The 144,179-nt window shown below is 41.2% G+C and overlaps 1 protein-coding gene across 1 annotated transcript; it reads right to left on the bottom strand.

Moving 5' to 3' along the window:
• Positions 1-58,096: 58,096 nt before the first annotated feature.
• Positions 58,097-109,125, bottom strand: tshz2 (teashirt zinc finger homeobox 2). Its single transcript, XM_029722701.1, has 2 exons — positions 108,548-109,125; positions 58,097-61,867 (listed from the first exon to the last, which is right to left on the bottom strand). The coding sequence occupies exons 1-2, from the start codon at positions 108,585-108,587 to the stop codon at positions 58,803-58,805; spliced, it is 3,105 nt and encodes a 1,034-aa protein (XP_029578561.1). The 5' UTR covers positions 108,588-109,125; the 3' UTR covers positions 58,097-58,802.
• Positions 109,126-144,179: the final 35,054 nt, after the last annotated feature.

Below are 144,179 nucleotides of genomic sequence, written 5' to 3'. Positions count from 1 at the left end.
CACATGGTACATCAAATTTGGTCTTTCTTTCATCACAATAATCCCTAAAGTTTGAGAAAATAACATTGATGCATTCAAAGATGGCCACATATTGATGCATTCAAAGATGGCCACATATGGGGGTTAGGTGCATATTAGCACATACGCTAATATGCAAAAATATGCAAGAAATACTTCAGAAATCTTCTCATGAACTATAGGAACAAATGACACCAAATTCGGAAAGTGTTACATGTTGTAACTTAGTTTGAGAAAAGATAAGTGATTGATCCAAAGATTTATTGACAAATCCCAAATCAGATTTTACGTGTCCATTTACATGTCCATTGAAACTTGTCATGTCTATCATGGTCATTCCTAAGATGAACCACACTGAATTTGGTGTTGATATCTCAAACAGCAAAGAAACTATTAACAACGAATTATTTGCATAATGTAACGCCAATGCTCAAAATCTTCTCCTCATGAACCATATATGAAACTGTCAGTATATTATCCCTTTTTTAACAGAATATTCTGTTTTTCTACAGAAGGAGAGGGAAATATTGGTTTGTTGAATAACAGAAAATAGCCATGAATTAATAGATCTGTTTAAAATGACAGATTTTCTTTAAAATAATGGAAAGTAACCATTTAAATTCTATGTAAAATAATAGAAAAATGGTAATAAACTGCAGTATTTTTAACATTATTTAATATTTAAACATTTAGCTAAATGTAATTTACATTTCAGATTAAATTACAATTTACAATGTATTTTTATAGTATTGGAGTCCAGCTGTGGTAAATTAAATTGATTGGACATATTTGAAAAGGCACACACCTGTCTATATAAGGTTCCCACAGTTGACAGAGCATGTCAGAGCAAAAACCAAGCCATGAGTTTGAAGGAATTGTCCGTAGAGCTCCGAGACAGGATTGTGTCGAGGCACAGATTTAGGGAAGGGTACCAAAACATTTATGCAGCATTAAAGGTCCCCAAGAACACAGTAGCGTCCATCATTCTTAAATGGAAGAAGTTTGGAACCACCAAGACTTCCTAGAACTGGCCGCCCGGCCAAACTGAGCAATCTGGGGAGAAGGGCTTTGGTCAGGGAGGTGACCAAGAACCCGATGGCACTCTAACAGAGCTCCAGAGTTCCCCTGTAGAGATGGGAGAACCTTCCAGAAGGACAAACATCTCTGCAGCACTCCAACAATCATTATGGTAGAGTGGCCAGACAGAAGCCACTCCTCAGGCAGATGACAGGATGCTTGGAGTTTGCCAAAAGGCACCTAAAGGACTCTCAGACCATGAGAAACAAGATTCTCTGGTCTGATGAAACCAAGATTGAACTCTTTGGCCGGAATACCAAGCGTCACGCCTGGAGGAAACCTGGCACCATCCCTATGGTGAAGCATGGTGGGCTATACTCGGCCTTGTCTTAGGACGGTAAGTTGGTGGTTGTAGACATCCCTCTAGTGGTGTGGGGGCTGTGCTTTGGCAAAGTGGGTGGGGTTATATCCTGCCTGTTTGGCCCTGTCCGGGGGTATCATCGGATGGGGCCACAGTGTCTTCTGATCCCTCCTGTCTCAGCCTCCAGTATTTATGCTGCAGTAGTTTATGTGTCGGGGGGCTAGGGTCAGTCTGTTACATCTGGAGTATTTCTCTTGTCTTATCCGGTGTCCTGTGTGAATTTAAATATGCTCTCTCTAATTCTCTCTTTCTCTCTTTCTTTCTTTCTCTCGGAGGACCTGAGCCCTAGGACCATGCCTCAGGACTACCTGGCATGATGACTCCTTGCTGTCCCCAGTCCACCTGGCCATGCTGCTGCTCCAGTTTCAACTGTTCTGCCTGCGGCTATGGAACCCTGACCTGTTCACCGGACGTGCTTGTTGCACCCTCGACAACTACTATGATTATTATTATTTGACCATGCTGGTCATTTATGAACATTTTAACATCTTGACCATGTTCTGTTATAATATCCACCCGGCACAGCCAGAAGAGGACTGGCCACCCCTCATAGCCTGGTTCCTCTCTAGGTTTCTTCCTAGGTTTTTGGCCTTTCTAGGGAGTTTTTCCTAGGGAGTTTTTCCTAGCCACCGTGCTTCTTTCACATGCATTGCTTGCTGTTTGGGGTTTTAGGCTGGGTTTCTGTACAGCACTTTGAGATTTCAGCTGATGTACGAAGGGCTATATAAATACATTTGATTTGATGTTGTGGGGATGTTTTTCAGTGGCAGGGACTGGGAGACTTTTCAGGATCGAGGCAAAGATGAACAGAGAAAAGTACAGAGATCCTTGATGAAAACTTGCTCCAGAGCACTCAGTACTTCAGACTGGAGCAAAGGTTCACCTTCCAACAGGACGACAACGCTAAGCACACAGCCAAGAAGATGCAGGAGTGGCTTCGGGACAAGTCTCTGAATGTCCTTGAACCTGATCGAACATCTCTGGACATCTCTGGAAAGAACTGAAAATAGCTGTGCAGCAATGTTTCCCATTAAACCTGACAGAGCTTGAGAGGATCTGCAGAGAAGAATGGGAGAAAGTCCCCAAATACAGGTGTGCCAAGAAGACTCGATTCTGTAATCGCTGCCAAAGGTGCTTCAACAAAGTACTGAGTGAAGGGTCTGAATACTTATATAAATGTAATATTTCAGTTTGACATTTTTTATACATTTTTGCTTTGTCATTATGGGGTATCGTGTGTAGATTGATGAGGAAAAAAAACTAGTTAATGCATTTTAGAATAAAGCTGTAGTGTAACCTAATGTGGAAAAAGTCAATGGGTCTGAATACTTTCCGAATGCACTGAATATACAATACTTAGATTTACCTCAAAATGTGGCTATTTTGAATGTATTTTTATAAAATTGGAAAGTTGATTTACAGCTTAAAACACTTACTATAATCAGATAGTATTATATTTTGATTGTTTATTTTTATCTAATTACTGTTCAACTATCAATATACAGTAATTTACCCCTGAAATGGGCTATTTAGAATGCATTTCTACAATATGTTTCAGTTCATTTACATCTTAAAACAACTACTTTAATCAGAACTTACTGTATTTTGATTGTGTATTTCTATAGAAATCCTTTTGAAAATGGTAAACATACAGTCATTTAACCCTAAAATTGGCTGTTTAAAATGTATTTCTACAATACAATTGAAGTTGGAAGTTTACATACACTTAGGTTGGAATCAATAAAACTCTTTTTTCAACCACTCCACACATTTCTTGTTAACAAACTATAGTTTTGGCAAGTCGGTTAGGACATCTACTTTGTGCATGACACAAATAATTTTTCCAACAATTGTTTACAGACAGATTATTTCACTTATAATTCTCTGTATCACAATTCCAGTGGGTCAGAAGTTTACATACATTTAGTTGACTGTGGCGTTAAACAGCTTGGAAAATTCCAGAAAATGATGTCATGACTTTAGAAGCTTCTGATAGGCAAATTGACATCTTTTGAGTCAATTGGAGGTGTACCTGTGGATGTATTTCAAGGGCTACCTTCAAACTCAGTGCCTCTTTGCTTGACATTGTGGGAAAATCTAAATAAATCAGCCAAGACCTCAGAAAAAAAATTGTAGACCTCCACAAGTCTGATTCATCCTTGGGAGCAATTTCCAAACTCCTGAAGGAACCACGTTCATCTATACAAACAATAGTACGCAAGTATAAACACCATGGGACCACGCAGCCGTCATACCGCTCAGGAAGGAGATGCGTTCTGTCTCCTAGAGATGAACATACTTTGGTGCGAAAAGTGCAAATCAATCCCAGAACAACAGCAAAGGACCTTGTGAAGATGCTGGAGGAAACAGGTACAAAAGTATCTATATCCACAGTAAAGCGAGTCCTATATCGACATAACCTGAAAGGCCGCTCAGCAAGCAAGAAGCTACTGCTCCAAAACCACCATAAAAAAGCCAGACTACGGTTTGCAACTGCACATGGGGACAAAAATCGTACTTTTTGGAGAAATGTCCTCTGATCTGATGAAACAAAAATAGAATTGTTTGGCCATAATGACCATCGTTATGTTTGGAGGAAAAAGGGGGACGCTTGCAAGCCGAAGAACACCATCCCAACCGTGAAGCACGAGGGTGGCAGCATCATGTTGTGGGGGTGCTTTGCTGCAGGAGGGTCTGGTGCACTTCACAAAATAGATGGCATCATGAGGTAGGAAAATTATGTGGATATATTGAAGCAACAACTCAAGACATCAGTCAGGAAGTTAAAGCTTGGTCACAAATGGGTCTTCCAAATGGACAATGACCCCAAGCATACTTCCAAAGTTGTGGCAAAATGGCTTAAGGACAACAAATTCAAGCTATTGGAGTGGCCATGACAAAGCCCTGACCTCAATCCTATAGAACATTTGTGGACAGACCTGAAAAAGCATGTGAGAGCAAGGAGGCCTACACACCTGACTCAGTTACACCAGCTCTGTCAGGAGCAATGGGCCCAAATTCAACCAACTTATTGTGGGAAGCTTGTGGAAGGCTACCCGAAACGTTTGACCAAAGTTAAACAATTTAAAGGCAATGCTACCAAATACTAACTGAGTGTATGTAAACTTCTGACCCACTAGGAATGTGATGAAAGAAATAAAAGCTGAAATAAATCATTCTCTCTACTATTATTCTGACATTTCACATTCTTAAAATAAAGTGGTGATCCTTACTGACCTAAGACAGGAAATTTTTATTTGGATTAAATGTCAGAAATTGTGAAAAATGGAGTTTAAATGTATTTGGCTAAGGTGTATGTAAACTTCCGACTTCAACTGTATGTTTCAGTTAATTGACATCTTAAAACAGCTACTTTAATCAGGCATTCATGTATTTGGATAGTGCATTTCTCTAGAATTACTGTTGAAAACTGTAAATATCCAGTTGTTAATACGTTTTATTTACAGTGAACTTAATGTCTTTTGTCTCTGATTTACACATAAAAGTCCATTTACATATGTAAAATCATAACCCCCCCCAAAAGCTAATTTCCATAATTTGTTATCATTGACATAAATCATTATGTAACAGGACATTTTAAATAAGAGGTGATTACTGTAATTTACGAGAATTTGTTCATTTTCCAAATAAAGGAAATTACTGTAAAATTATACAGTTCATTTTCTGTAAAATTACATACTTTTTGTTACAGTGTACATCAGATTCACTCCAGATTTTGTAGTTAAACAAAGGAAGATAAAGGAAGATATTTCTTACATGATAGAGTGCTTCCTTTGTTATCCAAAGCATATTGTGTCCTTTCTATCATACTGTTAACCCCGTTCGTTGCTGGTCGCAGCTATATTTTTACATGGAGTTTGGTTTGGTTCAGTTTTGGAAGGAAAATAGTCTTGGTGGAGGAAACTACTCTCTCAGTTTCATACTATATAGGTCAAATTCTTCTGAACCAAAGTAGAATGGCAGATAAAGAGAAATACAGTAAAGCTGAGGGCACTCCCTTAGTACATTATGCATTACTGTAGTAGTATTATCAGTCTCTTTGTCCGACAGTACCATAGTTTTCTCCTTATATCTTACTCAAAAAATAAACCCCATATAAGTTGTGTAAGTGCTGTTTTCTCTTTAATTCCACTACTGTCGTCACTCATAATTGTCCCCTCCAGATTGTCAACTTACATGAATTAACAATTGGGCCAACAGAGCAGACACATGGTCAATTGTTGAATATGAGGCAGATAATCTGCTGCTGTCTGTGATTGCTCATCATCGTCACCCCGTCCCTCAGAGGAAGAGGAACAATGTAATGGTTCCCACAAAAACAGCCCCTGGCCCCAGGAAAGGGATTTGGGTGTCTGGAGAGAACAGGGGCCATATGGAGCGGGCGTAGATAGCAAGGCACACGTACAGAATAATGGATGATGTGTCATGTTTCATGTTGCAGAGAAGCCGTCAAGAGACCCAGTTTGGGGAAATCAAAACACGCACGTTACGGCAAAAGCGACTGTTGGAGCATGAAAAAATGTGCTTATTTTTTTCCATTATATGATCTTTGTTGAACCATGCAGTGAACTTTGCAGGGTTTTTAGGAGAGGATAATTTGATTTTCATTTCTTCGGTGGTTTGGTTTATTTGATTTACTTAATTGAAGTAATTGGGTAAAAACTAGGGTGAGTTTTCAATCAATTGCACTCCACACTGCCCTCACCCACCCAAATAAGAGGAATACCTATGTGAAAATGCTGTTCATTTACTACAGCTCAGCGATCAACACCAATTTCCCCTCCAAGCACGTCACCAAGCTTAGGACTCTGGGACTAAACACCTCCCTCTGCAACTGGATCCTGGACTTCCTGATGGGCCGACCTCAGGTGGTGAGGGTAGGCAACATCACCTCCTCCACGCTGACCCTCAACACGGGGGCCCCACAGGGGTGTGTGCTTAGTCCCATCCTGTACTCCCTGTTCACCCATGACTGCGGGACCACACATGACTTCAACACCATCATCAGTTTGCAACAATGCGACACCCTACAGGGAAGAGGTCAGTGACCTGGCTGTGTGGTGCCGTGACAATAATCTCTCCCTCAAACGTCAGTAAGACAAAGTAGCTGATCGTGGACTACAGGAAACGGGGGAAAGCACGCCCTCATCAAAATCGACAGCAGGAGCTTCAACTTCCTCAGTGTCCAAATCACTAAGGACTTAAAAGGGTCCACAAACGCGCGCACAGTCATGAAGAAGGTGTGAAAGCATCTCGTCCCCCTCAGGAGCTGCACCATGGAGGGCATCTTGACTGGCTGTATCACTGCTTGGTATGGCAACAGCAATGCCCACGATCGCATAGTGCTACAGAGGCTGGTATGGACAGCCCAGTACATCACTGAGGCCGAGCTCTCTGCCATCCAGGACCTCCATATCAGACGGCGTGAAAGGAAGGCCCGGAAAATCGTTAAAGGCTCCAACCACCCAAGCAATAGACTGTTCACTATGCTTCTGCACTGCAAGCGACACCAACAGGCTCCTGAACAGCTTCTATCCCCAAGCCGTAAGACCGCTAAATAGGTTTAAAAAAAATGGCTACACGGCCTATCTGAGTTGACCCTTGTATTTTGTCTTTTTTTTGCACCATCTCTACGCACAGTCACAGGACTCTAAACACTCACGCACACTGAAACTCCAACACACACACACACATATACACACACACTCAATTTGCTCCCACTCACATAACATGCACACATATTTATACTGACTCTACACACACACACACACACACACACACACACACACACACACACACACACACACACACACACACACACACACACACACACACACACACACACACACACACACACACACACACACACACACACACATACACACACACATACGGTCATAATATACGCTGCTGCTACTCTGTTTATCATATATCCTGATGCCTAGTCACCTTACCCCTATACATGTCTACCTCTATCACTCCAGTATCCCTGCACATTGTAGATATGGTATTGGAACCGACCCTGTATATAGCTTACTTACTTTCTCTTCTTATTTCTTATTTTTATTTATTGTGTGTTTTTGTTCTACCTTATGTCATTTTTAGTATTACATTGTGATTGCTTCCTGCATTGTTGGGTTTAGAGCAGGGTTGAAATGATTGTGTTTTATTCCAAAATTATATCTGCTTGTGCTTCTTGCGGTTCATTTGCAGTCTACAAATTATTTGATATTATATTCCGGCCACCCGACCGTCCGCTCAAGAAAAAAACGGCCTGCGGCTGAATCTGTTTGATGATCCCTGGGTTAGAGCTTGCAAGAAAAGCATTACGCTGTACTTGTACACGTGACATTAAAACATGAAACTTGAAACTTGAATTACTTGAGAGCAAGACACAATGTGTATCTTGCACTTATAGTATAGCCTTCTATTTTGATTCACTGTATATATACAATTTAACACCATATCTACAGGAAGGCTGTATACTCAACAGTGTATAACAAAACAGGACAGACAAAGAGTAGAATCTTAGCTTTTTGGGATAGAATAATTTCTCTCTATGTTCCAAGCCTTTCTTTTTGCCAGGGGGGCACTGACTGTCAACTTAGTTCCCCCCACCCACCACTCTTTTCCTTATGTATTCTACCTGCATGTGAAATAAGCCATGCACCTCACCTCTGTTTTTCTCTCTCCCTGCCTGTGTCAGAACTACACTTAAGTGCTGTTTCCGATACCCATGAGTAAGCCCCATAAAAGCCGCCCCATAGCTGCGGCGTTATTGTTTCTTGCGGATGATTGATTGATGGATGAGGGCTGACACTTCAATGAAGCCATTTCTACCGGCATCTCTATCCGATGATGTGCAGCGTATATTTTCCATCCACGCCTCATTGCTCGCCTGTGTCATTCCTGGAACTTCATTTACACCCTGTTCCCTGAAGGACCTTTTTTAGTCCATCTCCCTTTTTCTTTTCTCTCTCTCTTTCCACCCTCCCCCCTCTTCTCTCTCTCTCTCTCTGAATCCTCTTTCTTTTAATCCCCTCAGTGCTATAAAATAATGCTATTTCTTGTTGGCTCCGAAGGAGCCATGATAAAGTAAAATGCATGGAGTGGTTATTTACAGGAAGTGTACTGCTGACAGGGGCCCACTGTTGTGCCTTTTTTTCATTTGTCATCAGATGCCAGATCCAGGGCTGTCCAAGCCTATGACAGAGCTATGATATCCAAACCCTACCAGACATTTATTTCTTTGTACTTTTGCCCCTTTTTCGTGACATCCAATTGGTAGTTACAGTCTTGTCCCGTCGCTGTAACTCCTCTACGGACTCGGGAGAGGCGAAAGTCAAGAGCCATGCGCCCTCCGAAACACAACCCTGCCAAGCCGCACTGCTTCTTGACATACTGCTTGCTTAGCCCGGAAGCCAGCCACACCAATGTGTTGGATGAAACACTGTCCAACTAGCGACCGAAATCCTGGCCGGCCAAACCCTCCCCTAACCTGGGCCAATTGTGCGCCGCCTCATGGGTCTCCCAGTCATGGCCGGCTGTGACACAGCCCTGGGATCGAACCCAGGGCTGTAGTGACGCCTCAAGCACTGCGATGAAGTGCCCTAGACCTCTGCGCCACTCAGCAGAATGGAACCAAGTGTGTTCTATACTGTAGGTCGATCATTATCTCTCATGTTTTGAGCCGAAAAAAAGTATTTCTATACTGCAGAATTCAATGCATTGACATAATTATGCTTAATACATTTCATATCCATTCAATGATACTGTGATTGAGGTGGCTTTTCTGAGACAATTGCCTGTTTTTTGCCCATACGGAGAGCAGATGGCTAGGAAGCGTCAGTGCGGCAGGCTTTCTGGGATGGCAGCCATTAGATTCCCCCTCAGGTGCCATTGGAGTCCCTTTAGAAGGGGATGGTGATTGGTAGGACATGGCACTTCTTAAAGAACTGCTATCCCACGATAACAGAGCGAAGTTGAGACTCAGATCTTTCTCTTTAAAATGTATGTCAAACCAAAACCAATTATTGCAAAGTTAAACAAACCGTACAACTCTATCCACAAGGACTACTTTTAACAATTTCCACAGACATTTTTACAAAAACACATTACTTGAAGAACAAAGTCTCACTCTGTTACCTTGGAATTGCCCTGATCTGCCTGAATTTACCACCCCATAGCATTCACCAACAGGACAGACGCACTGCTATACAATGTGTGGTCTAAAAACATGCAGTAGATTAGATCTAGCACTGACAGTTGTATATAAGCTGCTTTTAGCTCCTCATTGGTGTTTCCTGATGTGGCTGTATCATTCTATAAACAGGTATATACAGTATTTTCTTTTCAAACTTTAGGAATTTTTTTCAAGGTATGTAAAAGTAATAGATGGTGCCTAGTGTCTCAACACCTTAGGATTGATAGGGGTTGGTACATGGTCCTTGGTCAGAACGGGAAAAGTGCAATGGAACCACATTATTGTTCCCATGATGCATTCATCATCGTAGCACTGCATGTGGCCTCAATGAACTTGACCTTGCCTGTCATGGGACATTTCAGTGCAGCGGAAAAATATGATTGTTTCCCTTTAATAATATTAGGGAGCCTGTGTGTTTACTATTACTATGAAGGCAGAGGTATTTCCTCTTCACAAACAGACAGGGCCTCCTGCATTCCTGATGCCCCCCCCCCCCCCCGACCTTCCATTTGCTTGACAGGGCTCCAGTCCACAAGGTAAGGGAATAGTGGTCCCCTCCTATATTTATACATTAGACTGGTTTCCACTCTGAGAAGGCAGCAGAAAAGGAGAAGTGATTGGTCCCCAGAGTGTATTTCCCCTGTGTCCGCATTGCCGTGTCATTCTTTATCAATAATCACCTCGGAGGGGAGAGCTGCTCTTGTTTGTGTGAGATTGACCTCTCCGGTGATGGGGCTACATGGACTGGGGGGGTCGTATGTAACATGAGGTCCTCTATATATCGAGGTCCTGCTGCATAATGGCTCTGGATGTGGCGGTGAGAGGCGAAAGGAGAGAGAGAGAGAGAGAGAGAGAGAGGGGGAGGGAGAGAGAGAGAGAGAAATAGGGTTTGAGTGCAGTCAGGAAGGAAGGGATGGAGGGGAAAATGGCACCTTAACTGTCCATCCTGGGATGTGAGAAGAGGAAAGAGTGTAACCACATAAGAGCCCTCCCAGCCCTGTCACCACTCCAGCGGCCTCATCTCAAATCTGTCACTTCCAGTGCATGCTAGAAAAGGCAGAAAAAAACGTGTCGTTATTTCTAGAAGTGGGATGTGTTGTTGAGCTCTTCAACATGCTATGCTTTAGAACAATGAAGTATATACTATGTACCGTACAGAATACATTCATCTCACCATGGGTCGTAGGTTGAATTACCGTATTTGTGGATGTGGAGCTAAATAAGTTATTGTGCAATTTGCAATTGAGGGTCTATCAGTGATTTTGTTTTCTTATCTTCCTCTGTGGTCTGAGTGTACCACAGTAATTCACAACCGCATGGTTAAGGTGGATAGACATGCAGTAGGAAAAAAACAAAACAACAGAAAGAGAGCCAGTTACACCTATTTCACTAAGCAATACCCTCCCTCCTCTAATGCGAGATGACACTGAATACTACACACAGAGAAACAAGTAACCTCAAATTGGGTTATGTTTCCTACCTGCCCGTAATCCAGTTGGTAAGCACTATACATGTAAATTTCTTGGGCGCAGAGAAATCAGATTATTGTGGTCTGAACTGGGAATTTCAGGGTCTAAATGGGCTTCTATGTTCCTTCAGGTCTCCTGGTCTACATCGGATGAACAAGACAGGGAAATAAACGATTCGACTTTGCTCTGGATAATAGTGATAATAGACAAAACACAATAGCACGCATTATTAAGGTAAAATAAGTAATACGCAATGATGTTGAGAATTTGAGGACATGATATTGGGTAGGGCAAGCAAACGCGTTGCCTTGGGTACAGCCTAGCGACAGGTGTCTGCATTGTGAAATCCTGATTTGCGGACTACCCTACAGTTAAAGGTAAAGAGTGAAGACTTAAGAAACGTATGTGGTAAACAGAGGGTGGGTGGATATGTAATGTATTATATCCACACGGAATGGCTAATTTAAAAATCTTAGTCATATATCTGCAAAATATACTATTTGCTGGTGTAATAGCGCCCTATAGCTCGGATATGAGAGCACATTTGGCTTAAAAACATTGGAATTCACAGCCTACATAGCCCTCGTTTATGACTAGCATGTAACATCCCCCACGTGATTAATGTACAGAACAGCATTTTCTTGCTTTGCAAATGGCCGAAGTCTCAGCCTCAACCTCTCTGTTTTTCTATTTCTTGACATGACACATGAATCCCCGGTGGCCCTGGAAATCAGACAATCCAGGTGCAACACTAATATCCTCTCAGTATCCAAACATTTCCTTTAAAAGTAACTGGTACACGGAGGCCTATAAATTACTAGCTGAACGCTAGCTCAAGATGTCTGCTGGCCTCCAATAAGGACCGTTTGTACCCCGAGCAATAAACTTTCACATTGCTGCTTGAAAAATGTCTGCCCTTTTTCATTGTCAAGTGTTACAAATTGATGAAATGAGTTCATCGATGTTCCCTAGTCATTATCTCCCCAGCGGCACTTTGTTTTACAGACACTGGGGGGAAAGGGACAGTGCAGATTAGGGGGCCAGGCACAGTTTATCAAACACAATCTAATATCATCCATAAGAGAAGGGGGGAGAATCTGGAAATCAATACTTCATTACTAAATTGTTAGTGGGGGATGAAGAGTAATTGTGCGAGTTCAGAGATGTGTCTCGGCGGCCGGGGCACGGGAAGTTCAATGTCACCCAGGAAGTGATAAGTAAAGGCACTGATGGGAAGAAACATTTCTGTAATGGGTGTGTGTGTGTGGAGCGGGGGATGAGGAGTGGGCAGGGGACTGAGCACCATCCGCACTGAGCAGACAAAAGACCCTGGTCTAAGCGTCTGCCATTGATTGGACCAGGGATGGGTAACTTTGATGAGTGTGGGGGACACAAAAACTCGGGACTTATCATGAGAGGCTGCAGTGGCTCGCGGGTCTACGTAATTGTTTTGTCTTAGAGTTCATTTCCTGCAATTCTACACATTTTGCTATGGGGCGTAGAGAATACGTTCCAGTTTTAAAGCAAGTTTGCTGCAGTTATACACATTTTGCCATGGGCGGAGAGAAGATTTAGCAATTTTATAAATCCTTTCATGCAGTAATTCAGATAATTTCCTGCAATTTTGCAAGAGAAAAATGTGTGCTGTTCTTAATGTGATATCTGAGTGAGAGTGACTAACAAAATCAATGGGGGTTCCCCGGACAGTAATTCAAACTTGATTACTACAAGTTAAGATTGCTACACCGCTAGACTAATTTAGCAATCTAAAATGTTTTTGCTGACATGGACTAATTGAGTGACTGTCAGTGACTGACATAACAAGAGAAACTGTTGATGCACAACAAAATGTCAAAATTGCACCTTGTGTATTCTACAATTCTAATTCTCAACAGTAAGTTGAGCTTTTATTTTTTATTTTGGGGGGATTTATCCGCTGGCCTACAAAAGTGGGGCTGCCAATTTCCCATCCCTGGATTGGACCATCAACAATAAAGATTGTCCAATCTCATTGTCTGTCCATTGAGAGTCTGATGTGATGTTCTAGTTAGTTTCGATCAGTAAAACAATCACAATCAGTCAGTAAAACTGAATACCTGAAATGACATTTGTAATTGATACTTAAAAATATATATACATATAAAAAAAGTAACATTTTGTCCTTTCTAAATAGCACCACAGAGTCACATCAGAGGGTCGTTATTGGTTCTCGTTGCTACTATTCGAATAGAAAGCTGCTGTGGTTTTGTTTACAGACAGAGAGACTGCCAGAGGAGCATGCTAACCTCAATGCTATTTATACAGTATCTTACCCAAAACCCTAAGCGCATGTACGAGGCCTATCAGTCATGTTCATCACCAAATACAACAATTTACATCATAAATGACATGTCATACTTCCTATCAGAAGTGTTATGTGTAAACATTGCAAGTCAATAACATTCCTACAGATGGACTGGTTGCTAATTAGCACTATACCACCTTGCTAGCACATCAAATACCACCGGTGAGAGTGTTAGAACAAGCTGCTCGTATTTCAGCTACTCACGTCATAACATGTTTGAATGTTCAGCAAGTATACTGCTACATTTTCAAAATCCCCTTTCGGAGTGTCTTGACAGAGATAAACATTTTTTTTATTTTTTTATCAAGGGGCTTTTGACGTTGGTGGAGTGAGGCTGACAGTCCAGTTACAGGGGCCCTTTGCTAATGATTTTTGAGCAGCCCCCAACCGAGTCCTAAATATCTGCAATATCCATAAACAACTCTATACTGTCCAATTAGGCAGACAGAGATGTACTGGGCTGTCAGCCAGATCTGCATGGCTAAGCACCTGAGATCCAAAGGATGATATGGGGGATGGTTCATTGGCCAGCAGAGAGAGAGAGAGCAAGAGAGAGAGAGAGAGAGAGTGTACACAATGGATGAATTTCATTACAGCATTATGGGCTTTACACACTCCCAATTACTGCCAGCTTTAATTGATTATCTTACCTTTCCCGCTCACCCAACACCCATCATTGTAAGGTCATGTATTTATTTTCTTATTCAACCTTGTGTTCTGTTTCATTGTGTTCTTGAACACAGCCCTGTTTCTCTGTGTTCTTGAACGTAGCCCTGTCTTTCATGCTTGTTCATTGATTTCATCTGTGTTAGTCACTCACCTGGTCTCATCAGCTCCTTATTTTAGTTAATTTCATTCTGTTTGTGCCTTTGTGAGGTATTGTTCGTTTAGACTTTACTAAGCCTTTCCTAGCTCGTTTGTGAGAACCAGTTATAGCCTTCAGTCCTAGTTTTGATTCACCTGCCTGTTTGCCTACCTGTGTATGACCATTGCCTGCCTGTGACCACGATTCCTGCCTTCTGCAAAGGCAAAATAAACACCTGCCGCGCTCTGCGCCTTTTTCTCCCTGAGTATTCATTACAATCACGGCTGTCTACTGTATCTGTCTGTTGTGTTGTTACTATTTTCCTACTATACCCCCATTGTCCTTGTTTCTTATGTCCAACCAACTCCATCTCTTTTAGGTTTACACATCCATCCAAAGCTTTTCATATACAGTGAAACCAACTTTGAGAAATAAAGCTTTATTGGTTTGGCTGCCATTGAGAGGACAGAGGACAGCCATTTGCACCATTGTAGGTATATACACTGGGAATAATTAGAATTTATGTGTGCTAGCTCGTCCTCTCCCCTCCACCCCCTCACTTCCCTTCCCTTCCCCTGCTGTAGCCAGGCAGCCCTGTCAGTGGTCAGAGGTTCACTGGAGCATGACTCACTCCTGAGTGCATTTGATCTGAATGAATTATGCCTTTTAGATTCATTATGCCACTTTATTTCTTCTCTCTATCTGCCCTCCTCCTCCCTTGTCTGTCCTTCCAGGAGAAGCAGGAATGAGATGTGTGACTGTGCATTAGGGGAGACACGGTACATATTTTATTGTGTGCATCTTGTCCTGGTCATGACCACATAGGTAGGAGGATATAAGGCCCTTACCTGTCTAATATTCTATATATATTGTGGACTGTGATATGAATACTGGCTCGCAAGGCTGCGGGCCCAGATGGCATCCCCAGTCGTGTCCTCAGAGCATGCGCAGACCAGCTGGCTGGTGTGTTTACGGACATATTCAATCAATCCTTATCCCAGTCTACTGTCCCCACATGCTTCAAGAGGGCCACCATTGTTCCTGTTCCCAAGAAAGCTAAGGTAACTGAGCTAAATGACTACCGCCCCGTAGCACTCACTTCCGTCATCATGAAGTCCTTTGAGAGACTAGTTAAGGACCATATCACCTCCACCCTACCTGACACCCTAGACTCACTCCAATTTGCTTACCGCCCCAATAGGTCCACAGACGACGCAATCGCAATCACACTGCACACTGCCCTAACCCATCTGGACAAGAGGAATACCTATGTGAGAATGCTGTTCATCGACTACAGCTCAGCATTTAACACCATAGTACCCTCCAAACTCGTCAACAAGCTCAAGACCCTGGGTCTCGACCCCGCCCTGTGAAACTGGGTCCTGGACTTCCTGACGGGCCACCCCCAGGTGGTGAGGGTAGGTAACAACATCTCCACCCCGCTGATCCGCAACTGGGGTGCCACAAGGGTGCGTTCTCAGCCCTCTCCTGTACTCCCTGTTCACCCACGACTGCGTGGCCATGCACGCCTCCAACTCAATCATCAAGTTTGCAGACGACATTACAGTGGTAGGCTTGATTACCAACAACGACGAGACAGCCTACAGGGAGGAGGTGAGGGCCCTCAGAGTGTGGTGTCAGGAAAATAATCTCACACTCAACGTCAACAAAACAAAGGAGATGATCGTGGACTTCAGGAAACAGCAGAGGGAGCACCACCCCTTATCCACATCGACGGGACAGTAGTGGAGAGGGTATAAAGTTTTAAGTTCCTCGGGGTACACATCACGGACAAACTGAAATGGTCCAACCACACAGACAGCGTGGTAAAGAAGGCGCAGCAGTGCCTCTTCAACCTCAGGAGGCTGAAGAAATTTGGCTTGACACCAAAAACACTCACAAACTTTTACAGATGCACAATCGAGAGCATCCTGTCTGGCTGTATCACCGCCTGGTACGGCAACTACTACGCCCATAACTGTAAGGCTCTCCAGAGGGAAGTGAGGTCTGCACAACACATCACCGGGGGCAAACTACCTGCCCTCCAGGACACCTACACCACCCGATGTCACAGGAAGGCCAAAAAGATCATCAAGGACAACAAGCACCCGAGCCACTGCCTGTTCACCCCGCTATCATCCAGAAGGCGAGGTCAGTACAGGTGCATCAAAGCAGGGACCGAGAGACTGAAAAAGAGCTTCTATCTCAAGGCCATCAGACTGTTAAACAGCCATTGAGTGGCTGGTGCCAACATACTGACTCAACTCCAGCCACTGTAATAATGGAAAAATGTATGTAATAAATCACTAGCCACTTTAAACAATGCCACTTCATATACTGTTTACATACCCTACATTACTCATCTCATACAGTAGTAATAACTTCGAGAACGCCAAGAAAGCATTCCCAACTTAGATACATTTTTATAATACTGTAATATTGTTCTAAAAGTTACGTTTAATCAGCAGGAGATCAAATACTTTTTTCCCCCACTGTATGTATATACTGTACTCTATACCATCTACTGCATCTACTGCATCTTGCCATCTTGTTGTAATGTATCACTAGCCACTTTAAACAATGCCACTTTTATAAGTTTACATATTCTACATTACTCATCTCATATGTATATACTGTACTCTATACCATCCACTGCATCTTGCCTATGCCGTTCTATACCATCACTCATTCATATATTTTTTTATGTACATATTCTTATTCATTCTTTTACACTTGTGTGTATAAGGTAATTGTTGTGAAATTGTTAGGTTAGATTACTCGTTGGATATTACTGCAGTGTTGGAACTAGAAGCACAAGCATTTCGCTACACTTGCATTAACATCTGCTAACCATGTGTATGTGACAAATACAATTTGATTTGATTTGATTCAATGTCTCTGAGAGATCCCACTGAGTGACCATTCAAAAATCTTCCAATAAACCTTCATCAAAACCGGATTCTAGGTACCCAGACTTTTATCAAATTGTGTTTTGTATTGTGCTACTGTATGCTAGAAAGGGTGAGACTATGGGTTCATGCATAGCAGCCGCCTCTCAATAACAAACATAATTTTTTTTAAATCACAATTTTGAAGATCTAAAATCTAGTGGAATAAAGCCACTTGACAATATGATTTAAAATAATACGACAAAAAAATAATTGAACTCACTCTGTTTTGTGTACATGAGTAAGACAAGAGCTAATGGGATCATTTAAGATAATTTAAAATACAAACGAGTCCTCACTCTCTTCATTAATTACTGCTAATTACATGAATATCTGCATCCCAAATTGCACCCTATTCCCTATATAGTACACTACTTTTGACCAAATGTATTGCACTATATAGGGAATAAGGTGCATTTGGGATACAGACCCTCTCATTGAGGAGGCACAGTTTCTGAGTTGTGAACGTCCGGTCTAAACGAAGAGATATCCTGTTCCCTTTATGGATGATTGCTTGATAATGTGTGTCTATAGTGAGATGAATAGACATTATGTTAGATACACAGGCTTCAGTCCGTACATAGGTTGGTACGATAGGGAGGTAGACTAGCCTGTACATTGACTCGGTACCCCTGTATATAGCCTCATTATTGTTCTTTTATTGTTGCTCGTTTATTTATTTTACTCAAGTTTATTTAGTAAAGATTTTCATAAATCTTATTTTTGCATTTTTGGTTAAGGGCTTGTAAATAAGCATTTACAATTTACATTTTAGTAATTTAGCAGACACTCTTATCCAGAGCGACATACAGTAGGGAATGCATACATTTCATACATTTATTTCTTCCGTACTGGTCCCCCGTGGGAATTGAACCCACAACTCTGGCGTTGCAAACACCATGCTCTACCAACTGAGCCACACGGGACCATTTCACAGTAAGGTCTACACCTGTTGTATTCAGCGCATGTGACAAATAACATTTGATTTGATTGGAGTAACAGTACTGAAACAGTGGATGTTACACATTTCAAGTCACACGTTTTATTTAGAGAAGATTAAGTTGATGCGTTTGATATATGCGTTGGATACTATTCAGATTGATGCAGCACCATTAAAGGGAATTCAGCAGCTATTGCTCAAAGCCAGAAATGCACATACAGTGAGGGAAAAAAGAATTTGATCCCCTGCTGATTTTGTACGTTGGCCCACTGACAAAGAAATGATTAGTCTATAATTTTAATGGTAGGTTTATTTGAACAGTGAGAGACAGAATAACAACAAAAAAATCCAGAAAAACACATGTCGAAAATGTTATAAAATGATTTGCATTTTAATGAGGGAAATAAGTATTTGACCCCTCTGCAAAACATGACTTAGTACTTGGTGGCAAAACCCTTGTTGGCAATCACAGAGGTCAGACGTTTCTTGTAGTTGGCCACCAGGTTTGCACACATCTCAGGAGGGATTTTGTCCCACTCCTCTTTGCAGATCTTCTCCAAGTCATTAAGGTTTCGAGGCTGACATTTGGCAACTCAAAACTTCAGCTCCCTCCACAGATTTTCTATGGGATTAAGGTCCTGGAGACTGGCTAGGCCACTCCAGGACCTTAATGTGCTTCTTCTTGAGCCACTCCTTTGTTGCCTTGGCCATGTGTTTTGGGTCATTGTCATGCTGGAATACCCATCCACGACCCGTTTTCAATGCCCTGGCTGGGGGAAGGAGGTTCTCACCCATGATTTGACGGTACATGGCCCCGTCCATCGTCCCTTTGATGCGGTGAAGTTGTCCTGTTCCCTTAGCAGAAAAACACCCCCAAAGCATAATGTTTCCACCTCCATGTTTGACGGTGGGGATGGTGTTCTTGGGGTCATAGGCAGCATTCCTCCTCCTCCAAACACGGCGAGTTGAGTTGATGCCATAGAGCTCCATTTTGGTCTCATCTGAACACAAAACAATTCAGATGTTCATTGGCAAACTTCAGACGGGCATGTATATGTGCTTTCTTGAGCAGGCGGACCTTGCGGGCGCTGCAGGATTTCAGTCCTTCACGGTGTAGTGTGTTACCAATTGTTTTCTTGGTGACTATGGTCCCAGCTGCCTTGAGATCATTGACAAGATCCCCCCGTGTAGTTCTGGGCTGATTCCTCACCATTCTCATGATCATTGCAACTCCACGAGGTGAGATCTTGCATGGAGCCCCAGGCCGAGGGAGATTGACAGTTCTTTTGTGTTTCTTCCATTTGCGAATAATCGCACCAAATGTTGTCACCTTCTCACCAAGCTGCTTGGTGATGGTCTTGTAGCCCATTCCAGCCTTGTGTAGGTCTAAAATCTTGTCCCTGACATCCTTGGAGAGCTCTTTGGTCTTGGCCATGGTGGAGAGTTTGGAATCTGATTGATTGATTGCTTCTGTGAACAGGTATCTTTTATACAGGTAACAAGCTGAGATTAGGAGCACTCCCTTTAAGAGTGTGCTCCTAATCTCAGCTCGTTACCTGTATAAAAGACACATGGGAGCCAGAAATCTTTCTGATTGAGATGGGGTCAAATACTTATTTCCCTCATTAAAATGCAAATCAATTTATAACATTTTTGCCATGCGTTTTTCTGGATTTTTTTGTTGTTATTCTGTCTCTCACTGTTCAAATAAACCTACCATTAAAATTATAAACTGATCATTTCTTTGTCAGTGGGCAAATGTACAAAATCAGCAGGGGATCAAATACTTTTCTCCCTCACTGTAGTAATAACTTCGACAACGCCAAGAAAGCATTCCCAACTTAGATACATTTTTATAATACTGTAATATTGTTCTAAAAGTTAGGTTTGAGGTTTTCTCCAAATCAGCTCTAACTTTGGAAACAGTCCCACAACGCCTCTCAGTCAACAGTGAGGAAATAAAAATACATGCTCACATTTCATATACTCGTGGGTAAAAAAAACACACAAAAAGTAGTATGGAGTATGGAGTATGGAGCTAGGTAGCAATTGCATTTTTATTCATTAAGATGACCAAGCTTTGTGTGGTAGCAGGGTGTAGCAACACTTGCTATGCAACTGTGAGTATGCCTCTATGGCCATGCAAATTAAATACCTCCTACGAAGTGAGAAACATTTGTGAGAATGAGACGGGCAAATTGGGCAACTACTCGTCAGTCTGAGGGGCACATTTCATCCTTGAGAACTTCCATGGCTATCAACAATGGAAGGAGGACTTCAGAAAAACATTGCTTTTCAAGGTGAATGCTGTCCACACCAACAATGTGGCTTATCAAGTACCAGCAGAGACAGAGCATTATCAGGGCTTCACCAGCTAAGTGAAAGAGCTAGCTTATTACTTATATGCTAATGTTAGCTAGCTATAGAGCTACCGCATTTAACTCACGTCTTCCATCTAAATAACACTGATTTACAGTAAAGTAACCAAATTAACATGTCTGCCAGCTGTTGGTAGCTAACTGCTGGTGCTGTCATACTATAGATAGTACAAGCTTATGGGAAAATATACATTTTGGTTGCAATGGAGGTCAATGAGACCTGTGGCTGGGGCCGAACTGTGTGTGTGTCTACAGTGCCTTCAGAAAGTATTCACACCCCTTGACCTTTTCCACATTTTGCTGTGTTACAGCCAGAATTTAAAATGGATTAAGTCTATGGAAGGGAGTGAGAACCATGAGCCTCCTAGGATTTGTATTGAAGTCAGTGTACCCAAAGGAGGACGTAAGCTAGCGCTCCTCTGGCTGCACCACAGTGGTGTAAAAAGTACTACTTAAGTAGTTTTTTTTGTAGTATCTGTACTTTACTATTTATATTTTTGACAACTTTTACTTTTACTTCACTACATTCCCAAAGAAAATTATGTACTTTTTACTCCATACATTTTCCCTGACACCCAAACGTACACGTTACATTTTCAATGCTTAGCGGGACAGGAAAATGGTCCAATTCATGCACTTATCAAGAGAACATCTCTGGTCATCCCTACTGCCTCTGATCTGGCGGAGTCAATGAACACATATGCTTCATTTGTAAATTATGTCTGAGTGTTGGAATGTTCCCTTGTCTATCCGTAAATAAATTAAAATTATAAAATGGTGCCGTCTAGTTTGCTTAATATAAGCAATTTGAAATGATTTATACTTTTACTTTTCATACTTAAGTATATTTTAGCAACTACATGTACTTTTGATACTTAAGTATATTTAAAATCAAATACATTTTGACTTTTACACAAGTAGAATTTTACTGGGTGACTTTCACTTTGACTTGAGTCATTTTCTATTAAGGTCTCTTTACTTTTACTCAAGTATGACAATTGGATGCTTTTTCCACCACTTCTACACGATGGTGCCACCCTACAGAGTTCTGTTGAGGCTAATATAGACCTTTATTGCAAAACAGTGTTTAAATAAATGTTTTGGTGACATGGGAATATATTTTCTATAGTTTTATCTAAAAAGGTGAACTTTTTAAATGTTTCCCAATTTTTTATTTTATGAAATTCACTGAGGAGGATGGTCCTCCCCTGCCTCCTCTAAGGAGCCTCCACTGGTATCAATACAGCCAGTCACTACAAAGATACAGGCGTCCTACCTAACTCAGTTGCCAGAGAGGAAGGAAACCACTTAGGGATTTCACCATGAGGCCAATGTTGACTTTAAAACAGTTACAGAGGTTAATGGCTGTGATAGGAGAAAACTGAGGATGGATTAACAATATTGTAGTTACTCCACAATACTAACCTAATTCACAGAGTGAAGAAAAGCTTGTGCAGAACACAAATATTTCAAAACATGCATCCTGTTTGCAACAAGGCACTAAAGTCTTTATGCAAAAAGTGTGGCAAAGCAATTCAATTTTTGCCCTGAATACAAAGTGTTATGTTGGGAGCAAATCAAATACAACACATTACTGAGTACCACTCTCCATATTTGCAAGCGTAGTGGTGGCTGGATCATGTTATGGGTATGCTTGTAATTGTTAAGGACTGGGGAATTTTCAGGATAAAAAAATAAATTAAATGCAGCTAAGCACAGGCAAAATCCTAGAAGAAAACCTGGTTGAGTCTGCTTTCCACCATACAATGAGAGATGAATTCACCCTTCAACAGGACAATAACCTAAAACACAAGGCCAAATCTACACTGGTGTTGCTTAACAAGAAGACAGTGAATGTTCCTAAGTGGCTGAGTTACAGTTTTGACTTAAATCTACTTGAAAATCTATGGCAAGACCTGAAAATCGTTGTCTAGCAATGGTCAACAACCAGCTTGACAGAGCTTGAAGAATTTTGAATAGAATAATGGGCAAATGTTGCACAATCCAGGCGTGGAGAGCTCTTAGAGACTAACCCAGAAAGACTCACAGTGTTTCTCCAAAGTATTGACTCAGTGGTGTGAATACTTTTGTAAATGATATATTTCTTTATTTCCTTTCCAACAAATAAGCAAAAATGTCTAAAAACATGTTTTGATTTTGTCATTATGGGGTATTGTGTGTAGATCGGTGAAGGAAAAAATCTATTTTATCCATTTGGAATTCAGGCTGTAATTTTGTCAATATGTTGTAGACAAATCTCCATACTAAAACGTCAAGTACAACTTGTTGCGCATCAGCTTAACATGTACAGTAGGCTAACTGTGTGAGTCATCAAAATTATGATCTTGCGTTGGGGCCTTTCCATCAGTCTTTGTGTTTTTTTTATATGCGGCAAGCATAAATTGTACAATTGTAAACTAAGAAATAATTGTTAAAGTTAGAACCTATGTATATTAGTTAATACACAGTACCTACAACATAAATATCAGTTAGGGTCCATTATCTACTACCTGGACATTAATGTCATGTTTGATGTCACATCATGAATTCACTTAGAATTCTACCCAAAGGTCTCAGTAGTACTGTATGTAAAAAATACAGTTAAAATGCAATACAGTTGGCATGACAGATTTCACTAAAGTCCCCATAAACATCCTTCAGGATGAGCAGATTGCATCACCTAACGTCCTTGGGGAAGCAGCCCAGTCTAACAGAAAGGTTCGTAGTCTCTGATGCAACCAAGCTGCTGAATTTCAGATCATGTCTCAGACCTTTTCGGTTAGCATTTCCAGCATGGTTAATAATGTAGTCACCTATCCCCAGCCATTTATGCTGCTAGCCTGCAACCATCATGGTACGTTGATATGCAGGGAAATGTGATCCAGGCCCAGGCCACTCCAAAAAAGAATTACCATTATGAAGTGGTCAGTTCTTCCGTTTCAAATGGTTGTTTTCTTCTTCTGAGCTTCATCAGTAATCAAGGGTTCATTTCACACCTCAGTGGATCGCCTGCTTTAATCTCGATTCACAGTAATTAAATCTGTCCAATAAAGTGAGCTCTTCTTTCCTCTTTGTTCCCTCGCTCATCTCCATCTCTTTTTTTTATTGTTTTACACCCTTCACATCTCATCTCCTGAACTACACGCCATCATGCCATCCCGCCTTGCTTGACAGGCAGAATCTATCCCTAAAATTAAAAAATTCCTGACCTATCTGAGATGACAAGACGGCAGGAGAGAGAGAGAGCGAGCGTCGGAGAGAGAGAGAGTGGACGAGAGAGGGGTAGAGAGAGAGAGAGAGAGAGAGAGAGAGAGAGATAGAGAGAGATAGAGAGAGAGAGAGAGAGAGAGATAGAGAGAGATAGAGAGAGAGAGAGAGAGAGAGATAGAGAGAGAGAGAGAGAGAGAGAGAGAGAGAGAGAGAGAGAGATAGAGAGAGAGAGATAGAGAGAGAAGACAGGAATTTGAAAAGGAAATAGGAGAGAATCTTCAGCAAGTTCGATGGATGGGTGCGTAAAAGTAAGCTGACACATCCAAGGTTGGTTTTATTTTCCTTTTTTATTTTTAATAGAATGGAATGTGAAGATTTGACCCTGTCAATCAGGCCTAGTGACAAGTTAAATCACGGTGTGCCCTCCACTAAATCATGGCTAAATAAGAATGCAAATAATGGACCACCGGGGCCTCTTATAAATGCTAATCAAGAGCACTAATCAACTGACAGGCCCACAGATCTTCCTCATTCAAGGAGTCACTCAAACTTCGTTTCTCTCTTTTATTTCTATCTATCTTGCTCATTCTGAACTTTTTCTCTCACATTCAGCGTACACTCTTTTTTGGACACAGTAGGATAAAGGGGCAATCTGAAAGCATAGTCGGGTCTACTCTTCTCTCAACTCAGCTGCCATCCCTCAATCACAGTGTAAGGTTATTTGATTGAAGTCTCTCTCCGGTTTGATCTATTTACACAGCTGTAACGTGTCAATTATTATTGCCTTTGATGTTCAAGAGTATTTATTTTTCAACTTCCGAGTGTAAGAAGAAAGGTTATTCTTCAGTCTTGTAAAGGGAATGGTATCTATCTGATAAAGTATCTCCTTTATTTTCAAGGTGGACCAGCAAGCTGCCTATTTCTAAACCATGTAAATGAAGTCTTGGCAATCCACTCCTCTGTGATCCCTCTCAAAAGTAGAGTGCTCCGTAAAGACTTTGAAATGTTGATTTAGTCTTGGGGTTTGAGTGTGGTGACTTCCCGCTGCACTGCACCTTAAAATCAAAATACAATTGATCTTAAGTTTTATATGTGCTTCAAAGTTGTGAAGGTTGCCTTTCTCCCCAATTGTCAAAGATGTCAAAGCTAAATGTGAAACTCTGCCCTGCCACTGTTGTGTCAAGAGTCAGTCAGGACTATCTTTTTGAAGTCCATAACATCATAAGAGATGGGACAAAAGCCAGTACATTGTTATGATTTGGGGCTGTTGTTTTGGATAATGTATGATGTAGATTGTCCAATTAAATCAAGCAATGACATGGTGAAGAACATTTGTTTTGTTAGCAATCTCCATGCTGATACTATAATTTCATGGAAGGTATCTTGGAAAAGATGGAATGGGAAGTCATTAAGAAAAATAAACAACTCGAAATCAAAACACAGGGTTAAATACTAAGCTCATAGTTTTAGGGTCACAACCTTCTGGGTTAAAAAAGCTTCGTCCTCATTTGCTTTATGTTTTAGAATCTATAATTCATTATTTAGAATAAAACATTTATTCAAATGAGTAGAATAAATCTGACCATAATTAAATATGATTTTAGATGGTGTGGTTTGTCAGTAGGAATTAGAGGCTTTGAACTAGAATGTCAACTAGATCTAATATCTTAAAAACTATCCTTCTCTCTTTGCTAATGATAGTTTACAGGCAAAATCTCCTGGGCCCGTGTGAGTGCTTCCAAGATATCTCATCTTTACAGGCAATCGACATAACTTAGTCTGGCAATGCCAAAGGGAGGCATAAAGACAAGCCAAGAGTATGAGTAAGATATGTCAAATACTGCACATAACTCAGAGAATCTAAACATAACCCCAACAAATCCTAACTTCACCTCACTCTTTTTAGCGCCAACCCTAACCTGACACCTTAAAGGGCGACTGCACTTCCTGATTTGGCCTCGTTTTGAAGACTGCTCATTAAAACCTCTACGGGATCAGTGTCCACCCCACGGGATGGTTGAGCTAATGTGCGCTAATGTGATTAGCATGACATTTTAAGTAACAAGAAAATTTCCCAGGACATAGACATATCTGATATGGGCAGAAATCTTAAATTCTTGTTAATCTAACTGCACTGTCCAAGTTACAATAGCTATTACAGTGAAATAATACCATGCTATTGTTTGAGGAGAGTGCACAGTTATGAACTTGAAAATGCATTAATAAACATTTTGAACAGAAATGCAATAGTTCATTGGATCAATCCAAAACTTTGCACATACACTGCTGCCAACTAGTGGCCAAAATCTAAATTGCGCCTAAGCTGGAATAATACAATGTGGCCTTTCTCTTCTATTTCAAAGATGACAAAGAAAAATAAATGTAAAAAAAGTTTTTTCTTTGTATTATCTTTTACCAGATCTAATGTGTTATATTCTCCTTCATTAATTTCACATTTCCACAAACTTAAAAGTGTCTCCTTTCAAATGGTATCAAGAATATGCATATCCTTGTTTCAGGTCCTGAGCTACAGGCAGTTAGACTTGGGTATGTCATTTTAGGCGAAAATTGACTGAAGCCAAACAGGAGTTGTCTTGGGGATGTGGTTTGATGTGGGTGTGTTATGTTCGCATATTGTACCCTGGCAGGTAATGTTGTTTGTCCCTCCTGAGTCACTGTAGCAATAACAGCCACGTCCTCAAAATTGTAACTTCCTTCAAATAGTCAGAATTAAAATACATCAAGAAATCTGTAATTAATTTACACGTTTTTGCCGAGGAGGTCTTAGTCGGGCAATTTTACATCTAGCTCAGGTGTTTGGTGAAGTATTTATGTCCTGTATAGCCTACCTGAACCTACATGACATGAGCCTTCCTCGCACTCTCTCCCAGCTTGGATGCTAAGTTGTTGTGCATAAAACCAGTCTATTAATGCCAATCTCTCCTTTTTTCTATGTAGAGGCCTATAGTAGCTACAGTATGCGACTGCGTCACCTTGCACTTTTTTGTGCACATGTTTTCACCACAGCCTGTAGGTCCAGGTTGCGGACTCGACTGTTTTCTGTACTGAGTGTTGACAACCCAAACATTCTTTCCTGAGCCACTGTGCATTATATGTCCATTGCGCTTCACACAAGTTAAACGTATGCCTGCCAAGATATACCAGAGATAAGTGACTGTTGATATTGCAACCACACAACTTAAACACCAGTGTGAACAAATTTTTTTTTTATGCCCTTAAGAACTGTTTGCATCTGCCAATTTATTGGCTGACCAGTATACAGACGACCTGTCCTAGAACTTCCTATTCAGTTAATCTCTTCCCGTAACATGTTGAGGCTGACAATTAAGGAGAATGCGAGAGGCTCAATTAAAGATGTTACTGAACTGCTGTATTTGAAGCACCACTCCCTTCTGCCCAGTATCCCTGATGTTGCTATGGCAATCAAGCTGTTTTTAACCATTCCTGTAGCTGTCTCTTCTGCGGAAAGTTTTCTAAACTAAAACTCATAAAGAACTACCTAAGAAGTGTTAGTCTCTCGGTCTAATTTGCGCTTTTGAACACCTGTGTAAGTTCCACTCATTGCATTTGTTCACCGATATCCCCTTACTTTCAATCAGTTAAATTATTTATTTTTCAAGGCCTGAGGCACTTTGATCAGTCACATTCATGAAGTCCAAGAAACAAATACTTAGCGTTTCCTAGTACATATGGACATTTAAAAGGTTTATGAATTAATTTTTGAAGGGTTACTGTCCAAATGATTCATTAAAATAAAGAAAATAGACAATAATGTCAGAAAGGCGCGTGGACCCCGAGAGCTCGTAGGCCCCTTTGCCTTGCGGGGCTGAGGCGGTGTCTGGTACGCCAGTGTCTGCAAGCTGTAAAACTATTGTAAATAAAGCCCAAGTTACACGCTATTTATCAGTGCCCAAAATCACTTGCTAACTCGCTGAGTTCCAACTATGTGTTTGTCAATGAAGCTAGCAAGCAGAAGCTAGCAGGCACATTGAGCAGCCAGGCCACAATCAGCTTATAAAGTTACTGGCTAGTGGTGACGTATGTGCTTCAGTGACATTTAGTTTTGAACAACTTTTTTACTATCTATTACCAGAGTGTGTGTCTGTCTGGCAGTGTTTCATAGGGAATAATTTTACAAAACAGGTCACGGGGGACACAAGATGCGTGTGAATGGGTTTTGGAATATTGACAAGTTGCATTTGGGATACAAGTGTGCTCTGATCTTCTCAATTCTAATTTTTCCCCAAGAAGTGTCAGACACAAGTAGTTACACTATCAAACACATCAACAAGTGGCCACTCCATAAAGGGCTTAGGGCCAAGGGTTATTTCAACATATCATTATCAAGCAATGTGTTGTCTTCTGTAAAAAAGTCTGCCGCGCTGCATATTGGGCAGGTCTGTCTCACTGTCTGGAGGTTCTGGCTGCTATGAATGTGCACAGTTGAAAGAGAGCAATCAGCACAGCTGCTTCTCTCGGATTAGTGGGCACTGGGAAAGTGGGCATGATCGTAATCCGTACCCAACCCTCCAGTAAGTTATGACAAACTCACTTACAAACTCAGTTTTGGATAAGACTGACTGTATGAACAAAATTATCCTATTTACACTTTGTAGTCAATTTGGACACTATAATTCATGTTTCTGACTCATATCGATGCCATATTGGCTGTTTAAAACTACAGAAGTTGGTTCTAAGGGTCAGTTGACCTTTCATGACTGACAACTGGTCCGCAGGTGCATGTTGATGTTTTTTGATTTGTGAGCTAAAAGCTTTGTGTTAAAATGACCAACATAGAGGGCCAAAAGTGTGGTAACGGTTGCGGCCTAAGATGCACCCCATAAGAAGCTAGAGATATGTTGATGTCACATATAGAGAACCGACATTACGAGAGTAACCCAGACATTCTGTAAGGTCGGCATTGTGCTTCATTGGGACGTCATGTACAGTAATCTGAATGAAGCCTTTGAATCTCTGATGCTCTGGACAGACCTCCCTATGAGCTGATTGTAACAGTCAGACTGGAGATGGTTATGGGGCTCCCTGCTTCTGTCTGACCTTCAGAGGGGGATCAACCAGCAGACCAACTGAGTGACCAGACAAGACATAACCCGGAGCATCAACACCTTGAAGCCATACCACTTCTGTCTACTCCCCCTCTGTGAGATACTGTACCACCTCAATGTGTAGTACTAATGATGCCCTGGGTTTGTCAGTTCAAATACAGGGCTGTTTGATCAGGTAGCAGATAAATACCACACCACCACACTGCTCCACCACTCTTCAGCAGTTATTTATCCCAGACATGTAGAGATACTAAGGTTACTGTGAGCCTTTTGACTGACCCCTCTGTCAGTTTCAGTCTTTCTGTCTGTCTGTCAGCCTCTAATAGTGCTCTCTTGGTGAGCCTAAGGATCCATCAGACCGTAAGGAAGTCAAAAAGCTGGAAAAGGAAGATATGTTTTGGATGTTCATAGAGAAACAGACCATAAATATACCTGCAACCTAATAAGACCGGTAACAAAGTCTCCTTGACAGAACATCTTTGTGGGCCTCAATACACCTTGGTGTATTGTTTAAAACCTAGGTTTAGGTGTATACAAAGATATTGGAGGGAGATCTTTGCTGACACATGGTATTTTAGCTCTAGCCACAGACACCATAGTCCGAGCGACCCACACCATGGCATTTGGAACTGAGAAGCTCCTATCCCCCTGGACAAATGATCTGTATTCTGGCACGAAATGTCAGCCATCACATCACACCTTCTAGTCCATTTATTAGAAACACTATGTTTCTACAGCTTTCGCATCAAACACTTGTGTTGCTTTCAGGTGCAAACTTCAAAGAAACAACATGTCAATCATTAAAGAGGCACTGTGGGTTGAAATCTTTAATTTACCCTGCAGTTAATTAGTTTGACCTTTGTGTTCATGTGAACTGGCATAACCTGGTTTGGTTTAGCCAATTAAGCCTTGTTGACAGTGGCAGTTTGAAGTGATTCAAATCATATTTTTTTGCATATCCGATTCAAATATGTTATTTTTCCTGCAGTCTGAAAAGCCAAAAAGCACATGGAAAATGATATTTCAAGCCACAAATCTGATTCCTGGCCATGCGACTTGTGTCTGAACGGTCAAATCTGATTTATTTGCCCTAAAGTGGTTCTTAGACTTATTTGGCATATCTTGCCAGCTTCTCTGTTGACAGTTTGACAGGAACATGGTAGCTAACTAGCTTGTTGATTGTTTACAAAGAGATTGAATGTGCTAGAAAGCTAAACAGCTACCTAGCTAGCTAGTTGACTGCTGTGCCAGCCAGAAAATAATTGTTTTGGAAAGTTGGATTATCTTATCCTTTGATGCTTTAAAGGTGTTCTTACACTATGATTTTGAACATTCAAAGCAACTGGGAAACATCCATTGTAGGCATTGTTGTCACCTTAGCTTGCTACGTAACTTCTGAGTGATAAGAAGCACGAGCACCACCACCAATCAGCCTACACCACTGTGCACGCACGCGTCGTTACCATGACAACTAGTGTGGCCATGTCAGCAAATTACTGCTGTCTGAACACACACAAATCTGATTTCGTCACTTGTAACTTGCTTTTTGGACAGTCGGTATTCCAAAACCCCAAAAATATATATAAACCGATTTGAGCAATAAGGCCTGCAGTGTGAACAAGGCTTTAGAACCCTTGTTAAGTTCGGTTTAACATACTATGGGGAGTCAACGACCAATCATATTCACCTGAAGAAAACTGAAATCACACTCAACAAGCCAATGGGTGCCGAGGCCATCCTCTGAAACCCCGCCTTCCTGGCTATAATACTCATGGCTCATGAAAAAATTGTAGACCTCAAGTCTGGTTCATCCTTGGGAGCAATTTCCATATGCCTGAAGGTACCAAGTTCATCTGTACAAACAAGAGTAGGCAAGTATAAACACCATGGGACCACGCAGCCATCATACCGCTCAGGAAGGAGACACGTTCTGTCTCCTAGAAATGAACGTACTTTGGTGAGAAAAGTGCAAATCAATCCCAGAACGACAGCAAAGGACCTTGTGAAGATGTTGGAGGAAACAGGTACAAATGTATCTATATGCACAGTAAAACAAGTCCTATGCCGACATAACCTGAAAGGCCGCTCAGTAAGGAAGAAGCCACTGCTCCAAAAACGCCATAAAAAAGCCAGACTACGCGTTGCAACTGCACAAAGATCGCACTTTTTGGAGAAATGTCCTCTGGTCTGATGAAACAAAAATATAACTGTTTGGCCATAATGACCTGTGTGAGCCTCCATTTTAAACATTGGTGTCTGTAGACCTGAAGATCCTTTACTACAAGCCTGTCCTGCTCATGACCTTGGCATCAGCAAAGCACGTTGGGGATCTCCAAGCACTATATCCTCTTGAAAGGCTGGTCCCGTATGCGGGATCAACATCCAGCGAAAAATCAGAGCGCCATATTCATAACCTAACCACAACCAAATCTAGTAATTTTCTTTTCTCAAACATAGGACTATTTTACACCGTTTTATAGATACACTTCTCCTGAATCGAACCACGTTGTCCGATTTCAAAAAGGCTTTACAGCGAAAGCAAAACATTACATTATGTTAGGAGAGTACATCGTCAAAATAGCCACACCGCCATTTTCCGACCAACCACATGCATCACAAATAACCAAAAAACAGCTAAATGAAGCACTAACCTTTGACAATCTTCATCAGATGACACTCCTAGGACATCATGTTACACAATACATGCATTCTTTTGTTCGATAAAGTTCATATTTATATATAAAAACAGCATTTTACATCGGCGCGTGACGTTCAGAAAATATTTTCCCTCAAATGCATCCGGTGAATTAGCGCTACAATTTACTAAATTACTATTCGAAAACATTTTTATAATGTAATATTGTCATTCAAAGAATTATAGATTAACATCTCGTGAATGTAACCGCATTGCCAGATTTAAAAATAACTTTACTGGGAAATCACACTTTGCTACGGGGCGGTAGTCATTTAGTTCAGTAATCTTTGCCTTCTTAGATACAGGAACATGTTAGCCATCTTGAAGCATGTGGGGACAACAGACTGGAATGGGGAACGATTGAATATATCCGTAAACACACCGGCCAGCTGGTCTGCGCATGCTTTGAGGACGTGGCTAGGGATGCCATCTGATCCGGCAGCCTTGCGAGGGTTAACACGTTTAAATGTTTTACTCACGTCAGCCACGGAGAAGGAGAGCAGGTGGGGCGCAGTCCTTGTTAGTGGGCCGCGATGGTGGCACTGTATTATCCTCAAAGCGGGCAAAGAAGGTGTTTAGTTTGTCTGGAAGCGTAACGTCCGTGTCCGTGACGTGGCTGTTTCTTTTTATAGTCCGTGATTTCCTGTAGACCCTGCCACATATGTTTTGAGTCTGAACCGTTGAATTGCAACCCGAGTAGGTGTGGTATATGGCCAATGGCTGTATCCAGGCACTCTGCGTTGCATTGCGTTGCGTTGTGCCTAAGAACAAGCCTTAGCCTTTTTATATTGGCCATATACCACACCTACTCGGGCCTTATTGTTTAAATATTCACCTTATGATGGCCTGGCAACAAAGACACATCCAATTTGATGCGATTGTTTTCGTCATTCCGGACCATTCACAAACAAGCAAAATGTTGTTAAATATCAATTAAATATGTAAAACTATTAAATAATGTGCACAGAATTTGAAATATATTTTTATTCTATGTTGAGAAGAATTATTGAAAAATTGAAAGGTTTGTTTTCACCTAGAATAAGCACTCGGTAGCAACGTTCGTTAGCATTAGCATTCTCGTAGAGAATGACTGGCGGTGTTAAGTAGTTCATTTTGTGGCACAACAGATTGAAAATTTCCAAATGTTTCTGTCTTTTGTCATTGATATTCTGTCTAAAAACATTGACACTTCATGCATTGATCTTTGATTGAAAAGGGATACAGCTTGGATAACAACCATTAGATAGTCTAATATGCTAACTAGCTAACACCGCCAGTCATTCTCTAGGAGAATGCTAATGCTAATGAACGTCACTATCAATTACTTACTAGGTGAAAATATTATTTTCCTTAACATAGAATGAACATATCTTGAAAATTCTGTGCATTTTATTGAATAGTTTTGGCAAATTTTGTATATATATTTAACTAAGTTTTTGCTTGTTTGTGAATGGGCCAGAAGGAGGAAAACAATCACATTCGATCAGGAACTGGGTCGAGGGAGCAAGCCATCATAAGGTGAATACTGTATCTATTAGGAATATTCCTAGACTCTTGCATTTTCCCCTAGCGAGTCAATATCATACAAGTTAATTTAATCACCATTATTCCCATGCTGATCTATTCGAGTCTTCCATCTATCTATCTACAGTTCCTTCAGAAAGTATTCATAACCCTTGACTTCTGTATTTCATATTTTGTTGTGTTACAGCCTGAATACAAAATGGATTAACGTGATAGAAGTTTTCTCACCCATCTACACTCAATACCCAATAATGACAAAGTAAAAGCATGTTTTTAGAAATGTTGGCAAGTGTATTGAAAATTAATGATAGAAATATCTCATTTACATAAGTATTCACACCCCTTAGTCAATACTCTGTAGACACACTTTTGGCATGATTACATCTGTGAGTCTTTCTGGGTAAGTCTCTAGGAGCTTTCCACACCTGGATCTTTTCAAAATTCTTCAAGCTCTGTTAAGTTGTTTGTTGATCTTTCCTAGACAACCATTTTCAGGTCCTGCCATAGATGTTCAAGTAGATTTAAGTAAAAACTGTAACTCAGCCACTCAGGATCATTCACTGTCTTCTTGGTAAGCAACTACAGTGTAGATTTGGCCTTGTGTTTTAGGTTATTGTCCTGCTGAAAGGGGAATAAATCTCAGTGTCTGGTGGAAAGCAGGGTGAACAAGGTTTTATCAGAACTCAGGAAAAGACCCAGATGCAGACAGCTAGAGTCACAGGTGTTTATTGACCCAAACAGGGGCCAGGCAAAAGACAGGTCAAAGGCAGGCAGCGGTCCATAATCCAGGGCAGAGTCACTAAGGTACAGAACAGCAGGTAGGCTCTGGGTCAGGACAGGCAGAGGTTTGTAAACGGGTCAGAGTCAGGCAGGTACAAAACGGCAGGCAGGCTCTGGGTCAGGGCAGGCAGAATGGTTAGAACTGGGGTAACTAGGAAACAGAACTTGAGAAAGCAGTGAGGTGGGAAAACACGCTGGTAAGACCTGACAAGACAAATCAAACTGGCAACAGACAAACAGAGAACACAGGTATAAATACACTGGGGATAATGAGGAAGATGGGCGACACCTGGTGGGGGTTGAAGACAAGCACAAAAACAGGTGAAACAGATCAGGGTGTGATAGTTTTCCTCTACGATTTTGCCTCTGCTTATCTCTATTCCTGTAACGCCCTGGCCATAGAGAGGGGTTTTTGTTCTTTATTTTAGTTAGGCCAGGGTGTTACATTGGGTGGGCATTCTATGTTCCTTTTTCTGTGTTTTTGTATTTCTTTGTTTTGGGCCGTGTGTGGCTCCCAATCAGGCACAGCTGAAGCTCGTTGTTGCTGATTGGGAGTCACACATAAGGAGCATGTTTTTCCTTTGGGTTTTGTGGGTAATTGTTTCTGTTCAGTGTGTTTCCTGTCAGTACTGTTTGGCTGTCGGTTTTCCTGTTTTTTTGTATAGTGTTCTCTTTGTTTGAATTAAATGTCAAGATGAACACTAACTCCGCTGCACCTTGGTCTTCTTCCGACGACAGCCCTTACAATTCCGTTGCTTTATATCTAAAAAAACACTCCATAATCCTAGCCCATGACAGGTGTAACAGTGTAGGTTCCGTCCCTCTCTTCGCCCCAACCTGGGCTAGCCATTTCACATCGGTTACACTCACCCCCCTTTTGACCTCCTCCTTTTCCGCAGCAACCAATGATCCGGGTCAACAGCATCAATGTAACAGTGTAGGTTCCGTCCCTCTCTTCGCCCCAACCTGGGCTCGAACCAGGGACCCTTGCACACATCAACAACTGACACCCCATGAAGCATCGTTACCCATCGCGCCACAAAAGCTGCGGCCCTTGCAACGCAAGGGGAAACCCTACTTCAAGTCTCAGAGCGAGCGACGTCACTGATTGAAACGCTATTAGTGCGCACCACCGCTAACTAACTAGCCATTTCACATCGGTTACACAGGCATACTCATAACATGATGCAGTCACTATCATGCTTGAAAATACGAAAAGTGGTACTCAGTGATGGGTTGTATTGGCTTTGCCCCAAACATAATTCTTTATATTTTGGACATGAAGTTCATTCTTTGCCAAATTGTTTGCAGTTTAACTTTAGTGCCTTATTGCAAACAGGATGCATGTTTTTGAATATTTTGATTCTGAACGGGCTTCCTTCTTTTCACTGTTGTTTAGGTTCGTATTGTGGAGTAACTACAATGACATTGATCCATCCTCAGTTATCTCCTATCACAGCCATTAAAATGTAACTGTTTTAAAGTCACCATTGGCACAATGGTGAAATCCCTGAGTGGTTTCCTTCTTCTCTGGCAACTGAGTTAGGAAGGACGCCTGTATCTTTGTAGTGACTGGGTGTATTGACACACCATCCAAAGAGTAATTAATAACTTCATCATGCTCAAAGGGATATTCAATTTCAGTTTTTTTATTTTTTACCAATCTACCAGTAGGTGCCCTTCTTTGCGAGGAATTGGAAAACATCCCTGATTTTTCTGGTTGAATCTGCATTTGAAATTCACTGCTCGACTGAGGGACCTTTGTCACGTCCTGACCAGTTAAGGGTTATTTGTTGTTGGAGTTTGGTCAGGATGTGGCAGAGGGTATTTGTTTTATATGGTTTGGGGTGGTGGTGTAGGTCGTTTTATTTATGTATTCCGGGGGTTTTGGGCACTGCTCTGTGTTTATGTATTTCTATGTTTAGTTAGTTAGTCGTGGGTATAGGTTCTAGGTTCGTTTTCTATGTATAGTTAATTGGGATGGGACTCCCAATTGAAGGCAGGTGTGTTGAGTTGCCTTTGATTGGGAGTCCTATATAATAGGGTGTGTTTGTCTTTGTGTTTGTGGGTAGTTGTTTTTGCACTGCGTTTTGTATAGCCTGCAAAACTGTTGCTGTCGTGAGTATCATTTATTGTTTTTCCCTGTGGATGCTTTACTTTTGTTTATTAAAAAACTATGAGTAGCCACATACCCGCTGCAGTTTGGTCAATTCAACACGGCACCTATTGTGACAACCTTACAGATAATTGTATGTATGGGGTACTGTTCCTAGGCCGTCATTGAAAATAAGAATTTGTTCTTAACTGACTTGCCTAGTTAAATAAAGGTAAAATGAAAATAAATAAAACAGAGATGAGGTAGTCATACAAAATCATGTTATACACTATTATTGCATACAGAGTGAGTCCATGTAACTTATTATGTGACTTGTTAAACACATGCAACTTATTATGTGATGTCATAATAATGGCTGATTAGCTCTCCTAAGTAAAGTATCTTTGAAAACAAATTGAAGTAGGACCATCCTGTTATTCTGCTCAAGCCATCGATACTGCTGGCTAGCCTATCTTCAAAGAAGCCTCTTCAAGAGTGAATGGAAGGGAAGTCAACTCTGTAGTTCTGTTCAGGACTACAAGACAAGTCACCGGATTCCGGACAACTGCAAAGGACAGCAGTAGAAGATTTGTCGGAAACCATTTCGGACAATCAGAGCCTTACAAGCGTGCAGAGAAAAGGCCCAACTCCCTTTCCAAGAATGCCCTTTTCACCGGGAGAGATCCCCGACAAACCCAGGCATTTCACGTAAATACATTCATGATTACTTACTCAAAGCGGGCGGCAGTTTGTGTGCAAAGTATATGGTTACTGAAGGTGAGAGTACTTTCTGAATGTATCAATGTTAAGGGTCTCTGTACCTCTCTCTCTCCCTCTCCATCTCTTCTTTAACAAGCAGCCATGTTGTTGTCATTCTGCTAGGGACCTGTTTTCAGCGTATTAAGTCCCCTATCAATAACCTGTGCAAAGTGTGTATGTTTATCCTGTGTTCCCATTTAATTAGCTAGTAAATAAATAATTAAACCACTTTGTGTAATACTGAATCATAAGTAGGGCTCGGGTTTGTGCAGATGCAAGGAGGTTACGACTGTTCAGAATGATAAGATGAAAAGAGTTTATGATTAATAAGTTGACTGTTTATAGATGTGATAGGTAAAGACCTTTTAGAGTTTAATTCGGGAGATGGTAACTCTTTAAAGAACCGCTCTCGTGGTGCCACAGATCCTAATGATTTAATTGTTACATCATTCATTTAATCGGGTAACAATTAAACATAGTTAATTAGATAAATAACAGTCTTCAGATTAATGTTAAAGTCAAGTCACGACATTTTTACTCCTGAACTTATTTAGGTTTGCCATAACAAAGGGGTTGAATACTTATTGACTCAAGACATTTCAGCTATTCATTTTTAATAAATTTGTAAGGATTTCTAAAAACACAGCTCCATTTTGACATTATGGGGTATTGTGTGTGGGCCAGTGACACAAAATCTAAATTTAATCCATTTTAAATTCAGGCTGTAGTCGAATATTTTCTGAAGGCATCTATCTATCTATCCGTTATATTACAACATGAGAATATACGATAACTGAACAATACTATAGAGTAGATTCATTATAGGCGCATCATCCCACAGCTGCCATTGGGACTTCCATTAAACCCAGTGTTCCCGTAGACGTTCTGGTCTGATTTGATTCATCAGGACGACGTTGGTTGGCATGATTTATCTATGCCACTTACTTGTTTTCATTTTGCCCGGGGGCTGCTGCCAGCATCAGGGGCTTCTTTTTGCAACCTGACAGCTCCATCTCAAGAGAAAAGACTCCCCCAATGCAAAAACAGTGCATCAAAACAAATAAGGCCCAAGCCACTTAAGAGACGTGGCTGCGATCAGTTCCCATTTTCACAACATGTCAACCAAATGATGCAAAAGAACACATGGAAGTGCACCAATTCTATTCGTATAGGGTATTAGTCTGGCCTTACCCCCTTTGTCTGGGTTGGCAGTCTTGTGCATGACCTAATAATATGGATTGTAAAAAATATGGAAAAACTGTATAGCTGTATATTCCAATTGCACCGAATTTGGGATAAACATTTGGAAATTAGCATTTGGAATATTATTGTTTGTATATGAATATTACAAATGTAATATGAATATGTTTTGTGTCTATGTAGGAACAGGTTTCCATCCCTACTGTACCTGTCACTGTAGCAAAACTGAAATTCTTTGAAAAATTCCCCACCACCTCTACAGTACCTACCCCTGCCTTTCCTTTCCCTTCTCTTCCCCAAATCCTGCAGGCAACAGGACGCTCTTGTACATTAAATAAGAACTGTCACCCTGGGCAACTTGCAGCAATGAAGCATTTATTCTGCCTCACATTTCTTTGCACTTAGAATTATTTCCTTCATGCCTGATAACCAAATTACAATATGGCAGGTCTCCCCGGAGCCACGGGATTGTTAGTGCCAGCTCACAACATACTTTCAACTGATGTGGCATTTCATGTACAGCTGCCAATCAAAGACACTGGAGAAGGGAAAGATGTAAATGAGGGCGGGCCCGACGATGTTCAATTACTACTCTGAGCCCTGCATAATCCCCCCATCCCTGCTACTGACTGACTGACTGACAGAGACAGACAGACAGACAGACAGCTGCACATTTCCTCTGATTCCTAGTTTTCCTCCCCCAATTTCAATTCCAACATTTTCACTTAGACCAGGATTAGAACAGCCATTGGAAGTACCTTGGAACAGTGTTTACATTTGGCAATTGTTGTTGTATGAAATCTCACACTTATCCGAAGGTTCTTAAAATGTATTGCATTGTGTCCTGTATTCTGAAAAATATATTTGTTCACAATATTCTGACATGAGAGAAAACATGTTGTAATATTTTCTGAGACTTTCACATTTTCACTGAATATCTAAGTGTATTCCGCCCAATAAAGATGGAGGTGGTGGATTACAAGACATTGACATACATTTCAAACTCCTCTTTCAGTCTCAAGGAGGGGATGTCTCTTTACCTGAGAGGGATGAAGTGCTCTGAGCTGCCTGTTCAGCATCAACCTTTAGTAAATAGTCAGATTAAGGAGATTCATGAATAGAATTCGTCTTCCTTCTTCTTGTAAAGGGAAGCTTTAAGATTTCCACTAATCCTTGTGTTAAAGGTAAGCCAGCTTAAGCAATGTTCAGCAAGTGTGCCAGAATTCAAAGATGAAGGAAAATATGTCACAGAGAAATGGTTTTTATAACATAGTATATCAACTGATGGACACTGTTTCAGGTAGCCTGACTTTATTCAATTCATGTGTTTTTTCTTCTCTCCTGTCACCTGATTTCATGTCTGGTGTCTCCATTGTCTTCCTTTTCTCCAACCTTCTCTTTTTTATGCGCTTTTGTTGCATTCCAAGAGGTTGATAAATCAATCCATCAAAAAATTATTTGCGGTGAAACTCAATCAAGAAAGGTCATGTCTGCGGGAAAAGAACAGATTAAATTAGCATTGAATTAGACATGGAAAGTGAGCTCTGTCAAAACCATCACTGTGCTCAGCACAATTAGAATATGTTAATTATGCATTTCATTAAGGGCCTAGGCGCTCTTTGAATGTGAGATGAAATGTCACTGGTGTAGGCAGCCGAAAAATGGAAGATTGCCAGGCACAACTTTCTTTGTGCAGTGTGTGACACCTTCATTAACATCGGGGATTGCTAGTCTGATTAGACTTTTTGTATTAGTTTAAGCCTTTAGGCTTTCAAATGCTCTGGCTTTTTTCTGCATTTTGATGTGGCAGCCTGTAAAAAGCTGTCTCTGTTTCCTTACAGATATTGTCTATTGGTTTGATTCTTTGTTGAAACATTCCTGAACATAATGCCATGACACTGGATGTAACATCTCGTTGATGTTGAGGTGTTTCATGAGTATTTTGAGTCAATTTAACTGATTCCAGTGGTGTAAAGTACTTCAGTAGAAATACTTGAAAGTACTACTTAAGTCATTTTTTGGGGTATTTGTACTTTACTTTACTATTTACATTTTTGACAACTTTAACTTTTACTTCACTACATTCCTAAAGAAAATAATGTACTTTTTACTCCATACATTTTCCCTGACATCCAGAAGTACTTTACATGATGAATGCATAGCAGGTCAGGAAAAAAAGTTCAATTCACACACTTATCAAGAGAACACGTGGTCACCCCTACTGCCTCTGATCTGGCAGACTCACTAAATACACTGCTCAAAAAAATAAAGGCAATACTTAAACAACACATCCTAGATCTGAATGAAAGAAATAATCTTATTAAATACTTTTTTCTTTACATAGTTGAATGTGCTGACAACAAAATCACACAAAAATAATCAATGGATATCCAATTTATCAACCCATGGAGGTCTGGATTTGGAGTCACACTCAAAATTAAAGTGGAAAACCACACTACAGGCTGATCCAACTTTGATGTAATGTCCTTAAAACAAGTCAAAATGAGGATCAGTAGTGTGTGTGGCCTCCACGTGCCTGTATGACCTCCCTACAACGCCTGGGCATGCTCCTGAGGAGGTGGCGGATGGTCTCCTGAGGGATCTCCTCCCAGACCTACACTAAAGCATCCGCCAACTCCTGGACAGTCTGTGGTGCAACGTGGCATTGGTGGATGGAGCGAGACATGATGTCCCAGATGTGCTCAATTGGATTCAGGTCTGGGGAACGGGTGGGCCAGTCCATAGCATCAATGCCTTCCTCTTGCAGGAACTGCTGACACACTCCAGCCACATGAGGTCTAGCATTGTCTTGCATTAGGAGGAACCCAGGGCCAACCGCACCAGCATATGGTCTCACAAGGGGTCTGAGGATCTCATCTCGGTACCTAATGGCAGTCAGGCTACCTCTGGCGAGCACATGGAGGGCTGTGCGGCCCCCCCAAAAAATGCCACCCCACACCATGACTGACCCACCGCCAAACCGGTCATGCTGGAGGATGTTGCATGCAGCAGAACGTTCTCCCCGGCGTCTCCAGACTCTGTCACGTCTGTCACATGTGCTCAGTGTGAGCCTGCTTTCATCTGTGAAGAGCACAGGGCGCCAGTGGCGAATGTGCCAATCTTGGTGTTCTCTGGCAAATGCCAAACGTCCTGCACGGTGTTGGGCTGTAAGCACAACCCCCACCTGTGGACGTCGGGCCCTCATACCACCCTCATGGAGTCTGTTTCGGACCGTTTGAGCAGACACATGCACATTTGTGGCCTGCTGGAGGTCATTTTGCAGGGCTCTGGCAGTGCTTCTCCTGCTCCTCCTTGCACAAAGGCGGAGGTAGCGGTCCTGCTGCTGGGTTGTTGCCCTCCTACGGCCTCCTCCACATCTCCTGATGTACTGGCCTGTCTCCTGGTAGCGCCTCCATGCTCTGGACACTACGCTGACAGACACAGCAAACCTTCTTGCCACAGCTCACACTGATGTGCCATCCTGGATGAGCTGCACTACCTGAGCCACTTGTGTGGGTTGTAGACTCCGTCTCATGCTACCACTAGAGTGAAAGCACCGCCAGAATTCAAAAGTGACCAAAACATCAGCCAGGAAGCATAGGAACTGAGAAGTGGTCTGTGGTCCCCACCTGCAGAACCACTCCTTTATTGGGCGTGTCTTGCTAATTGCCTATAATTTCCACCTGTTGTCTATTCCATTTGCACAACAACATGTGAAATTTATTGTCAATCAGTGTTGCTTCCTAAGTGGACAGTTTGATTTCACAGAAGTGTGATTGACTTGGAGTTACATTGTGTTGTTTAAATGTGCCCTTTATTTTTTTGAGCAGTGTATAAATGCATTGTTTGTAAATAATGTCTGAGTGTTGGAGTGTACCCCTGACTATCCGTAAATTAAAAAAACAAGAAAATAGTGCCATCTGCTTTGCTTAATATAAGGAATTTAAAATCATTTATACTTTTACTTTTGATACTTAAGTATATTTAGAACCAAATACTTTTAGACTTTTACTCAAGTTGTATTTTACTTTATGAATTTCACTTTTACCTGAGTAACTTTCTATTAAGGTATCTATAGTTTTACTCAAGTATGACAATACGGTACTTTTTTCACCACTGTTAATTTGTGAGTGGTTATTGCGTACATTTAGTGGTATCATGTTTGTTAGTATGAGCTCATGATAATGCCAAGGAAGTTGGGTTGTCATGCTTTGTTTCTTCCTTTCAATATTTGTTTCTGAGAAGCTTTGGAAACTTGTTTGTTATGGCGATGTTATGGCAATGTTATGGGGATGTTCAGGGAGCATTATGGGAACATTATGCAGATATGGTATGGGGACATTATGGGAACATTATGGGAATTTTATGGGGATATTATGGGAATGTTATGTCGTTGTTGTGGGAACATCACAGGGACGTCATGGTGATGTTATTGGAACATTGTTGGGACGTTTTGGGGATGTTATACAGATGTTATGGGAACATTATGGGAATGTTGTGTTGATGTTATGGGAACATTATGAGGATGTTGTGGGAACATTATGGTGATGTTATGGGAAATTATTGATATGTTATGGGAATATTATGGTGATGTTATGGCGACGTTATGGGTACATTGTTGAAACATTATATGGATGTTGTGGGAACATTATGGGGATGTTATATTGATGTTATGGGAACATTATGGGTAAGTTGTGTGAACATTATGTGGATGTTATGGTGATGTTATGGGAACATTATGGTGATGTTATGGAGAGATTATGGGGATGTTAGAATGACGCTATGGGAACGTTATGGAATGGTTATGTTGATTGTAATGGGGATGTTCTGGTGATATTATGGAACATTATTGGGACATTATGCTGATGTTATAGGGCAGCCTTTTTTAAGGAGTTATGGGGCAGTCAGATTTAAATTGTGTTGTTGTTGTTGTCTGTATGATGAGGCATTGTTGCTAAGTGTACCTTTAAAATAAAGAATTGTGGAATATTCCAAACAATGTAATGGTTGACAATCCCTACACATGAGAGCCATACAGAGAATACACGAGAGGTCGAAAGAATGAAAAGAAAAACTTGGACCGGAACAGCTTACAGATCAGTCAACTTGAGAAATTTCATTAAAACAAAATGAAAGTACTTGCCAGCACACTTAAATTAAATAGAAATGCTTGGGAGAGGGATGATGAGAGCTCAGAGTGGGAGCTGTCTGACAATTTCAGTGTTCACATTCTTTCATGGCGTAAGATGATTCTTTGTGCCGAAAGTGAAACAGAGAAATTATTATCTTTGGAGGACTGCATCCCGCAGATGTAATATAGATGTCTTGAATGAGTGACTACCTGCAGGTCAGGCTACAGTATGTAGCCATAATGGAGATCAGAAATATACAGTACCTGTATGTACTGCCTGGGGAGAGCTGAACATGTTCACAAGGGCTGTGTTATTTGTCCAGAAGAGCATGATTGAAAACTCAAATACCATTTAACCTCATATGATGACATAAGAAGAAGACATTAGGATATGGTGTGACCAGTGTCACTCATAGCCACAACATTTTTCTTTTATCGTCTCTTACTGATCTTTATCGTCTCTTACTGATAACCCCAAAAACCCGAAACACACAAAACAAACACACCCCTGCCACATCCTGACCAACTACAATAACAAAATGACCCCTTTTCTGGTCAGGACGTGACAGTACCCCCCCCCCCCCCCCCCCAAAGGTGCAGACACCGAATGCACCTTAACCATAAGACAAACAAAAACCCCACAACAAAAACCCAAAACTACTGTCTCTGTCGGTTCCGGACTGTGGGCCGTCTCTGTCGGTTCCGGACTGTAGGACGTCGCCGGAAGCACTGGATGGGGCACTGTCGCCGGAAGCTCTAGACGGGGCACTGTCACCGGAAGCTCTAGACGGGGCACTGTCGCCGGAAGCTCTAGACGGGGCACTGTCGCCGGAAGCTCTAGACGGGGACTGCGTACTAAAGGCCTGGTGCATGGGGCTGGCTTTGGAGACACCAGGCTAGGGACGCGCACCACAGGGCTAGTGCGAGGAGCAGGAACAGGACGTACTGGACGTACTGGACTGGACAGGTGCACTAAAGGCCTGGTGCGTGGGGCTGGCTTTGGAGGCGCCAGACTAGGGACACGCACCTCAGGGCTAGTGCGAGGAGCAGGAACAAGATACACCGGGTCTTGAACACGCACTGGAAGTCTGGAGCGCACAGCCTGCACAACCCGTCCTGGCTGGATTGTGACTGTAGCCCGGCACGGGCGGAGTGCTGGCACAGGGCGAACTGGGCTGTGCTGAGGCAAGATGGCTGCCGTGCGTAGAGCAGGCGCAGGGTAGCCTGGGCCCAGGAGATGCACTGGTGGCCAGATGTATTGCGCAGGCATACTGGTATCACCCGTACCGGACTGTGTGTGCGGATGGGCGAGACCGTGCGCACTTCCGCATAGCACGGTGCTCTCTTGATCCGTCGCTCCCCATAATAAGCATGGGGAGTTGGCTCAGGTCTCCATCCTGACTCTGCCCAACTCCCCGTGTGCCCCCCCAAAACATTTTTTGGGGGCTGCTTCTCGCACTTGCCACTCGGCGCGTATAACGCCTCGTAATGGCGCCGCTCCGCCTTTGCTGCCTCCAGCTCCTCCTTAGGGCGTCGGTACTCCCCATCCTGGTGCCATGGTCCTGCCCCGTCCAAACTTTCCTCCCATGTCCACGACTCCAGATACCTCTCTCGCTGCTCCCTCTTCCGTTGCTTGGTCCTTGAGTAGTTCTGTCACATTCGTCGTAAGAATGGGACCAAAACGCAGCGGGGATATGAATACTCATCTTCTTTTATTAGATCAAAACAAACACACCCCTGCCACGTCCTGACCAACTACAATAACAAAATGACCCCTTTTCTGGTCAGGACGTGACAGGTTAGGCTATTAACTAGACAAAAATAGGCTACATGAAACGTGTAATACTGTTAATGGTGTGTTAGTGTGGGTTTTCAGTGAATTTCTGTAAATCACGACGCTCATCCTCAATTCTCGGGCAACAAAAGAGTGATAAAATGAAGATCCTATATCTGTATGACGATTGGTTTGCACTACTTATACCACCCAAGTATGTTGGGATTTCATGATATTTCTGACTTCATGAACCATTCTGAGAAAATGTATTACACCATGCAACTATGTGACAATTCCATATTCTATGTGCCTATTGTACTTTTTCTCCACTGGTTGGTGTGGTCAGCATTATGTTCCATGTGGTTAATGGTTCTCAAACTCCACAAGGCTGAAGGGCCTGTAAATAATGAAGTCAGATCATTCACTGTTTCAGCTCCATCTATGTTTTGGGTTCTGAGGGTCCAAGGGTAGCAGGACAGAGAACTCTGATGGGGAACATTCAAACTCTTTAGTTTGCCACAGGTGTGTCATTTGCTTTTCTTGCCTTGCTGTCAAACGTTTGTCACATTAATAACGGAAACGGTTCTGACAGCTACTCCCCTTAGAGAGGCATGATCATTAAAATTTAATAGAAAAACAATGACTTTTTTAGCTCATACACCTACTACTTCTTGTTTGATTTCATAAGGACTGTTACATCACAACAACTATTGAAATGTTAAAAAACAAGAATCTCTACTTATAACACCACCAACTGCAGGAAGCACTCAATCAAATGAGAGAAATGGAAGCTCACGTCCCGAGTCCTAAATGTATTCCGTGGCCGGAGAATGAACTTGGCGGCCATGTGACACATGATTTACGCACGAAAGGCCACTGACCCTCTACAATGATAGATCTCCGCCTCAGTCTGCTCAGGCTCATTCTATGACATATAATCCTTCTCTTTTAAGCTGTAAAATAGAGATAGATAACAAAACGCTGTATTGATTTCCCTGTCTGCAGACTGGCTGGGCTTTTTAAGAGAGCACAAGCACATCATGTCCATGTCTGAATCCTAGGCATAACGACAAGATGACTGCTATTGCAGTTTTTTTTCTTATTTTTCTTCTGTTGTAGATAATGTTATTCAACTTTTTACCGATTTTCTATGAATTCCTATATTCATTCAATAACCATTTTCATTTTGTTTCACATGCTATTATTGTATTGTAAATGTTGAATATAATGCTTAGTATGCATATCAACATTCAGGGCATTACAATTACACTTTCTATTGCATTCAAATAACAGCTGGCGATGGTATTGGATGGAATTTGAATTTGGTTTTGTGAGTAAATTGAAAGCAATAATGTGGGTCATGTACCTGTCCTGAGGTCAGTGGTTTCAGGGCATGGGGAGTGCATGGCAGGTTGTTCTTTGGCTTTAGGCCTGCTATGTGAACTCTGCCTGTGTTTACAGACTCAGAGAAATGGCTTAAATCTGCTGGCGTCAACCCTGATTCATGTCACTGTGAGTGAAGGGTGACCCAGGAGCCGCTGGTCTGACAGTGAGACGGATTACAAGTGAGCAAAACGCCAACAACCTCTGGCCTGCTGTGGGGCAACAGATGACAGGAGAGGAGGGCAAGAGGTGGAGAGGCAACCCTGGGCCTGCACTCGTACTCCCATCCTCCTTTTATTTATCTCTGTATACGCTCTTAGACAGACTAGGCCGAATAGACAGAAGAGGGGTTGAAGAGCATCCGGTAGCCTAAATTTCACCTTTCTGTTTTTTTATAAATCTAATCATAGACATATCATCAAGTACAGTATGAAGCATTTGCGACATATTATGATATTTGCTTATGAATTATTTCTGAATGCTATTATGTAGGCCTTATATAGGTTTTATAAAGGCTTCATTAAGGCCTTGAAAATTATATTTTGTTTAATGTTTTGATAATATAGCTACATTCAGAGTTGGTTTAGTACCCACATTTTGTTCCATCAAACAACCTCATTTGATTCGAATGAACACAGAAATTATTGCAGATGTAACCTCTATTTATATCTCATCCGTGTCTTTATCTCCTCACACTCTACACACATTTTTACAAGCGTATTAAAGTCGTCTGATAAGCATAGGTGTCACCCCCATCTCTAGCGCCCAGCCATTAGCGTTTGGTCTGTGAGTCCGGAGATGCTTGGGAGGCACAAGCAGCCAGTCGGCATGAATTAGAGAGGCATCCGTGATTGTGCTGACGTCTGCAAGGGGGCTAGGCTGCACATTAGGCCCCAATAAAAATGTGTGATTTGTTGCTTTCATATTTGGGAGATGTCAGCTTCAATTTGAGCCAGCACGCTGCCTTGAGGCACGCTCGGTGACACATTTGAAGGATGCACTGATGAACTGCTGGCAATCAACTGTTATTTCTCTCATCCAGTATATGATGGCAATGAAACGTTGCCCATGCATTCCTATGCTAAAATTTGTCCACAGTTCTCTGTGACAAACTCATCCTGTAAAAAAAAACTGGAAGGGGAATGCAGAAAGATGTGGACTTTAAACAATCTTTTGAATTAAAGCCACCCATGCAGTCTTTTTAATTGTATTTTTAAATCGTCACAATCACTGTGTGTGTTTATTTCATGAAAATAACAGTTTGGGGAAGGCCCTTTCCTGTTTCAGCATGACAATGCCCCCGTGCACAAAGCGAGGTCCATACAGAAATGGTTTGTCGACATCGGTGTGGAAGAACTTGTCTGGCCTGCGCAGAGCCCATACATATGGAAGCAAGTCCCCGCAGCAATGTTCCAACATCTAGTGGAATGCCTTCCCAGAAGAGTGGAGGCTGGTATAACAACAAAGGGGGGACCAACTCCATATTAATGCACATTATTTTGGAATGAGATGTTCGACGAGCAGGTGTCCACATACTTCTGGTCATGAGGTGTTCTTTAAGATGGAGGGAGACTCTTTGAAAGTGACTTCAATTGACTGACCGACACATCGGTGAAGCCTTTCAAATGTTATTCTCCTCTCACAGAGAAGTAACAACATGACTCCATCATTGACTGGCCTATGTCTTTTGCGTTGAACACAGAAATGAAACCAAATTAATAATAAAGGATGACCATTACAAGTTGAACCATAAGAGACAGACAGAAAAGAGGGACAGAAAATCATGAGTAGGTCTAAATTAGGAAAGCAAAAAGTTTGAACTATTGTGATAGAAAGTTTTGAAGACAACAAATGGATTATCACACTGTTCCTGGGTTTTCACCTTCACTTTATCAACCCTTATATTTCCTTGTTAGAATCAGGTATCAGGTTACATGATTGATAAAGCATGTGTAATACCCTTGTTTGAACCAGGTATTGAGTTTATTTGTTATAATTAATTGGTTATATATTTAAAAGATAATTGAATTACTCCTAACCTGTAATGTTGTTAATGCATTATGCTTTTGAAGAAATATTTATTTAATGTATAAGTGAATAGTTTGTTTTACTTTGAATTGTAAGTTTTGACCAATAAGGTTGCTCGTTAAGTTGTGGCCAATGGGATTTGACCTGGTTAACGAGAGGCCTGGGTAAAAAAAAAGAGAGGAAAAAGACGTTGATGGAAAAGGATGGACGTTTTTACCTTAGGACGGTTGGTAAATTAATGATAAAAGAAGACGACAGAACTAGAACAAAACCCATACCTACTAGGATATGAAGGGAAATACATGTTTTATTTTATAAAAGAGTTGTTATAATTTTGTTAAAACTCAGTAAAGACTGAAGCTACCGTCTCGTCGTGGAGGTATTTGTCAGCATTGAGGTTAGCCTAGCATCGTGTGACACTGGGAGATAATTGCTTGGGAAGCTTAACGAGTTCGTGTTCCCATGGGATATCGGTTACGGCTAAGGAGTACGGTCTGCATGGGTAGCTGTGCTTGCCTTGGACTTTGTGAGGAAACCTACATGGAATTGCCACACTTCGCTCAGGGAATATCTACCAAGCAGTGAGTAACCACCACGTGAGGTGCTTCAAGATATTTTTGGGTGTCATCATTTTTTGAGCTCCAACGCGCGCCAACGGTTTATTTAAGCGAACTTGAAATAATTTGGACTCATTGGGGTTTATTATTTTCTATTTCTTTTGTTGTGTCTGAAAATTTATTTGTGTTTGACAATGTTCTAATACACATATGGAACGTTATGTATATTGAGTTGGTGGAGTCATTGATTGTCTCAATTTAATTTAATGCATGGGATGGTCTATCCTGATTCAATAACAAAAACCTATAATCATTTATTCTGAAGTTAATACCCTATTGTCATAACCCTAGATAGTTTACAATAGGAATTCTTATTGGAGATGTCCTTCTCACCTAACATCCTATGCTGCTGAGATACTCTGCATAAGTTAATATTGTGAGAGTCATATTCGAGCCTGGTGAGAGGGTTACATTATTGGGGGCTCGTCCGGGATTTCTGTTATTGTTGATGGATATTTTCAGAAATGACTCTGGTGTAGATTTCTTTGTCCACTGTTTTCACTGCTGACATCTGCTAAGATTCTACATTGACTCACCATTTGAATGTTTTAATTGAAATTTTGAATTTCTATCTAACATTGCTGTATAGGTATAAACTTACAACATGGATGCTGAAGAGATTGTTACCTGGTGTAGAGAGAAACAACTAGCTATTAATCGTGCATTTGTCCTTAGCAATGTGACAGAGGATGTGTCTGATGAGGTTCTGCTGGAAACACTGACTTATGTTAAGGCTTTTGGTAAAGTTAGACTGCATGGTCGTTGTTCTTATTCAGCTGATAAAAAGCGGTCTATGGGAAACTACAGAGGGACCCAGTAAAGGAGCGGCCTGACGTCCCGGTGAAGATACGTTCCACCAAGTGCCACAAGTATGAAGACATGAAAGACATGCTACCTACAGGTTTAGTTGGTCCAAGTTCTGTCGTTCCTGTACAGATTGAAGGTATCTATGCTAAAGCTTTACTAGATAGTGGTTCTCAGATTACTCTACTGTACAGATCCTTTTATGACAAGTACTTGACGCATTTGCCATTGATTCCTATAGGAAACTTAGAGATATGGGGCCTTAGCTCTGATCAGTATCCATATGATGGCTATTTGTCACTCAAGCTTGAGTTCTCAGGATCGGTTGTGGGTGTAGCAGAGACCATGGAAGCACTTGTGTTGGTATGTCCAGATCCGGCCATGAAAGGTGACGTTTCTATTCTGGTCGGCACCAATACATCTGTAGTGAGGAGACTTATGACTGCTTGCAAAGAAAAGGAAGGTGAAGGTTTCCTTAGCACACTACAAGTCCATCCTGCTATCAAAGAGGCATATGAGAGGCTGATAGAAAGCTCAACTGATGATGAAGAGAAAAGAGGAACGGTCTGGTTCGCACAGACAAAACCTGTCACCCTGCCACCTGGTGGGCAGATGAGAGTTACTGGAATTCCAAAGTTTCCTGGGATACCTTCTACTCAAGCCATTCTGGTAGAGAGGCCTGAAGAACCCCGGTTCCCCGACGAACTTCTAGTGAGGCCTGAAATCCAGACGGTTGCAGTTGTGTCATCTAGAAGAATCACTCTTACTGTCAGGAATGTCTCGACAAAGGAGATCACCCTTAAACGAGGTACGCCTATTGCTCATCTGTTTCCTGTAGATGTTGCTCCGGGTGTCCCATTGAAAAGTAAGCAGGATTCATCTGAGAGACTGACGTCTTCTTCATTCAACTTTGGAGATTCTTCAGTGCCTGAAGGATGGAAGAAGAGGTTATGTGGAAAGATGATGGAACGGAAAGAAGTGTTCTCAACACATGAGTTTGATGTGGGTTGTTCAAAGAGTACTCACCACACCATCAGAGTTACTGAAGACAAACCGTTTAGGGAGAGATCTCGCCGCTTGGCCCCAGCTGACGTTGAAGATGTGAGGAAGCACCTTAATAACTTGAAAAGTTCTGGGATCATATCTGAGTCGAGAAGCCCCTATGCGTCTCCTATTGTGGTGGTGAGGAAAAAAAATGGCACCATACGTATGTGTGTTGATTATAGGACTCTCAACAAGCGCACTGTTCCAGATCAGTACACAGTCCCACGTGTGGAGGACGCTCTGACATGTTTGAGTGGAAGCAAATGGTTCAGTGTGTTAGATCTCAGAAGTGGATACTATCAGATTCCGATGGGCGATACAGATAAAGAGAAGACTGCATTTATCTGTCCAGTTGGATTTTACCAATTTGAGAGGATGCCACAGGGTGTGTCCGGAGCACCTGCAACATTTCAACGTGTCATGGAAAAGACAGTTGGAGACATGAACCTACTCGAAGTTCTTGTGTACCTCGATGACTTAATCGTGTTTGGAAGGACGCTAGAGGAACACGAGCAGAGGTTACTGAAGGTGTTAGACCGCTTGAAAAGTGAAGGTCTAAAACTGTCCCTTGACAAGTGTCAGTTTTGCCGCACATCTGTCAACTATGTTGGACATATCATATCCCAGAATGGAGTGGCTACAGACCCCTCAAAGATTGAAGCTGTCACCACGTGGCCAAAGCCTGAAACTGTGACTGCTCTGCGTTCTTTCCTAGGATTCTGTGGATATTACAGAAGATTTGTGAAAGACTATTCTAAAGTCAGTTACCCCCTGAATCAGCTCTTATGTGGATATCTTCCCTCTGCCAAGAAAGGAAGAAAGTCTAAGGAGGAGAAAGCCTACCTTAACCCCTCAGAACCATTTGGATCAAGGTGGGATGCGAAGTGTGAATTAGCATTCGAGACACTGAAGGAAAGCCTCACAAAAGCTCCTGTGTTGGGTTTTGCTGATCCTCAGTTACCATACGTTCTCCATGTAGATGCTAGCCGCGAAGGGTTAGGAGGAGTACTGTACCAAGATCAAGGTGAGGGTCCGCGTCCCGTGGCATTTGTGAGTCGAAGCCTAACCGCTTCTGAACGGAACTACCCAGCTCACAAGTTAGAGTTTCTTGCGTTGAAGTGGGCCGTGGTTGACAAACTACACGATTACCTGTATGGGGCCAAGTTTGAGGTTAGAACAGACAACAACCCATTGACATATGTCCTCACGTCCGCAAAATTGGATGCCACTGGTCATCGTTGGCTAGCTGCGTTGTCTACCTATGACTTTAGTCTCAAGTACAGGCCCGGCAGGCAGAACATAGATGCCGATGCTTTATCTCGCCGCTCTCATCAGCAATCTGCAGTGGAACAAGATTGGAGAGACATTCCTGCATCTGGTGTCCGAGCCATGTGCCAGATGTCTAATGTTGTTAGAGTAACTCCTGGATTATCTAGTAGAGTGATTGATCAGTTGGGAGCCTCTATGCATGCTCTGCCTCAAGCATACTGTAACCTGAGCATGTTGAAGTCTCAAATGCCCAGATTGAGCACTGTGGAACTTTCTGCATCGCAACAAGAAGACCCTTGTTTGGGAGAGATGTGGGTTGCTCTTAATAAACATGATGTTACCAGGGTGACAAAGACCAAACATCCATTAATCTCTTTGCTCCTGAGAGAGTGGGAGAAGCTAAAGATGGAAGATGGAGTTATGTACAGGATCACGCATCCGCCAAACGAAACTCGTCGTGCTCAGTTACTACTTCCAGAGAAGTTCAGAACTATTGTTCTCAAGTCGCTGCATGATGACTCAGGTCATTTAGGATTTGACAAGACTTATGGACTTGTCAGAGACCGGTTCTACTGGCCACGCATGAAGATGGAAGTAGAGGACTACTGTAAATCCTGTGCTCGCTGTGTACAGAGGAAAACACTTCCAAAGATTGTTGCTCCACTTGGTCATATGCAAAGTGAGGGACCTATGGACCTTGTGTGTATGGATTTCCTGTCCATTGAGCCTGACTCAAGTAACATAGAGAATGTCCTGGTCATTACGGATCATTACACGAGATACGCTCAAGCTTTTCCTACGAAGGATCAGAAAGCATCCACTGTCGCCAAAGTATTGTGGGAAAGGTTCTTCATCCATTATGGTCTTCCGAAGAGGATGCATAGCGATCAAGGTAGAGATTTTGAAAGTCGACTCATCCGTGAGCTACTGAATATGCTTGGAGTGGAGAAGTCAAGGACAACACCATATCACCCTCAAGGAGATCCACAACCCGAGAGATTCAACCGAACCTTGTTGAACATGCTTGGAACTCTTGATCCTACTCAAAAGAAAAAATGGAGTCAGTATGTTGGTCATCTAGTGCACTCGTATAACTGTACTCGGAATGAAGCGACTGGCTACTCGCCCTATTTTCTGATGTTTGGACGTGAAGCTAGATTGCCCGTTGATATCTGTTTTGGAGTCTCGAGTGATAGCTCATCAGAGAGAACATACCTCAAGTATGTATCTGATATGAAGAAACAGTTACAAGCTGCTTACAAAGTTGCTGAGAGCACTGCTGGAAAGCAAAACCATGAAAACAAACAGCGATATGATAAGAAGATTCGCTACACGCAACTTATGCCTGGAGACAGAGTTCTTATACGGAATCTAGGACTGCATGGAAAACATAAGCTGGCAGATCGCTGGGTTTCTACGCCATATGTGGTGGAGAGTCAGATGTCAAACGTACCTGTGTTTCGTTTGAAGCCTGAAAGTGGAGATGGACCCAATAAGATTCTTCATCGGAATCACCTGCTACCACTGGGGCAGAAAGTGCGCCTAGAACCTGTGGTTAACATAGAACTAACTCCTAGTAGAAGGACCCTGCAAAGAAGGAGGACGAGAAAGGGAAATGAAAAGTTGCCTGGGAAATGTACTCCTCAGAATAATGAGAAAGTTGAAGAGGTTAAGAATCCAAAAGATGAGAAGGATTTTGACTCAGAAGATGAGGACATCGGAGTATGGTATGACGTGCCTAATACAAATTGTATGAGCCGAGAAGTGGAAGAGATGTCGGAACCGTTTAGCTTGGACCTAGACATAGTCTGGAATCAAATGACAGGGGAATCTGAAAGAACAGAACAAGTTGGAGAAGCAATAGAGTCCAGTCAAGAAGCTAAGGTCGCAACTGGAGTTGAAGCAGATGATAATGAGACATCTAATTCAATGGAGGAGATTCAAGAAGAGGAACAAGAAGTTCAAGGAGAAGTGGAAATTTCAGAGGAAATAGGACCAGGGATACGAAGATCTCAGAGAATAAAGAAAGCTCCTGTACTACTTACCTATGATAAACCTGGAGTTTCAAGTCTAGCCCCAGTTGTCAGATATTGTTCCACACTATACAAGTGGATTGGATAAGGGAAATACAAATGTATCTCCTTTTCAATTATCTAACAAGATTTGTCTCAGTTGTAGGTTGTAGACAGTTAAGAGTTGACACGGTTACTTATTACTTTTCAACTGTGTGTTTACAAGTCATGAGGACATGCCTAATTTTGGTGGGGGGAGAGTGTAATACCCTTGTTTGAACCAGGTATTGAGTTTATTTGTTATAATTAATTGGTTATATATTTAAAAGATAATTGAATTACTCCTAACCTGTAATGTTGTTAATGCATTATGCTTTTGAAGAAATATTTATTTAATGTATAAGTGAATAGTTTGTTTTACTTTGAATTGTAAGTTTTGACCAATAAGGTTGCTCGTTAAGTTGTGGCCAATGGGATTTGACCTGGTTAACGAGAGGCCTGGGTAAAAAAAAAAGAGAGGAAAAAGACGTTGATGGAAAAGGATGGACGTTTTTACCTTAGGACGGTTGGTAAATTAATGATAAAAGAAGACGACAGAACTAGAACAAAACCCATACCTACTAGGATATGAAGGGAAATACATGTTTTATTTTATAAAAGAGTTGTTATAATTTTGTTAAAACTCAGTAAAGACTGAAGCTACCGTCTCGTCGTGGAGGTATTTGTCAGCATTGAGGTTAGCCTAGCATCGTGTGACACTGGGAGATAATTGCTTGGGAAGCTTAACGAGTTCGTGTTCCCATGGGATATCGGTTACGGCTAAGGAGTACGGTCTGCATGGGTAGCTGTGCTTGCCTTGGACTTTGTGAGGAAACCTACATGGAATTGCCACACTTCGCTCAGGGAATATCTACCAAGCAGTGAGTAACCACCACGTGAGGTGCTTCAAGATATTTTTGGGTGTCATCATTTTTTGAGCTCCAACGCGCGCCAACGGTTTATTTAAGCGAACTTGAAATAATTTGGACTCATTGGGGTTTATTATTTTCTATTTCTTTTGTTGTGTCTGAAAATTTATTTGTGTTTGACAATGTTCTAATACACATATGGAACGTTATGTATATTGAGTTGGTGGAGTCATTGATTGTCTCAATTTAATTTAATGCATGGGATGGTCTATCCTGATTCAATAACAAAAACCTATAATCATTTATTCTGAAGTTAATACCCTATTGTCATAACCCTAGATAGTTTACAATAGGAATTCTTATTGGAGATGTCCTTCTCACCTAACATCCTATGCTGCTGAGATACTCTGCATAAGTTAATATTGTGAGAGTCATATTCGAGCCTGGTGAGAGGGTTACACATGCATGTGCTATAATCGATAAATGACCAGGAGTTGATATTCATGATGCACGATGAATATGCAGTATCATGCGGCTTAATTGATTGATCAAATGTTTTGCAGTATATTAATCAAGTGTTTCACGTGATTAGCAAATTTGTAACAACACAACAATCTAACAGAAAAGACATGACAGATAGGCCTACCCAAAGGTGGTGGAATGGAGATTGCTATTCATTTAGACCACATCTTCAATCCAGTCATAGCTCATGTAATAAGGCATGTACAAGAGAACTGACAATTGAGGCCTGGAAGTAATGACTCACTTGGCACACACTGGTGGAATCAACATTGTTTCCATGTCATTTCAATGAAATTACGTTGAACCAACGTGGAATAGACATTGCATTGACATCTGTGCCCAGTGGGGAGGTGTGATGGTGAGATCCAGGATGTCTTAAAAAGGACATCACAAATCATAAGGATTTCAGGGAAGAAGAAATTAAACTCAAGGGCTCGGTTTCTGTCCCTTTTCGCTAGCACTGTTAGACTAACAGGTAATTTTTTAAAATAGTAATTCATTAAACAAATTAGATTAACATATTATGATGTTGTGTAATGAGCTTTTCACCCCTCTTTTCCTCTGTGAATCACAGATAATGCAGAAAACACATCCTTGTCTAAGCCACAGAAGGAAACAAAGTCAGGCAGATAGTAAATGTTTTGTGTGTATCCAAGCAGGCAAATTCCAGTGCACATTTGTCCCATTACAGCACATCAACATCAGAAGGAAGCATGCCAATGTAAGCAAGGAGCGTACACTTATCATTATTTGATAACATGTTTAATGACAGATTGACAAAGGATTTGCAAATGCGAGCTGGCATCAATTTTGCTAAGTTTGGTTTTCACAGCCGCCTCTGCAATGCAAGCATACTTATGTGCATAATTTGATTTTTCTACTAAGCTATTAGTACGGTTTTTAAAAAGAATCCCCAAGCCCTGGCCTGTGTGAAGAGTGTAAGCTGTTCTGATGTTTCGTATCCATCAGACTATGAATAATCAGAATCATGACATTTATAGACCTTAAGATGGTTTAAATGTTTCAAAAACAATTTTACAGCTAGACGTACCGCATAATGGTATAGGCAGGCTGTTACTTTTGATTGTCTGAAAAACATTGGGTAAGAATCATTTCTTTAACACGATATGACTAAGACAGAGAATTACACATACTAATATTTTGCTAAAATGTATTTAATGTACTTTTCCTTCATTCAAGTTTCCTGGATGAGAGGGAACGTGATGACACATAATACAATCTAACATCGATAGAACACCACAACCGCTGGATGTACAGTACTGTGTAAACCACTGTCTCTGCTAACCATGTATAGAGCCCCACAGTGGAGGTGTCATAATACCCATAAAACCTTGTGATCAATCAGGGAAATGGTTCCAATCGTTTTTCCACCATTCATTTTTCCCATAGGGGATTTTACCCTGGCGTGACCTTTTGATAACCATGTAAATCTCTCTAGGATAAGGTGACTTTTATCAATATATTCGCCTGTAAGGTGTAAGGAAGTGTATAATTAGGGTGTCCCATATTATATCAACTGTAATTAAAATGAAAACATCTCAAATGAAAAAAAACATGGATTGTTTGGCAACTCCACTGACTTGCTTACTTGATATGAGTCTGCTTTTTTTTGGTGTGATGAAATGGCATTTGAACCTTGTGGAATATTTTTTTAGCTCATGGTCACATGTACTTATCTTTTACTTATAGACTATATCTTCTCTGTACAGTAGCAATACACAGCCAATGTGACACTGACTTATTAAACCAAATTCAGGTAAGAAACAATCCTGCTGATTGCATTGATGACAGCATTTTATTTTTGCTAAGCCTAATGTGGATCACTTGCTGATAGAGCAAAACATTTCTATATGCTTCGAATAATATTGTTTCCCCACATGCAATATTGCAGTGAATTTCTATAGACATTTCAAAAAGGATAAAACAACTCAAGCTAAATTGTGTAATTCTGAATGATTACAGCTGCAGCAGTACTGAGGCATATCTCCTTTTTAATAAGCCAATTCAATCTCACGTTTGATTTCCATTAATAAACACAAAAGATCTGACTATTGCAATCAGTGTTTCACTATGTTCCACCCATACCTTAGCCTCAATTTAAAATAAGTTGCTACTCTACAACATAATGGCTCGACAGACGAATCAAGGGATCCATTGGTGGGGCGAGGCATTAAATCATTTATAGCTTTAATCTGTTCACTGAGGTGTGTGGTCTATGAGAGTAATTATACATGCAAGGAGAAATTATATCTGAATATATTTAACTGCATTAGGAGTCATCTGATGAACAATTGAGATTGCCTGCTCATTTCCAACAATAGAGGGCAAGTTGGTGTCACAGTATTCAAATCACCATAGCGCCCATGTGCTCTTTCTCCATTTGCCATCAAATGTCAGTCGCCTGGTTATAAAACCTATTTGATGGGTGGTGAAAGGTGGTGGTAATTGATGGACTTGATTGCGTGAAAAAAAATGGATTCATTGTGTAAAATGTCTATGAATTTAGCAGGCAATTATTTGTATAGCTGTGAAATAAGAGAGCAAAAGGAAATGTTTAATTGCTATGAAGAACACGGTCACTCCCAACCACACATTGGTCTATGCATATATTGTTAATCTATTTCAGGAGACATACAGGAGACTCGTGCAAACTTAAAATGAACACAGGCTGGTAGCAAATGTTAAGTCTTTATTTCAATTGGTAAAAAAAAAGGTGCAGGTATCATTTGTCTCACTGTCATCCTTTTAACATGAAACACTAATCATTTTTTTGTCTTAATTTTTTTGGTGGCTTTTACATGTGAGACATCCTTGTTTCCAACCTGTCTAAATGTGTTGGGTTCATGTACAGAATCTGAGTCTAAACTGGTTATTTAACATTTATTAAAGTGCTTTTCTGTTCTATCATTGCAACACAAAACATTTTTACATAGCAATATACTGTACAGTTCAGTAAATGTGTTAACATGTGTCTGGCTACCTGTTTAAAAAACGGCATATTTATGCAGGTATCATTGGAGTTAAAAATTACAATTTACCCATTACTTTGTCTTTGAAATAATACAACTGAAACTTGACATATCATACAAATAAATAGTAGTCATAGCCATAGCTATTGCATGCAAACATCAGCAATTATGTTTCAAGCATTAATACATTTCATTACTGGTGATGCATTTGAGCAGGGTGCAAAGGTATAAGTTGGTGTATTATTTAACATTTTAGGGTTTAGTCTAGCCAGTGTGTCCATGTCATCTTCAATTAAATGTTTTCAATCATTATGCATACTACACAATGCTACTGGAAATATGGTTGAAATATCTGACCCGTGTTTTAAAAATCAATAACAAAACATTTAGCAAAGATGAACAACTCCTACTCTTTGTCCATTTCCACATATTGTGAATGGTTCTCAGGGGATTTGCTGTGAGTTTTACTCAAGTGGAGTTTAACCGCATGGTTACTAGCAAATGTCCTACAGCACAGCTTACATTTGAACTTAGCGTCAACGTCCTCCTCAGTGACTAGCGTCTCTGTTGCCCGGAAACTGAGAGCCTTAGACAGTTCTGGCTTCTCTACCTTCGTCTGATGTTCGATAGGCAGTTTGCACATATCTTTGATTTGGAACCCTAGGTGTGATTCCAGGTGGGAGATGAAGGCTGGTGGTGTCCTGAACTGGGAAGCACAGTCATTGCAGTAGAAGATCGGATGGCCAGTGTCCATGCTCTTCAGAAACTTGGTTCCCCCTGTTTTCCTAAGTTGGTATTTCACATTGGCCAACCAATGGCTGATGGTTGTCATGGACAGTCCAGTAAACTTGGAAATGTGCATTCGTTCCTGAGGACCAAGATCTGAGAGTAAGTACTTGCCCTCAGAAGTCAGAAAGAGGCTGGAGGCGAACTGGGCTTGGAGGATGAGTAGATGCCGAGGGTTCCAGTTCGACTGCCTTCCCTTACGCTTGTGAACCGAGTATACCTCAGCCGACACATCCTCAAAGCGTCTCACGTCTGTTTCCAGTTTAATGGTGGGTATCCTCGATGGCATGGATGATTTTGGTGTGGTGGCTTTAGGAAGAACCTTGACCATGTCAGCAATGTCAGACAGAGCGTGTTTCTGTGGCATTGGGGCAGATGGCCGTAGATGTGAGGAACTTGGCTTGTTAGGTTTATATTTTGTCAGGTCTATTGGCTGATCATTGCTAGTAAACAGAAAGGCATTGCTAACTCTGTTCCTAGCAGGGGTAGTATGCACCACTGCTGGTTTCTCCATACTCCGGTTGAGTTCAGCGAAAATAGATTGAGAGCAAGCAGATAGTTGACTGTTTTCAGATCTTGAATTGGTGGGCTTATTTGCTTTACCCAAATGATTGTTCAGAACTGACTGCAGTGCACTTAGAGGGTTTATGCCCAGTATTTCTGGGGTGTCATTGACAAGCTCTGAAGTAGCGCTTCGTCCATTGCTGGCAGGAGGGCTTGGTGTCTTGCCTCTGTCTGAGAAATCTGGGCTCAACTTCCCTTTGATCGCATCACTCCCTTCATTCAGACAGTCTGCTTTGAGCTTTGAAGAGGTAGAGAAATTGTCCTGACAATCGCTGTCATCATTCTCCACCAGATCAAACGTAATATTCTGACTTTCTTTACCATCGCTAATGTCAACCTTTTCTTTTTTGATGTCCGCATTTTGATGCTGTTGCTGTCCCTTCTGAGTTTCAACTCCCCCAGCACCCTGAAGAAACTTCCCCTTTGGGGCAATCGATCTGAGCTTGTGGTTGAATGTCTGCTTTAGCTGAATAGGGGGAGACGCTGAGAGGGGATTGCTGCTCTTGATGATCCCAGAGAGTTGATAGGCAGCATGGATACTGGGGTAGGCACTCCAACTGGGGGTCCCAGTCTGAGCCTTGTTGATTGCAGAGGCCACTGTGTTGGCTAAAGACTTGAGGATATCCCCTCCTCCACCTGATGATCCCTGCTGCTCCAGATCCTCCTCGCGGAGATATGGATATTTAAATGCCCCTTCCCCTGCCTTTTGATCCTTACTCTCAGCCTTGTCATCCTTCACTTGACTTTCTTCAATTTTGTCCAATGTGCCTTCCCTCTGGCTATCTTTCTCACTGTCCCCTGGGGAAGCAGTTATTGGAGACACTTTATCACCTTCAGTTTCATTAGCAAGAGGCTCAGCTAATACCTGCATCTTCTCTATAGCCAAGGGATCCAGAGCTAACTGTTTCCCCTTCTTAGAGGCTGAGTTTGTAACTTTTATGAAATGTCCAGTGACCATCATATGAGTGGTGAGCTGTTGCAGGGTATCATGTGAGCTCCCACACTCCATGCATTTCAGAATCTGAGACTTGCATGTCTCAAACTGCCAAGTGTAGCTAGCCCCATTCTGATAACCATAACGATTACTGTTAGCATTTGAAATAGCCGCGGACCGTTGGGCCTCGCTGTAACCAGCTAACCCTGTGGTAGAATCAGGAGAACAAGGTCTATTGGCTTCGTAGGCCCGTTTCTTTGCTGGTGGCAGTAATTTGGGTGAGAGTACTGGGATTGGTTCTTTCAAAGGCACTTTTTGGTAATGCTTTGTTTTTATCATATGGACACTCAAGTCCTGGAGGGATTCAAAAGAATGGCCACAGAACATACATTTCAGAACTTTCTGTGCATCGTCTTTCCCTTCCATGTCTTGCAAATTTCTTTTTCTTGATTTGGAGGACGTGGAGGCATTGCTCGGTTTGCCGTGGTTGTTGTCCTGGTAATGTCCGCTCTTGTTCATGTGCACTGTTAAATCCACAATAGAGTCGTAGGCAGCACTGCAGTCCTTACACTTGAACCGACTTGCTCCTGTGAACACCGTCCCACCTGCTTTGCTGCTCTGTCTGTAGAGGTGGACCGAGCTGAAGAGGTTGGGTTTGGACACAGGCCTTGGGGATTGCGTTTGCTGGAAGGTTTTGGAGAGTGCATCCTGGTGCCAGTCAAATTCACTCTTGGTGCTCCCATTGGTGCTGTCACAGTTGGCTTTGCTAGGTGTTTTGCCAATTTTCAAGTCCATCCCAATCCCTGTCCAGTAGGAATCTGAGAGAAAGTTAGCATACGCAGCCCTCATTCTCTCCAGACTGCTGTGCATGTCATCCTTGTGTTTTGAACCGCTGCTCTCCTCGACTTTCTGACTTTCAGGTGGTGAGGCCATTTTGAAGTCTGAGAGCGAGAGTCTATCGCTGGTGTCGCTAAGGCGCGACTCCAACTCGGCCTCTTGATTGGAAAGGACACTGACGGGGGAATTCTGGTAGCTGTAGCTGTTACTGCTTTTGTTGTCCATCTCTTTGTCCTCTGAGGCCTTGGGACTCGTCTTCTCAGAACCCTCCTCTTCAGTTGGAGTGTCATTCTCTCCGTCATCCTCAGGGATGGTCTCTTGCATGATGCCATCTTCATCAGGCTCATATACTAACAGAGAGGGAGAGAGAAGAGATTCAATTGAATGACCATTTCTCATTACTCTGTACAAGTCTGCTAATAATAGTAAGAAATCGCCATTGGGAGAAGGAAATGATTTGCCTTGCAAACATTACAGGGCATTTGAAATAGTTCCAATGTAAAACATGCAAGATATTTTTGAAAAACTGGAAAATCCACAATGCTGCACAATGCAGGCCAGAGCTACTTGAGAGGATCAACGATATGGACGGACATAATGCCTGTACTAACAAACTGCTGGTGGTCAAACAGCTCCTTGTGATTCACGGCGGGCCATTGACTTAGTGCTGTGTCAAAGGTTTCCCTGCCTCATGTTGAGATGTTTACAACAATCGTTTGACCAATGACTGACAAAATGCAATTGATTTCTCCTGGGGTTTTACTAAGTGTTTTTGCAAATGGCCTATTCCAAAGTGATGAGTGTCTCCAAACTGCAATGAAAAAATGTAAGCTTTCTTTCTTGGATAATATTTTGTCATGCGTGGATCTACCAGATTGTGTTGCAGCAAATTACACAGACATAGATATTCTAATATCCCACAAGTGTTCTATTAATAAATTAAAAGCCTGAGCCTTGCAAGATGAGAGGGGTTTACTTCAATTTCATTTTTTTTCTTCTGAAATATATAATTTCTCCATTTAAGTGGTCACAGAGTGTCTGTAACAAAGTATTTTATCTGTGTTGACAGACAAATGTAAACGCTATATGCTAAATAAAACCTAAATATGGCTAATTATTAACAAATTATATTGTTAATCACAGCAAAGAAACAGTAATATGTCAGAAAATAGATTTACTTAGTATAACTAGATCATTATCTAAAATACAGAGTGATTACTGGCAACCTGTCACTTCGTTATATTGCCCTTGACAGTCTCATAAACAGCAATTATCTATTTCATTATTCACCTGTTCGTTCACACTAATAGGGCACAAATGCTATTACATCAATTAACTGATAATTAAACAACAGTATTTTTAAATCAGTAACCATCATCTAATTTGTATTACTTGTGATACAGCATATTAGGCTATTTTGATGAGGCTGGTGGATATGTTAGTCAAAAGGTAATATCAGCAAAACTATAATCAAAACAATACAATCAAAATATTCTCTGTTGATTAAGTTGCCTCTTAAACGTTGCCAATCCACAATATGGATACACAAAACCCATCAACAGCGGTCACAACACTTTCGAAGAGATATCTTACAGTATATGCAGTTTGTCAGCTTTGTCACATATACTGAACAAAAATATAAACACAACATGTAAAGTGTTGGTCCCATGTTTCATGAGGTGAAATAAAAGATCCCAGAAATGTTCCATACGCACACAAAAAAATGTGTTTATATCCCTGTTAGTGAGCATTTCTCCTTTGCCAAGATAATCTAACCACCTGTCAGATGTGGCATATCAAGAAGCTGAATAAACCACATGATCATTACACAGGTGCACCTTGTGCTGGGGACAATAAAAGGCCACTCTAAAATGTATTTTATTTATTTTATTTAACCTTTATTTAACCAGGTAGGCAAGTTGAGAACAAGTTCTCATTTACAATTGCGACCTGGCCAAGATAAAGCAAGCAGTTTGACACATACAACAACACAGAGTTACATATGGAGTAAAACAAGCATACAGTCAATAATATAGTAGAAAAATATGTCTATATACAAAGTGAGCAAATGAGGTGAGATAAGGGAGGTAAAGGCAAAAAAGGTCATGGTGACGAAGTAAATACAATATAACAAGTAAAACACTGGAATGGTAGATTTGCAGTGGAAGAAAGTGCAAAGTAGAAATATAAATAATGGGGTGCAAAGGAGCAAAATAAATAAATAAATACAGTAGGGGAAGGGGTAGTTGTTTGGGCTAAATTATAGATGGGCTATGTATAGGTGCAGTAATCTGTGAGCTGCTCTGACAACTGGTGCTTAAAGCTAGTGAGGGAGATAAGTGTTTCCAGTTTTAGAGATTTTTGGAGTTCGTTCCAGTCATTGGCAGCAGAGAACTGGAAGGAGAGGCGGCCGAAGGAGGAATTGGCTTTGGGGGTGACCAGAGAGATATACCTGCTGGAGCGCGTGCTACAGGTGGGTGCTGCTGTGGTGACCAGCGAGCTGAGATAAGGGGGAACTTTACCTAGCAGGGTCTTGTAGATGACCTGGAGCCAGTGGGTTTGGCGACGAGTATGAAGCGAGGGCCAGCCAACGAGAGTGTACAGGTTGCAGTGGTGGGTAGTATATGGGGCTTTGGTGACAGAATGGATGGCACTGTGATAGACTGCATCCAATTTATTGAGTAGGGTATTGGAGGCTATTTTGTAAATGACTCGCCGAAGTCGAGGATCGGTAGGATGGTCAGTTTTACGAGGGTATGTTTGGCAGCATGAGTGAAAGATGCTTTGTTGCGAAATAAGAAGCCAATTCTAGATTTAACTTTGGATTGGAGATGTTTGATGTGAGTCTGGAAGGAGAGTTTACAGTCTAACCAGACACCTAGGTATTTGTAGTTGTCCACATATTCTAAGTCAGAACGGCGGGCAGGTGCAGGCAGCGATCGGTTGAAGAGCATGCATTTAGTTTTACTTGTATTTCAGAGCAGTTGGAGGCCACGGAAGGAGAGTTGTATGGCATTGAAGCTCGTCTGGAGGGTAGTTAACACAGTGTCCAAAGAAGGGCCAGAAGTATACAGAATGGTGTCGTCTGCGTAGAGGTGGATCAGAGACTCACCAGCAGCAAGAGCGACATCATTCATGTATACAGAGAAAAGAGTCGGCCCAAGAATTGAACCCTGTGGCACCCCCATAGAGACTGCCAAAGGCCCGGACAACAGGCCCTCTGATTTGACACACTGAACTCTATCAGAGAAGTAGTTGGTGAACCAGGCGAGGCAATCATTTGAGAAAACAAGGCTATTGAGTCTGCCGATGAGGATGTGGTGATTGACAGAGTCGAAAGCCTTGACCAGGACAATGAATACGGCAGCACAGTATTGTTTCTTATCGATGGCGGTTAAGATATCGTTTAGGACCTTGAGCGTGGCTGGGGTGCACCAATGACCAGCTCTGAAACCAGATTGCATAGCGGAGAAGGTGCGGTGGGATTCGAAATGGTCGGTAATCTGTTTGTTGACTTGGCTTTCGAAGACTTTAGAAAGGCAGGGTAGGATAGATATAGGTCCGTAGCAGTTTGGGTCAAGACTGTCCCCCCTTTGAAGAGGGGGATGACCGCAGCTGCTTTCCAATCTTTGGGAATCTCAGACGACACGAAAGAGAGGTTGAAACAGGCTAGTAATAGGGGTTGCAACAATTTCGGCAGATCATTTTAGAAAGAAAGGTTCCAGATTGTCTAGCCCGGGCCGATTTGTATGGGTCCAGATTTTGCAGCTCTTTCAGAACATCAGCTGACTGGATTTGGGAGAAGGAGAAATGGGGAAGGCTTGGGCAAGTTGCTGTGGGGGGTGCAGTGCTGTTGACCGGAGTAGGGGTGGCCAGGTGGAAAGCATGACCAGCCGTAGAAAAATGCTTATTGAAATTCTCAATTATAGTGGATTTATCGGTGGTGACAGAGTTTCCTAAACTCAGTGCAGTGGGCAGCTGGGAGGAGGTGTTCTTATTCTCCATGGACTTCACAGTGTCACAGACCTTTTTTGAGTTTGTGTTGCAGGAAGCAAATTTCTGCTTGAAAAAGCTAGCCTTGGCTTCTCTAACTGTCTGTGTATATTGGTTTCTAACTTCCCTGAAAAGTTACATATCACGGGGGCTGTTCGATGCTAATGCAGAACGCCACAGGATGTTTTTGAGTTGGTTAAGGGCAGTCAGGTCTGGAGAGAACCAAGGGCTATATCTGTTCCTGGTTCTAAATTTCTTGAATGGGACATGCTTATTTAAGATGGTGAGAAAGGCATTTAAAAAAATAACCAGGCATCCTCTACCGAAGGGATGAGGTCAATATCCTTCCAGGATACCCGGGCCAGGTCGCTTAGAAAGGCCTGCTCGCTGAAGTGTTTGACAGTGATGAGTGGAGGTCGTTTGACAGCTGACCCATTACGGAGGCAGTGATCGCTGAGATCTTGGTTGAAAACAGCAAAGGTGTATTTAGAGGGCAAGTTGATTAGGATGATATCTATGAGGGTGCCCATGTTTACGGCTTTGGTGTGGTACCTGGTAGGTTCATTGATAATTTGTGTGAGATTGAGGGCATCAAGCTTAGATTGTAGGATGGCTGGGGTGTTAAGCATGTCCCAGTTTAGGTCACCTAGCAGCACGAGCTCTGAAGATAGATGGGGGGGCAATCAGTTCACATATGGTGTCCAGAGCACAGCTGGGGGCAGAGGGTGGTCTATAGCAGGCGGTAACGGTGAGAGACTTGTTTTTAGAGAGGTGGAAGTAGAAGTTCAAATTGTTTGGGTACAGACCTGGATAGTAGGACAGAACTCTGCAGGCTATCTCTGCAGTAGATTGCAACACCGCCCCCTTTGGCCATTCTATCTTGTCTGAAAATGTTGTAGTTAGGGATGGAGATTTCAGAGTTTTTGGTGGTCTTCCTAAGCCAGGATTCAGACACGGCTAGGGCATCTAAGTTGGCAGAGTGTGCTAAAGCAGTGAATAAAACAAACTTAGGGAGGAGGCTTCTAATGTTAACATGCATGAAACCAAGGCTATTACAGTTACAGAAGTCATCAAAAGAGAGCACCTGGGAATAGGAGTGGAGCTAGGCACTGCAGGGCCTGGATTCACCTCTACATTGCTAGAGGAACAGAGGAGGAGTAGGATAAGGTTACGGCTTAAAAGCTATGAGAATTGGTCGTCTTGGACATCCAGAACAGAGAATAAAAGGAGCAGGTTTTTCTGGGGGCGATAAAATAGCTTCAAGGTATAATGTACAGACAGGTATGGTAGGATGGATATCATAAGGTGAATGCACCAATTTGTAAGTCGCTCTGGATAAGAGCGTCTGCTAAATGACTTAAATGTAAAATGTAATGTGAATACAGTGGAGGTAAACCTAGGAATTGAGTGATGATGAGAGAGATATTGTCTGTAGAAACATCATTGAAACCAGGTGATGTCATCGCATGTATGGGTGGTGGAACTGAGAGGTTGGATAAGGTATAATGAGCAGGGCTAGAGGCTCTACAGTGAAATAAGCCAATAAACACTAACCAGAACAGCAATGGACAAGGCATATTGACATTAAGTAGAGGCATGCTTAGCCAAGTGATCAAAAGGGTCCAGTGAGTAGTGAGGTTGGTTGCGGTCACGGCGATTCAGACAGCTAGCTGGGCAATGGGTAGCAAGTTGGCAGAAGATGGTCTGTTTTTAGCCACCTCGTGCGTTTCCGTCGGTAGATTAGTGGGGTTCCGCGTGGTAGAGGGGACCAGTCCAATTGGCAAAATAGTTATAGTTATAGTGGCCCGAGAAAATTGGCCGATAGACCTATTCAGATAGCAGCCGATAAGACAGCTAACGATTAGCTGGCCGCAGATGGGTGTTCAGGTTACGTCGCGACGGAGGGGCCAGTTGGATAACTCACTCGGGCAGATAACGTCAGTAGTCCAGTCATGAAGGCCCGATGGGGCTCCGCATCGGCAGTAAAATGGGTCCGGATAGGTGATTGTAGCCCAGGAGTGGCTGATGGAACTCTTCAGCTGGCTAGCTCCGGAATAATTGATGTTAGCTCCGGGGACCATTGTTAGCCAATAGTCACTCGGATAGCAGCTAGCTAGCTTCAAGATCCAGGTGTAAATGTCCAGAGCTTGCGGTAGAAATCCGGGGATATGGAGAGATAATAGGTCCGGTATGCTCTGGTCTGAGTCGCGTTGTACAAAACTGGTGATAGCTTTTCGAGCTAAGGAATAGCTGATGACCGCCAACCGTGGTTAGCTGAATTCTAACGTTAGCTAGTGAACTGGCTAACTTCTGGCTAACTTCTGGCTAGCTTCTGGCTAGCTTCTGTTGTGGATTTCAGATTTGAGGTAAATAATACTTTTTTTTTATTGGTGAGGTGGGTTGCAGGAGAGTGTTTTGAAGTTGAGTTTTTAGAAAAAAAATATATAAAAAGACATGCGAAGAAAATATGTAAATATATATATATACACGGGATACGACAAGACGAGGACAAAGGACGTCTGACTGCTATGCCATCTTGGATATATATGTGCAGTTTTGTCACATAACACAATGCCACAGATGTCTCAAGTTTTCAGGGAGCGTGCAATTGGAATCCTGACTGCAGGAATGTCCACCAGAGCTGTTGCAAGATACTTGAATGTTAATTTCTCTACCATAAACTGCCTCCAACATAATTTTAGAGAATTTATCTGTACCTCCAACCAGCCTCACAACCACAGACCATGTGTAACCAGTCCAGCCCAGGACCTCCACATCCAGCTTCCTCACCAGATCGTCTGAGACCAGCCACCCGGACAGCTGATGAAGCTGAGGAGTATTTCTGTCTGTAATAAAGCCCTTTTGTGGGGAAAACCTCATTCTAATTGGCTGGCCTGGCTCCCCAGTGGGCGGGCCTTGCTCCCAAGTGGGTGCAAGGCCGCCCATGGCTGAGCCCCTGCCCAGTCATGTGAAATCAATAGATTAGGGCCTAATTTATTTATTTAAATTGAACTGTTGCATGTTGCGTTTATATTTTTGTTCAGTATATAATCCGTTATGTCCTCTTCGAATTCATGTTTGAAAATGTGCATTTTGGGAGAAGTTATGGCAGATGTGCTTTTAGTTAAATATAAATAGGACACAACGGCCTTGTCCAGGCACTTATGCATTTCATGTGGGTAATATTTTTATTTTGAGTTAGGGGCACTCTATGGAGTGGAATGTTGAATGTAAGTAGCACTCAGTACACTGGGTCGGCCCATAGAATGTAGAATGTCATCATTCTTCGCATTCTGAAAATAAGCCTTTTCTATCAATATTTCACAAGTGCCGCAGGAGAAACCCTGGAGGTGAACTCCTTGCCAGCTAATGGATGAAGATGGAGATGGGACTCAGTCTTTCAAAACAAACATGCAGAATGGGGCCTTTGTGAACAAGGAGCCATGCAGCACACCAGAGGTTCCCCAATGCGCTGTGACCCTGATCTACCGCAGGAGAGATTTCTGGATTGGCCAACCGAGATCGTTGATGGTCTCAAAAACACCCTCTTCCCCCTCTTCCAGGGTGAAGAGGGAGTGAGTTTTGCCAGAGTACAGAGACATGTTTTATTGATAGTTTTATATATAGTTTTCAGTGAAAAACGAGAATACTATCGGCTACGACAAGCTTCTAGTTGATGTCTTCTCTTTTGAAAGTCTTGAGAGAGACTATGGACAGAAGTCAATGTAGCATAGCTTTTTTGCCAAGTTCAAATTATTGTAGAACCTTTTATTTCTGTCTTCCATAACTGAACATTGACTGATAAAATGTGCATTATCAAGTCAAGTTTCAAGGAGGTTGTCAAGCATGGTCCTATGGACAATCAATGGAGTAATGATGCCCTACCGTATAACTAAGTTTCCCATGACAAACGTGCATGTTCATGATTCTGTAAAATATCCATCCATATGTAACATTTACATTTGAATGATTATTTGAGGCTGTAATACAGTATACTGGTGACATATTGCAGATATAGCTAAACTGATTTTCTTCTTCATGGGATACTTTATGGAAATAGCAAGCTCTTATAACTAATTAATGGTTTAGGAATTAGCATGAATAAATATTTAACTAAGAGACACTCCGCAATCATACAGCAATGGAGCATGCGGACACACATCCAATAAATTGTTATTTCATGGCAATTAGATGATACGATTTACCATGTTCAAGTAGCTTTATCTACCCTGCCATAGAGCACTATGAAATCCAGTATTGCTATACAAACAAAAAGTTAATCAAGATAACTTTATTTTATTTTTGATTGGTGTTGACTGAATGCACACATTATGATACAGAATATCACCTGCAGTTTATTAAATAATAATTATACAAAAAATGTTTCCCCAATAAATGGTTTGACTGGCAAGACTGACAGGCATATATCCACAAAAATAGCCATATAACATTAGCATAATCACTCATTATACTATGGATATATTTCCAGATGACATTGACACAATTAACAGCAATTCCTGCCATTTTGCCCCTTAGATCAGAAGTTCTATACATCTAAAGGCACCAATTAAACTTTGTCAGGGTTCACTCCACCCACATGTCTACTTCCACTTGTCACACTATTCACCACTCCAGTTTGCCAACTTTTGGTTGATGCCAAGGAGCATGACTCTTCAATGCAAGATCAAATGCAAGGGCAGAGACTTTGTGTAAGCTAGGGCCAGTCTACATTGACCTCATCTGACATGAAGAGAATCCATGTGTAGCACTAGAACATTGGAATATCCTAGACTAGCAATAGATTGTCAACATAATTCCTGTAGTTATAGAATTATAACTGTCAAAATACCAGACGTAATACTACAAGTACATTTTATGATCATTTGTATGACTTTTGTTCATTATTCCTAAACTTCAAACTAAGCCTACCGACCAAATGTTGTGACTTTAATATGTTAAAGGCAGCATTCAGTTCAACTAGGCTTACAAAACAAGAGGGCTGGCACGCCAGGAATGAGATTTAGCATGCCATAAACCCCTGTAACGCCTCCAATCTGTGTCACTACAAATGTATATCTTCAGACAGGAGTATGCAGAGGTGAAAAAACCTAGGGTGTCCATCATAAATCAGCTACTTGAAGTGATAATAACACTAATCCGTTAGAACAAACTCCTGGCACAACAAGGCCTGAATATCCAGGAGTGGCAGCCGGTTTGGGAGTCAAGTGCAATTTTACTCAATGTTGAGAGCACAGCAAACTGAATGGGCAGTGGTAGTAGTAGTATAAGAAATCATGTTCTCATACTTACAGGAATTATTTTTCTGTTAAAGCTATACTGAATGGACAACAATACTAAACATTTTAAAATGTACCACTAAATCTTTACGTTTTTCCTTCAATCTACTCTCAACACAGGACAATCAGAGTGCAGAAATGTGTCAGTATGTTTCCCCAGTAACAGTATTCAATGTCCACTATTAGCCTGCTATTAACTTTTGTAATGGCAAAGATATCAACATTTATCCCATGGAAGGTCAACATTTCCCTTATTAAAGTGACAAGGCAATGTGAGTGAGCAGCCTGAGGGGGTTAGCTAATGGACAGCTTGCTTGTAATACCCTGCGATACTCTGAATATCCCAGGAAATACTATCTCACAGAAGATTGGGTAATTCATATCTGCAAGTGCCAGGTCTGCATGTCTGTGCCACTTTCCCCAACTGCTCTTTGGTTGTCTCAAGCTACAGTTTTCCCTGCTTGCAAATCAATATCTCTTTTTACTTCTCATTGATTGCCTGGCGGTGGGACTGACCTAAGCAGGACTGTTATGACATTTCTAGATTTCCCCCTGTCCTTGGAACAATCAATTACACGCACATTGCAATCAAAACCTCTTTGCAAAATGAACCTGCTCCGTGACATTTTCATCTCCCGGATTTATGCCACGTTAGAAAAGAAGAACGAAAAGAAGGGGGGAAAAACACAGCAGGCCCGTCCGTCTACGGTGTCCCACATAAGAACGTAGCTTCTACACGTTAACAAAGCAGGCCAGGCAAGCGAAGCAATCCACAGACATCTCTCAGCCTGCTAGAGTCCAATCTTCACCCCAACCTCTGGAAGACTGTTGTCGATATACTTGTAAATGAGCCTTTTAATTTGTTGTCACCATCGATTTTTTCTATATGATTAAAGTAAGTGAGGTATGTTGTAGGTTGCTTTTCAGAATCCTATAGAGCTGGAGGGCTCAGAAGTGTGGAGGGAGACACTACTCAAAACGAGGCTGTGGGGGGCCAAACACACTGTACTTTAATGTTGATCAAAGATCTACTAAAACTATACTTTTGTTGTTGACGTCATACTGTCTGCAAGATGGCTACGCACTTACCAGGGTTTACGTTAGGAAAATGTGGCGCCGGACATTTACCGCAGCACTTTCATTTACCGGACATTTGAGAAACGTACCAGACCCATATGCATTGGGTGCGTAACCTGATTACGGCGTCCACCCACGGTGCTCAGAATGACAGAAATCACATTTAGAATATGGTAATTCATATTAACAGAACATGCAAGTTGATGATGCAATGATGTGCGGTCTTTCTTACCGAATTCTGATGCTCACTTTGAAGGTGTTAGAATGACTCTCCACATGTACTTTTCCTCAGCCAACAAGACACGTAACAAACAGCAAAATCAGCCTATGTCAGTCTACTATCCCCCATAGTAGAAAAGTTGACCTATTCTATTGGTCAGCTTGTCAAGAAAGAAATAGCCTGTTCCAAACAAAACTTTGGGACAGTTGTGGGACGATAGATCCCAAATTCATACAACCAGCAGGCCTAGGCAACATAAAGAGTCTGATGCAACAAATCAGAACATTTAGCATAAAATGTTGATAAACTATTAGTTCTTCACATTACAAGCAAAGCAACGTGCACAAAGCAGTAGGCTACACGCAAATATTCTTTTAATAATGTAATTACTGGGAAAACCATGTTGTCAAAAGCGCATCGCACATGCAAGCGGTTTCATGTGACAGAGATTAAAATATCTGTTAAATATTCAGAGAGAGGAGAGATCTAATATGCAATAACTAGCATTGGTTGCTAATATGACTAGGATTGTGCCTTTGGCTACTGGACAATGAAAGAAAGTTGATATAAAATAATTTCCTCCGTGGATATGGTTTTGGCTAGGCTACTTTGAAGCAAGGTAAGACATGCCTCATAATATGTAGTGAAACATTCAGGTTTCAAACAATTAAATATGTTTTCAAAATGCATACTGCATCCAGCTCATTGCAAAGTGGTGTGTACACTAAAGAAGCTTGCCTTCTACTGCCTATGCATTTGATGTTTAAGATGCTGTAGCAGCAGCTCTCGTGCTGTCCGGCTAACGGAAACCCCGACACTTACATTATGTACAGTATTAACTTCTGCTGGATGCACAAGGCAATCATAAAACTATCTGAGCCCAACATGCCAGAGATGTAATATTTGACAGAGATGTCAGTCAGGTATAGTCAGGTGTTACAGTACACTGTTTATCAAGATCAATCTGAGAGCAGGATACATGGCTGACATTGCATGAGTTAATTCTTAACTGATCACATACCGTAACATTGTTGTAAAGCAGTGAACTCTGTAAATACTTTCCTTTATTGTTTCAAGTCAAGATAGAAGACAAATGCTCCCCCAAGTGAAGGATACTGTCTATAAAATAAGGAAATAATCATTGAACTTACAGTAAGTTATTGTCTCTTATTAATTATTACTGGAAGGTAATATGAAATATAAAAAAACATGTATCTTTATTATTTGATTGTGAATTCAGTAGGCCTACATAACTGTTATGACCTTTCTCACCACCTAGCCTAATGTGTTAAACGTTTCCTCATGACCCCAGCTGGTTTATATAGCGAGATACAATACGTCAACCCCACAGTCATAGATAAACCCAGAACAACACTGTTATGTTACCAACAACCATAAGATGCAGCCATACAGTGGTTTAAATGCTGTAAAAGGAGGTTAAAAACCTATCTACCTTTCCACAAAGTGGTTATGTTAAGATCTCTCTGAGGGTACTGCCGCAGTGCAAAACCATACGACTCAGAGATTAGTGTTAATTTTTGTATGCATGAAAGGGATGTTACTTAAAGCGCATTACCTACTTCACTAAACAGGGGCTATTCATGCAGATAAATGCCTTGCTTTCATACACCCGCACATTAAATATTTAATAGTCTAATATACTCAAATAGAGAACCTTACCATTTCAAAGCAGACAACATGGACAATGTGAAGAAAGGCAGACTGTGAATTTTGCTTAAGGCAGCAGGATGTACTGGGAAGGACTCATACCCAGATTAATATGATAGGATCACAGATATGACACCATATCCTACCATCTGGCTGTTCATTTGGGCAAAAATGATCACAATAATTATGGCAATTAATCAAAGAATGTTTTTTTTTCACAAACCAACATTCTGTTCATTAATGACGGTAAAAACTACTTGAAAACGTGACTCTACAACCTTGATAGCAGCCTCTTTACAATGGCTATAACACATCACAACCCTAACATGCTGACCGCACTGCTCGCATCACGTTCGCGAGCGTTTCAAAATAAATGTACAAATACATGTTATTCAATCATTGCACCCACACCGCTCGTGCACGTCAACGAGCGTCTGCATGGCCAGGTGCTAAAATACATTTTTCTATTTGTGATGCATGACGCGCTGCAAGTCCCGCCTCTCCCATCTCCTCATTGGTTTTTAGGACCATATACCCACGTGAGTGATTGAAAGATGAACTGAGGTCCACACTCCATCGCAGTTGGTGGTGGTAATGCATCTTAAAGTTTGTTGCCAACTGCAATATAAAGTCCAAAAAAAGGAGGAGAGATTACTAGAAACAAACTCGGTTTACCCTTTTATCTGTGGAGTAATTGTCGGAGTAGAGGCCCTTGTGCATTTCAGGTAAAATAACAACCCAATGTTTATATCTCAGGAAATATTAGCTAGCATGAGCAAGCTAGCTAGCTAAATTGCCATAAATGTTTAATGCTTTTCGACCTGTCCCCAATTTAGTATAATTGGTTCAGAGTTCGCTTTGATATTTCAACCTGCGTGTACTGATCGCGTCTGGTGTTGGCGGACAAAATCAACATACATGCTATGGCGAGCATTCTGGTCAGCATGTAAGACGGCTGTGTTACAACGCTGTAAGAGAAAAATAGTAGCGAAAACAGCATGCTTATTTGGAGATTTTATCTTTTAGATTTTGGGATTTTCATGTTACAAAATACAAATGCTGGTATTTGCTAGTATGTCCCTGTCTCTCCATCGATATTAATCACAATTCTTACTTAGTCACATCAATCTGTGGCTGCCATCCTACAGTAGCTCCAGGAGTCCCGTCCTCCCTCCATGATGTCACTGAGCGACGCTGCTCTTTTTGATGCCTGGCTGCTAGAAGCTTCTGCTCCAAGACGCATCACTCGGCCCAATGCCTAATTGGAAGTGAGCGGCGGGAGAGCATTCCAATCTGCACTCCAGCACCTAAGTCATCACTTTGAGCGTGCCACGGTGCTACCGCCAGCCGCCATGCCGCCTGCCTGCCACCGCCTCACAGGCAGTACTATTGCTTCATGTTGCATCTCACCAGAAGAGGGGGGCCACCCTTTCAGGGCTGTCAGGAGAGGTTTTACACCCCTTCCCAAAAAACATGGATGGAACCACGTGAATATTGCATCACTGGCAGTGGCACTGCTGTCCAAGTTCAAGGATTTTAGTTTCTGGAAAATGCTAAATATCCTTTCTTAGAAAAAAGAAAACTACATTTAATTATGAACAGCAAAAATTGTCAACATAAACTCAGCAAAAAAAGAAATGTCCCTTTTTCAGGACTCTGTCTTTCAAAGAAAATTTGTAAAAATCTAAATAACTTCACAGATCTTCATTGTAAAGGGTTTAAACACTGTTTCCCATGCTTGTTCAATGAACCATAAACAATTAATGAACATGCACCTGTGGAACGGTCGTTAAGACACTAACAGCTTACAGACGGTAGGAAAATAAGGTCACAGTTATGAAAACGTAGGACACTAAAGAGGCCTTTCTACGGACTCTGAAAAACACCAAAAGAAAGATGCCCAGGGTCCCTGCTCATCTTCGTGAACGTGCCTTAGGCATGCTGCAAGGAGGCATGAGGACTGCAGATGTGGTCAGGGCAATAAATTGCAATGTCCGTACTGTGAGATGCCTAAGTCAGCGCTACAGGGAGATAGGACGGACAGCTGATCGTCCTCGCAGCGGCAGACCACGTGTAACAACACCTGCACAGGATTGGTACATCCGAACATCACACCTGCGGGACAGGTACAGGATGGCAACAACAACTGCCCGAATTACATCAGGAACGCACAATCCCTCCATCAGTGCTCAGACTGTCCACAATAGGCTGAGAGGCTGGACTGAGGGCTTGTAGGCTTGTTGTAAGGCAGGTCCTCACCAGACATCACCGGCAACAACGTCGCCTATGGGCACAAACCCACTGTCTCTGGACCAGACAGGACTGGCAAAAAGTGCTCTTCACTGACGAGTCACGGTTTTGTCTCACCAGGGGTGATGGTTGGATTCGCGTTTATCGTCGATGGAATGAGCGTTACACTGAGGCCTGTACTCTGGAGCGGGATCGATTTGGAGGTGGAGGGTCCATCATAGTCTGGGGCGGTGTGTCACAGCATCATCGGACTGAGCTTGTTGTCATTGCAGGCAATCTCAACTCTGTGTGTTACAGGGAAGACATCCTCTTCCCTCATGTGGTACCCTTCCTGCAGGCTCATCCTGACATGACCCTCCAGCATGACAATGCCACCAGCGATACTGCTCGTTCTGTGCGTTATTTCCTGCAAGACAGGAATGTCAGTGTTCTGCCATGGCCAGCGAAGAGCCCGGATCTCAATCCCATTGAACATGTCTGGGGCCTGTTGGAGGGTGAGGGCTAGGGCATTCCCCCCAGAAATGTCCGGGAACTTGCAGGTGCCTTGGTGGAAGAGTGGGGTAACATCTCACATCAAGAACTTGCAAATCTGGTGCAGTCCATGAGGAGGAGATGCACTGCAGTACTTAATGCAGCTGGTGGCCACACAAGATACTGACTGTTACTTTTGATTTTGACCCCCCCTTTGTTCAGGGACACATTATTCCCTTTCTGTTAGTCACATGTCTGTGGAACTTGTTCAGTTTATGTCTCAGTTGTTGAATCTTGTTATGTTCATACAAATATTTACACATGTTAAGTTTGCTGAAAATAAATGCAGTTGACAGTGAGAGGACGTTTCTTTTTTTGTTGAGTTTAAATAATAAACTGCATTTAAATTGACTTACAAAACAACTACATTTGTATTTGAGAAAGAGAGAGAGCTGATGCCCAGTCCAGCCCAGTGCTGCAGCTTTCTACTTTCTTTGTCACTTGGTTTTTGAAGAGCTTGTGACATGGCACTCCAGGAGCGACATGATGAGGTCTGATGGTTCCTTTCTGCAGAATAGCAGTTTACCCCTCATTCACCCTTATCAGAGAGAGAACCCATCATCTTAATGTACGCCACTCATCCAACCCTCGCATATTGGAGCTGACCAGTCAAGCAAACAGGGAGGAACTAATAAAAGACCATCTTGCTTCGGTTCAAATTTCCCTGATTGAATGTCAGTCAGGAATGTTTGCGTGGATGGCAGGCAGGCAAGCAGGGTAGGGGAAAGTGGGCCATCGTTTAAAGGACCACTGCCTCGCACAGATTAGGCCTTTGTTCAAAGCTTTTATGAGCCACTGGCTGATAGGAGGAGTATGTGACAATCTATTCTACACTTGTCTGATTGGACTGGGAGTTTATGATGCCCAGCAGTTCTACCACATACAAACTCATTAAAAGATCCACAATAATTTAACCAGGTCATTTGATTTCATATGTCTTTTTATATATGTGGATACATTTTCATTCTACACAGAGGAATTGGTTTTAATCGTTTTGGAATATCTTCCAAAATGAAATCAATTAAATTATATTTTGGTCCTTTTCTATATGATGTGTATAGTGATACAGTGTGTTTTCTCAATAACATATATCATATCAGAGAGTATTCAACATGTGATAATACAATATGAAATAAAAAGGCGGTGGTGGTCCATCTCACTCCAGTGCATTTGGAAAATATTCAGACCCCATGACTTTTTCTACATTTTGTTACGTTACAGCCTTATTCTAAAATGTTTCAAATTGTTTTTTTTCAATCTACACACAATACCCCATAACAAAGCAAAGAATTTTTGAAATGTTTGCTAATTTATATATATATTTTTAATAATATCACATTTACATAAGTATTCAGACCCTTTACTCAGTACTTTGTTGAAGCACCTTTGGCAGCGATTACAGCCTCAAGTCTTCTTGGGTATGACGCTACAAGCTTGGCACACCTGTATTTGGGAAGTTTCTCCCATTCTTCTCTGCAGATTCTCTCAAGCTCTGTCAGGTTGGAATGGGAGCTATTTTCAGGTCTCTCCAGAGATGTTTGATCGGGTTCAAGTCTGGGCTCTGGCTAGGCCACTCAAGGACATTCAGAGACTTGTCCCAAAGCCACTCCTGTGTTATCTTGGCTGTTTTCTTCGGATCGTTGTCCTGTTGGAAGGTGAGCCTTTGCCCCAGTCTGAGGTCCTGAGTGCTCTGGAGCAGGTTTTCATCAAGTATCTCTCTGTACTTTGCTCCGTTCATCTTTCAGTCAATTCTGACTAGTCTCCCAGTCCCTGCTGCTGAAAAACATCCCCACAGCATGATGCTGCCACCACCATGCTTCACTGTAGGGATGGTGCCAGGTTTCTTCCAGATGTGACACTTGGAATTCAGGCCAAGGAGTTTAATATTGGTTTCATCAGAACAGAGAATCTTGTTTCTCATGGTCTGAGAGTCCTTTAGGTGCCTTTTGGCAAACTCCAAATGTCATGTGCCTTTTACTGAGGAGTGGCTTCAGTCTGGCCATTCGACCATAAAGGCCTGATTGGTGGAGTGCTACACAGATGGTTGTCATTCTGGAAGGTTCTCCCGTCTCCACAGAGGAACTCTGGAGCTCTGTCAGTGACCATCGGGTTCTTGGTCACCTCCCTGACCAAGGTCCTTCTCCCCCGATTGCTCAGTTTGGCCATGCGGCCAACTTTTTCCATTTAAGAAGGATGGAGGCCACTGTGTTCTTGGGGACCTTCAGTGCTGCACACGTTTTTTGGTACCCTTACCCAGATCTGTGCCTTGACACAATCCTGTCTAGGAGCTTTCCAAATCATGTCCACAGGTGGACTCCAATCAAGTTGTAGAAACATCTCAAGGATGATCAATGGGAACAGGATGCACCTGAGCTCAATTTCGAGTCTCATAGCAAAGGGTCTGAATACTTATGTAAATCAGGTATTTCTGTTATTATGTTTAAAACATTTGCAAAAAAATCTAAAAGCCTGTTTTCGCTTTGTCATTATGTGGTATTGTGTGTAGATTGATGAGGATTTTAAATTTTATTTCATCAATTTTAGAATAAGTCTGTAACGTAACTAAATGTGGAAAAAGTGAGGGGATTTGAATACTTTCCGAATGGACTGTAGGACACTCGCTGTTACATTTCCTCTTCCCCCTGAGATAAGTGAATGTATACAGTCACAGTTACAGCATCATGAACTTTACATGAGCCAAAACACTGGCCATCAACAACAGCAGACCCCAGTCAAGGTCAAGCCTAGCCTGATGAATCTGATACTGCAGCTGCCTGGACAAGAGTGCGTATTCTATTAAAACAATCTGCATTTCACTAACTCTCCCTCCCTCCTCTGACTCTCTATGGATCCTTCATTATATTCTGGATGGGATCCAGCCTAGGCATTCCCTTATACAAGCAGTTTTCAGCAAAGGGAGGCATTTTTTTTATATATTCCAAATTCATTAATAGTGGATTGTTTTTAATGAAGGGAAAAAGTGGCAATGAGGCTACACAGTAAATTTGCAACAGAAGCGTGGTACTGTCAAATGGTTTCTTGTGGGACCAAAGGCTGTTTCATGGCAAGCGTAAAGGGGAGAAGCAGACCCGCCAAACCTGCAGCAGCTCTGGGGGACGAGACAAGCTAAAAAGTAAGGCAGAAATGCTTCAAAAACACTCTGCCTCCATCCCATTCATTTTAAAGGCAAATTTGTTGTCAAATGTCCTCTTGCAAAATGATTAGGGCCTGCTGTTTTTCTGAAAAGCGTAAACTTTGGGATTTGCCTGGCGCTGCATTGTCACTTTGACAGCTCGTTCGGAGAACAATGGCTGCCCAAATAGTGAAATGTGTTGGCACCCAATCACTGAAAGTTTCCTCTCAATACAGGCTGGCTTCTTTCTGCTGTTTGTGGATATTCTGCAGCATTGATATCTAGATGTTGATTAGAATGAAAAAAGAAATACGCCAGTGAATTGAAGCTCCCTGAGGAGGCCCATCAGCTATTGTTGAGAGATTGACAGTCACTCCATTGAGTCAATGTTTCAGTTCATAAAAACCTATTTCTATAGGAGCTGCTTAAAGAGTACATTGTTGGAGTGTACGCCTCAGTTTGTAAATCAGTAACATTTAAAGTAAAGCAATATCATTTAGTGGTAGGGGCCTAACACTAATACTGTTTTCACTACAAAAATAACTGTACATACCATAACCTTGTCACCCTGGCTACATTATTTTAGGATGATATTATTTTAGGTTGTTTGATTTTCTAGAGTTCAGTAATATTTGTATGTAACCAAGTGAAAAAAAAATCCCTTATAGTTTAGATGTGAGCAGTGGAACTAACAGCCAAATACATACGGAAAATCTGAGTAGGCTACGTTTATTATTACATGCATATAGAGGTGTTCCAATAATATTTCCATTGCAAAGTTAGTAAACCTAGAACAACACAAATGTTGTCTTTGCACTATATCCTCATTTACTCTGAGCGTCTCAGCAGTGACATTTCTGTGGTGTTCTACCGTAATGGAGGAGGAGGAGGAGCTGCCTGCCTGCCTGCCTGACGAGTGCAGGGCCTTTTTTATTCATTGGTTAATTTATTGAAAAGAAGGTAGGCGGATGGACGAGGCAGTGGAACGGAACCGATACCCCGTGTGGCTGTAGCTTTTGAACTGAGGAAGAGGGAGGGAGGGAGGAAGGAAAAGGAGGGATGGAAGGAGAAAAAAAAAGGTTGAGAGGAAGGCGGAGACCAGAGCAACAGAGGAACGTTAATGGAAATGAGTGACAGGCTTTCAGGATGATTTACAACGGGTGGCGCGCCGGCAGAGCCGGAACTTGATGGATGATCCTGAAAGACGGAGACGAACCATAAATCATGTCTTTGAATCATTGACAGAGATAAAGGAGAAGGAGGAGAAGCGATGGCATTGACGTTCATTCTTCCAATAATGTACATTGACGAGTTACACTACGGAGCCTTAATTAAAAAGTGAACACGGCGGGTCCTCTCTCTCCCCCTCTCCTTTCCCTCCCTTGTTCTACTCCTCTTTCCTCCCTTCTTCCCTCTCTCTCTCTCTATGTGGCGATATCAATGGTAATTAAAGATGTAGTAGCATCCCTGTCCCCTCTCCCTGCTCCTGTCCCGTATAGCCGCTTCCTCCAGCTTCCCAAAGCACAGCGGACAGATTAGATAAGTGCACTGCTTAAAGATAATGTCACTCCTCAACAATATCAAGGAGGTCCTACTCCATTTGTTTTTACGTGTGCAAACAGACCCGGCAACAGACACTGAGAAAAACATACAGCGGGCCTACACACCTACTCAGTGATAATAGCGTGGAGGTACACACTAACAGTTTATTTGTCACATGTGCCGAATACAACAAGGTGTAGACCTTATAGTGAAATGCCTATTTACAAGCCCTTAAAAAACAGCATTGTTGGTTAAGTAAGAAAACAGTTGCAAAAAAAAGTAATAAATAACACAATAGAATAACAATAACGAGGCCATCTATATACAGGGGGTACCGGTACCGAGTCAATGTGCGGGGGTACAGGTTAGTCGAGGTGATTGTGTAATGAGGGAAATAAGTATTTGACCACTCTGCAAAACATGACCTAGTACTTGGTGGCAAAACCCTTGTGGGCAATCACAGAGGTCAGCATTTCTTGTAGTTGGCCACGAGGTTTGCACACATCTCAGGAGGGATTTTGTCCCACTCCTCTTTGCAGATCTTCATTAAGTCATTAAAGTTTCGAGGCTGACGTTTGGCAACTTGAACCTTCAGCTCCCTCCACAGATTTTCTATAGGATTAAGGTCTGGAGACTGGCTAGGCCACTCCAGGACCTTAATGTGCTTCTTCTTGAGCCACTCCTTTGTTGCCTTGGCTATGTGTTTTGGGTCATTGTCATGCTGGAATACCCATCCACGGCCCATTTTCAATGCCCTGGCTGAGGGAAGGACGTTCTCACCCAAGATTTGACGGTACATGGCCCTGTCCATCATCCCTTTGATGTGGTGAAGTTGTCCTGTCCCCTTAGCAGAAAAACACCCCCAAAGCATAATGTTTCCACCTCCATGTTTGACGGTGGGGATGGTGTTCTTGGGGTCATAGGCAGCATTCCTCCTCCTCCAAACACGGCGAGTTGAGTTGATGCCAAAGAGCTCCATTTTGGTCTCATCTGATCACAACACTTTTACCCAGTTGTCCTCTGAATCATTCAGATGTTCAATGGCAAACTTCAGATGGGCATGTATATGTGCTTTCAGTCCATAACGGCGTAGTGTGTTACCAATTGTTTTCTTGGTGACTATGGTCCCAGCTGCCTTGACATCATTGACAAGATCCTCCCGTGTAGTTCTGGGCTGATTCCTCACCGTTCTCATGATCATTGCAACTCCACGAGGTGAGATCTTGCATGGAGCCCCAGGCCGAGGGAGATTGACAGTTCTTTTGTGTTTCTTCTAACTGTTGTCACCTTCTCACCAAGCTGCTTGGCGATGGTCTTGTAGCCCATTCCAGTCTTGTGTAGGTCTACAATCTTGTCCCTGACATCCTTGGAGAGCTCTTTGGTCTTGGCCATGGTGGAGAGTTTGGAATCTGATTGATTGATTGCTTCTGTGAACAGGTGTCTTTTATACAGGTAACAAGCTGAGATTAGGAGCACTCCCTTTAAGAGTGTGCTCCTAATCTCAGTTTGTTAGCTGTATAAAAGACACCTGGGAGCCAGAAATCTTTCTGATTGAGAGGGGGTCAAATACTTATTTCCCTCATTAAAATGCAAATCAATTTATAACATTTTTGACATGCGTTTTTCTGGATTTTTTTGTTGTTATTCTGTCTCTCACTGTTCAAATAAACCTACCATTAAAATGATAGACTGATCATTTCTTTGTCAGTGGGCAAACGTACAAAATCAGCAGGGGATCAAATACTTTTTTCCCTCACTGTACATGTAGGTAGGGGTAAAGTGACTATGCATAGACAATAAACAGCGAGTAGCAGCAGCGTTAAAAAGGGTGTGAATGCAAATAGTCTGGGTAGCCATTCGATTAACTGTTTAGCAGTCTTATGGCTTGGGGGTAGAAGCTCTTAAGGAGCCTTTTAGACGTAGACTTGGCAATCCTGTACCGCTTGCCGTGCGGTAGCAGAGATAACAGTCTATGACTTGGGTGGCTGAATTTTTAGGGCCTTCCTCTGACACCGCCTGGTATAGAGGTCCCGGATGGCATGACACATTTGGAAAAAAAAGCTGATTCAATAGAGTAATAAACGTCAGTTCAGTCTTTGACCACAGGGATTGGCTCTATGGAAGAAAACAAAGCTAGAAGAACCCTGGAGTAGCAGTGAGGCTGAATGAGTGCCATTCCACATCAGCTGAGCTCTGTGAAAGTGTGCACAATGGAGCACCGAGGTGAAAGTAATCCTAAACATCTGTCGTATGTGTCCTACAAGCGCACACTGTTTGTTCAAGTTCTAGGAAAGGTATTAGCAAGCGGAGGAAAGAGAGGGACATATCAATTCATGCACTAGTTTCAGGGATTCAGAATGCAGACGACATCTGCCGTGCGTTGTGTCACTGCTCAGGCAAACAAAATGGAGATGACTGCTCTCGTAATGCTAACACTTTGATTTTTGGAACATTAACAGCAAAGGGATTCTCTACATCTCTGTTTGTTTATGGATGCTTTAACACACTGTGACATCAAGTATTGCCCCCGGGGCATTACCGTGTGGTTTGTTGCATGTGCGCGGCCTCCATGGTGAGTATGTTGCTGGCCTGGTGGACTGTCCTAAGTGTCCTATATTCGATGTCTGTAGAAGGAGACTGGGGACAGTTGGGATGTATACTGGGTGTGGGGATATTCACCGATGTTGCCGAAGGACAGACAAAGCACTCTCACTCCAGCTGGGAAAATCTATTTTGGCAGGCTAAAATGGAAATGAAGACACAATGGCCATCTAGAGTTGAAAAGCTGTGACAGTAGAACTCATATTGGTGACTACTGTGAATATAGTATACACAAGCTCACATGCACATTGACACAAACAGCTTTTCAAACGCAGTAGTAATCATTTTCAGGTGGGATTTGACATTGTATATCAATCATGTTTGATCCAACAATGGAATCAAGACAGTTTGATGGACAACAGAAGTAATTGCTTGTCATTCATCTGTTTCATTTTTCCTTTCTCTGTTTTCTTATTGTAGTCCCAGCTCATATTCTTTTTCTCAAATTCAAGCCACTGAGGGAGATCTCAGAAGTCAAACAAATAGCATATCTCCTACAAATAAAAAGAATAATGTACTGTATGTCATAACACTGGTGGTATGCGGATTCTGTACAGAGAAAACAAGCTCATCAAAGAAGTGCTGTCCAGTTGAATGAATGAAAGAGCTTAACGAACCTCTGTGAGTGTTGGAGCAGTCATTACTTGACTCTGTGACTCTGGTCACTGTGATCTTAAATGGTCTTAAAAGATGATCCATACAGTAATGAAGCCAGTTCTCCTGTTGGCTCCCAGCCCAAAGTGGAACATAATCAAAGTGAAGTCACAGGGGATAATACTGTAGCCCTGACTACTAAACCCCAGTGTTTCTTCATTGTCATATTTATCTTACAATTTACCAAAATGTCTGTTTCGATAAAGCATCCTGAATACTTGCATTCAATGTATCCTGAATAATATTGTTTGTATTCAAAGAGGCAAAATCATATTCAACGAGCCCTACCCACCAGCAGATTGAACTGAAGTCTACTGCGTCTGTGCAAATGCAGCATGTAATGGCTAAGGCCCACCCTGTCCCTCTTCCTGACTCCTCTGCTCAGCTCAGACCACCCTGCTCGCTGCATGGCTGTGGCTGGAGCTGCACGTGACAGGATGATGCTGCTCAGTCCTTGGACCCATCGCATTGTTTTTCCTGGACCGTGGTGAAAGCAAATAGCAGCTTAAGGGCCCCGGCACTCACAGTAAAAACCAAAAACCCGTGGAGTCATTCATCAAAGCGTCAGACAACCTCCCCCACCTACAGTACCTCCCATCCCCCAAGACATGGCTATCTCCCCCCACTCTGGGTTTTAACTAGGACTCCAAATAATTCCAGAAATGACAAATGATACTTATAGCTCTGGCCTGTGCTGAATCAATAAGCATGCAGAACAACTATCCATCTTGAGAGGTATTGACAGCAGCGGCTTGACCAACATTGGTGGAGAAGCTCTTGGTGGCTTTATTCAAGAGTAGGATGCGGAGGGAGGGAGACAGTACACACAGTAGATTAATAATATTATACAGTTCAAAATCCAGCCTTTATAAACCTATTTTAAAAATGGCAGCCGCCTCGAGATAGAAGAGCCAGGATGTAAAACAGTAAAACCTCACAATGCAACGTGAAGGAGAACAGGCCATGTCCTCTATCCTCCCACTAAACAAGGACGACTATCCATCCATTTGTGGAAATAATGTGACCCGCTGAACTGGGACAGGGGGTATTTTGACAGGAGCACCTGCACGTGTTTACATGGCAGTTTGTAGCTGGGCTATGAGCTGATGGGCACTGATAGGGCCCCTCTTCTCTCCTCTCTGGAGGTGTCAGGCCTGTATCAGAGCAGCAGCTGACAGATAGCACTTCAGCCCAGCTTTAGCTGCAGCTCCCCTTGAGGGCCTGTGATTGATGACTAGCACTGCCACCTAGATCCATTTTCTGCTCCAATCTGACTCTTTTACCCCAGGTAGCCTAGCTGGTGGATACCCTACAAAATCTGTTATTTTTAATTCCCTTTTCTCTTCTTCTTCCGAAATTCAAGGGTTGTTTTAGTGAAAGAGTTTACAAACACAGTCACTGGAAAACATCTAGGTTAAACAAATTATTTAAACTCAACGCTTGCTAGTGAATCTTGATCTTAAACAGCATTTAGAACTGCAGGATGTTCAGAACAACAATACCATTAGTACTGAAAATGTTTGGACCCCAGACCCCTGCAGGTCTAAAGGCATTTAAGAACACTTAGCTTAGCCATCTGGTAGACAATTACACAGGAACAAACACTCCGCCTCAGCAAATAAGGCCTGGGTCATCAATCACAGAGGATAGCCAGAAGTTCAGCTGCTATTGCTCTAATGATTTAATAACCCCATGAACTGAAGTCCTCTTTTCTACTCTCTACAACAAGGTTTCACTCAACTGACGAGCGACACAAAAATAAACCATCGCGTCCAGTTGGTGGGGGTTCGATTCTGAAAGAAAGCTGTATTTTAGAGTTTAATTTTCAAATTGTGATATCAGCTATCCGTAACAAATGTGAATAGCTATCATTTAAAAACAAAACCATTCGTTTTAAGACACAGCAACTATAATGAGTATGCCAGTTAAATGCAGCGTTATCATTATCTTAATGTGCAACAGGCAACCAAGATAAAATGGAACTTAAATTGTAGCACAGGGTTATAAGTCAAGGAATTTCAAGCATGCATTGTTTTCCGTTTCAAGCAGTTTATTTAATTAACATTTGGCCAATGCTTTTTAATTGCAATCATGGTTCCCTAAGGGATTCATAAGGGGGCTGTGCAGTAATTGTGAACGTTTATACGAGTTGGTGACACATTCTCAACCCTCCATGGTGAATTTTCAGAGTAGAAAACAGATAGACAGCAGGTTGATTAGTCATGCCTGTCTACGGAAGAGCAATAAACTAGATAACAGGAAGAACATGCTCTGTGTTTCCATTCCTTCCACTGTAGTAGTGCTATGTTAAGTTATTGAAACATTTTACCCAGGATACTTACAGTTCATATACAGTATGTTACTGTAGCACTATGCCATATATCATAGGTAAGTTGGATAATGGTTTGATGCTGTGAAGGCTGTGGCTAAAGGTTGAACAAATCCTGTAAACCACCTATTCATGTTTTATGCAAGGAGGATGTTTCTGAGCCAATAAGAATTCATTGGGTTGTTTCTGGGTTGTGGCCCAGGCCTGCATGGAGACAGTAGAAGAAGTAGGCCAGCACCACACTACAGTCTCTAGTCTAGATCTCCTCTCCTCTGGTACACGTGTCACCTGCTTGCCTGCCTGCCTATGTGGCCCAGTTGAGACGTGACTTGAGCAGGTCTGGCAAGAACCAAATGTTTTCATTTACCTCAGGGGCAGCTACACTCTCCTTCAGCAGGAAGTGGCAGCCTTACATGTCAAGATACCGGCCCCAGACTCTACTGCTACCTGAAAAGGTTGTGCACTCTGAGTTGGGTTTAGAAGACTCCCCGACACACCTCTGCACTCAGTGAGAGTGAAGGTTGTGAAGGGAGCGACGATGTCTGTCTACAGTGGCTAGGAACCTGGTCTGGTGTTTGTGTGTCTGATAAACATTATGAAGTAAACCCAGAAAGTTAATGGCACAATTGGACATTAAATACAGGTCAATTATGCCTTTTCATAGAACCTAGACTCTAATATTGTATGTAACAACATAGTGAAAACTGAACATATGTTCAATCAATTGCACATTCACAGTATGATCAGGTTTGCTTATGTGTTCACCAGATTTGATGGATCTCTATTCAGCCGGGCAGCATGAGATGGAGGTACTTTATAAACTAAAGCTCAACACATTTATTTCTAGCTGAGGACTTGGTGACAGCACATTTAACATTGTGATCTCCATATGAGAGACAGTTAACACTGCTGACAGTTGAAAGGCTCTGAGCATGCAATTTCCTATAGGCCTACAGTATGTTCTCATCACTTTTCATTGGACGGCGACAGAGTATCACTTCCTGATAAAACTTTTAGTTGGACCAATAAACTTAGATTTGATTTTGGGGGAAATAAGATGAACAAAGATTGCATTCCACATTCCAGCAAACCCACAAAAACCAATAAAGTGGTGGTTAAGGGGGTTTTCTTGATGGGGTGGACACAAGAGGAGGGTTGGGGGTTGGGAGGCTGGGTCTGTCTATAGAAACCTGATTCATGATGTACTTAGTTTAGTGTGTGTGTTCACAGGTTTCAGGGATTTACAGTCAATTAGAACAGCAGGGGTAAAAAGGGGAAGGAAAGGAGGCATTGCTCTGAGAATAAGTTAAGGCTTGACACATTTATTTCTGCTACTGCGGCTGAAGACTTGGTGACAGCGCATCAGGAAAGATTTTGTGTGATCACCATATTCAAAACGTGAGAAACGGTAAATGCTGGAGACAGCTGGAAAAATATTCCAAAAGAGATCAAAATGCCTGCAGCGCCTCATCTTACAGTTGGTAGTGTGTTTTGATTGTTTTGAGTATGTTCATGATTATTCAATGTTTGCCATGTGACAATTATACAAAACCTACCACAGAAACCACTGGATATCGAAACAGTTTACAGGTATCAGTTAAAATAAAAAAAAACATCTAATAATAATACCAGTGCTCTATTTGATAACTAATCAGAATTCAACACACCTGGACGTTTTCACACCCGACAAAGTACTGCTATTAGCCCCTTCAAATCTTATGTAATTATAAGCAGATGTTAGAAAATGATTATGATACCATGGTCATGCTAGATTGCCAACCCAACAAATACTGCAATGTTCAGTTATGGATATACCAGCAGGTTGAAAAATCCTACTGCTAACGATATGTCACAAGCCTTCTGCCTCAATTGAGATATGAAAACTCTTAAATCTTCTTTCTTGAGACATTGAGTGATTGAGCCAACCAGTGCAACAGGGCACAAAGTAACATCTAGGAGAGGTACTACTCATATCCCCCTTTGAAAAACTCCAGCGTTTAATGATCCCCCACTAAGGAGAATCCACACAATTCAAAATCTCTTTTCCCACAGCCTCTTTCAGCCTTTATGATAAATGACACCCGTCATTCCACCGTTGCCAAACAGCACAGAGGGGAATTGTACTGATATATGATTCACAAGAACAGGAAATAAACTCTCCCTTTCTCTATTGCTGCGTCTCTTGCCAAGTAGGACGGACCTGGACAGTGTCAATGCTCAGGCTGAAAGCTCAGCTGAAGGACTGAGGCACTGACAAAACCTAAAAAGGAATAGACAACAGTATCAAAACCTGAACTCTACCCTTTCTCAAAAGCTTGAGCTGTTACTAACCAATGATGAAAGACGGGTCATTGTTTTAAAAAAGAAAAACCTAACAAAAGAATGTATGAGAACAAGCTGAGGAAAAGACAGAAAAAAGAAATCGAGCTGGCTTGAGAAACCTAAAGTACGTCATTATAAAATAAATAAAAAAAGCATTTGAGAAAGAGCAACCTCCTCCTGCCCTCAATTACTATAAAGCAAGTCAGGCTAATTACTGCTCCTTGATTATCTCAGATTCCTGTGTGAGTGAGTGATAGAGAGAAGAGGAGAGAGAGAGATACGAGAGAAAGCAAGAAACAGAGAGAGAGAGAGAGAGAGAGAGAGAGAGAGAGAGAGAGCACGAGGGATAGTCCTATTTGAAACTGAAAGTTAGCAGGGCACACAACAAAATGTATTGATATGTTATACATTTACATTACATTTTACATTTTAGTCATTTAGCAGACGCTCTTATCCAGAGCGACTTACAGTAGTGAATGCATACATTTCTTTCTTTTTTTCTGTGCTGGCCCCCCGTGGGAATCGAACCCACAACCCTGGTGTTGCAAACACCACACTCTACCAACTGAGCTACAGGGAAGGCATATAGTATGTGTGAGGCTAGGTGAAGAAACATTTATCACATGATCTACTAAAAGTTTTTATTATGTTTCTCCACTACATCCATGGTAACAATATGATTAAAGACACCAATTTTCACATTTCATAAATGTTTGTACGTTTCTCCCCATAGATGTAGGCCTAATATGAGACAAAACCCCATTTGCTCTGTGTTCACGGTGTAGCTGGCTGGTCTCAAAAGGAGCAAGGGTCTCTGCTGCTTATATGCTGTGTGTGGCTGTATGACTGCTCCTGCTCTGCCTGCTTTAGGAGTAGAGCCCCCTCAGGCCAGCCAGCCAGCCCAGTGCTCTGCTCAGCTCAGCGGTAGGCCTCCCACTCGGGCACTGAGCGCAGGGATGTGCCCAGGGCCAGGAGCAGGAGCACTCAATCACCCAGACAGCGACATCCTTTCGCCATCACCATCAGAGGGGCCCCTATGGGGGGACGGGGATATTTATGAGCAGCACGTTCAGACACACGCCCATGCGGCTGCGATTCCGCTGATATACTACCGGCTGGACTGTGGGATGGAGACATATAGTTCATCTACTCCTCATCCCAGAGTCAGAACTCTGGAAGTGCTCCTCAGAGCTTTGTACTGCAGGTTGGGTCAGCCACATGTAAATCTGTTCAGGATATGTTGTTAGGATGTCTGACTTGAATTGATGTAATAGTTAACGGGGTCGTTGTTAACAACGCCTTTAAAAGTGAGAATATGTTGACCATCAAAATACTTAACTATCTGTGATGGTGAATAAGGGAAAAAATGTTTCCATTGCTGTGATGTATCTGTATTATTACTAAGTGCCATTATGTGTTTTATCTAAACATAGATGAAAAAAATTGATTTACCTCAGAGTGTTGTGTCGGTATCTTTTTTTACTTATATTTCAGTGAGTAGAGTGAGACCAACGGAAACCATGTATAGCCTACTGACATATAAGGAAATGAATTGGAAACGGCTTAAAACTGTTACTGTAAAGAAAAAAGGCTACTTGCTCCACAAGGGGTTTCTTTCCTCCGGGCGGGTGGCTGGGTGTGTCAAGGGATTACAAAAAGCCATAAAACGGTCTCTGTAATGGCATTAGTAGTGTTTCACTGCCATTAAAAATGGCGAGAAAAACATCTGCTTTGCATTTTTCGCTCCCTCTGTACTAATTTGTCTTCCAAATTATATTTTTGTGAGCACTGATTTAAATGTTCTCACCTTTTTTTTAACAAAACAAAAAAAGTAAAAAAAGTCATTTATATAAACATACTGTACGATATTAATCGTACAATGGAAAATTATTTCACTCCCACACCTGAGCCAACTATACGTGTCTACTACTTTTACATGAAATCAGAAACCAATAAAATAACCAACTGTTACTGTCAATCTGTAGCGTCAGCATGTACAGTGCCTTCAGAAAGTATTCATACCCCTTGACTTTTTGTTGTTGTTACAGCCTGAATTCAAAATGGATTAAATGGACTTTATCACCCACCTACACATAATACCCCATAATGACAAAGTGAAAACATGCTTTTAGACATTTTTGCTTATTTGTTGAAAAGAAAATATACCTGGGTCAATACTTTGGCAGCGATTACAGCTGTGAGTCTTCTGGGTAAGTCTCTAAGTGCTTTCCACACCTGGATTGTGCAACATTTGCCCATTATTCTGTACAAAAAAAATATTTTCAAACTTTTCAAATTGGTTGTTGATTTAAGTCAAAACTGTAACTCGGCCACTCAGGAAAATTCATTGTCTTCTTGGTAAGCAACTCCAGTGTAGTTTTGGCCTTGTGTGTTAGGTTATTGTCCTGTTGAAAAGGTGGATTCATCTCCCAGTTTCTGGTGGAAAGAAGCCTGAACAAGATTTTCCTTTAGGATTTACCTGTGCTTAGCTCAATTGCATTTATTTGTTATCCCAAAAAACCCTCCAGTCCTTAAGCATTACAAGCATACCCATAACATGATGCAGCCACCCCTATGCTTGAAAATATGGAGAGTAGTACTCAGTAATGTGTTGTATTGGATTTGCCACAAACATACCATTAGTATTCAGGACAATAAGTTTAATTGCTTTGCCACATTTTGTGCACTATTACTTTAGCGCCTTATTGCAAACAGGATACATGTTTTGGAATATTTTCCTTCTTTTCACTTTGTCAATTAGGTTAGTATTATGGAGTAACTACAATGTTGTTGATCCATCCTCAGTTTTCTCCTTTCACAACCATTAAACTCTAACTCTTTTAAACTCACCATTGGCCTGATGGTGAAATCCCTGAGTGGTTTCCTTCCTCCCCGGAAACTGATCAAAGGGATATTCAATGTATTTTTTTTAACCATCTACAAATAAGTGTCCTTCTTTGCAAGGCATTGGAAAATCTTCCTGGTCTGGTTGAATCTGTTTGAAATTCACTGCTTGACAGAGGGACCTTACAGAGATGAGGTAGTCATTCAAAAATCATGTTAAATTAGTGCACACAGAGTGAATCCATGCAACTTATTGTCTGACTAGTTAAGAAAATGTGTACTCCTGAACATACTTAGGATTGCCATAACAAAGGTTGAATACATATTGACTTAAGACACTTCAGCTTTTAATTTACAAATAATTTGTAAAAAATAACAATAAAACATAACTCCACTTTGACATTATGGGGTTTTGTGTGTAAGCTAGTGACAACAACAAAATCGCAATTTAATCCATTTTAAATGTAGGATGTAACACCAACAAAATGTGGAAAAAGTCAAGGGGTGTGAATACTTTCTGAAGACAAAACATCCACAAACAACACAATTTTATGTTATTTTTATTTTCTTGCTTCTCCTCCTACTAAAAGAAAGAATGTATAAAGCTTAGCAATCACATTCACACCCAGGTCACATAGCCAGTGTTGAGTAAACACCTTGATTGCTTTATGGCTGGCCCTCTAACCGTCAGCTATAGCAGCCCTGTCTGTCTGTCTGTCTTGTCTGTATCCGTCCTCTGTTTGGTTCTGGGAAATCCAGGCCCGCAGTAATCTTTTCCCTGCTAGCCCTTTAATAAACCACAGGCCGCTTCATTAGCCTGCGCTCACACAGTGATTGATTGCTGCCAGTCACAGAAACCCCATCCTACCTCTTCTCTCCCTCAACCCACAAAATGAGCCACTTTTTCAGCTACCTCCCATCATACTATTAAAGGAGAGTATTCACTTGGAGCCAGAGAGGGGAGTGGCCTCAGCTCTCTAACATGGGCAATGTAACAGTGTTCCTTTTGTTCAAACGCTTGGGTCAACATCGATTTATGGGATGCGCTATACAGCCTCGAATTCTATTATTTAGGAGTTCACATTCTGTTTGGTACGAGTAAAGACACCAAAATGATCCAATGAGCGGGTTCAACAATGAGCTGTTCATTCTAATAAAAAAAACTGTTGAATGCACCTTGATTGTTAAAGAACCAGTTGGCTTTAGTAGGGAACGTTTTTGTAGATGACATTTAAAGAAAAAGTCACATATCATAATCTCAGTTGTAATTCCAATTTATTTTGTGCACCACATTATAGTCCTTGGCACACATTCCTATTTTGTGTGGGAAAGTCATCTACATTGTAGTAAATTAATTAATTTCAGAAATAAAACATTTTTATGGTGACGTTGGTGCTTATAATATAGAAATATCGAACATAATACAAATGGATAACACAATTTAGGTTCATATTATAAGGTGTAAACAAGTCGGTGCTGGAGAAAACACCACCACTACTACCAAGGGCCACAACTACAGTAATTTAACAGAAGACCAGGAAACTGTATGACGCCTTTAGCTACAACAGTGATAGAACATACAGTATAAATGGGTAATAAGGTTATATGTTTGGGTGGCTTTTCGTCCTCCTATCCTGTACTATACTGAAGTACCGTTTCAAATATTCCCTTATCTAAAATGTATGGGCTATGCGATCCTTCACAATACTCAATAGAGGAAGAGAGATACAGAGGGGGAAAGTGCTAGATGGTGTTCAGCTGCAGTAATATCACTATCTCGCTCTCCTCACCAAGAATTGCTATAAAGCTATTTCGAAAATTGCACCCATATATTTCTGGGAGACAGTTAGCTCCTCTTGGTGACAGTGCATCTTTTACATTGAATTATACCATTCAGAGGAGTTATCAGAGCAGGTCAATTACTCACAGCACAGGCCGGACTCAGAGCCAGCCAAGCCCAGCGCCTGACGCCATAGCCAGCCTACTGCCCACAACCTACTGCCTTCTGCCCCTGCAGAGAGAGGACTCAAGATAGACATTCACAGTCACACCCCTACGGTGCTCATATCTGTCCACACACCAATTCAACACAACACCTTCTTTCGCTCACAGAAAGGCGTCTGCATGCTTCTCATCCGAAACAGTTTGTGCATATAGTGCATTCGGAAAGTATTCAGACCCCTTGACTTTTTCCACATTTTGCTACGTTACAGCATTATTCTAAAATTGATGAAATTGTTTCTTTCCACATACATCTATACACAATACCCCATAATGACAACACAAAAACAGGTATCTAGAAATGTTTGCAAATGTATTAATAATAAAAATGTGAAATATCACATTTACGTAAGTATACAGACAATTTACTCAGTACTTTGTTGAAGCAACTTAGGCAGCGATTATAGCCTCGAGACACTACAAGCTTGGCACACCTGTATTTGGGGAGTTTCTCCCATTCTTCTCTGCAGATCCTCTCAAGCTCTGTCAGGTTGGATGGGGAGCTTTGCTTCATAACTATTTTTCAGGTCTCTCCAGAGATGATCGGGTTCAAGACTGGGATCTGGCTGGGTCACTCAAGGACATTCAGAGACTTGACCCGAAGCCACTCCTTCGTTTTTTTGGCTGTGTGCTTCAGATCGTTGTCCTGTTGGAAGGTGAACCTTTGCCACAGTCTGAGGTCCTGAGTGCTCTGGAGCAGGTTTTCACCAAGTATCTCTCTGTACTTTGCTCCGTTCATCTTTCAGTCGATTCTGACTAGTCTCCCAGTCCCTGCTGCTGAACAACATCCCCACAGCATGATGCTGCCACCACCATGATTCACCATAGGGATGGTACAAGGTTTTATCCAGACGTGACACTTGGCATTAAGGCCAAATAGTTCAATCTTGGTTTCATCAGACCAGAGAATCTTGTTTGTCATGGTCTGAGAGTCCTTTAGGTGCCTTTTTTGGCAAACTCCAAGCGGGCTGTAAAGGGCCTTTTCCTGAGGAGTGGCTTCAGTCTGGCCACTCTACCATAAAAACCTGATTGGTGGAATGCTGCAGAAATGGTTGTCCTTCTGGAAGGTTCTCTCATCTCCACAGAGGAACTCTGGAGCTCTGTCAGAGTGACCATCGGGTTCTTAGTCACCTCCCTGGCCAAGACCCTTCTCCCCTGATTGCTTGATTGCTCAGTTGGGCTGGGCGGCCAGCTCTAGGAAGAGTCTTGGTGGTTCCAAACTTCTCCATTTAAGAATGATGGAGGCCACTGTGTTCTTGGGGACCTTCAATGCTGTAGACATTTTTTGGTACCCTTCCCCAGATCTGTGCCTCGACACAATCCTGTCAAGGAGCTCTACGGACAATTCAGTTGACCTCATGGCTTGGTTTTTGTTGACCTAATGGCTTGGTTCTCTGACATGCACTGTCAACTGTGGGACCTTATATAGACAGGTGTGTGCATTTCCAAATCATGTCCAATCAATTGAGTTTACCACAAGTGGACTCCAATCAAATTGTAGAAACATCTCAAGGATGATCAATGGAAACAGGTTGCACCTGAGCTCAATTTCGAGTCTCATAGCAAAGGGTCTGTATACTTACGTAAATAAGGTATGTTTTTTATTATTACTACATTTGCAAAAATGTCTAAAAAAAACATTTTCTTCTTTGTCATTATGGGGTATTGTGTGTAGTTTGAGGAAAAAACATATTTTAATCAATTTTACAATAAGGCTGTAATGTAACAAAATGTGGAAAAGTTCAAGGGGTCTGAATACTTTCCGAATCCACTGTATATTATGACAAAACATTTTGACATTTTTGTTTGTTTTGATCTTCTGCAAGGGTAGCCAAAGTCGGTAGCCAAAGTCTATGCTTCTTCATCTGTGATTGGTCAACAAGAGATTCTTCAACGAAGTGTTTGTTGACTTGTTTCATGCATATTTTTTCATTGAGAAATACTACACCAAACATCTTAGTTAGATGTAAAATTAATGGCAGATTTCTTGTGTTATCTTAGATTAATTTGAACTATTTTGGCTACGGCGTCTCAAGATTGACAAACAGTATTTTTTTTCGTTTTTCAAGCTAATGTTGGCTACAGTAGGTGCCAGCCGAACCGAAACAGGCTGCCGCCTAAACACAGTTAGTACAAAGCAAATTTGGAAGTGTTAAAATCTGGGTGTTAAGGTAAAATGTGTTGTGAGCGTTATTTCTGAGTGTTGATTCTAGGGGGGTTAACACCAGGGGGATTGAAACTGACACCACATGCGGGGAATAAATTAAGTGTTATTTGAATCACTGTGGAATGAACACTGCATGGTGTTGTTGTTACTTTGACTGTGTCGAGTTAATTTCCGTTAACCCTCCCAGAGTTAAAAAGACGTGGGAGGGGCCTCATTATCATTCTTCCTAGAATGCTTTGTTGCAGGTTGATTTTTAGAAAAGTTTGTTTTAATATCTATGTTTCTGCATGCACATTGATTGATTAATTAATCAATAAATAACAAATAAAAATCTAAACTAATCCAATCTGTAAGGAGATGGACTTATTTCACCCGTTACTGAGATGATTGTTCCAGTTAAGATGGTTTAGGTAGTCTTGAATGCAGGTTGTGGGTGATAAAATATTCCAATTGTTGGATATCCTTCCTCTGGCTCGATTCTGATGGGAATTACTAATCATTTGACAAACCAGACAACAACAACAACCCCCCCCCCCCATCCCAATAGTTTAACACTATTTTGGTGGGTCACATCAAAGTTCTAAGTGTTGAAGGTGTTTAATCTAACACTGTGGCTGTTAAAATTCTGATCTCAAATTTGCTGTGTACGATTCCATTACTAATGAAAAACGTATTTAGGCACTCTAATTATACTATTTTTCTATTATATTTTGTTTCAGTTTCCATTTAGTAATCTGAATCTGGGCTTTATAACTGTCACAGCTGCCAATACAGTAGGTACTACATTATGACTGTTAATATGAATCACATCACCTATTTCAAAGAAGAAGGAGGCGTCTTTACAATAACTGTAGTTGTGTTTCTGTTACTCAGATCAAAACACAAAAGGTTCTGTTCTTGCTAGAATAAGCATAAACCATCATATGACTTTCTGTCATGAATAATGATCAATGTGGGCTGTTTGCAGACCGCAAACATTCTGTTCAATGTGCCTGAAGGCGGGAGGGAGGCAGAGAGCAGGGAGCACATTCCTCTCTGACTGAACAGAGCTGAGACAGAGACCCCTCATGATCGGAGCCAGAGGTGGAGATGATCCTCTCAAAGCTAAGGCGTTGAGGTTGTGTGTATGTGTGTTTAGAGTTGACATGGCAACCATACAGAATCACAGCGCTATAGCGAAGCTACCCAGCCCAGGCCTACGTATGTAGAAGAGGGGGAAGGATACTTATTGTGCTGATGATACCGGAGGTTTGGATAAATAGGGTGATGCGTATACTGTCTGTGTCATATCATCAAAGTATGCCAGTAATTACAGAGTTGAGTAACATGACTGACTGACTGTTGTTTTCATTACCATTCATTTCCTCAGTAACATACAGCCAGCAGTCTTATGATAGGGTTGGCTATTTATTTCAAACCATCACAGTTATCTCTATGATATCATCAGGCCCTAATAGCTTTATTATATAAAGCAACTAAGAATGTCATTACACATTTTTTCAGTAAAAACGTGTACGCTCTAAATACGAAGGATCTCAACAAAAAGAGGTCAAACATTTTCTTCCACTTAGTCACTTCCCTAACACTACACTCAGTAATCATCCATCCTAACATAGAGCTTCCCTTCCTCCCTTTGGTGTGGCATGACAATCATGTGTAAATAGTCGAGGGTCTAAATCCAATGGGAATGAGTGTGCAGGTCTTTTCAGATTTACGTTGTGTTGTAAGTTACGCAGGCAAACTTGGCAGGAAATAAGAGAGGGGGGAAGAATCTCGCCTTTCATCATTTCCCCCAAATCAGAGAAGGAAATGAATATGGATGCCCTCCGGCAGGCGAGAAGGAGAGGGAGAGTGGGGAAGGAAATTCAGTGCCTGATGAGGTCCCTAAAGAATGCGTCTGGACACAGCCGGAACCTTCTCAGCTGGGTCCGTGCCAGGGTGGGAGGGCTATCATGGAGCATGTAGGGAACATGCAAACGGACACACATGTACGTATGCACGTACACACAAACACATGCACAAAAATACAGTGTTGTCAAAATACGATGGAAATGCAGTTAAAATGTAAGATGGATAGGCCTGCATTGTTTACAAACAAACCCAGATCTATATAAATTACATCAAATGTGTTCCATCTGGTATATAGTTTCACGTATCAAACAGCCAATCACAAAGTCCCCTTTTTCAAATGTAATCAACCTCTGTCACTAAGCCTCTTTCAGCCAGCCTTACAGGGCTGTGTATGAATACATATATTGTACTGAGACATGCCATGGTTGTTGTTGGATACAAACAGAACTGAACCCAGTCCGTCTCAAAACATAACAATGATAGAGGTTCAGATCGTTTAGATGTATGTTTATAGTACAGTAGATATGAAGGGATAGGCAGTTCAGCTGAGAAAGAGCCAGTCCAGTGTTAATGTCATGGCTCCGGGCGATGGGCTATGATCTGTGTATGACCTCTGTGACATTGTCGTGGAGATGATCTCCCCACAGGCAACGGTTACCAAAGAGACACCAGAGCCCTGAGTTCTGGTCATGTCACTCACAGACTCACAGACGATTGCTGTGGCTTATGGCCAAGGAGACGACTGGTTCGTGGTTGAATCCAAATATGATCACTCTCATCACCAGACACAATGGGCCAATCTTCCAGAACTTCCCAAAATAACCTGAGGGAACTGTGAGGTAATTCGATCAAACAGAAAGGAGGATGCTGAGCTCCCACAACAAGATGTCCTACAACAGTTTCTGATCACGTCACTGTTAGCTCAATGCTAATATTTAATGCCAGTGTATCCCTAAACAACTACAGGTACTCAACAAATTATAAAGGGAAACAATAAATAACAAAGATTAGACAGATTTTTTTGAATTTCCTATATTTTATAATATCCCTTTTCCCCTTGAATTTTACATTTTATTGAAACACGTAAAAATTGACACTGTATGTTCAGGGAACAACAGAGGAAACGCCTGAGAATATCTAGATCTGGTTTCCATTGAAATGCATATTGTCGTTATCCCTCAGAATGAATTGAACTACAGTATGATGTGGAACAGGATCCTGCTAACCCTTAATGACTCCCCCTGGCAGTGTAATGGCAGGTATTAGAGTGCTGATCCCACAAAGCCCTGCCTCCCTGGCCTAGACACACACACAGGCCCCTCAGACTATTTGCCATCATCAGACCAGATGATCTAGTTAGTTCTCAGACGTCACCCGCCTTCTCACTCAGTTCATTTTCATGTTCAGTACAGCAAAACGTTTCACCACAGAAAATGAAAATGAGCGTTCCTTATCAGTCAGGTTTCAAAACGTTCTTTCCCTACTGCTTTTGGTTTATGAGTACAATCTGAAAGACAGGAAGAGAAACGTGGAGATACTTCACTAGCTTGACAGCATGACTTATGAGAGGCCTGGTTAGTGACCGCTTGAATGTACATTATGTGATGTGAAATATGGTGAGCAGGGAACACAGGGACAACAGACAGGGGATAGGATACAATATACTTTATTGCCCATTTACATGTAAATTCCTTTAGTGACGTCAGCATACAAATACACAAACAACATCATATATTATATGCAGTACAGAAAACTGTAAAGTTAGTACACAAGTCATTCGATTTTCACATATTCAAAGTCTCTGTGGCCTACTGTCCGACCGTGTATTGGGCCTGCATCTGTCCAATGTCCAACTCTTCCCTGAAATTCCTGTATCAGAGGACACAGATTAATCTGTATCTGCTCATACTGTATTGTATGTGGATAATCAGTTATTAATTAGTTATTACTAAAGTAAGTGGTATTACTAGGTATTCAATAGATAAATGTTACCTTGAAGACTTGTATCCAATAACAAAAATCTTACTTTGGTTTCATATTAATTCAATCCCTTTTCAATCACAATACCTACCTTTTTAACCAACAGTTCTTTGGAAAAAATTGCCTGGGTGTTATTTAGAACTTTGTAGAAATGCCAGAAATGCATTTGTCCAATCAGTCATGAAACATTTGCGGTTCTCTAAATCTCATCTGTGACATCATCACGGCATCCAACACCCACATGAACCTTTCCTGATGACAGCTAATGTTCTTTCTTATGTGTGAGATGATCATCTTAAAGAAGAGGTGAGGAAAAGGCTAAGAAATTGCTTAAATAATCAGGGGTTCGCAGCGAAGCTCTAAAACATATTGTTATTCTGTTATTTAAAAAAATGACATGGTCAAAGAACTCAAGCATAGATTGGAAACTTTTTTTCTAATTTGACACACAGAAAGTAGAGGCCATGAGTAAGTTGGTAAAAAATAATGGCAATGATTTGCCTATAGGGGGCAATGTTATAAGCATCATAGCTATCACCGGGGTTGACCTAAAGATTATACCATGCGCCAATATGCTAAAATATGCTAAAAGTTACATCAAAAGTATTTTTCCAATGAACCATAGGACCAAATGACACCGCTATCATGGTCATCCCTAAGATGAACCACACTGAATTTGGTATTGATATCTCAAATCATCTGCAATCATCTTCTTCTCGTGATCCATACGTCAGATTCACTCATTACATCAGTCTTAATGGTTTTGATAAATAGATACTGCATTAAAATATGGCTACACTGTACCTATAGATGCACGTTAGCACATATGCTAATGCTAAAAATACTTTTAAAAAATTCTAATGCATCCACCTGACGGGTGTGGTAAATAAAGCTGACTAAACAGCATGATCATTACAGAGGTGCACCTTGTGTTGGGGACAATAATAGGTCACTCTAAAATGTGCAGTTTTGTCACACAAGACAATGCCACAGATGTCTGAAGTTTTGAGGGAGCATGCAATTGGCATGCTAATTGCAGGAATGTCCACCAGAGCTGTTGCCAGAGGATTGAATGTTAATTTCTAGACAATAAGCTGCCTCCAACATCATTTTAGAGAATTTGGCAGTACCTCCAACCAGCCTCACAACCGCAGACCATATGTAACCATGCCAGCCCAGGACCTCTACATCCGGCTTCTTCACCTGCAGGATCGTCTGAGACCAGCCTCCCGGACAGCTGATGAAACTGAGGAGTATTTATGTCTGTAATAAAGCCCTTTTGCGTGGAAAATCTCATTCTGATTGGCTGGGCCTGGCGCCCCAGTGGGTGGGCCTATGCCCTCCAAGGCCCACTCATGGCTGCGCCCCTGCCCAGTCATGTGAAATCCATAGATTAGGGCCTATTGAATATATTTAAATTGACTGATTTCCTTACATGAACTGTAACTCAGTAAAATTGTTGACATTGTTGCATGTTGCGTTTTTTGTTCTGTACATGTATACTCAATGAATTAGCCTCTAGTGAATTTGAAAAAGATAACCAACCTACAGCACTAGTTTATTATTTCACTTGTGTCATCATTGTGGTATTATGAGATAAACATGGCAATGCTTTCACTGATTGCACATAAAGGAAGATAGTCCCTACATGATATAGTGCTTGCTTTGTTATCCAACTGATCTTGTGTCCTTTCTGTCTTCCTGTGAACCCCGTTCATTGCTGCTTGCAGCTATATTATTTGAAAATGTTTTTGCACTGGTCTCTAAACAGAAGCATAACATATCCTCATAAATATAAAAATATACTATCTATGCCCTTTTCATGTATCACACATGTGAGACAGGATACCACCAGACTATAACAATGTTAGAAAATATCTACTGAGTAACTTGCTATCATAGATTTCTTGGGATATTAAGTGGAATTAGTCAATCTTCATGGTGTATCAAAATGCAACAGAATCATTATATCTTGGGTTTGCCCGCATACATTTTCTTTCCTTAAATTATACCATTCGTCATACGCTCATTACAAGGACAGACAATTTTGAACCAACTCCAATTTCCTTTCATTACTAGCTTAGATGATACAGGATGCATATTTTTCAAAACTCTGTCTAGACTCTGTTATTGTAGCGAAGAAAATACATTGTGCAGTGCATGAATAAATACAATAATACGTTAACATGATTCACATTTTAGGTTGCATGCGAACGGTCCTGTTACTGTATGTTGAGTATGTTGAGTTTTCACGTTAACACTTCAAATTAGGTTCCAGAGTAACTACCAGTGAAAAACGTATGTAATTATAAAGTTACAGGCTATTACAAGCTTTTACATACATATTACAAGTTATTACATACATATTATTAACGTATGCAGTAATTGCTCAATCGTTGTTGTAGTATTGCATTTTATTGCAAACGGAAATAACTGTGATAAGTACTATGCACGTAAGTAACCTATACCTGTTACCTAATATGTACATATGTGGTACAAAGCCATTACACAGGTTATTCCCTTTGATGATTTACTTATGAATTCTACATACCAGAGTAGACCAAGGCATACAACATTAATATGTTCTCTGGATCCTCTTAATCAAGTAGCAAGTACAACAGAAGTATTCTATATTCAACACGGACACCTAAGCTGTCAGTGCTATTTAATGAGTCTCAATTACGATGTTAGTTTCAACAGACTGGCTCAGCACATGCAGGCAAATTCTCAAGGCTTGAAAAGCACACCAATGGAAAGTGAAGAGCAAGAATAGTCTTACATTATCACATTGTATGGGTACTCGTACTACATTTAACGTATTTCCAACCAGGTCGCATTTTCAGGAATATTGTACAGTATGAATCTTTATTGCCATATGTTATTAAAGAGGCCCATTAACTAACATTATGAACCGAAGCTACCATAAGAACATGGTTTAAAATGGCAAACATCAGAAGAAATCGATATACGGTTCTGCTTATAGAATCAAGGAATTGATTGAATGTCAAATACAATACGTATACAGTAATTGACATTGGAAATATCATGTTTTTATTGGCCGCTGTATATTCCTGATGGGTTGTATTCTAAGAGGTTCATGTCCAAGCATTGTTCTTCTAGACACCAAATGTGATTGAATTGGTGAACATTTCAAAAGTGAAAGCCCCCGTTTGACACCAGTCTAGAGAATGGAGAGCATAGGCCAGGGAGGTCAGCCTGGACGACAGAGTATTGAGTTGATTCATCAAATTAGGTCCTATGTAATTACACTGTGGAACGACTCACGAAAGGTGTCAGCTATAAAACAGCCAGACGGGCAATCAGTGCTCATATTAAATGAAAGTGCAAGGTGTCCAACTTCCTATTCCTCTGGCATTATAGAGATGAGGTGTTTTAAGCCGGCTTGGGCAATGTAGCAATTAAGCCCGCTGATTACCTCAACAAATGCAATTTTCATAGATGAATTTGCTAATCAATTTTGTTACGCCTGTCAATTTTGAGAAAGCAGTACAATAGTTTTTCTTAAAATAACACATCGTAACAGCACATTACCAAAAAACTCAGTTTAAACCTATGAAGAAATGTAGTGAGATTGTTTGGTCCTTGTTCCAACTTTCTGAAAATAATTAGAAGAATGGAGTCTTTCCTGGATGGAGCCTTTCCAATATACTAATAAACTAAATACGAACAACATTTAAATGCAAATTGAACTGCCTGTTAACCTTTAGGAAAAGCATAGAGGCACAGTATGAAATCAGTTACCTTTGTAATTGTTACAGATCACACCATTAGCACAATATTGTCATAGCTCCTGCTACTGCAGACAGTAACTACTGAGGGTTAATTTGCATAATACATCTTAATTGAAGCCCATTAAGGATTTGATTAGAAGCAAATCAGGTACAGCGCAGATAACTTCAGATGAATATTTTCCCTGTGTTTTGTCTTTTTGTTTATCTTGTATAGTTCGTATAGTTTTTCTGTCCTCCATTTTGCATTTGCTCTATGCTATTATGTTCTTCACAATTTAAGTACAATGTGGCATGTAAGTCCTTGTATAGAGCTGAAATGATAGAACATCTTTGCATCTAGGATATTCTTCTGTGAATTGTGGCAATTAGAACAGATATGGATCTGTATAGATATCTATTTGAGAGGCATATGGTGGTGGATACCTGATCCAGCACTGACTTCAGAGCCATATGGCTGACACATTGGTGTACAACTATACATTTCAGTCAACAACTCAATGTACCGGTCCTATTTTTTACCTCATTGTGTAAGAGTAAACTGTGTTTCAGAAGGTGATGTACAGGGTAAAAGTGCTTATAACATTCTTATAAGAATGCAGTGCGCTTTGCAAGTAGACAAACTCTACTGCACTTCATCATGGACAAATGTTCTTCATGTAATCAAATAGCAGGACCACAGAGTGTTGTTATATTATCTATACTAGTCCCTTCCCAATTTTCATTCTCAAAGTACATTGATGAACTGCCTTAGCTCTTCAGCCTTTTCATCATTTCGGTCTTTAACCCATTGTATCTGTAGGGACCTGGACAAAACACAGTGCCGTGGCATAATTTCCTTTATACTTGGGATGTCAGGTAGAAATAATGAGATTTAGCCTGCTTACAATAAACTCTCCCAATACTCTAGTTATTGTCTGCCTTAATGAGGAAATAAATCATAACAAGAAATAGTCTTTTTCTGCTGTGATGATCACATGGAAACATTATCCACATGAATCACCCAGCCCAATAGCATATCAAATTGTGTAATTTGCCTGGAAACTAGTGCAGGTCTCAGAGGGAACACAAGGTGAATGAGCGGTTGCAGGCTGCAGTTGCGTTGTGACTGAGGAGCAGTCAGGCACTTGCCTTAAGACCAATCATAACAGTCTGTTTTCCACACAGGAGAGGAGGAGAGGAGAGCGAGATCAGTACGCTGGAGGGCACAGTAGTCTGTGTTCTTATCACCTAGACAGTGCACCGCCCTGTCTGACTCCCTCTCAGAAAAACAAAAGCCTTCCAAACTATTAGCTATCCACACCTGCTGTCACCTCAGCTCACTGGCATGGCATGCAGGTGGAAATGCAATGAGATCAAACAATACAACCCCATATTACACTCACACCAAATATAAGCGAAGGATGGGGGCAGCTATAAAGGGGAGCAAAACCAAGCCACCAAAATCCAAGACATGCAGCAAAGTCTATATTTTTGGAACAAAACATGATAATAACAAAGGTGGTAATCTTCTACAGAAAAAAAGGCCAGATAATTTCTCACAATTTTATTTGGTGGTGTAATTTCCTTTTATGCATGTCACTCAAATCAAACAGCTGCTTTGGACTTATTTTTTACCTAAACTAGGATCAACAACATCTGCCTTAATGGTAAGATGTTTCCAGAACAAACCACTTAGGAGGAATTTCAGCTAGCCAATTCCCACAAGCTGCTGTCACTCACTTAATGGTACTGCAACACTTAATGCCTTTGTCTGTTCTCCAGTTTATCTTGTTAACAGCAAATTGGGCTAACGGTTTGAGGCACAGCTAGAGGTATTGTAAGACCGATAATTATTTCACTGCCGCAAAATAAACGTATGGCCACTTTCACTCAGAAATGTATTTAGTCCACTTATAAGGACTAACCACTTATAGGGTTAAATGTGTATCCAACATATAAAACCAAAATACACATTTCATAATTGTTTACTATATTCCTTCCCATATTCATTAACGTTTCCATAACGGTTTCATGTGTAGACTTACATCTAAAGGTTTAGTGTGTTCTACAGTGTGCCAGGAAGGAATTGTCACTTTAAGTTACCTTATGCTCAATGAATGTTGAAAAAATCTAATAGTGTAACTGGCCTTTACTTGAACGTCTGTAGCCTCAAATTTACAAACATACCTATTAATAGTACTATTCTCCAAGGAGAAGAGAAGCACCCTGAAAACCAAATGTCCCATGAATTAATGTGTACCCTGAAAACCAAATGTCCCATGAATTAATGTGTACCCTGAAAACCAAATGTCCCATGAATTAATGTGTACCCTGAAAACCAAATGTCCCATGAATTAATGTGTACCCTGAAAACCAAATGTCCCATGAATTAATGTGTACCCTGAAAACCAAATGTCCCATGAATTAATGTGTACCCTGAAAACCAAATGTCCCATGAATTAATGTGTACCCTGAAAACCAAATGTCCCATGAATTAATGTGTTGTTGCTTGAGGATATTGTCTTTACTGCACCTTAACATTTTTAATTTTCACAGAGGGATAGGCCAACTACATCTTTAAGAGCACTACATATAAATGAAACCTATTCCTTGCATCTCTTATTTCAATACCACTCTCTCCTTGTTCCCTTCCACACATCATTAAACATATTATTATAACATGACTGTCAGCCCACGTCTCTCTTCGCTCCATTCTTGCTCTGCCAGGTAATCAATTTGTCGTCACTCTCTGTAACCCCAGTAAAGTCATCAAGCGAAATGAGTTACAGCTGCAAAGACCTTTCAAGAATTACAGAGAAAAAAAGCGAGCGAGAGAAATGACAACACAGCCCAGGAATATTCTGCCGCCTGATAGCACATCCCAGGTCTTGAAGATGAAATATTAATGCACAATTTGTTTATCTGCAGGCCCACATCTCTCCAGTGCCGAGCTGTTAATTTTCTATCGGCACAGACAACGGATCAGTCAGTCATGAACTCTTCACAGCCATTACCGGGAGACATTTTGATTAAGTATTCCTAATGTAGTGGATAGGAAAGAATGAAAACACTCTGCCTGCCAACTTTTGATTGACCATTAAGCCACTGATGAATGTGCCTGTCAAAGAGGAGACAATTACCTCAACAATGAAGAAACTCTTCTGGAAGGCTTATTTCTCTATAGGGCTGACACATTTACCAGATTACAGGCGAGGCAGCTGAGAGCGTGTAAAGGGATCGCTTAGGAACTCTCAACAGTTCCCAGAATAATAGTGGGATGGGGCTTTTTTTCAGAGTGGAATGTGGGACAAATATTTTGTGTATGAAAATGAGGATGAGTCTCTGTGTTTGGTGATGTTTTTTGTCTCTCTCTCTCTCTCTCTCTCTCTCTCTCTCTCTCTCTCTCTCTCTCTCTCTCTCTCTCTCTCTCTCTCTCTCTCTCTCTCTCTCTCCCTCTCTCTCTCTCTCTCTCTCTCTCTCTCTCTCTCTCTCTCTCTCTCTCTCTCTCTCTCTCTCTCTCTCTCTCTCTCTGTGTGTGTGTGTACATACACTTGAGTGTGTCTATTAGATAAGGGTTTCACTATCTTAAGCGGATATAAAGATCCGCCATTATTGGCAGAGAACAATCACCATCTGGTGTCTACATCGCAACCATAATAAGGACTGATAACTTCTAAACCCACTGAGCAGCATCCCACCACCTCCACTGATAATACCCTTCATCAATTCATTCATATCCATCATCTCAATTATTTGGATTCCCTCTTTTAATAACGCCACTTGGATGCACTATAGTATGCTATTGTGTAAACACTATCAAGAACAAAGTCAAGGTTAATCATACAAGTGATGAATTACTAAGCAATGACAATAATTATTTTGCAGTGTGAGGTAACAAAGGATGAACGAAGGAGTATTTTTTTTTGGTACTGGCCTATCTGGTCTTAGTAACCAGGTTAGTCAACACTCAAATGAGTTGGTCACCATACTAAACCCACTATAGACCCTTAACACTACAGTAGGCAAAAGAGCGTGGTCTACTCTTGTGTTTATATTTTGCACATTGTACTGTAAGTGTAGGCCTACTGTATGTATTCAGCTGACTGAATCCAGATGAGTGACAACCAGGTATAACTATTTACATAAAATGTGCATTACACTGTTACAGTGTTTGTCAATGATTGTCTCAGGTGTAATCCATCTAGGAAAAAGAATAATTGTTTATGAACATCATAAACAACACAGTACACACACACACACACAAACCAAAATGTGACATGCTTGAATAATAATAATTATATATATTTTTTAATTTAAAATAGATACTCTCTCTCTCTCTGCGTGTGCGTGCTTGTGTTCTCCATTTGTCTGGGCTATAGATATAAAGAGTTCATCGGAAGTTCAAATGTTTAGGACAGCCACCCGAAGCACACATGAAATATACATTTACGCAAGTCTTAATTGTTTATGGCAATACACACCACTTTTGCGTTATACTAAAACAACTTTTGAACGACTTGGACTAAATTACAATACATTTCCTTCTAATTCAAAAACAGAAAACTTAAAAATTATAGCCGAAGATAGCCAAATATTCAAATATGATACTCGGCTATAAAAGATTGCCGAGTATCATATTTGAATAAATTGCACCTTCGTCATCCGGTATTACTGTCACTTTGACATTCGATTTGGGCCAGTGAAGACGGGCTACTACCCAAAACATCATACAGATCAAAGTCTACTGCTATACTCTTTTAACATGTACAATATCAGTTTGATAATAACAACATCTAATATTGTTTAAGACGAATATGATAGGTGTGAATGTCTTCTTACCCGCAGCCCGTTTCGGCGCCTGCTGTTTTCTTCTTGGCATTTTTGAACTGGTAGTTCACGTAGCTCACTCTGCCCAGGTGAAATCGGTATGCGGACTAGTATGATAGTCCATGCAGAGAGAGCGACTCTTTATTTAGAGTAGCCTACTTCTCTCACTATAAAATCCAGAGTCAGAAAATGTTGTCTAGGCAAAACAGATGTCAGAGCAGTTATTCTTCTTTCACCTCCGTTCCTAGATCATCTTGGGCGGATTGTCTTCTTTTCTTTTCGTGTTGGACCACCAAAGCCATAGGACTACGTCCGTCAGATGCCAGGCAGGTTTTGAGAGCGCTCTGTATTGAATCGCGTGTGTTCAAGGAAGAGCGTAAAACGTTGGGTAATGGTAGGCTATCACGCACGGAGCAGGCAGGGTGAGGCGATGCCAGCAAACATCGATCCATAGAACAAACTGAACATTAAAAACTCCTCCCTCCTCGCCTGGACTTGATGATGGCAGCGAGACATTTGTTACACCAGATAATCAGGAGTTTATTAAAGGGACAGGGGCCAGAGAACACACCAGGATATGTCAGGACTGTTTCAGCGATAATAATGTGCTAGATGTCATTGATTTAAGTTCCATTTTGTTTTTACAAAGGTTTTCTGAGATGATGGAAGAAAGGAACTTTAATTATTTCCATAGATAGTAAATGCTATATTACCAAATCAAATTGTATTTGTCACATGGTTCGTAATCAACAGGTGTAGACTAACAGTGTAATGCGTTGTTATGTGCCCTTCCCAACAATGCAGAGAGAGGGGGAAAAAGATAAATAATAGAAAAAGAATAACATTAGGAATAAATGAACAATGGTTATGCTAACTTGGCTATATCATTATTCTTTTTAAAGATGACGCCAACAGAGATAGTCGCCTCGCTTAGAGTCCTTAGGAAACTATACAGTATTTAATTTTTTTATGTATTATTTCTTACATTGTTACCCCAGGAAATCTTAAGTCTTATTACATATAGCCCGGAAGAACTATTGGATACAAGAGCAACATCAACTTACCAACATCACGACCAGGAATACGACTTTCCTGAAGCGGATCCTCTGTTTGGACCACCACCCAGGACAATGGATCTAATCCCAGAAGCTGACCCAAAACAACAGCGCCGCAAAACGGGCAGACGGAGTGGCCTCCTGGTCAGGCTCCGTAGACGTGCACATCACCCACCGCTCCCGAGTATACTACTCGCTAATGTCCAGTCTCTTGACAACAAGGTAGACGAAATTCGAGCAAGGGTTGCCTTCCAAAGAAACATCAGAGATTGTAAAATTCTCTGTTTCACGAAAACATGGCTCTCTTGGCATATGTTGTCGGAATCGGTTCAGCCACCGGGCTTCTCCACGCATCGCACCAACAGAGATAAACACCTCTCTGGGAAGAGGAAGGGCAGGGGTGTATGCTTCATGATTATCAACTCATGGTGTAATCATAACAACATACAGGAACTCAAGTCCTTCTGCTCACCTCACCTCCACCTTACCGGCCACCCTAGACCCACTTTAGTTTGCATACCGCCCTAACAGGTCCACAGACGATGCAATCACCATCACACTGCACACTGCCCTATCCCATCTGGACAAGAGGAATACCTATGTAAGAATGCTGTTCATTGACTACAACTCAGCATTCAACACCATAGTATGCTCCAAGCTCATTATCAAGCTGGAGGCCCTGGGTCTCAACCCCGCCCTGTGCATTTGGGCCCTGGACTTTCTGACGGGCCGCACCCAGGTGGTGAAGGTAGGAAACAACATCTCCACCTCGCTGACCCTCAACACTCAGCCCCCTCCTGTACTCCCTGTTCCCCCACGTCTGCGTGGCCACGCACACCTCCAACTCAATCATCAAGTTTGCAGCCGACACAACAGTAGTGGGCTTTATTACCAACAACGACGAGACAGCCTACAGGGAGGAGGTGAAGGCACTCGGAGTGTGGTGTCAGGAAAACAACCTCTCACTCAAAGGCATCAAAACAAAGGAGATGATCGTGGACTTCAGGAAACAGCAGAGGGAGCACCCCCCTATCCACATCGAAGGGACAGCAGTGGAGAAAGTGGAAAGTTTTAAGTTCCTCTGCATACACATCAACGGCAAACTGAAATGGTCCACACACACAGGCAGTGTGGTGAAGAAGGCACAACAGTGCCTCTTCAACCTCAGGAGGCTAAAAAATGTTGGCTTGTCACCCAAAACCCTGACTAACTTTAACAGATCCACAATCGAGAGCATCCTGTCGGGCTGTATCACAGCCTGGTACGGCAACTGGTCCACCCTCAACCGCAAAGCTCTCCAGAGGGTGGTGCGGTCTGCACAATGCATCACTGGGGGCAAACTACCTGCCCTCCATGACACCTATAGCACCCGATGTCACAGGAAGGCCAAAAAGATAATCAAAGACAACAACCACCCGAGCCACTGCCTGTTCACCCCGCTATCATCCAGAAGGCAAGGTCAGTATAGGTGCTTCAAAGCTGGTGCCGAGAAACTGAAAAACAGCTTGTTCTCTCAAGGCCATCAGATTGCTAAACAGCAATCACTAACTCAGAGAGGCTGCTACCTACATGGAGACACAATCACTGGCCACTTTAACAAATGGATCACTAGTCACTTTAAACAATGCCACTTTAAATAACGCCACTTTAATAATGTTTACATATCTTACATTACTGATATCATATGTATATACTGTATTTTATACCATCTATTGCACCTTGCCTATGCCGCTCTGCCATCACTCATCCATATATTTTTATGTACATATTCTCATTCACCCCTTTTACATTTTTGTGTCTTAGGTAGTTGTTGGGGAAATGTTAGGTTACTTGTTAGACATTACTGTACTGTCAGAACCAGAAGCACAAGCATTTCGCTCCACTCGCATTAACATCTGCTAACCATGTGTATGTGACCAAAAACATTTGATTTGATTTGATTTGAGATTTTGATTTACACGGGGTACCAGTAACGAGTTGATATGCAGGGATATGAACTAATTGAGGTAGATATTTACATACAGTACAGGAGGTTGGTGGCACCTTAATTGGTGACTAGGCAACAGGATATATAATACACAGCAGCAGCAGCTTATGTGATAACTCAAAAGATTTCGTGCAAAAAGGGTCAATGTACTGTAGATAGTTAAATAGTTAACCAATAGCAACCTGGAATAACTACTGTATTTATCATTTTTATGGCTTGTGGGTAGAAGCTGTTCAGAGTCCTATTGGTTCCAGACTTGTCGTGCGGCAGCAGAGAGAACAGTCTATGACTTAGGATGCGGGAGTATCTGACACCGCCTGGTATAAGGCAGGGATATTATGAGGTTATAGAGTTGTATAACAAGTATACAACAGCTGCATGTGTATATCTTTGTAATCTGCTACTCTTATACAGCGTCATATTCATCAACCTCACATTCACCCTCATTAAAACACGTAGTGTAATAGATAAGCTTTCATGTTTTGTGATATAAAGGTGTGTGCAGGTGTAACCCTAACCCTAATGTTTTGGAAATCTCCTGTACAGTATGAACTGTGTGAGAATTTGCAATGCTGCAGGATAACTTGACCAACTGCTTCACTGTCCTCACCTCTAGATTATTGAGGTAAGCTGGTACCTTTATGGTTCGACAAAGTGTGTTCCTATGACACAGAGAAGCTACTCATGACCTAATCAGAAACCAGGTTTAGGTGATATGATGGATGAGTTTGGCAGACCTCTCAGTGCAACATGATCTCATGAATGTGGCCCTTTTGGAGAAACTGGTTTGCCCTGCCTAGTTCGTCACTCCATTAAAAATTGCTTCTCATAATATTCCATCCTCCCATTTATGTGGATGTCAGTTAAATGCCCACAATGGCAGAGACCTCCCCTGAAATCGTCCTGAATCTGTGTGATCAATCATGGCTTAGATCCAACCACAGTCTGACAGCTTTTCACACCAAACACGGCCCGGGTGTGTGTACAAAAGAAGCATGTGCATGTACACTGACAGACATGTCCCACACAACCACCATCACCCACCACCCCTCGATTCAGCTTATCTCAATTCTCTACCCAACAAGCTCTCAGAGTATCACTGCAGAATTAGACGTTTTTCCACGTTTCTCCAAATGTCAAATTTCGAAGTCAAATCAAATTGTATTTTTCACATGCTTTGTAAACAACAGGTGTAGACTAACAGTGAAATGCTTACTTACGGGCCCTTCCCAACAATTGAAATAGTAGTAAAATAGAAAAATAATAACACAAGGGACAAATAGAAAAATAATAATATAAGAAAAAAATACACAATGAGTAACAAAAACGTGGATATATACACGGGGTAATAGTACTAAGTCAATGTGCAGGGGTATGAGGTAATTATGTATATTTTACCAGGTAAGTTGACTGAGAACACATTCTCATTTACAGCAACAACCTGGGGAATAGTTACAGTGGAGAGGAATGAGTCAATTGTAAACTGGGGATGATTAGGTGACCATGATGGTATGAAGGCCAGATACGGGAATTTAGCCAGGACACCAGGGTTAACACCCCTACTCTTACAATAAGTGACATGGGATCTTTAGTGACCACAGAGAGTCAGGACACCCGTTTAACATGCCATCCAAAAGACAGCACCCTTCACAGGGCAATGTCCCCAATCACTGCCCAGGAGCATTGGGACATTTTTTTTTAGACCAGAGGAAAGGGTGCATCCTACTGGCCATCCAACACCATCTGGTCTCCCATCCAAGGACTGACAAGGACCAACACTGCTTAGCTTCAGAAGCAAGCCAGCGGTGGGATGCAAGGTGGTATGCTGCTGGCTAAAGGTGACTAGGCAATAGGATATATAATTAACAGTAGCAGCAGCTTATGTGATGGCTCAAACGATTTAGTGCAAAAAGGGTCAATGTTGATAGTTAAATAGCCTATAGCCTATCACTGTGATTGAACACGCGACCCTCCGAGCCGGAGCTCGCGGATTACACCCATCCAACACCCACGTCTGCAACGCCCTACTCCTTGACAGTAATAGCACTCACTGTTGCCCCTAGTGGGGACGTCCTGTATTTAGGCATACAGCTCCCTCATGAGTTGTAAAAGCATATTAGGCACTCAGAAACAACTCTACGGTTAAGTTAGGCATTCATTCAGAATGGGTTAAAGGTTAAGGTTTGGGATACAGAAACAACTCTAGGGTTAACAATTCAGCCATTTGTTTCTATTGGTTACATTAACGATTAAGGTTTGGGATAGATTGCGGGTTCAATCCCAGCTCTGGGCATTAGGTTTTTATTTTTGCCCATAGTAGATGGTTTTGACGGCGTCTCCCGACGTCCTGGGGACCCGCAAAAACATAAAAATCCGCTTTCAATCTGGAGTGAACTCTGCTCTACCAGCATGGCACGCTCCGCTGCAGCTTTACATCTAGCTATCCCAGTCTGACTTCATCTTCTTACATGTTCGCCAGCTATCTATCTGTATCCATCCCCTGTAAATGTGTGTCTGTGTGTGTGTGTGAATACGACGTTTGTGTGAAATGTGTCCAAAATGTGAGATGTTTCGCTTAAATCACGCATTGACGTCTATGGGATATTGTTGCAAACTACTAAAACTAGTAGCCAACAGTGTATGCTATAGTACGGTCCCACATCTTCCAGGTTTGTCGAGCATTTCTGTTTTACATGGCTGCATCTCTCTTACTTGGCTGCTTATGGATTTTCCACCACAGAGCTGATGATCCACTACCATAACATATGGTAGCAAATATATCGGTGGGATTCTTTTTCTAGCTGCGGCTACTTGTGGCTTTATCCTTCCATCATTTTCAGCGTAGCAGCAATTAGATGCATTGTGTTGCCTGCATGCTGAGAAGGCAGTTAACAAAGACACATTGATGTGTGTATAGTTTGAACTATGTCTGTCTGAGGATATCAAAGCCCCGGCATTATGAAATCAAATCACATATTTGTTACCTGAAATTGAATTGCAGATGATGTTGCTCACATGTACTCATTCAATGATGAAACATGTTGATGGTTGCCATACACAAGAAAGGCACAAACTTATACTTAGACATCAATCAATCCAACTTCTTTGTCAAAAAATGCCTCAACATTTCTCTGTTAAATGTTTACAGTTTACTCTTTCAACATGATTATAAAACGTATACATTCATGAGATTATAATATTCCTCTCAATCCATGTACCTATTGTACATTATACCTTTGACCTGTAAAACAGGCCTACCTTCGCATTGCACAACCATGATTGAATCACTTTTGTTTTGCATGAACTACAGTACATACTGCGTATACTACGCAGCAGGATAGGTGGGTCACACTTTATTCGGATAGTCCAGATCGTCCATCTGTAGATGCTCTACAGATGGACATACTATTAACAAGCTATCTGTTGATAAGCAACTGCTTGCTAAGGTTACAGTTAGGGTTAGGTTTAGAATAAGGGTTATGGTTAGGGCAAGAGTTCAATTTAGGGTTAGGATAAGGGTTAAGGTTAGGGTTAGGACTAGGGTTAGGGTTAGTAGACAGTTTGTTGAAATGTTAGTAGTTGGAAGAGCATCTATGGATGGACTATCTAAATAAAGTTTTACAGATATCATATGTGAAACACAATGAAAACCTTTTGAACATGACCTCATGTTGAACATGGGTGTTCTTCAGCAAATCAGTGTTCCAAAATTCACTAAGAGCAGTTAGTTTCACCTCCTCCTGACTGTTTCCAATATTGCAAGAACCCAACAACCCAGTACTCATTTGCATCTTGTGGTTCAACTATTTAGTTACGCAGGCTTGCTACAAATCAGAGCTGCATAGCCAGTCTAATTAAAATGCACTAGCCATGATGAAAGGAGGAAGGCCTGGGGAATCCAAACCTGCTTTTGATTCAAAGCTGAAATTTCATGTGAGACGGACAGCCGGTGATTGAAGTCTTGAGAGTCATAATTTTCAAAGTAGAACAACAACATATGCATACTGTTAACAGCAGATGCCGATTTAATATTCTAATAAATATAACCCAGTTAAGAAGAAAAAAAAACAGCTAAAAGGACAAAGAGCTTGAATTAAACATCAAACTATATTACAATTAGCTGTGCATGAGAACTTTGGGTATTATCAGGGATTCACTTTGCACAATTTAGACTAAATTGAAGTGCATATATTTATGACAATGACTAACACGATGCTTTACTGTTTTATGCTAAGATTGCTATCCTTGAAGCAGATGCTTAATTGAGAGGAATCCTTGTCAGAGTTTGCCAAGACTAACATGCTTGAGAGTGACACTGCTTAACTTTCAAGAATATTGTATTTGGATCTAATTATCTCTGTTGTTTTTTTTTATTCTACATTTGGTGTCTATTATCTAAAAGGATGGAGTCATTAACTGAACAATGGCTTTGGAAAATATATCCTAATATATCCGTTTTGACCTACGTAAATCAAACCTGTTAGTCAATTTTGAAGGTGGTTGCGGTGTTGGGAAGAGAGAAAGTGAGAAGGTTAGGTTATTTCTTACCAAATTAAAGTGTGTATTCTTAACCCAATAATATCCCATTCAAACAATATATTTACTGTCGAGCTGCTTGACCTATTTCCTCTCCTGTAATATATCGTTAAAGCAGCTTCGTGAAATGACTTAATTATTCATGCTTGATTTTAAAATGAAGCGCTTTAAGAACATGATTCAACTGGAGGATTGACACACGCAACAGTGATCTTACAAGCACATACATTGAGGCACACTGGGACAAGGCAGCAGAGCTATTCGAAAACACTCCACCTCCCTCCACTGTGGTGAGTGTGGGTGTGTGTAGGTCGGGGTGTGTGTGTGTGTGTGTGTGTGTGTGTGTGTGTGTGTGTGTGTGTGTGTGTGTGTGTGTGTGTGTGTGTGTGTGTGTGTGTGTGTGTGTGTGTGTGCGTGTGTGTGTGTGTATGTGTGTGTGTACTAAGGCATTAAAGCAGGAGTGAAGATAAATACCCTGTCAGTGTCTTTAACGATTTATCTCTAACATTTCACTTGATCCTCTAAGGTTACCCTGTGGCAGGTAATTGCTTAAAAAGAAAAAGGGAATTTGTTTGTTAAATTACTGAGCATTGAACACACTGTTCCATCTTACCTAGTCTAGAGGTGTACATCAACGTACAGTGCATTCGGAAAGTATTCATACCCCTTGACTTTTTCTACATTTTGTTACGTTACAGCCTTATTCTAAATGGATTAAATAATTTTTTCCCACTCGTCAATCTACACACAATACCCCATAATGACAAAGAAAAAACTGTTTTTTAGAACATTTTGCAAATGTATTAAAAATAAAAAACTGAAATATCACAGTTACGTAAGTACTCAGACCCTTTACTTAGTACCTTGTTGAAGCACGATTGGCAGCGATTACAGCGTAGAGTCTTCTTGGGTATGACGCTACAAGCTTGGCACACCTGTATTTGGGGAGTTTCTCCCATTCTTCTCTGCTGATCCTCTCAAGCTCTGTCAGGTTGGATGGGGAGCGTTGCTGCACAGCTATTCTCAAGTCTCTCCAGAGATGTTTGATCGGGTTCAAGTCCGGGCTCTGGCTGGGTTACTCAAGGACATTCAGAGATTGTCCCAAAAGCCACTCCTGCGTTGTCTTGGCTGTGTGCTTATGGATGTTGTCCTGTTGGAAGGTTAACCTTTGCCCAGTCTGAGGTACTCTGGAGCAAAAAAAATAATTTACCAATCAGTGTTGAAGTTCAATATGGTAGCCTCACATTAACTAACGTTAGCTAGCTAACTTAGCTGGCTCATTGTTGCCCATGCGAGGAAGTCAGGCTAGCAAGCATTTTACTATGTACATAGTTTATGACAACAAAAACTAAAAGTGGAATGTATGACAGAGCCATAGACCATTTTGTCAACATGAAAGAGAGGAGAAGGGCATTGGAGTTAAACTATTTTACTTTTTACCTTTATTTAACTAGGCAAGTCAGTTAAAAACAAATTCTTATTTTCAATGATGGCCTAGGAACAGTGGGTTAACTGTGTTGTTCAGGGGCAGAATGACAGTTTTGTACCTTGTCATGCTCAGGGATTCGATCTTGCAACCTTTCGGTTATTAGTCTAACGCTCTAACCACTAGGCTACCTGCCTCCCCTGCTGCCCTAGGTCTAGTATGGTGAGTCAAAAATGTTGTTTTACTTGCACACGGATGCACACACACACCCACACACACACACACAGACAGAATTCAGTGCCATGGACAGCCACATGATATTTAGCAACATTGATTGGGCAAAATAGTTTTGGTATCTTTACGTTTTTTTTCTTCAGCGTGTTAAACTAAGAACCCTGTATATAGCCTTGTTGATTTGACGTTTAAATGTTTAAGTTGAAATGTTGCTGGAATAGTGGAGACAGTGCTCCTGTTGTCTTTCTGCTGACTTGAGGTGACTCCATGGTTCTAAATCAGTAGTTGTTCAGTAAACTGTCGAAAACATTAACTTGCTTGACCATGCTGCAGGTGGTAATGCAATCTTTGCTTTGTGGACTTCACTGGATAGATGTTGCTTTCCGGTCTTGTGATGAAACAAACGTATGTGTAATGGAATTTATTCCACCACTGTGTGACTGTTGTCTTTTTGTTGTCACAGTCTTATTGTATATCTTGGGGGTGTATGAACTAATGGGTATAGAGCAAACAACATAGGTTGTAGTATGACGTTTTTCCTGGCTTGGCTTGGCTTCCCCAGTGATTTTAACCACACAACTCTACAAGACTGTGTGTGCATGCGTGTGTGTGGCGTGTGTGTGCTTGTGCGCGTTCTGTGCGTGCGTGTGCAGTACTGTGTACTCACACTCATGAGAGTATCCGCTCCATGTGCCTATTTCTGCCTCCCTGTTTGCATGTGGGCCTACTGCAGTGAGCAGTTAGGTAAGGCATCAAAGTAGCCTGTCACTTGTCCCTTGGCATTGCTTTAGTCTGTGTCGACAGTGTGTCCACCCTGGGTTTGTCAGTGTCAGTTCAGACCTAACCTGTCTTGTTCAGCACATGGCACTGGCTAGAGGATGCTGATGGACATTTCCAGTGCTCCTTCTCTGTGTCCATCACCCATCCCAGGCAGGATGCATCCCTGATGCAGCTTACTTTGAGCTCCTGAAATTTGTTGACAGGTACAGAGGGTGGTCTGCAGTTCTGCCACCCTCAATTACGAGAGATCTGATCTGATTCTGACTTGAGGAGTTTAGGTTGGATGTTGCCTGCTGTGCATGAATGCCTGATTGTGGTAAATCAATATGTTGCTAATTGACTCTGAAAATGGAAAGTAATTTGATTTGATCTCATGATGAGATTTTGAATAATAATTGTGCATCATGAAGATACGACCCAGTCGATAAAGTAGTATCATACAAATAGTATCATAAGTCATAGATGATATTTGCTGAATATTTTTCCAGTTTTCATGGCTGTGTTTATAGTGACTCATAGCTTTCTTAAAACATCTTAGATGTAAAGACTTTGAGCGGTTCTGGACTGGTTCCGACCGACATTGTTATGTACAGAGCAATCTGTGAATGGCATGACATCCATTGCTGTGCACTCTGGTTGTCCCGCTTCACATGCCGCTCTCTGCTCTCAGCTGAGATGCAGTATGTGGGATCTGACACCTCATTTGCATAGGGAGCAAAACGTCACATTTTGTGGCCTATCCAGACAAAGTATAGATTTCCTCTTGCTGTGAACCTCGCAGCTCTGCCTACAAATCTTCATGTCAGCAGGCATTTGAATGGCGTCTCTGCGTCGCTCCAAAAAGTTATATGGAATGGTGCCAATTTTGTACTATTACTAAGCGTGATCTTATTTATAGGTGAAATGAAGTAAGTTATTTATAATGTGATTGTTACTGAGTGTACAAAACATTAGGAACATGTTCCAAAACTCTTTCCATGACATAGACTGACCAGGTGAATACATGTCACTAGATAAATCCACTTCAATCAGTGTAGATGAATGGGAGAAGACAGGTTAAGTAAGGATTGGATAAGGATATGGGTGCCATTCAAAGGGTGAATGGGCAAGAAAAAAGTGGCTTTGAATGGGGTACGGGTAGTATTCGGAAATGCATTCAGACCACTTAACTTTTTCCACACTTTCTTACGTTACAGCCTTATTCTAAAATGTATTAAATAAGAAAAACGCCTCATCAATCTACACACAATACGTAATAATGACAAAGTAAAAACAGGTTTTTAGAAATGTTTACAGAAATACCAGCATCAGTATTCAGACACTTTGCTATGAGACTCGAAATTGAGCTCAAGTGCATCCTGTTTCAATGGATCATCCTTGAGATATTTCTACAACTTAATTGGAGTCGACCTACGGTAAATTCAATTGATTGGACATGATTTGGAAAGGCACACACCTGTCTATATAAGGTCCAACAGTTGGCAGTGCATGTCAGAGCAAAAACAAAGCCATGAGGCTGAAGGAATTGTCTGTAAAAGCTCCAAGACAGGATTGTGTCGAGGCACAGATCTGGTGAAGGGTAGAAAAAAATGCTTGCAGCATTGAAGGTCCCAAAGAACACAGTGGCCTCCCCCATTCTTAAATGGAGAAGTTTGGAACCACCAAGACTCTTCCTAGAGCTGGCCGCCCGGTCAAACTGAGCAATCGGGGGAGAAGGGACTTTGTCAGGGAGGTGACCAAGAACCTGATGGTCACTCTGACAGACCTCCAGAATTCCTCTGTGGAGATGGAAGAACCTTCCAGATGGACAACCATCTCTGCAGCACTCCACCAATCAGGCCTTTATGGTAGAGTGACCAGACAAAAGCCACTGCCCCAAAGACTCCTAAAGGACTCTCAGACCATGAGAAACAAGATTCTCTGGTCTGATGAAACCAAGATTGAACTCTTTCGCCTGAATGCCAAGCGTCACATCTAGAGGAAACCTGGCACCAACCCTACAGTGAAGCATGGTGGAGGCAGCATCATGCTGTGGGGATGTTTTTCAGCGGCAGGAACTGGGAGACTAGGTAGGATCGAGGGAAAGGTGAACAGAGCAAAGTACAGAGACCCTTGATGAAAACCTGCTCCAGAACGATCAGGACCTCAGACTGGGAAAAAGGTTCACCTTCCAACAGGACAACGGCCCTAAGCACACAGCCAAGACAATGCAAGAGTGGCTTCAGGACAAGTCTCTGAATGTCCTTGAGTGACCCAGCCAGATCCCGGACTTGAACCCGATTGAATAACTCTGGAGAGACCTGAAAATAGCTGTGCAGTGACGCTCCCCATCCAACCTGACAGAGCTTGAGAGTATCTGAAGAGAAGAATGGGAGAAACTCCCCAAATACAACATCACACCTAATACTCAAAGCTGTAATCGCTGCCAATCTTGCTTCAACAAATTACTGAGTAAAGGATCTGAATACCTATGTAAATGTTATATTTCAGTTTTTTTTTATACATTTGCAAAAATGTCTAATAACCTGTTTTTGCTTTGTCATTATGGGGTATTGTGCGTAGATTGATGAGAAAAAACAAACAATTTAACCAATTTTAGAATAAGGCTGCAAAGTAACAAAATGTGAAAAAGTCAACGGGTCTGAATATTTTTTGAATGCACCGTAGGTGCCAGGCACATTGGTAAGAGTGTGTCAAGAACTACAACGCCGCTGGGTTTTTCACGCTCAAAAGTTTCCCATGTTTATCAAGAATGGTCCACCATCCAAAGGACATCCAGACAACTTGACACAATTGTGTGAAGCATTGGAGTCAACATGGGCAAGCATCCCTGGGGGAACGTTTTTGACACCTAGTAGGCTGTTCTGAGGGGAAAAGGGGGCGCAAAGCAATATTAGGAAGGTGTTCCTAATGTTTTGTACACTCAGTGTACCCCACTTTTGCTAAATAGGAAGAAAAAAAATTATACGATTTTGGAATTTGTAAAAAGTGACTACACCTCAGTAATTTATAAAAATTCTTTACCATTATTATTTCTGGCAGTATAAGCATTACAAGGTATTATTTATGGCCCTCTCATGATAAACAATTACCTTTGGGTATGTCTATTTAGGCGGAAATCTACATTTTGACATTACATTTCACTGAAAAGGAAACAACAAACATTTAATCAGCATTGCCACTGTTCTATTTAAACTGTTAATTAATATTTAATGGGAGTTGGAAATTAATCTCCCAAAATTGTCTAATGGAGATGACGGAGGCAATCGGATTACAGACAGACATTGCCACCGCATATTCTTTTTTTTTTTTTTGAAGAGGACAACAACTCCAGCTTTTAATAAACATGTAATAAGAAAGAAAACAGCTGGCAGCAGCCTCACAGATGGCTCCGTTCCTGGCATCTCCAAGGAGGAGACCACACATACAGATGGCTCATTATTCCAACATTTGGTTATGCATATTGCACAACATTTTATTCCAATGCTTAACAACCAGTATAAGCAATACAGGTGTTACTATTTTTCACGTGGCTGAGTCTCTGAGTCAAAAAAGCATTTGGGTCTGGATCTTGTTTTGGTCATCTTGCTATCATTGGTGCGGATCAGTTGCCATGTCTTCTACTGTTCTTGTATCAATTTTTCAGTCCCTGCTGTCTCTGTTTGTGATTGTGAGGTATGCCATGTTAATCTTTAGTGAGGGAGTGATTCATCGGCCGACTGTCTGTCAATCTATTTCTGACTGCAACTTTGTCTCAAGCAGAGCTGCACGTTTTGTCGTTAGGGCAGCCCACCAATATTTCAGCCAAGTGTCCGTTGCTTAAGACAGGGCGGAAAGATATTGATTACAAAGAGCAATAGCCAAACATGTCAGCCAGATGTGAGCCTTGTGATTTCTGGCCCTAACCTTGACCTCATGTACAAAGTAGGGCCGGGACGACACCAGTATCATGATATTTTTTCCATGGAAAAAGTCAAACACGAAGCAGACCCAACTCTTTGATGTATGTAAAACATTGTGTGCTTTAGCTTGGAAAATAAATTATTGTGACTCTAGATGAGAACATAATGTTTGTTTTCAACATTAGATCTGTTTTCCTACAGACGTTAACCGTGCTTCGTGTTTCCTTTACTTGACACGATACTAATAAGTACCGCAATACTGGTATCGTCCCGGTCCTAGTACAAAAGTATTCACACCGTTCTCTATCATCCCAAGTTTCCAAGTAGATAGATGCTGTAAGCCATTTACATGCATTTGAGTCTGAATATACCAACGGCAATATCTGTATACACTCCAGTAACGTGTGTTACTGGGAAAAACGTAATTTGAATGAAAACAAGGCAAAGATAGAGTCCCATGAGAAAAATGTGTTCTTGGCTAAATAAGTTTTATTTTATTTAGGTTGAATGTTTTAAATTACAGATGCTCTCTAATTGGCCACGGTCAAATAAAACCCTGTTAATGAGGCATTGCATTCATTTGCTTACTTCCTTTCAAGTCTCTCTCTCTCTCTTTCTCTCTCTCTCTCTCTCTCTCTCTCTCTCTTGCTCTCTCGCTCTCTCTCTCTCTCTCTCTCTCTCTCTTGCTCTCTCGGAGCAAACTCTCTCTCTCTCTCTCTCTCTTGCTCTCTCGGAGCGAAAGTCTGCTGCTTGCACACTGGCTGCTCCTGACAGTGTAGCTGACAGACCATTATGGCTGCAATGAATATGTAGATATAATACATTCTGAAATAGAATAAATAAGACCTCAGACAATAAGACCTCAGACAATATCATGGAGCAGAGATGAATTAGCCAGTATGAAGTGTTCGTTAACTGTTCCTGCATGACGCAGTATTCCTATGACCCCCTGGCATGTTTCAAACCTTCTAGTTCAGACAGAGTAGTGAAAATCAAAAGGGCATTGTCACATTTAAACACAGAGGCATAGTATCTCCATGTCTATTATATCTCTATTATATGATGAACTGGTTCAAATACTTTGCTCTCTCTCTAATAAATGTGATGATTAAGTGTCTGCTAATCACAAGGACAGAAGGGAAGATCTTTTAATACGATCTCTGCATGTGTCCCTAAAAGATCCAAGGGGATTTCCCTTCAGACCTCCTCCCACTTGACACTGCATGTATGCTGGAGCTGTCCTGTTTCATTTATAACAGCAGGCTACATGACCTTTATCCCAGCTATAACCATAATGCACTTTAGCACATGTCAGTCTGAGGTCAGGATCATCCTGTGTGTCATATGGTTTGTCTTGTACGTAACACAATCAGCATGAACAGCCATGGGATTGGTTGGGGCTGCATCTTATAGTAACCTATTTGGTAACACTTCATTTGACGTTTGGTATTTATTTGTTGGGGTATGCTGGGTATTATGAATGTGTTACGACGTCCTTACATAGGTAGCTGTCCTTCAAATGAAGTGTTATCATTTGACAGTGAATGAAGCCTTACACTTTAAGGGGTGTCAATATACTAGCTAAATACTCTATGAAGAGATTGTATGGCTGCTAACTGAACAAAGCATCATAAAGAAGTATTGAATATCACAATATCATTCATCTCTTTGGGGGATAAAAATTCAGGAGTTTAAGTTGTCATTTTCATGTACTTTATAGTGTATAAAGTGCACAAAAGAACTGTCACATGTTTTTCGGCTCTAATTTCATCATGCTCATCTCATTGCTCATCAGCTATGTTGTCAGGTCTGCTACATCCCCTTTGATGGCATCACTGACAATTAGCAAGACGGTGCCACGCAAAACCATCTGGACAGGCACATCTCTCACTGCTGAGGGAGACAGTTTTAGGTCTGACAAAAATACATCTCAAGGTCATCGTTGTTGTCACTTTAAAAGTATCAGGTTTGCTTGGAGACAGACAGATTTACAGGATGACAATTATTTTGAGAGGGCAGACTCACTGATGAGGTGTTTTGGAGAATGTTAAACAGACAAATGCAGTTAAGCAGTAAATCTAACCAATGGTTTTACACTCCACTGTGATTAGAGACAGAGTGTAGATTGATGGATGAATATTGATAGAAAGATATATACTGTAGATACATAGATATGTCACGTTAAATGTGTAAAACAGGGAAATCTACAGTATGTCTATAATCTCAGATTTGACACATTTACCATAACACATACAGAGATAAATATATATAGATACATACATACAGTTTATAGATAGAAATATATGTGTGACAGTGATATTGACATTTGGAACTGTTCCAGGCCTGGTTGATGAATGAGTGTTGGCTCTAGGCATTTAAGAGAGACACTGGGTTGCTCAGGGGTCAGAAGCCTACAGGAAATTAGGCCCTGGCAGCTTTACTACCGTTCCAAATATGATAGACCTGGCTTGTCATCTTTCCCTCCAGGAGCCCACTCAGAAAAGCCATCAATTATCAGTAGGAGCGGGAAATTGATTCCACACTTTTCCATACGCAGCAAATGTTCCCCATAAATACCCACTGCTTTGACATACCTCTGAATTAAACATGTGGAAACAAAGGATTGGTGTATTAGAATCATAGTTCGGTGTACAAGATGATTAGCATTACATGACTTTAGCTCTCTGATTGACCCAGACAAAAAGGAAAAAAGGATCGAAAGCGGACCAGTAACATCCCAAAATGTATACAAATATATGAATTTGCTAAAAACTCATCATTCATACACTCTTAAAAATAAAGGTGCATGTAGGAACTAAAGAAGGTTCTTGAGAGAAATGCCATAGGTGAACCATTTGAGGGTCTCTGAAGAACCTATGCATGGGATGGTTCTTTGAAGAACCATACAAAAATCCAAAAAAAGAAATATTTTGGCCCTCCAGGAACAGAATTGAATAGTCCTGCTGTAGGGGTTTAAGCCTTATTTGCATCTTTCCCAGGGTGCCTTTGAAGTGAATGTAAGAGTTACCAGTACCACCCATGACTGTGTTTGCTATTGACAGAGACATGGTTGTTGCATTAATTAACTTTCAGTCCTGTGGCCTACACCAAGTGAGATCAAATGTATTTATTTAAGATAATACAATTAATATTTCAAAAGGCCTTCATTTGAGAGTTTTACCCTAATACAGTGGTCCGAAACTCATTTTACAGGCCACATCAGGCCTGCAAGTCACATTATGCTGGCTTGCAAAGTAATGTGTATTTCCTATAAGAATCCAGACAGCGTGGGGATATCCAAAATTCAGAGTTTGTATCCACCTGCAACCTGCATTCAGAATAACTGCCAGGTTGGGAAGACTAAGATATGAGACTACCTTTAACATCTAAACTGGAACAACCATTTCAGTACAGGTACAATAAGTCCAAGTAACAGATTGGAATAGTTTAGGAAAATGTATGTTATTTATATTTGAGTAGCATAATCAATGTACATGCAAAAACAGATATTGAAACAATATAAAACACATGTAAAAAATATGATACTGATGGGTGTGGTTTTGGTTTTGGTTCAACTCTGGTTATTAACACCAACACTTGGATTATTTTACACCACTGAGTGTTAATTTAACTCTATGGTGTTAATTTAACTCTTGAAACAACACCAGAAATGTTACACTAAAAAATCAACACTAGTTAACAATGGCCAATTTGCTGTGTGCTATGAAAGGGACCCATCTGCAGGTTTTCATACAATTCAAAAACCTTTTAAGCCTTGTACACATTTTAAGCTTTATACACAGATTGAAGGTACTCAAATACCATTTTTGGGCATATCCGATTCAAATCTATTATTTTTCCTGCATTCTGAATAGCCAAAAAGCACATGGAATAGGATATTTCAAGCCACATGTCAAACCATAGACATAGGTGGTTTGAAATCAGATACAAATCTAATTCCTGGCCATGCGACTTGTGACTGAACATGTCAAATCGGATTTATTTGGCCTCATGTGGTTTTCTTATTGCTTGCTAGCTACTCTGTTGACAGTTTGACAAGGACATGTGGTAGCTAACTAGCTTGTTAATAGTTCACAAACAAATTAGTGCATGTGCTAGAAAGCCAAACAGCTACCTAGCTAGCTAGTTGACTGCTGTGGCTAAGCAAAAATGATTTGTTTTGAAGTTGTATCGTCTTGTTCTTTGAGGCTTTAAAGGTGTTCTTACACTATGATTTTGAACATTCAAATCAACTGGGAAACGTCCTTGGCAGGCAGTGTTGTCGCCCTAGCTTGCTACATAACTTCTAAGTGGTATGACGCATGAGCACCCCCACAAATCAGCCTACACCACTGCGCACACAACCATCATTACTATGACAACTAGCATAGCCATGTCAGCAAATGACTGCTGTCTGAACACGCACAAATCCGATTTGGTCACTTGTAACTTGCTGTTTGGACAGCCAGTATTCATAAACGGATTTGAAAAACAAAACTTTTGAAAAACAAAACAATGCTTTTGATTTCTGAAGAACCGTAGATGCCACATCAAGAACCCCATTTTTAACTCAAAGCTTCTTTATTGGGCAAGAGTTTTCCACAGAACCATTGAAGAACCTTTATTTTTTTCAGTGTAAGAGGCATGTGCTGCTTAACATAACTGTCCTTTACCTTGGCCTCACAGGAGATTGGTGGCACCTTAATTGGGGAGGACGAGCTCGTGGTCATGGTTGGAGCGGAATAGGTGGAATGGTATCAGATACATCAAACAGTTGGTTTCCATGTGCAGAGGTTTCAGCGTGTCATCCTTCACTACTGGCTGACGCTGACATTATTCCGATGGGGATTGTTTGACTATTAAGCATTTTCACTTCACTGTGAAGTGCTGGCTCCATTCAATGCCACGCAGTTCTGGATTTGTAGAGGACACCTTGTTGGAGGAAAGGGTGGCCAACACCATTAAATGCAGCCACTGATCTGGAAAACTCACTGTGATTTCATTAGGAAAATCATAAAATGATCCAAAACTTGCTAACTGAGTTGCGCTTTGTCTTTTAAAAAACTGTAGTGTATGCTAAAACATTTACTGTCAGGTAACGTTTTGATGCTCTAACGTTGAGTAAGGCTTGCAGTGGACAGTAAAGGATTGTTTTTTTTTAAATGTATAAGATCAACATTTGTACATCTGTACATCAACATTTGTACACCAAGACACTAAACATTATAAGTAATCTAAATCCAGCAATGTTGTCATATCAGTGAAGAGAATGATGTGAAATCTCCGAGTAGTTCCAGGAACAGATGAGCACCTCTCATCCAATTCCATGTACAATCTAAGAGGGGCTGTATTGTCCACATATAACTGGTGATATTTTCACTAGAACTTGCTGTTCCTCTGAGTTACAGATTCTGTTTCTCCTCTCAATTTTGTAAATATTTTGGGTTTGGCTCTCTTTGTGTGTGGCATACTGATTGGAATTATCCTCATTAGTCAGGATGTGTTGCACCTGTTGTCCTCGTTAGTCAGAAGGCATTTTACCTGTGCTAGCAAAGCTGATATTCAAGGGCTTCTGGCCAAGTACTTGAGATGGAAAAATAGATTTTGGAAGCGCTAAAACCTATGTTTAGCTCTTCCACTTTAGGAAGCCTTTACCTTTTTATTTTCCCTTGTTTGGGTTTGCTCCACTTTTGTTTTCACAACTTATCCTATGTACAGTACCAGTTAAAAGTTTGGACACACTTAGTCATTCAAGGGTTTTTCTTAATTTTTTTTACTATTTTCTACATTGTAGAATATTAGTGAACCCATCAAAACTATAAAATAACACATATTGAATCATGTAGTAACCAAAAAAGTGTTAAACAAATCAAATATATTTTAAATTAGAGACTCTTCAAAGTAGCCACCCTTTGCCTTGATGACAGCTTTGCACACTCTTGGCATTCTCTCAACCAGCTTCACCCAGAAGACTTTTCCAACAGTTTTGAAAGAGTTACCACATATGCTGTGCACTTGTTGGCTGCTTTTCCTTCACTCTGCGGTCTAACTCATCCCAAACCATGGGGTGGCAGGTAGCCTAGTGGTTAGAGTGTTGGACTAGCAACCGTAAAGGTTGCAAGATCAAAACCCCTAGCTGACAAGGTAAAATAATCTGTTGTTCTGCCCCTGAACAAGGCAGTTAACCCACTGCCCCTAGGCCATCATTGAAAATAAGAATTTGTTCTTATTTACTTTCCTAGTAAAATAAAGATAACATTTCAATTGGGTTGAGATCAGGTGATTGTGGGGGTCAGGTCATATGATGATGCTGCTGTCCTTCATATGTGTTATTTCATAGTTTTGAAGAAAAACCCTTGAATGAGTAGGTCTGTCCAAACTTTTAACTGTTACTGTAGGTGTGGGTTTTCTACTTTAGTTTTCTGATATCAGGCAAATCCAGTGGGGGTCCATGGAGGAGAGCTTTTAAGACCCAACTGGAGTTGCTTGGCCAGCACTCAGTAAGCCCCCCATGGATGCCATTCAGAACCCAGTGATTCATTTGTTAGTTCACTTTTTCTGTTATTTTGTATTGGGGAACGTACCAAAATGGGGTCTCGTCCGGCATGTTGTGTCCCATGTTTGTTGTAGTCGCTCAAATCACTCTGAAAAAGTGGAAAGTTGCATAAACACTCACAGAGTAAATAAAAAAAGACCATGGACTTCGAAGTGAAAGCACTTGAAGAAAAACCCACTAGGGAAGTACAAGACTGATGTATCAAGGCAAATCTGATCCTCATTGCTAAGCATTTTGACATCTGTATAACACCTTCACAGTCAGAAGCAGTAGTTAAAGAGTAGCTTGAGGCTGCTTTGGTGGAGGAGGGAATCTACTCCAAGAGAGAGACTGATGAAAAGGGTGCTAGGGGTAGTGGGGTGAGTCCCGTAGACGTGCAACTGCGGGAAGTAGAACTAAAGGCAAAATGGGAACAACAGAGATTAGACCTGTAGCCAAGAGATCCTCTGCTGGTGGATGGAAATCTTTACAACCAGATGGGCATCTTATTTATTTATTTTTATTTCACCTTTATTTAACCAGGTAGGTCAGGTGAGAACAAGTTCTCATTTACAACTGCGACCTGGCCAAGATAAAGCAAAGCAGTGCGACAAAAACAACACAGAGTTACACATGGGATAAACAAACGTACAGTCAATAACACAATAGAAAAATCTGTATACAGTGTGTGCAAATGAAGTAAGAGGTCAGGCAATAAATAGGCCAATAGTGGCGAAGTAATTACAATTTAGCAATTTACACTGGAGTGATAGATGTGCAGATGAGGATGTGCAAGTAGAAATACTGGTGTGCAAAAGAGCAGAAAAACTAAAACAAACATGGGGATGAGGTAGGTAGATTGGATGGGCTATTTACAGATGGGCTGTGTACCTGCTGCAGCGATCGGTAAGCTGCTCAGACAGCTGACGCTTAAAGTTAGTGAGGTACATATAAGTCTCCAACTTAAGTGATTTTTGCAATTCGTTCCAGTCATTGGCAGCAGAGAACTGGAAGGAAAGGCGGCCAAAGGAGGAGTTGACTTTGGGGATGACCAGTGAAATATACTTGCTGGAGCGCTTGCTATGGGTGTGAGTTGCTATAGTGACCAGTGAGCTGAGATAAGGCATAGCTTTACCTAGCAAAGACTTATAGATGACCGGCAGCCAGTGGGTTTGGCGACGAATATGTAGCGAGGGCCAGCCAACGAGAGCATACAGGTCGCAGTGGTGGGTAGTATATTGGGCTTTGGTGACAAAACGGATGGCACTGTGATAGACTGCATCCAATTTGCTGAGTAGAGTGTTGGAGGCTATTTTGTAAAAGACATCGCCGAAGTCAAGGATCAGTAGGATGGTCAGTTTTACGAGGGTATGTTTGGCAGCATGAGTGAAGGAGGCTTTGTTGCGAAATAGGAAGCCAATTCTAGATTTAACTTTGGATTGGAGATGCTTAATGTGAGTCTGGAAGGAGAGTTTACAGTCTAGCCAGACACCTAGGTATGTATTTATAGTTGTCCACATATTCTAAGTCAGAACCGTCCAGAGAAGTGATGCTGGTCGGGCGGGTGCGGGCAGCGATCGGTTGAAGAGCATGCATTTAGTTTTACTAGCATTTAAGAGCAGTTGGAGGCCACAGAAGGAGTGTTGTATGGCGTTGAAGCTCGTTTGGGGGTTTGTTAACACAGTGTCCAAAGAAGGCCAGAAGTATACAGAATGGTGTCGTCTGCGTAGAGGTGGATCAAAGAATCACCGGCAGTAAAAGCGACATCATTGATATATACAGAGAAAAGAGTATCCAAACAGAAGTGGAACTTCCCTCAGACTCACGAGTCTCCTCATTTCATGGAGGCTTCTTCAATCAGATGGTATGCAAAATGCTGTTGTTTCTCATGGTAGAGTTTTGGTAAAGGTTCAACACACACAAGACACCGTCATTTGAAAAACATCTGTTACTCTGACAAATAATAAGTGCACTGGCCCTCTGGGGAAAAGGAAATACAAGCTCCATAATTTATTTTCTGTGTTTGTGACACCAAGGCTGCTGTCTGTGGTGAGCTGTACCTTATTTCTAATAGAACAACTGATATTTTAAGGGCATTACCCTTGATCCTGACAAGTAAGAACAGTAGGCACAATGACATAACAGTAACAGGAGGAATGAATATTGTTTTATTTACAATATTTTATGTTATGTGACTTAATCCCAAATGAAGTCCTATGTAAATATGTACAGTGGCTATCATAAATTTCAACGCCCTCGGATTTCAGATTTTTTTTATGACTACCCCTTCCTCTATCCCCATACAACATCTGGGTGGAGGGTGTGGGGGGGGGGGGGTCATGTAATAACACAATGTACCAGTAATGTTTTCCCAGCAAACCAAAATTGTTACTGTGGAAGTTACCAGAACATTTGTTTGCTTGCGGCAAAATGTTCTCATACTGTAACACAAAAACTGTCCAGTCGTGCTGATGATTATTCAATGTTTGTATAAAACAATCGCCTGATGTTTCAAGAACGTTCCCAGAACACATTTTGTCCGTTATTTAAAGGTTTCCAGAATGTTTGATTATGTTATGGGAATAGTTTGGTTGGAATATTGTGCGGACATCACAAAAGATATGTTCCCAAAACACAAAAACTGTCCAGTTGCACAGATGATTCTACAATGTTTCTTTTAGGGTGCAAAAAACATTCACCTGATGTTGCAAGAATGTTCCCAGAACACATTTTCTCTGTTCTTTAAAAGGTTCCCAGGTTGTGGGAAATTAGTGGGTATATCACAAGAGATAGGTTCCCAAAACACTAAAACTGTCTATTTGTGCTGACATTGAGATAATCTTTGTATCCGGGTGCACAAATGATTCCGTTGATGTTTCAAGAATGTTGACAGAACAGCCATTGGAGTTCTTTAAATGTTCCCAGAATATTTAATTAGGTTGTGGCAACAGTGTAGATACATTACAAGTAACAGGTTCCCAAAACACAAAATATGCTCAGTTGTGATGACATTCATACAATGTTTAAGTTAGGTTGCACATGACATTCTCTTCATGTTGCAAGAATATTCTTGTGATATTCACGAAGGTTGCACAGAACATTCCCACAATGTTGGATAATGTTCGATAATTTCCAAATTGGTCCGGTTTTATGAAGTTCACAGCATATTTGTTTTAACATAATATTCCATTGATGTTCACCCTATATACATTTGACCTTGTCTTGAAGTTACTCAGAACATTTAGATTAAAAAAAAAAAGTTTTACCTAATGTCTGCACATTATTTCATGGCACATTTTTAACAGCAGTTAATCATACAATCTCAACTGTATTTTTTGCACTTTATATGTTGACAATCTTAATGTGGGGTTTGAGTCTGGAATGTTTGGTTTTCAAGCCAGGTCTTTTATCCTCTACCCCACCAGGTAAGCTCTCTAAGATCTTATTTTTCAATATATAGCCTTGGCAGTATGGTCAATCAAGACTCCATTCTTCCTTTTTAGCCTTCTTAGACATAACTAACCCAGGGATATACTATTAACTGGGGTTTTCACAATCACCCACCCACTTTATATGCTGCATACCTTACTGTGAATGTTTTCAATTAAAATGCAAAAAAAGAAAGGTGCAATATTAAAGAGCAAAATCATAAAATGCAGTTTTACAAGTACACAACATATGAATAGGATAGGAACTTTTTTATAACTCAGAAATTGTGTTGTGTCCTGATTGACCATATTTAAAAAAAAAATGGATAGTGGTGTGGGGGCTGTGCTTTGGCAAAGTGGGTGGGGTTAGCCTCCAGTATTTATGCTGCAGTAGTTTATGTGTCGGGGGGCTAGGGTCAGTCTGTCACATCTGGAGTATTTCTCTTGTCTTTTCCGGTGTCCTGTGTGAATTTAAATATACTCTCTCTAATTCTCTCTCTCTTTCTTTCTTTCTCTCTCTCGGAGGACCTGAGCCCTAGGACCATGCCTCAGGACTACCTGGCTTGATGACTCCTTGCTGTCCCCAGTTCACCTGGCCGTGCTGCTGCTCCAGTTCCAACTGTTCTGCCTGCGGCTATGGAACCCTGACCTGTTCACCGGACGTGCTACCTGTCCCAGACCTGCTGTCCCAGACCTGCTGGAACCCTGACCTGTTCACCGGACGTGCTACCTGTCCCAGACCTGCTGTTTTCAACTCTCTAGAGACAGCAGGAGCGGTAGAGATACTCTCAAAGATCGGCTGTGAAAAAGCCAACTGACACTTACTCTTGTGTTACTGACTTGTTGCACCCTCGACAACTACTATGATTATTATTATTTGACCATGCTGGTCATTTATGAACATTTGAACATCTTGGCCATGTGCTGTTATAATCTCCACCCGGCACAGCCAGAAGAGGACTGGCCACCCCTCATAGCCTGGTTCCTCTCTAGGTTTCTTCCTGGGTTTTGGCCTTTCTAGGGAGTTTTTCCTAGCCACCATGCTTCTACACCTGCATTGCTTGCTGTTTGGGGTTTAAGGCTGGGTTTCTGTACAGCACCTTGAGATATCAGCTGATGTAAGAAGGGCTATATAAATACATTTGATTTGATTTGATAATAATAAAAAATAAAAACAGATGGTCACAAATATCTCCAGGTGGTACACAGGGTTAAAACTCTGACCACACATCCAAAGATTACACGTTCAATCCCACATTCTTTAACCATGTTTCTTTTGGGGAAAAAACGGTTAAATTGAGGACCAGATATACTAAATGAGAGGATGTCTTTATTTCGTCCAGATTTATAAATCCAGTCAGAAATGCAGAATTTAAAGGAACTGTAAAAATAAAACATTGTGTAAAAATGTACTGTTCAAACGCACCCAATATAATTCCTACTTTAAGACACTTGACATGGTCCCCCCTCTCTTATTTGTCATGATCTGAAAATAAAAATGTATCTTAGAAGAGCACTCATAGTCTTGGATACCTTGTAAATATGGACTCAGAAGTACGCAGCATATAAAGAGGATGGGTGAAGTGATGATGAATAACCCAGTGACCAGTATTTCCCTGGGTTAGTTATGTCTAAGAAGGATAAAAAGGAAGCATGGAATTCCTAATTGACCATACTGCGGTGGCTATATATTGAAAAACTAAATGTAAAAGAGCTTCCCTGGTGGCATAGAGGATAAAAAAAACATGTGCAGATTGTCCACATATGAAGTGTAAAAAATATGGTTGTGTTTGTATGATTAAATGCTTTTCAAATGTCCTATGAATGAAATGTAAATGCCATGTGTCTCTATACCACCTTGAAATGCAAACTGCCATTCAATCTGGAGAGAAACATAATTGGGATGTATTCCAATATGCTTTCTTATTCTTTAAGGAGCTACACATTTGCATGCTGAGAATGTTGCGGTAATATTAAGTAAAATTTTAATATAACATTTTCTAAATGTTCTTGAACTATTCTGAGGACCTCCAAGATGAGGTAAAATATATATTGCGTGAACATCAACGGAATATTATGTTAAACCTAAAAAATAAAAATGCTATGAACGTCATAAAAACGGACTTGTGGAACATTGTGCAACATAGTGGGAATGTTCTGTGCAACCTTTGTGAATATCACAACAATATTCTTGCAACATCCCAGACAACTCGCATAACTTTTCTGGGAACCTTTAAGAACTTAAAAAAGGTGTTCTGACAATATTTGTACAGCATTATAGAATTGTCCTCTGCAAAGTTAAACATTATGTGAATCTCATCACAACTGAGCATATTTTGTATTTTGGGAACCTATCTCTTGCAATGTACCTACACTGTTCTCACAACCTAATTAAATGTTCTGAGAACCTTTAAAGAACTCAGAAAGGCTGTTCTATCAACTTTCTTGCAACATCAAAGGAATGTTTTGTGCACCCTAAATCAAACATTATCTGAATGTCAGCACAACTGGACAGATTTTGTGTTAGGGAACCTATCTTTTGTCATATCCCCACAATGTTCCCACAACCTAAATAAACATTCTGAGAAACTTAAAAAAAAAAACAGATGAAATGTGTTCTGGGAACACTCTTGCAACATCAGTTAAATATTTTTTGCGCCCTAAAAGTGGTGGCAGGCAGCCTAGTGGTTAGAGCATTGGGGTAATAACCGAGAGGTTGCTGGATCGAATCCCCGAGCTGACTAGGCATAAATCTGTCATTATTCCCCTGAACAATGCAGTTAATGTTCAGTGTAAAAAGAAACAGGATGGAGCTAAGCACAGGCAAATTCCTAGAGGAAAACCTGCTTCAGATCAAACACTGGGAGAGGAATTCACCTTTCAACAGGACAACGACCTACAACACAAGGTCAAATCTACACTGGAGTTGCTTATCAAGAAGATGGTGAATGTTCCTGAGTGGTTTAGCTATGATCACCAACACCTTGACAGAAATGGAAGAATTTTGAAAAGAGTCATGAGAAAAATATTGCACAATCCAGGTGTGCAAAGCCTGGATTGAGATTTACCCAAGACTCACAGCTGTAATCGCTGCCGAAGTTGTTTCTAACATGTATTGACTCATGGGGTGAATACTTATTTTATCAAGGTATATTAGTGTTTTCTTTTTAATAAAGATTTCTTTTTAATGTAGATTATTGACAAAAAAATGACAATTAAATCCATTTTAATCCCACTTTGTAACACAATAAATGTGAAGAAATCCAAGTGGGATGAAAACTTATGATACCCACTGTATGTACGTATGTATCCTATATTTCATCCTTTGTGAGTTGTCTTCAATGTACAGTAGACACAGCCTGACCCAGGGCCTATGTACTATATGAGTTGTCTTTACCCTGGGCGCTAGCAAAGCCAAGACAGCACTGCACTGCTGTCGTTTTCTAATTCTCCCCAGTTCCTCCTGACTTAATTGAGAATTTGAACAAACAAATTAATCATTGCAGCCCATAAAATGACAGGATTCATGCAGTAGCATTCTTCATTCTCTCTCATTTGTTGTGTGTTGTCGTCCCCCCCTCCCACCCCACTCCCATCAATTTCTCAAACCCCCACAGCATTTTTTATGCTGAATCTGCGAGTTTACCCCTTATGAAAATTACAAATACTTGTCAAGGTTAACGAGTTAATATTCTCATTCAATATTTATTTTATGGGCAAGAGAGCGTCTCCCTTCAGCGCGTCCTCTTGCAGAGCGAGGATGGGTTTGTTAATCAAAATGACAAGGACAGTGTCCTTTTGATAATCCCCTGAATCATCGAGAATAAAAAATTAACTTTATTAATCAGCGAACTCTGATTAATTGTTATGAAGTGTTGCTCGTCCATTTCCCCCTGCATTTCCGTAATTTCCACAGTAGATTTACATTTTCCCCAATGATTTGAAGCCTTTTGGGCTGCATGCACGGTGTTGCAACAGCAGCTCAGCAATAATAAACTGGGCTACACATTATCCTTAGCTGGGCGCATGCATACTGTAGTTGACTGTAAAAATAAATATGCAATTATTTTGTGTATTTTATGTCTTATGATGCAGAATCTACAGCTCAATATGCAAAACAAAACTAAAGAAAAGTTTTGTTTAATCAATGTTAATAACAACATCGATAAATCATGGTTCAAATGTTTGATTCAATTTTTGTTGAATTGCATCTGAAATCACAGGAGGCTGCTGAAGGGAGGATGGCTAACGATACTGGTCGAAACGAAGTGAATGGAATGTCACCAAACACATAGAAATGGTGTGTTTAATGTATTTGATACAATTTCCCATATTCCAATCCAGCCATTACCACAAGCCCATCCTCCCCAATTAAGGTGCCACCAACCTCCTGTGTCTGAAATACATGAAAGTGGTTGATCACTGAAATGAATGAGTTAAGATGCTGTTCAAATGGACACATTTCACGGTTTTGTCCAGATATGAGCTTATGGTCAAGATACATGGTATGGGGAAAAATGACACCCCACTGAGTTTAGTTTGAAGAACACACATGCATACATTATGAAGTGTGATCCAAAAACTCTCCAACAGACCCTCTTTTACAGTAAATCATATATACTTAAATAAGTAGGGCCATTAATACAGCATCCATTGAATGTTTATAATTAATATATACAATTAAATGCTGTTTGCATAGCAATGGGCTCAAGGTTGGGGTTCTAATCTAATCGAATTTACATGAGCATGTCAGACGTATGGTGCTCATTTGCTCTGAAGTTCTGTCCATCAAACAGAATATACAAGCTGGGAACGTTTCATATCTCTTTCCTTTCTTTCTCTTCAATGCACATTACTACTTGAGCAAGCGAAGATGAAGAAAGGACGTGACACTAGACCTCAATTTCCCGTGTGTCTATCTACTGTAGCTTACCAAATATCTGATGCAATTCATTTAAGCATCCAAAGAGATGTTTACATAATAGTGTAAGTATAAAATTGCTATTAAAAAAATAATCCTTAAAAAGCCTAAAAGTCAACGAATGGTGGGTTGGCTCTGCATTGACTACAGTATCTGCCCTGTCAGTAGTTTTCAGGGGGGTGCTGGTTGCTCACATGCAATTAATTGTGGAGGTGTTTTATCCATCAGAATGAATAATTTAAAGGGAGTGTTAATAGGTTGGCCAGACTGGGCTCGTGGAAGAGAGACAAAGCGTTTTTTGAAGGACTTGCCATTACTTTCCTTCTGATCAGAGGCTTCCCACAGTCTCCTGGGTCGTCTGTGGCGCAGCAGAGATCGGAGGGAAAAACAAACGTCACACACCCACTGGGGGAAAACTGGTTGAATCAACATTGTTTCCACGTCATTTCATTTTATTTATTTTTTATTTCACGTTGAATTCACGTTAGCTGACAACTCAACCATATGTAAATCAAAACTAGGTATTGAAAGGACTTCTGTGCCCAGTGGGCATGAATTCATACATTCACAAGAAGGTAAAGAAACTGATATGAGATTTCCTGCATGTCCCATTGCAGTGGTTTACCTAATGTATTGTATTTTCCTCGTAAAGTGTAATGGTATTGACATGCAAGTCAATGAACTTTGTGATGAGAACATTGATTACTCAACAATCACTTATCAGGAAAAGGAGAACAACCGTTCACAACTTTACTTTCAAAAACATAGAAGTAAATGTCTAAAGATAACAAAAGGAATACTGTAATTGTATCTGAATCAACAGAATCAATTTGTCACAGACTGGTATGCCGTACAATGAGCTGATTCTCAAACAAAAACCAATAAATGGTGCAAAGTAAAACATTAAAGCGGAGATAAATATTCCCTCTTAAATCGTTTAAGATTAGTGTGCTGTGGCACCATTTGTCACATAAACGTCTGATGGGGAGAGGAACATAAGATTACCAACCCCAAAATATCTACAGTAGATTCACAAGAAATAAGAAGTTTTCCTCTTGGTCCTCCTAAATGATTCTGTCATTTCTATGAACAGTATCATCTTGGCCTGAAATACTCTTTCACAAAAAAAAACACTTCAAATCATCAACATGAATTCTATTGAACAAAACAGTCATCCAATGATGATGGCCAAAAGTTTCTTGTTGCAGCTTTGACTGAACCTCATGTGTTCCTGTATCTCCTCCGGTGGGAAAGTATGTGAACTACAGACTAGGAACTCCCACATGTACAGTACAGACGATGACACAACATTAAGAAGTAATCTCTGTCAGATGCAGTAAAGCGAAGACCACAGGCGCATACTTTCCCATCCTTCACACAGTTATATACAACCACTCCAAGACATAAATTAGCTAAGGTGATTATTCCTTTTTATTAACCATTCAAGACAAAGAAAGACATCTGGAAAAATACTATCTGAACGTGGCCAAGTTTTTCCAAATTTGAACAGTAAATTCAGTTGAGATATGGCAATATTAATATTATGACAGTTTATCCTTCCTCAACCAGACATGTTTAAAACCAAACAGGCATTTGAATATTCCCAGTCGTTTTTAGACTTTTCTGAGAAAATCTTAAAACACACCATGTCCCAATGATTATATTTACAACTCACATTAAGTGCACATTGTGATACCAATGACATACAGTTTATCTTACACGTAGATGTACTGTAGATGATATTGTCGTAAACATACAATACAGTTCAAAAGTTTGGGGTCATTTAGAATGTCCTTGTTTTTGAAAGAAGCGCACATTTTTGTCCATTAAAATAACATCAAATTGATCAGAAATACAGTGTAGACATTGTTAATGTTGTAAATGACTATTGTAGCTGGAAACGGCTGATTTTAATGGAATATCTACATAGGCATACAGAGGCCCATTATCAGCAACCATCACTCCTGTGTTCCAATGGCACGTTGTGTTAGCTAATCCAAATGTATCATTTTAAATGGCTAATTGATCATTAGTAAACCCTTTTGCAATTATGTTAGTGTAACCGATGTGAAATGGCTAGTTAGTTAGCGGTAGTGCGCGCTAATAGTATTTCAATCAGTGACGTCACTCGCTCTGAGACTTGAAGTAGGGTTTCCCCTTGCGTTGCAAGGGCCGCGGCTTTTGTGGCGCGATGGGTAACGATGCTTCGTGGGTGTCAGTTGTTGATGTGTGCAAGGGTCCCTGGTTCGAGCCCGGGTTGGGGCGAAGAGAGGGACGGAACCTACACTGTTACATTAGCACAGCTGAAAACTGTTGTCCTGATTAAAGAAGCAATAAAAATGGCCTTCTTTAGACTAGTTGAGTATCTGGAATATCAGAATTTGTGGTTTCGATTACAGGCTCAAAATGGCCAGAAACAAAGAACTTTCTTCTGAAACTTGTCAGTCTATTCTTGTTCTGAGAAATTAAGGCTATTCCATGCGAGAAATTGCCAAGGAACTGAAGATCTCGTACAACGCTGTGTACTACTCCCTTCACAGAACAGCGCAAACTGTCTCTTTAAGGCCAGTTTTATTGCTTCTTCAATCAGGACAACAGTATTCAGCTCTGCTAACATAATTGCAAAAGGGTTCTCTAATGATCAATTAGCCTTTTAAAATGATAAACTTGGATTAGCTAACACAACGTGCCATTGGAACACAGGAGTGATGGTTGCTGATAATGGGCCTATGTATGCCTATGTAGATATTCCATAAAAAAAATCTGCCGTTTCCAGCTACAATAGTCATTGACAACATTAACAATGTCTACACTGTATTTCTGATCAATTTGATGTTATTTTAATGGACAAAAAAATGTGCTTTTTTTTTCAAAAACACGGACATTTCCAAGTGACCCCAAACTTTTGAACGGTAGTGTACGTTTTTATTAGGAGGATACTCACAAATCAAATAACTAGCTATCGAAAAACACAATGTCCTCGTTGTATTTCTTGAGACTTTGGGAGGATTATATCCCACATAAGATTTCACCAATGTATTAGTATATCAGTCCTCTTGTTCAGCCATTCCCTCTCCATGTTGATCTATGAGCTCTGGGAACAAAAGACACTCCTTCAATGACAAGTGGAGAGTACATCAACCCTGTCCCTCTTTTCAAGTAATTCCAGCCCTGGCTATTCAGGGTTTGCCCTGTGGCAAAGACCCAGCACTTCATTCTCCAGAAATAGCCATAGCTCATCCTTCACAAGGACTCAGGTCACCTTATCATAGAGAATGAAGTTCATTTGAATTTCTGTCTCTTCATTGAGGCTGGCGATCATGATGCTTGGTTAATATTGAAGTTTGGGAAGCGCTTGGTGTTTTCCTCCCCCCAGGGCCCCATGGCATGCAGAAGGAACACGTAACTTGTCATCAAACATCTTATCACCTAACTTTATCTGCCAACAATGGCTGACATTTTCACTCCCCCACCTTGCAAAGTTGATGATCATCAGGCTAATATAGTATTTTTTTCTTTGATATTCATTCGCTTAGACTAAACAGATTTGTTGTGTTACTTTTTGGGATTTTGGAAAAATATTGCAATATAGTATAGTGTGATCGAAATATCAACATAAGTCTAAACAGTAGTTGACCTTTATAACAATTTGGCTCTGGTGGCTTCCTGTTCATTTGTTGCTGAATAGAATTGTGTCGGCCCGGCTCCACGAGCGGGCTAAAGGTGGCTTAGGCCTCTCAGTTTTAGTATGACCCTATATAAAAATAGAAAAAAGTTAAAATTATTGAGTGTCAGGTTGGGACCAAAAAAATCTGTATCTCCACTGCGCTGTGTCAGCACAATGGACAGGGTGTGCTGGATCTATGGAAATCCACTGGCTGGTTAGGTATGGCTCATCTGGGTTTCCGTTAAAAGCGGGAAAAAACACTTCTCATCTCTCGTCTCTGTTGTAGGCTAAGTGAATAATGTAATGTGCCTCCGCCAGTAATATTTGATATTGGTTTATAAGGGCGGGGTCAAGTTTACCATTGAAGCTGCTTCACTCTTAGCTAGCTAGCTGTAAAAAGCATTAGTGTTATTAGTCTTAGCCTATTCAGCTAGCTCGAACCAGCTAATCTGCCACGATGGATATCAGAAATTGGCTTCGCCAAAGTACCCAAACAAAGGAGAAGAAGGAGAGCGATGAGCAGCAGCAGAAGCATTAAACCACCGAGGCCGCCGCCAAGCCCAGCTGCGATGATGCTGCCGAGCTCCAACTGGCTCCATGTGCAGAGCCTACCCACCCTTCCACAAGAGCCTCCAGGATAATGGCTCCACAGCCGCCTCCCACTCCGACTGTTCCTGATGATCTTGGAACAGAGGAGCCAGCCTAGGTTAGCCTAGAATCCTACCCTATCCACAGGTTTTCTGTCCAAAAACGTTAATTTAATGGCAAATGATTCATAGGAAGAGAGTGGCTGTAATACTCGGTTAATGCAGATGTATTATGGTTTTCTTGGTAGTCTATTGGTTTTCATTTCTGTAAATGGAACTGTACTTATTGGAAACATGTTTATTTTAGGCTGGCACGTCTTAATTGATTACGTGGGTCGAATTTGATTCACAGAAGTGGATTGTGCCATATCACAGCGTTTTGCTGAACTCATGGGCGAGCAGCATGATTTTCCATGTTTGAAGTGGGCCTGTATAGGCCTATTTATTTGGCAAGACAGCTGTGCAGGTGTCACGCCCTGACCAGGGGAACTCTGCTATTTTGGTCAGGGTGTGGTATTTCTATGGTTTATTTTCTATGTTTTGTTATAGCCTTTCTTTGTGGTTTATTTCTATGTTGGGCTCGGGGGTGATTTCCAATCAGACAGCTGTCGCTAGTTATGTCTGATTGGGAATCACATTTAAGTTCCTTTCCCCCCACGATGTTTGTGGGTTGTTGTCTCTTTTTGTTGGAGCAGTAGCGATACGTTTATTCTCTGTTTTGACCGTGTTATTTCAGTCTTTAATAAATAACATGTGTTCGCTCCCAGCTGCGCCTTGGTCCACTTCTTCCTTCCTGCACGACGATCGTTACAGCAGGGCTGCATTTCACTGTAGTAGGCTGTAGGCTATGTTTTCCGTATTTGCATCACAATTCTCCATTTATTTACTGCGTTTGTTTACTGTTACTATAACTAGACTAAATATAGATCGCCTTTATCAATCTGATATTTTGTTTACTAGGCCTCAGCGGAGGCTGCTGAGGGGAGGATGGCTCATGATAATGTCTGGAACGGAGCAAATGGAATGGCATCAAACACATGGAAACATCGAAACCGTGTGTTTGATGCTGTTGATACCTTTCCACCTATTCCACTCCAGCCATTACCACGTGCCCGTCCTCCCCAATTGAGTTGCCACCAACTTCCTGTGCTAGGCCTACGACTTGGTACCGGTGTTTTGTTCTGGTCGCGTTTGTTCGCATTCACAGTTGTGTCGGTATTATAAGCCAAACTGTTATTCACTGTTTTTGTTTGCATGCATGAATAGCTGTAGGCTACTACTTTCAGCATTTAGTTTGCATTATTTTGGTAAGACAGCTGTGTGTTCAGCTGCATTCACATAGGCTGTTTGTAATAGGTGAATTGCCATATCTTGTAGCCTATATTCATTCCCAAAATGGCCTAGCTGTAGGGCGTTGTCCATTGTGCTGATAGAGCGCAGCAGAGATACAGTAGGCTACAGATTTCAAAAGCTCTCAATGATCTCGGACTCTTGGCATTCAAACTTTATGTTTATTGTGGTATAGTGTGATTATTTAAGCAGAATTCAATATAATTCCAATGCAAGAAACCCACCCCCCCAAAATGTAGCCTCACCACCAATTTAAAATTCCCCCTTGGTCACTTTATCCTGACGCCGGATCTGGTGAAATGTCCATACAGAATTTACACTGCCCCTTTTAAATAATTACTATAAAATAATATTGATTATCCAGTTGATCCAATATAGCACGATTACATACACACTCAAATCTGTTTTTGAAAATAAAATATGCATGAAAAAGAATCAACAAAAAAAGAAAATCCCATCATGTGAAAAAAAAAATGTATTTTGATACATTTCAGATAAAATACGTGACTGTTATTTCCCCCGTGACATATTTGTTCTTTAACAACAAATCAAGGGTGGTGGAAGCTTGGCACCTGAAACACAGAACAATGGAAGAGATGAAGAAAAGATTGTCTTCATTAGTTACATTAATATTCATAGAAAGTAAAGAATCTGACACCAGAGAGGACTTGGTAACCTTTTCTCATATTAGATTTTTCTTCTTCTTCTTAACACAATTAAAGTCCAGAAATGACTTAATTAATGCCGCTTTCTGTCAGCCACTTTAAAGGACTGTCAATTTGGCCCCAGTCTGCCTGTCAGTGTGGAAGAGAGACAGTCATCCTACTCTTTCTGGGAGACAGTCGAAACCACAGTGCCGGATAAAGTCACATTCCCAGACAACTTGCCAAATTGATTCTTTTAAGGGCTTTCTCTGGCAGATTAGCGTTTTCTGCCCTGTCTCTTCTTCATCTGAATGAGTGTCAAATCTAGGGTAAATCTAAATCTGGTGTCGGTTTTAGCCATTATCATTATCTCCTGCTCTGTTTAATTGTGTTTCCCTGAATTATACTAAACTAAAGTAGCCTACATAATTTTGTCCATCATTCACTCCCACAGCCTTCTCTTGCGAACGATATGAACGCTTTAATGTCAGAGTAGTGTTTTTCTTGACAAATCAGAATTGTCAGACACAGTATAGGCCCAACTGTAGGATAAGACTAAAATAATGGGGGAAAATGGGGGAAAAAGAGGGTA

The sequence above is a fragment of the Salmo trutta genome, chromosome 30 (assembly GCF_901001165.1).
Source record: "Salmo trutta chromosome 30, fSalTru1.1, whole genome shotgun sequence".
In the NCBI taxonomy this organism is placed as follows: domain Eukaryota; kingdom Metazoa; phylum Chordata; class Actinopteri; order Salmoniformes; family Salmonidae; genus Salmo; species Salmo trutta.
This window is presented reverse-complemented; position numbering and strand designations above follow the sequence as displayed.

Coding starts and splice junctions, on each gene's coding strand:
- tshz2 (XM_029722701.1), bottom strand. CDS start 108,587: ATGCCAAGAAGAAAACAGCAGGCGCCGAAACGGGCTGCGG. Junction 61,868..108,547: donor GGCGCCGAAACGGGCTGCGG/GTAAGAAGACAT, acceptor CCTCTCTGTTAG/TATATGAGCCTGATGAAGAT.